At 37.8% G+C, this 139,218-nt stretch overlaps 1 protein-coding gene across 1 annotated transcript; it reads right to left on the bottom strand.

Moving 5' to 3' along the window:
* Window positions 1-25,323: 25,323 nt before the first annotated feature.
* Window positions 25,324-90,092, bottom strand: Sec63 (SEC63 homolog, protein translocation regulator). Its single transcript, XM_047558453.1, has 21 exons — window positions 89,828-90,092; window positions 66,052-66,151; window positions 62,679-62,793; window positions 61,388-61,500; window positions 54,759-54,820; window positions 54,092-54,150; window positions 52,896-52,946; window positions 51,793-51,901; window positions 50,008-50,102; window positions 49,776-49,908; window positions 48,391-48,483; window positions 47,537-47,691; window positions 46,528-46,675; window positions 43,528-43,610; window positions 41,276-41,335; window positions 40,900-41,073; window positions 37,601-37,759; window positions 35,602-35,703; window positions 30,322-30,420; window positions 27,472-27,576; window positions 25,324-26,415 (listed from the first exon to the last, which is right to left on the bottom strand). Exons 1-21 carry the CDS (start codon window positions 89,949-89,951, stop codon window positions 26,272-26,274), a joined length of 2,283 nt encoding a protein of 760 aa, XP_047414409.1. The 5' UTR covers window positions 89,952-90,092; the 3' UTR covers window positions 25,324-26,271.
* Between the last annotated feature and the right edge of the window lie 49,126 nt (window positions 90,093-139,218).

Genomic DNA, 139,218 nt, shown 5'->3' with positions numbered 1-139,218 from the left:
ACAACTTCATCCTCACCATTGCAGGACAGCAGGTAGGAGTGATTTGTTCCAGAATAATGGGGAACGACATTCCAGAATGACAGGTGCCAAATGGACCTAGACAGTTGCCCACCCTGGAGGGAGGTCCCTAAAGGAAAATGCAAAACTGGGAGGGAGGCAGCTTGAATGTGGTGAGAGAATTAAAGTTCACAAGGATAGTTTGGGTGTACATTTGAGATGGATACTTGGAAAACCAAGCAAACGAGCAAAAAAGAGAGACACAGAGAAGCAATTATTAACTTGAAAAGGGAAGGAAAGAAGGAGAAAGAAAAAGAAAATGAAGTTAAATATAGCAATAATACACTATATGGCTCAGTTCCAAATAATATATACACAAAACAATATAATCACTAAGTATTGATTTTACTAAAATTATGATATAACTTCATTGGGGAGGGGGGAAGGAGAGGTGAAAGGAGCTAAACTCATCTTTCAAAGTAGGCATTTAATAGGCTAAGTTTAAAACAACAAAGAATCAAGAAATAGCAGCATATGCAGGTTAATTAGCCAGATGTGGTAGCACCCGCCTGTAATCCCAGTGACTTGGGAAGCTGAGGCAGGAGGATCGAGAGTTCAAAGCCAGCCTCAGCAAAAGCGAGGTGCTAAGCAACTCAGTGAGACCCTGTTTCTAAATAAAATTCAAAAATAGGGCAGGGAAAGTGGCTCAGTGGTCGAGTGCCCCTGAGTTCAATCCCCCGTACTGCCTCCCACCAAAAAAACAGATTAATTAGATATTTAGTGGCAAATACCACAAGAACTTGCTAAAAACATAACTGCCATTAGAAAGAAGGAATGGGGAATAGGGAAATGCTATTTTTGATATCAATCTTGTAGAATTATTTGCCTTCTTAATTTCCTTCTTGATAGATGTCACATAATAAATACATTCATATGTACCTATTTTTAAAACATTAAATTAAAAATGGTAAGCATTTTCTTTAAAAATGTCAGAAGATACAGAAAAAAGGAGACAAAGAAAGCCATTATTCTTCTATTTCTGAGGGTGGAGGAGCTCATAAGTAATATGAACATGACTTCATTTTAACCTAAGAAAAACTGTAATTTCAAAAATGATAAAATTAAGTTATAAATTAAAATAAAAATTGTAAACTCAATTTAAAAATTTAAGCCTAATATGACTGCTTTTCTTGATAAACAATTTCCATATTATTACACATGCCTTATGAAAATACTTAATCTTCGCTCTTCTGGTGGACACTGGAATTTTTTTTCTTGAAGCATTTCTATTATAGAGGGAACTGTGAAGAGCCCAGAACAGTGCCTGCCACATACTAGGCACTCAATAAATGTTTGTGAAATGATAAATGAATGTGAAATAGCAATTCATTAAGCACTTGTATCTAGTGTCCCAGGTTCACAGAACTCTGAATCCAGTGGAAGAGTTCCAGCCTGTGCCTTCTTTACTAACGGCCCTGGTCTGAGATAAATGTGACCAGGAAACACCTGTCATAGACAGATTCTACAATCACTAGGGTGGTTTTGCCCTATCTAGCATGTTAGATGCTCACAGATCCCTGAGCACCAAGCATCCTTCTAACTGACACTGGCTTGAAACCACAGGGAATCTGCATGTGTTTATTCAACCAACAGGTAACAGATGCCCTCTGAGTGCCAGGCAGTACTTCAGGCTTAGTTTATCAAATAGAGCAAACTCTTTACCATCAAGGGAACTTATTTTCCACTGCAGGGAAACAGATGATAAGAAAGATAAATAAGTAAAATGTGTATATGTTAACTGGCAATGAGTGTTAAGAAGGAAAAGTAAGGAGGGGAGGCAGGTGGGGAGGGTCAGCAATGCTATGAGGGGGAGAGGGCTGTAATTAAAATTAGAGTTTCCCAGAAAGTCTCAGGGATGAGGAGTAGAGGGGTTAGGACCCGAAGGTGCTGAGGGAGGGACCTCTCCTAGCCCCAGCTGCCCAGCTGCAATGCAGGGTGGAAGGAGGGTACCCCACAGTATCAGCCTGCTCCCGTGAACCCCTCGCCCACCACACCACATTTTGGCCTGGTGACCTTGGTCAAGTTTCCTAACCTCTTCCTGGGCCCTTCAGAGTGAGAGTGATGTTAACTCATAATAGATATGAAGATCTGGAAGACTAAATTCTTTGCTCTCCCCTGTGACTTTTGTGATGTCACCAGAGAAGCATCACACCCCATCTGTCTGCTCAATCCCCAAACACCATCTCCCTCCTGCCCCCCATTAGATTGCATCATAGGATGTAAAGTGAAGGGTCATCAGCACTGAGTCACAGCAGTAATTGACGAATAGTTAAAGAGGTAGAGTTACGGTTATCACCTTTCTAATAGGTAAAGATTCTTTCCCTTTTTATTCTAAAATGGTCTCCTGCTATAAATCAGCAAGCTAACACTTGCCCAGAGCTATTGCGTGCCAGACACTTTGCTGGCGCAGGGGAAACCAGAGCAGCTTTCTGCACGGTGGATCTCATGGTCGCAGACAGCAGCAGAAATACTGTTTTCCATCTGAGCCGCCTGGATTCAAATTCTGACCCTGACATGTGTTGGGTGAGTAACTTTTGGCAGAGTACCTAACCTAACCTGTATATGCTTCAGGTTCCACATCTGCAAAAGAAGAGCACGAATAAACGAGTCGTACGTATTACATGAATGAACACATTCAAAATGCTGAGACAAGACCTGGCATGTCAAAGGCACTCAATAAATGTCAGCTTGAAAAATGATATAAATAGTATATAAAATTTTGGGAACATTTACAACATCTAGTTTTCACAGAGGTCCTGGGTGGAGAGAGCTCACGCCCACAGGCCTGACCTGTGCAAGTAGAGATGGGTTCCTGCTCCACACATCCCCATTTGCATCAAAAGATTTATACAGAGATGAAGGACTCTCCTACGAGTGGTCAGAAATATCATCCCAGTGCCCCTTTAGAAGGTGTTCACTCGAAAAGGTAAAACAAATCTAGAACTGGCTTCATCAAACTTAGAGCAATATATTTTGCAGCCATCTTGAAACTCAGTAAAGTGCCCCTGACCATTATATATTCCAAAGTACAGAGAAGTGCCTTTCCCAAGTGCCTTGTTGAAAATCCCCCAGGAAAACAAGCCCCTCCAATTGCCACTTGCCAACACCTTTATCCACCTGTCTGCTGTGCCACTGACCTGCTGGCGACTTCTGTGATGTGGTCACCTACAGAGGAGGACTGAAGAAGAGCAGTACACCAGAGGCACATTTGGCTTTGGGAGAGGAGAACAAACATGTTTCTAGGTGGGGAAAATCTGCCCAAGCTCCCAAAACCTGACTGGAGGGGAAGGGAAAGAAGCATTGCACACCCTGGGGTTCATAAGAATTAGGGCAAACACGAATCAAGAGAGTGGAAGTTTCAGGGCCAGGGCTGCTGGAAATGTCCCATGGGCTAGCCTCGGCATCTGTACCCTCCACTCCCTCCCCCTTGAAGTGAGAGAAAATAAAACAAGGAAAACATTTAAAAAACAAAGAAAAGAGTAATAATGGTACATTGAATAGGGGAAATAGCCATCAGAATGCAAATGATTATGTGTTTGCTAAAGAAGAGCTAGATGGAAGATGGAAGATAGAAAAGAGTTTAAAACATAATGTTAACCATGACACAAAGCAGTTAAGTGATGGGAAACAGACACAAATATGTGTAAGGAGGAGTAAAGAAAATGAAGAGTCCGACGTAGAAAGCACAATGGACAGATGAGCATATGTGGCAAGAGGGCATCAGTAGGAAGAGAGGCAAGAGAAAGAGTGTCACTGGTCATGTACAGAGGCCATTATGTAAAATAATCTTCTATGTGAAATCTTTTTACCTTACACATATTGAGGGGGAAAAAAACTACGTGCTCTCAATGTATCAAGAAGCTGTTGGTGGTGCATGCCTGTAATCCCAATGACTTGGGAGGCCGAGTCAGGAAGATTTCAAGTTCAAGACTAACCCCAGCAACTTAGCAAGACTCTGTCTCAAAATTTAAAATTAGTAGGACTGGAGATGTTACTCAGTGTAGAGTGCCCTTGGGTTCCATCTCCAGGACCAGAAGAAGAATTGAAAAACAAAAAAGGTGGAGGAAGCAGCAGCAGCTAAGGACTGAAATGAGTTGCAGGTACCCATAAGCAGTCACCAGCCTCAGACATTCTAAAGATGTGCCACCTAGATAGGTGGTAAGCCTCAGCTCCAGCTGGATCGAGGCTTCCTTACTTTGTCAAATGACTTTATTTTGAAAGACAGGATCCAATTTTTTTTCCCAAGTATCCACCTCTGGAGACCCAAATTGCACTGACAGTCGCGGTGTGTGGGGGGGGCAGAGGGGGTCCTTCACTGCAGTCAATTCTCCATGTCACTTGTCCACATGCTAAATTATGCATCTCTAACACTCACTGTATATTTTAGTGATACTAAGAAAATCATATTCTCACAGAGTGACACAGGGATCTCACTTTAAGTCAAAGGGACCATCTCAAATTAGACTTGTGTCAAAAAATACATACTGATGCAGCAGGAGATGGTGGCCCTAACTTCCAAGTTAGCATCACTGGAGCCTGAAGACACTGCCAAGGATCAGAAATGGAGGAGATGGGATGTGCCACTGGCTTGTTTGCACCATGGCTTCCTGCCTTGGCTGTCACTGGAGAAATGATGGTTCTCTGGAAATTGCAGAATGATCGACAGGATTCCTTTGTCTCTGCGAACCAATGGAGGAACAGGAATTTTTCTCACTTACTTGCATAATTTCCTGTTACTAGTTAGAATATTAAAATCTTATGAGGATGATAAGTTGCATGTGAAACTCTTCAGAGACTATGCTCCCTTAGAAACAGGCGAAGGGTATTTTTTTTTTTTTTTTTTGAGTTCCCAGCTTTCAATTGTGTGTGACAGAACACGAAATTGCATTAGCTTTATTGTCTGAGTAAGGGGATACAGTGTGGGGAGGCAGTTTCGTGAGACTCAAATTACTATGAACATTTACTATGTGTCATTAAATTTTACTTCAGATCCTTCAAATGCCCAGCCTCTGTTTTTCTTTCCTGGACCAATGCCTAGCTACCCACTGAACTTGAATGCTTCAGATATTGGGCAAATCTATGGAGAAAATTCTGCATAAGGTCCTGGACCCACCAGCAGTGAGAGAAGACAAGCAAGCTTCTGCTCTGGGAAGGAGGAGCCCCAAGGCAAGTACCTCATAGACAGGCCCACCGTGGAGGGGAAAGCCCCTCTTCTGCCAGGAGCTCGGCAGGCCTCCCCGTGCTGTTGAGGACTGGTTTCAGACCCAGCTCAAGTGTCCTATAGGGACACTCAGCTGTCCCATGAAGCTAGCACTTAAAAAGTTCTAGGAGTTTCCTGACCAAAGCCCCAGCCTGGAAGCCAAGGCCCTGTCTATTGAGGGGCTAAGGGAACTCCACAAAAGTCATCTCTCAGGCACCAATGAATTGCTCCTTCATTCATGAGGAGGTCTCCTTCGTGTTAGGAGTTGAATTGTGTCCATCTCAAGAAAGATAATGTTGGAATTCTAACCCCCAATACTTTAGAATGTGACCCTGTTTGGAGATAGTGTCTTTATAGAGCAAAGTAAGTTAAAGTGAAATCATTAGAGTGGACTTTAATCCAGTAAGGCTGATATCCTTATGAAAAAAAAATGTGGACATGACACACAGAAGACAATGCAAAGAGATACACAGAGGGAGGCCTGGAACAGATCCTTCCCTCATGGCCTTCAGAAGGAATCAACCCTAACAGTAGATTTTGGACATCTAGCTTCCAGAACTGTGAGACAATGAACTCCTGTAGTTTAAGCCCTGCAGTTTGTGGTACATCATTATAGAAGTCCTGGCATACTTATAATTCTTGGCCTCCTCTTCCTTAAGACCCAGGCAGGTCAGGACCAAGGAGGAGCATGTCCACTTCTGATTATGTCCTGTCTTGGAAAGATTCCCTAAGGGAAATGAGCTCAACAGACACCAGTGTTATTAGGAATATTACAAGGGATTTGGTCCCATATAAGAGGTTGAATCTTTGGCCCAAACTCCAATTATAATGGAAATAGATTCTGCATGCACAGGAGCCCACTGTGCAAGAAATACCCAGATATGAAGTACCCAGAAGGTTCTTCATTCAGGGTAGTTAAAAAATATTCCACATTTTCCCTATTCAGCTTAGATCCAGTCAGGAAGCAAATCTCCATCCCAAATAGCAAAATACAGATTTATCCATAAAAAATAATGTAAAAATAATAGGCTCCTCAGAAGGAAAGGTGCCACAGACATAAAGGGCAGCAGCATTAGCTGAATGCCAGGCTTAAAATAATCAGTTGCTTCTTTAAAAAAACTTGTTAAGGAAACTGATGGTTTGGGACAAAAGTGTCACAGACAAGACAGTACTTGAGTTTATCTGAAACAAAAAACTGTAGGAGTTCTTCATACATTGTTTTTCTCCCCAAAACCTTTCCCTACTCCCTCCACCTAAATTCATTGCTGGATAAGTTTCCAGGAAGGGGAAAAAAAAAAAAGGAAACCCAGTCAAATTCTAATTTCAGATAAACAAGGAACATTTTTATTTTTGTAGTAGTGTAAGTATATACCAAATATTTCATGGCTTATACTTACACAAAAAATAATAATAATAATCTGCTGTTTATCTGAAATGTAAACGTAACTCAACATTCTTTTACACACTCGCTTGATCCAGCAGCCCTAAAACTGGCCCCAGACTGAACTCTTATGGACGTGTGATGGCTTGTCCTAATGAAAACTGAATTTCCTGCAACGATAGGTTACATTTGCCTCTGCTCTAGCGAGAGACCCTGAAAAGTGAACCCTTTTGTGGTAGTAATGGGAAGTTGTCCCCCTTCTCCCAGGGTCAGGGGACTGGGAAAGGAGTCAGGTGGCAGCCTTATCCACCAGAGACCATTCTGGGTTCTATCTTTTCAGTGTCATAAATCAGGAAATTAACGTTGTCTGACTGGCCTTTGTCATAGTCAAAGACAACGGGCTTTTGTCTTTCTCACCGGTGGCCAGCACTTAAACATCATCAATGGAGAGAGAGAAGCGGTGACCCTCTTTTATACCTACGGGTCCAGGAGCGGCAGCTCCGTCCGGGAGGGAGAGCTAAGGGGAGATGGTCTGGACTCTTCCTTGAAAAGAGGAAGGGCCAAGGCCGCCCTGAGCTCTGGAGGCGTGGAACGTGGCTGAGAGGAGTCGGGGGACATGGGGGAGACTGCGGCAGCAATCCAGCCACACCCGCTCGGCCGCGGCGCTCTAGGAACCCGGACCAGAAACCCCAGCCCCGGCAGCGGGGCCAGCCCTCCCGGGCACCTCACGCCCCCTGGTGGCCACCGCTGGAGAAGACGCTCACTCATTCCTCTGCTGCCACCCGCATCCGGAGGTCGGGGACTGCCTAGCCTGGGAAAGGGGAGGAAGGGCGACAGGGTCCCTGGAGGAGCGGTGCGTACTGAGACAGGGTACAAGAAAGTGACTCTTCTCATGGAAGGCACCACGTTCAGTGTCTTCACGAGTCCAGCGATCATAACTATGAGTCGCCCGCAGCATCTCCTACCTGGTCATCCAGTTCTGGGGGCAGACCTGAACCTCTGATTGAATGTCCCTGGGGGAGACACCCACTGCCCCTGAGAGCATCTTTGCCAACTCACTACTGCAAGTACAGAGCATTAGGTAGCCCAGCGCTTTGCTGACCCCACCAGGTAGCCACCTGGTGACAGGGAAACTCCCTGCTCTCAAATAGTAGACCTGTAAGAAAAGTGCATGTAAAATGCCTTCAAAATAACATTCTCAGGCTCTGCCTCCTAACTCAAAAGAAAAGGACGAGGTCTCAGACCTTAGTCTACTTATTCCCACTATGATTCCAGCCTCTTTCCCTCCCTCTGATGCTGTAAGAAGGTTCTCTAGCCTGGGCAAGAATCCGGAGTCAGGTGTTCTGGGTGAAAAGCAAGGGCAAGAGTTGTCCTAACACCCACGGGCCACTCTCTTCCTTTCCACCCTAAGCATGCTAAGGGACCATCAACACCAATGTTGTTTTCATGATGACAAATTTTACCTGTCAATTTGCCTAGACTAAGATACATGTTTTTTATCAAATACTGGTCTAGATGTTAAAGATATTTTTAAAGATGAGAATAATAGGATGTGAGGGCGATCTGGCTGTGACATCTGTCACCCCATTGATTGCCAGGGTTGATTTGACTGATCCGGCTGGCTAGGCAGGTGTCCCCTTCCTCCCTCACTGGCCCATGTGCGTCCCTTCCAAAGCTGCTTGCCCAGTGAAAGAGGAAGACCTTCCCCTGTAGAGGAGGACCATTCTTCAGTCAAGGGTATATGGGAACCTCCAATCAGGCTTTCAAGGTGAAAATAATATGTAAACCAGTAGACTTTGAATAAAGCAGATTACCCTCCATAATGTGGGTGAGCCTCATCCAATCAGACGAAAGCCTTAAAAAGAACAATATTGATCTCTCCTAAGCAAAAAGGAATCTGCTTCTAGATGACCTAGACATCACTTCTGTCCTGGGTCTCCAGTCTGCTGGCCTATTCTGGAGATGTCTGCCTAGCCAGCCTCCACAGTCCTGAGAGCCAATGCCTTATCTCTCTCTCTCTCTCCCCCCTTCTCTCTCTCCCTCCCATCCAAATGTGTACAATATATATACAAATATAGACAGATATTGGTAAATCATATACTATATATAAACTAAATACATATATTATACAGATATTGGTAGATCTTTATGGAAAGAGACATCTACATATATAGAGAGATAGATATTAGTAGATATACATAGATGTATATATATATATATACACACACAGATATAATAAGTACAAAATACATACAGATATTGGTAGATCTGTATATGTACCCAAATATATACAGATATTGGTAGAGAGGGGTGGGGAGAGAGAGAGAGAGAGATCTATCCATATACTATCTAGAGAGGGAAAAAAAGAATTTTAATAGAATACATGCATACACACAAGTGTGTATCTTATTGTGCATGTGTATATAAAGTAGGTAGATGGATGACTGATAGATACACAGGTAGAGATATCGCTTCCCTTGGCTCTGTTTCTGGAGAACCCTGACTAGAACCACAGGGGCCTGGCATCCGGCTCAGTGCAGACCCACCCCTCACCTGCTCTAGATCAAGCCTCCCGCGATCCCCCTCTCCTGTGTTGTCAGTTTTTTCTCTCCAGTGGATCATTTCCTCTTACATAAAACATACCTCATCATTTAAAAAAAAAATTTTATCCCTCTTTTCCTCCAGTTGCTGTTTTTCTTATCCTTTTTGTAACAAAATTCCTCTAAAGAGTCCCCTCCTCCCGTTCTCCTTGTGCACGAGGCGTGTATGTGAAATACAGCATACATAGAGAAAAGGAGTAAAAATAGAAACATACAGTTTAATGGAATTTTTCTAAAACAAATATTCTTGCTACCACCAACCAGACCAGGAACCAGATCAGGAACACTGGCAAGAGATGGGAAGCCTTCCTACGTCCCTTGCCAGCACCTCTCTGCTTCTCTGAAGGTAACCGTCCTGACTGCCTTGGTGATCACTCCCTTGTCTTACTGTGTTTTACCCCCTAGTCATGCATTCCCCAGCCACCGTGGATCTCTGCCTGTTCTTTGAACATTAGGTCATGGAGTAACAGTATACATGGTCTATGGTTGGTTTCTTTCATTCTGCTATGTTGGTAAAATTCACCCGTGTTGACAGTTACAACTGCACTTCATTTATTTTTATGATAGAAAACCACTGTGTTCCTTATCTATTGCTGCATTAACAGATTACCCAAACACTGAGCCTCTTAAAGATAACATTTACTGTAATCACATGTGTTTTGAGTCAGGAACCCAAGAGTGGCTTAGCTGGTGTTCTGGCATAGGGTCCCTCACATAACTGTAGCCAAACTACCCCTCAGGCTGTAAGCTTCAAAGATAAAATGAGGGCTGCGGAATGCATTGCCAAACTCGCTGCCCTGACTGTTGACAGGAGACTGGTTCCTCGATGGGCCTTGCCATGGGGGCTGCTCTTCACACAGATTCCCCAGAGCAAAGGAGCAGAGGCAGCACATGGGCAAGAGCACTCATAACCTAACCCAAGAAGCAGCACAACAGCCCTGCTGCTGATCACAGCCTGACCCTGTCCGTGCAGGAGAGGAATCACACAGAGAAAGCACTGGAGCCAGGCACCGTTGGGGGACCATCTTGGAAGTTGCCTACTGCCATTTTTGTATAAACAAAAAAAAGTATCTGTCTGTTCTATTACTGATGGACATTTGGGCTGGTTCTAGTTTGGGACTGTTAGATACAATAGCGTGTCTGTGAACATTCTCATACATATATGAATGAGAATATATGTGCATGTTTCTGTCCAATAAATACCTACAAGTGCAATTGCTAGGCCATTGCCTATGCATAACTACAAATTAGTAATGAATGACAAACGGTTTCACAAAGGGATCTACAAATCTACGCTCCCACCGGGAGTACATCAGATTTACAGTTGTTGCATGGCCTCAAATCCCCCTCCCCCATTCAGTCACCTTCTTCAGCTTCGCCCTCCTGGTGATCTTGTGGTGCTTTCTCATTGCGGTTCATTTGCCTTAACAGCTTTTGGGGTATTTTTTGGCCATTAGGCTATCCGGTTTTGTGAATCAGAGTAACCGTGGAGAGAAGGCACTCAGATCCCCCTTCAGGGCAGGACTCGCTGCCCAGCTGTTGGGAGTGTGGTCAGGTTGGCACTCCTCGGAGTCTGCCTCAGGAGTCTGCCTCAACTGCGCAGAACTACCTTGGCCAAGGTCATGCTCTTCCTGAGAGCCCTGGCTTTGACTCAACAAGGAGGGTAAAGGCATTTTTTTGGTGGTGCTGGGGATTGAACCCAGGGCCTTGTGCATGCGAGGCAAGGGCTCTACCAACTGAGCTATATCCCCAGCCAGGCATAGCTGCTTTTGCCCAATGGACGGGATCCCCACTAGGTTGCTCCAGGCTTCAAGAGACCTTCATGGAGTCCAGCTCCTTTCTCTCCACCTAATCCCTCTCTCTCTCCCTTTTGTTCATCATAAGCATCTTGGTTCCTGAACATCTTGCACTACAATTCCTTCTCAGAGTCTGCTTCTGAACACCCAACCTGGGTTGTGAAGCACCTTTTCTTTTTTAAGTCTATTGCCCATTTTCCTATTGAGTTTTCCATCTTTTTTTTTTCTTAGCAATTTATAGGGGGTTTTGTTTTTTATTTTTGTTTAGTATGGAGGCAAGCTGTCCGTCGTCAATTACGTGGGTGGCAAACGTCTTCTCCCACTCTGTGGCTTGCCTCTTACATTTTTCTTTGTTGTGTCTTTGAAGAACAGAAGGTCTTCATTTGAATATAATTCAATTTATCAATTTTTTTTCCATTTTGGAAATACTCTTTGTATCCTGTTTAAAAAATCTTTTCCTACCCTAAGGTCATGAATATATTCTCCTATATTTATATTCTAAAAGCTTTTATTGTTTTGCCTTTCAAATTTAGATTTACAAGGCACCTGGAATCAATTGTTGTGTGAGCCATGAGTTGGGGGCCAAGTATCACTCTTTTCCCCAAATGGATATGCTATTGTCCCTGCACCATATTTTGGAAGTGCCTGTTTTCCCCACTGTTCTGCAGAACCAGCTTGTCTGTGAGTTCAGCCACAGACGTGGCTGTTTCTGGATTCCCTTTCTGTATCGTTGCCCTGTGTGTCAGCTCTAGTCCCAATACCACACGGTCTGATTCCCAGTCTCCTGTTTACCCTAATTTTTTTTTATTGCAGTAAAATACTTGTAACATCAAGTTTACCACCGTAACCCTTTTTGTTAAGGTGGCATTAAGTCCATTCGTGAGACTGTAGAACTATCACCACCATCCATTTCCAGAACTCTTTTCATCTTGTAAAACCAAAACTGGGTACCCATTAATAATTCCCCATTGCTAGCTCTTCCCAGTCCCAGCAAACCACCACTTTCTGTTCTGTCTCTATGCTTTTAACTCCTCTAAGTACTTCACATAAGCAGAAGCATTATAGTCTCTGTCTCTTTTGCAACTGGTTTATATCATTTAGCATGATGTTTAGCATAATGTCCTCAAAGTTCATCTGTGTTTTAGCATCTGCCAGAATTGCTTTCCTTTTCAAGGCAGCATAATATTTATATGCCACATTTTGTTTTATCCATTCATTCATGGATGGACACTTGGGATGCTTCCACATTTAGCTATTATGCTGCTGTGAATATGGGTGCACAAATATCTTTTTGAGACCCTACTTCCAATTCTTTCATATATATATATATATATATATGAATATATATATATATGAATATATGAATATATATATATTCAGAAGTAGAATTCTGGATCAGATAATAATTCTATTTTTAATTTTTTGGAGGACTTTCTCTACCGTTTTCCACAGCAGCTGCACCATTTGATGATCCTATCAACAGTGCACAGGGTCCCAAAATCTCCACATCAACAACTCTTACTATTTTTTAAAAATTCTTTATAGTAGTCATCCCATTAAGACTGAGAAAGCATCTAATTTTAGTTTTTGTATTTTCATGATTATTAGTGATATTGAGCATCTTTGTATATGTTTATTGGCCATTGGTCTATTTTTTTTGGAGGCATGTCTGTTCAAGTTTTTTGCCACTTTTGAATGAGGTGGTTTGTTTTTGGTGAGTTTTAAGAGGTCTCTAGTCCCAATATTCTGAATATTAACCTCTTATCAGATCTATAATTTGCAGGTATTTTCTCCCATTTTGTGGGTCATCTTTTTACTCTGTTGGTAGCATTTTTTGATGCACAGAGTTTTAATTTTCATGAAGTCCAGTTTGTCTATTTTTATTTTGTGGCCTATGCTTTTGGCACCATAGCCAAGAAATAATCACTAAATCTGATACCATGAAGCTTTGTCCCGTGTTTCCTTCTAAGAGTTTTTACAGTTTTTAGATCTTACATTTAGGTCTTTGATCCTCTGAGTGAATTCTTGTCTGTGATGTTAAGTAGGACTCCAACTTCATTTCTTTTTCACTATGTATGTCCAGCATTATTGTTGAAGATATTATTCCTTCTCCACTGAGTGGTCTTTGAACCCTTGTGGTCTTAAGTTTTCTCTCATATGTGGAAACTGGAGAAGAAAAAGGAAAAGAAAGGTGTGTGGAATTTCATGAAAATGGAAAGGAGAGGAAAGGAACCAGCAGGAGGGAGAAAAGGAGGCAAAGGAGAAGTGCTGGGGATGGATATTGGCCAAATGATATGGTTATAATGTGTGCATGCATGAATATGTAACAACAAATCCCATCATTACGTACAACTACATGCACTGATGCAGAATGTGGAAGGCTGGGGCTATAGCTCAGTTGGTAGAGCACTTGCCTTACCTGTGCAAGGTCCTGGGTTCAATCCCCAGCACCACAAAGGAAAAAAAAAAAAGTGGAAAAAAATCATGTTATCACATATGCAAGGAATTGTTTCTGGGCTACTTTATTCCATTTGTCTACATGTCTGTCTTCATACCAGTACCACACTATTTTGATTACAGTGGCTTTGTATAAAGTTTTGACTATCAGGGATCCCTTGAAATTCCATATGAATTTTAAAATGGGCTTTCTATCCCTACAAAAAAAAAAATCTTTGGAGATTTTTATAGGGATTGCATTGAATCTGCAGATAACTTTGGGTAGTACCGACATCTTACTAGTTTTAAGTCTTTCAGTTCATGAATATGGATGTATTTCCATTTATACATGTCCTCTCTAATTTCTTTCATCAATGTTATCCTCAGTGCTGGGGATTGAGCCCAGGGCCCTAGTGCTTGCAAGGCAAGCACTCTACCAACTGAGCTATACCCCCAGCCCAGCAATGTTTTATAGTTTTCATTATATAAGTCTTTCATCTCCATGACTAAGTTAATTCCTAAGTATTTTATTCTTTTCGCTACTACTATAAATAGAGTTGTTTTTGTAACTTCCTTTTTAAATTGTTCATTGTTAGTATGTAGAAATGCAACTGATTTTTGTGTGTTGACTTTGTATTCTGCTACTTGGTAGGAAATTATTTATGCGTTCTAGTGTGATCTTTCAGGTTGTCTCCATATAAGATGATATCATCTGTAATGATAACTTTAATTCCTTTCCAACTTGGATGTCTTTTATTTCTTTTTCTTGCCTAATTACTCTGGCAAGAACTCCTTGTCCAATGCTGAGCAGAAGTGAACATGGGCATTCTTGCTGGGTTCCTTAACTCAAGGAAAAAGCTTTCAGGTTGGTTGGTTGGTTGGTTTTGCCACTACGTATTATGTTCACTGTGAAATTTTCATGTGGTTTTTATGAATTCCCCTCCTCTTCCAATCCCCACTTGGAGTGGGTGTTTTGTTCCCCAGTTGCTCCATGAAATCAGCTTTTAGGAAAATCAGCCACATCTCCTCCTTGACAAATCCAACAGTCAATTCCCAGTTCTCACCCTTTTTGACTTCACAGTAACAGCTGACACCAAGCACACTCCCTTCTTCCTGGCAGCTTCTTCCCTTGGCTTCCGGTACAGCACCCTCTTGCCTTCTACCTCACTGCTCTTTCTCAGTCTCTCTACCATTTCCTTCTCCTCACCTCAAACTCACAATGACGCTTCTCCCTGGGCTCAGCCCTCTTTACACCCATGTCTGTGGTGATCTCCTTCAGCATGCAAATGCCATTTAATTCCAAATTTATATCTCAAGCCAGACCTTGTCCTCAAAATCAGAAATCCAGCCGCCTCCCTAACTTTTTTGTTTGGAGAATCCATATTAATGTGTCCATGACCGAACTTCTAATCTTTTTACCCTAACCTGCTCCACATCCTCTACCTTCTCAACTGATGGTAGCTCCATCCTTCCAGTTGCTCAGGCTCCAAAAGCTGAGAAACTTCCTTACCTCTCTCTTTCATAGTAACACACCCAGCTTATTAGGAGATCAAAATATGCACAGCCCACATCCAAACTCTGCACCCCACCTCCACAACTGAGCCTCCATTGTGGAGAGCAGTGACAGAGGATGGGAGAGCAGTGACTGAGATTGGGGGGTCTCTGATGACCTCATGGCTGTGGCATGCCCGGTGCCTGGGAATGTTTCTGTACAAGGACACTGGATGCCTAGCTGCTGTGGCAATGCCCTGCATGAGGAGCTCTGTGCAAGAGCCCTATCAGCTCTGACCTTGATCTCAGGCTCACAGCTCCTGGGAAGGAAGGAACTCTTATGCTACACAACCACACTGTTTCACCAGCTCCACTTCTCCCATTTCAGCCAGCCTTATAGTAACTTTAAAGAATGGACTTTCTTGAGAGCTACACAGAGCTCCAAACATTGCACTTTGCAATTGTGGATTGCAACTGAGGAAAAGCTACATAGGATGTCCCAGTTTCTGTAACTTTCCTGAATACAAAGAATAATGGTTGCATAGTTTTTAACCTGATAATAAGACATATATATATAAATAAAGATAGCTGGTGTAACTCTAGTTCTGCATCTCCATCAGAGAGCAGGCTCCACCTGATCCCAGCTTAATCTTGAAGATCTGTGTCTGTGAGTTTTTATTTCCAATCCTCCTTTGCCCCTTGCCAGATTGGAGAGTTTGGTTGTGCTGGTCTCAACACTCTATGCAGATACACGGATAGTTATATAGTAGTACTGGAGGCCTTAACACACAGAAAATTCCAGAGAGATCCCTGCTCCAAGCCAACTGGTCTTCTTGCTTCAACTCCTCAATATTTATAGTCTATTTTTTAAATCCAACAGCCAGAGGATCCTCTTGGGACATAAACCAGATCCTGCCCTGCTCAAAACCCTGCAGTGGCTCCCACTTTATTCAGAAGAAAAGTCAAAGTCCTTTCAATGACCTACAAGGTCCTGCCCAATATGACTCCCTGATCCGACTCCTGACTCCGTTCTGTCTGACTCTTGTCCCACTGCTGTCCCTTTGCTTCTCTGCCCCTGCCACTGGCTTCTTCAACGTTCCTCACAGGCCAGCCACTTCTCTTCCCCTAAATAGCCACTCTCAAGCCCTGGCTTAAATGTCAACTTCAAGATGGAACCCTCCCTCACTGTCACAATTGGGACTTGTCCCACTTCCTTACCTTGCTCTACTTTTCTCCAGAGCATTTATTACCTTCAAATATGGCATTTAAATTAATAAGTAGTTATACCGATGGGTCACCCTTCCTCTCCCCTTGACCCCAGCCTTCTTGAATGTATGGAAAGGATCTTTGTCTGCTTCTTTTCTGCTTTGTTCTCTCTGTATCCCAAGCACCTGGAACAGCACCACATGTTGGCTTTGTCCTCGGCCCTTCCTGTAACCCGTGGGCCGTAGGCCTGGAGCCCCTTGGGGAGTCCCAGCTCCCTGTTGTAGCTGTGCTGCAGGAAGCGAAGCTGTGCAAAGGGGGACACTGATTGTTGAGGAGACTTTCGTTCAAGCCCAGCTCTGGTCCCAAATGGCATGACTCCTGCCTGTGGCACTTGATACCTCCACCTTCACATTTGCTGATCTATGGAATGATGATACCCTAGAACTTCTGGAAGCCAAATGAGAGGATGTGTTCAAAGATGTCCTGCAAAATACTGAGGGACAAATACAAGCTAGCATCATTTTAATATGGCACCTTCTTCCCATGGCCTCTAAGGATGGGCTATCATGTCCGGGGACTCTATGCTTAGGCTTTGCACTGCAGAAATGACTTCATTCTGGAAGAAGTAGATTAAAAAGCAGTGTCTAGAGGAGGAAACTGGGGTGATGGGTGTGCCTGATGAGCTGGGTTCTGAAGATGGGCACATAAATAGGCCAAAGAATATTCACCTCAGCCTGAATTTCCTGCAATAAGTGGACAACAAAGTCATCCTAGAGTGGGTCTGTGAACTCACCAAAAAAAGAAGAAAAAGGAAAAAAAATTCATCTCTGTAAATAGTTCTATTTTGAGAAATCTGAAAAAGACCATCAGTTCTTTTATCAACAACCGCAAAATCGGCTGTGATACATTCACTAATGTGGCCATGATCCTTCCCCTGCACCACAGGGTCTTCCCTGCTCCTGCCCCACCTCTATCCTCCTTGACTGCTCAGCAGCCTGACAAGTTGGTTCCCAGGAGGCAGGGATCTCAGCTTCAGAGGTGACGTGCACAACCCAGGCTCACTGGGCTGGGTAGCCTTACCCATGCAGAAGGGCGCAGGTTACCCCCAGGCCTTTGGGTAACTGTATAGTTGCTCTTTCAAGCAAAAATCCTCCCTGCTTCAAGGTCAGGAGCACTTCCCAGCAAACTTCTCTCTCCAGAGATGAAATTCAAGAAGCAATTTTGATGAGGTCCTCGGCCACCATTTCTTCCACAGTGAAGGGACACGTTAATACATATTAGATGATCATGCTGGATGGGAAAGGCTTATTGGCAGCAATGTGAAGAATCCAGCCTTCAAATATTTATTCTGCTCGTTCAGAACATCGGCTCAGATATCAGTTCAATAAAATATGTTCCACACAGAGAGTTAGACTCCAGCTACTCTCAGGTCTCATGCTGGTGGGGAAAGAGACATGTGCAAGAAACTCTTGCAGCAGGTGACCAGTACCCTGGAGAGATCCAAAGTGTTTTTAATCTTATTTTATGTTGCTAAATTCCTGCAGTGCATTTTAGTAACTGGATGGCGACAAAAAGAATCCGTAAGAAAAAATTTTAGTGTGCTTGAATTTAAGCCTTCCCACCATTTCTTGGATGCCATTTTTCATAGAGCCGTTATCTTCGTCTTCCTTCAGCTTCAGTTCTCAGCCCTAATGTAGACAGCACTATTTATGTGCAATCAAAGAAACTTTCCAAGAAATAAGTACTTGGCCTGGTAAGAAGGTTGTGACGTTTTAGGATTAGAACCTCAAGCAGATCCTTTAGAATACTCTTGGTAGGATGGTAAGGGAAGGGCTATTGACCCACTCCCTAGACAAAGAGCATAGAGGTGGGAGGCCAGCCTGGCTGTTGGTGCCACCATCCTGGGCTCCTAAGTCAAGGCAGTCACTCAGGGCTGGAAGAGAACTTTCTGCTTCTCTCAGGGCAAGTTACCTGGACTGTTTGTTATACTTTTGAAGCTCTAAATAGGAAAGGATCTTAGAAGTCCCTTCATGCTTTTAGTAACATGGATTCACCCAACCCAGAACTTCACATATCTGGAAATAGTAGGGTTTCATTTGAATGTAGTGTGGGAACTCTGAGATAGCTGGAGGATCTGACTGAAGCATAAGCCCAGGCCCATTCATGGCTGTGGTAGGCTGTATAGGCACCAGTCACCTCGATCTGATCCTGACAGCATCCATTTCAGTCAGAGCTCTGAGTGTGTGTGTGTGTGTGTGTGTGTGTGTGTGTGTGTGTGTTGGAAAGATGGAGAGTGAGGGTTGTGTGGCACAGCACCCTGCATGGGAAGGTGCCCAGGTCCCAGCTCCAGTTCCACAGCTGTGACAACTCCCTCCTTGTCACTGGCTCTTTGTTTCTGTGTCCCTCCCACGTATCTGACCCTCTGTAGCGCAACAGGGAGGGGTACCACTGGCTCCAAACCACAGCTACAGAGACAGCGCCTCCTGAGCACTGGGCCCCCACACACGGGTGCCCTTGACTTCTGCCAGCAGGCTGTCCCCGTGTTCTAGCTCTGCTTCTATTAGGCTGTAGAGGGGATTGCGGCGAGGCTGGCTCAAGTGCCCTAGTACTAAATGCAAAGAAAACTTTGGAAATTATACTGAATGCTGGTCCTGGCAGGGCAGCCTGTAATCCCAGCTACCGAGGAAGCTGAGGCAGGAGGATCACAAGTTCTAGGTCAGCCTGGGCGGCTTAGCAAGACCCTGTCTCAAAATAAAAGAAAAAGGGCAGGGGATATAGCTCAATGATAGAGTGCCCCCAGGTCCATCCCCGGTACAAAAACAAAAAGGAGGAGGAGGAGGAAGAGTAGGGGAAGGAAGAGAGGAGGAAGGGAAAGTGGAAGGGGAAGAAGAAGGAGGAAGAGGAGAGGAAAAGAGAAAGGGAAGAGGAGGGAGGGAAGGAAGGATACTGAATGATATAGAAGAAGCATTTAAAAATTTTTTTTTCTCACTCTAAAAAATTATCCCTTTTAGGGCTGGGAAGATAGCTCAGTTGGTAGAGTGCTTGCCTTGCAAACACAAAGTCCTGGGTTCAATCCCCAGCACCGCAAAAAAAAAAAAAAAAAAAAAAAAAAAAAATTATCCCTTTTAATACACTGAAACATTCAGAATTCTACTCAAAACTCAGTATTGCCAAACTTAAACTCTGTCTTGAAATGTGCTGTTCCTGAAGAGTGTCACTCCTGACATTTAGTGAGACACCCTGTCATTAAGTCAGCAGACTTGGAACGATGTGGGGGTTTGCAGTGTATAAAGGAATAATGCTGTGGATCATAACACCATAGTTTCATCCCCCATTCTCAAAAGCACTCTGCTCATAATCACATTAATCCTTATAATTTCCATGATAATAGACCTAGATAGGCATTTTGTGAGTGGGGGTGGATAGGTGGGGCAAGAGCTCCTAGGATCGTGGGAAAAAGTAACTGCTGGTTCTGAACCAGAAGCTGGCTGTCTAGAAGCAACTAGAATGAGGCACTTTGTCTCCTTCAATTCTGCTCCTCTCCTGCTTCTCCACAGCCTGGTTCTCTCTCTCTCTCTCTCTCTCTCTCTCTCTCTCTCTCTCTCTCTCTCTCTCTCATTGTCATGTTAAGAAAACTAAGTTTTTGGAGGACTTTAGAAAGTGACATAGAGCATACCCAGTGACTGTAGTCCCAAGAACACACCAGAGAATCAATACATTAAACAGCTGGAGATATTTTGGATGTGATTATCAAGTAGGCTGATTTAACTGAGAGAGATGCAGACTGAGGCATACAAACAAGAGAGGCTGTGGTTACTCCTGTACTCTAACTGGATGTCTCCTTAGGAATCTTCAGGGTCAAAGGAGCAAAATCACCTGAGTCAAAGATTAGGATTTTTAAAGTCTTTCATTGAATTTTTGTCAAAATGATCAAAATGCCTATCAGCAAATTGGGTCACCCTCTGTATTCATCTGCATCATCTCCAGACGACTTTGCAGTTAAAAGCACATCTTCCTTGGAGAATATTCCTTCCAGGAAGCCTGTCCAGAAAATTATTTCAGAGATTCCTCAATTATTTCAACCAAAGGAGGTCTAGTGGCTCCCTGGGCTCAGGAAGCATATTTGGAAAAAGGCAAATCATTCTTTAAAAAAAAAAAAAAATGGCAACTATTCTACAAAGAGCCAGACTCACTTGGAGGCAAATGTTCAGTTTGACCGGAAGGGAAGGGTAAGGGGAAAGGCAGGGGTGGGGCTATGTTTGGTTAAATGTGCAGAGACCAATTATCAAAGTCTTTTAGGGTTACAATATATAATAGCATAGTGTTCAATTTTTAGACACCCATTTTCCATTATAACAACTGACTGGATTCAGTTTTGAAAATTCTGAATCATTTTTAGTTGGTGCACAGTAAGTGAACTGTCTTTAGTTGTAAGAAAACTATCCATTACGGTTTAGATTTGAGGTGTCCCCCAAAGGCTCCTGCATTAATGCAGGAATATTTGGCAACAAATGATTAGATTATGAGAGTTGTAACCTGATCAGTCAACCTAGTTTGAATGGACTGACTGGGTGGTAACTGAAGGCAGGTGGGGTGAGGCTGGAGGTGGGTCACTGGAAATGTGGTCTGGAAAGATGCATCTTCTCTGTGGCCCCTTCCTCCCTCTCTCTCTCTGATTCCTGGCTGCCTTGAATGAAGCAGTACTCCTGCAGCACACTGGTCCACCATGATGTTCTGCCTGACATGGGGCCAGAACAATGCGGTTGGCCCTCTATGGACTGAGACTTCTGAAACTGTAAGCCCCAAATAAACTTTTCCTCCTCTAAGTCATCCTTGTCAGATATTTTATTCACAAGTGACACAAAGCTGACTAAAACACTATCTCTGACAATAAAACATTGGCAAGAGGTTTACATGTACATTATTCTCAAGGAAGATGGTCTCACTGGTCTAATTTTCACTAAGTAGAATTCATTCCCTTGGACAATAAATGCTCTAAGCCTTTTTGTAAATAGAGGTGCGCTATCTGCATATTGAATTCCAGCTGCTGGGAGGCCATTTCCCATGGGTTTCTCACCTTTTTGCACACCTGTGAGCAGAGATACACAGCTTTTTTCTAGTCTATCTTCTCAAGGATGTTTGTATAGAAAGCAGTTTTGGAAGGTAGTGTTCTCTTCCAGGAAGAGAGCAAAATAGCTGTCAGGATGATAAAAGATTGAACAGGTTTGCTGCAAACCCTTTAAAAGGTCAGGTTTCCCAAGTTTAGTGTCTCAGCTGTGATGTGAACTTGCTGCATGTGAAGCATCTGACTGGGCCACTCCACAGCACCTGCATGGAACTTGGATGAGCAGGTGGGGACATGAAGTTCGTGGAACTGGCTATGTCCCTGAGCTAGGAGTCCCTAGCTAGGGACTAGCCAGGAAGGCTAGGATGCTGGCCTTCTGTCAGCATCCATGACACTGGCAGATTACCTTGTTAGCTTGCACATAGAGTTAAATAAAAATAGTTCATACTAACCATTAAAAAAATTTAATTTGTGTCCTTCCTGACCACCCACTCCTCTCAGTCTAATATAGTCATAGCACGGGAAAACATATTGAGTGTCTTTTGGAGTTCACTGCAAAGGAATTTAATATCTCCAGACAGAAAGCCTAGATGTAAATTTAATGTATTAGAGGATATGTAAGAAACATGAAGGTTAGGGAGGAATGTAAAAGATTAGAAACAAGTAATCCTAGAAGGTGCAAATAAAACTAAATTAGAAACCATTTCTTTAGTTTTGGTTCCTAGTCCCACAAACCAAACCATTGATAAAGAAAATTGTAGTCCTATCGCCCTCTACTGGAGCCAGTTGGAAAATACAGGGAAATCTTTGAAGTTACCTCTTCATACAAGCCACTCAATCCTAAACTGTGTTCACTGCTGTTATCCAGGTTTTAAAGTGTAAATCTGAGGTGTTCAGAAAGGTAAGAGGAACACAGCTCCCTTTGTGCACACAGGCTGATAATACCAAACAACTCAGTTCCAGAGTGAATAGTCTTTGCAGCAGTTGATTGTCCAGCCCACCAAGTTGCAGGTTTTGCTCAAAGTACTAGCAAGCAGCCACTGGCACACTCAGCACCTCACCTGCCCCACTTCCATTCCATAGGCAATGGTTGATTAGAAACCTCCCCTAGTTTTTTTTTTTTTTTTTTGTATCAGGGATTGAAATCAGGGACGCTTGACCACTGAACCACATCCCCAGTCCTTTTTCTGTATTTTATTTAGAGAAAGGATCTTGCCGAGTTGTTTAGCGCCTCGAAGTTGCCGAGGCTGGCTTTGAACTCGTGATCTTCCTGCCTCAGTCCTGGCCCCCCACCCTCAGCTACCGGCACATGCCACCCCGCCGTCTTCCCTTGTCTATTAACCCCACCACCAAACCTACTGAACTCCAGCTCAAAAGTATCACTCTGCTCTTGGGGCCACAATAGAGCTGGACACAGTGAATGTCAACTTGGCCACCACAGAGTACATCACTTTGTGATCTCAAATGGTTGAGTGAAAGGCTTAAACCTCCAGTTTAGTTAAATGTCACCCTATCAATACCACCAAGTATTGGTGTCCAATTGTTTTGGTCATGCACGTGAATCAGGAAGAATATATATAATGCACCAATAAATGTAGTATTTATTTATAAATTATATGTGTACAATTGTACAATATAATATGTACATTATAAAACACACAAAAATAGAAATTTTAAAGGATGGATTAAATACAAATAATCATTTTAACATTTTCTCAATGGATTGATCATCTGCATACCCTGGGATGTACACACCCCCACCTGAAATCACAGCCCTAAAGCATGCCAATCATTGCTGTTATTTGGGTTTTTAGCTTAGTTACAGGAAAATGTACAAGATCATATCTTTTTTTTTTTTTTTCTTCTTTAAAGTTTTGCAAAATAGCCCTAGCTTCAAGTTTAAATGTGTGAAGCTGCTTGGTGATAACTTCTTGAACATATCTGGAATAATCACTACACAGCTGGTAAAATGTAATGTTATGGTTCACTGACCGTTGTTTCACTTTAAGGCAGACTAAATAGGGGATTTCATGGAGCTGAGTCAGAATGTGAGAGGAAAATGCTTTAAAGAAGCATTTAAAAACAAAGGGTGATGTTTGCCTATCTGAAAAAAATGTAATAAATATCTCTTAAAAAAAAAAAAAAAACTCCTTCTGACTGTAATGAAAAAACAAACAAAAAAGGCATTCCAAACAGCTACCAGCCAAGGCAAATGAATTGAGATGGCTCGCCACACATCTGCCTGACTGAATACCAGTGAGTTCTTCTTAACACGGATTTTATTTTTATAGTCCCAGAACCCAATCACAGAGCCAGGTACGAAGAAACTCGGTCAACACCTGATGAACAATGAACAATCACTCAAAAATATGTGAGGTGTTGAATTACATTTGAAATATGAATTGCTACTAAAGAACATTATGGTTTGGATTGACTGAAACAACTGAAAAAACGTCATGGCAAGAATAACGTGCCGCTCCCCATTTCCGTAGAAGATGTTGGTATCTCTGGTCCCCTGCCTCCCAACACAAAGTGGCTGGTACAGCTGACAGCCTGTCCTTCTCCAACCCCTCAGCGCAGAAGTAGAGCAGAGCACAAGTATTGTTCTATATAGAGAAACTAATTCAATGTGCTCAATTTAAAAATTCACAAATATTTTTTAAAAATTTAGAGGATGTGAGTATCTGAGTAACTTTGAGATTGAGCTCTTCAAATGGAAAACACATTGGGGCCCACATCAAGTTTTATAATGCTAACATTGACAACTGATACACTTTCAATAGTGGTAATAAAGTCTCCTCATGGAAGGTTGCATTTGGTTTTAATAGGTACTTAACCAATTTAAAGAGATTAAAATACTACATGATTTAAATAATTTCATAACCAATTTCATCCTGTTCATAGTATGTTTTCATCTATATGCTCATTTGTTGACAAAATGTCACTGTTTTTTGATAGAAAAATGAAACTTCACTTATTATGGAGTTTGGTAACTTAGTGGAGAGATGAGAACCACAAAAGTTCTTTCATTACTGCAATATGGAAAGAGGTACCTAAGGTATGTACCAGAGTAAATTTGTTTTATTTGGTTAGGATGTTCATACACAAAGGAAACAAACCAGTGGGCCTCTCTGATGTGGAGGTGATACTGTTTTTGCATTATGGTGAGTTTTTAGGGTGGGAAATCCCCCTCACCAAAGAAGTCAGTTATTTCAATGAACTTTGCTAAACCTCCTTAAGGCAAAATCACCACTAAAAAAGAAATTCTTTTCTTGAAAGTATGTTTCAATAAGTCTAGGAAATGTGAACCTTAACATTGGCTTGTTTGTTCAATGTCCTTGACCTTATGCTACTTGCTTTCTCTAACATCTCCCTCCTTTCATTTACATAAGTTGGCTCACTCCCTACCTCATTTGCATGACTAGCAGCTGCCTCAACCCACACTGCAGCTTCACTGCAAAACCTGATTTTAAAAGTAAACCCACCCTCTTACTTGTAAAGTGAAACAAATCTTCAGTGGCACAGCCTCCTGCCTCCCAATTAGAGGACTGGCTAAACTGGTGAACAAGGTTCTAATGAAAAACTTCTCTGACCATTTGATAGCAATTATTGCATTCTAAATTTAGAACCAAAAAAATCATTTGTGTTTTTGGTAATTTCCAAATTTTATTTCTAACTACTACAGTAACAAAATACCAATGGTAATTCTGCATGGAGAGTAGCAACCCTTTAAACAAGGTCACAGTCAGTATTCCAACAGTACTTAGGTCTGTGGAAATTTTGATAGGAGAGGATTATCAATTATCAATCTTATAATATTACAGATTTGTTTCCTCCCTGTCTAATATAATAAAAATTTTCCTCTCACCCCACTGGTTCACTGCATACACATTTCTACTTTTTATTAAGCACAACCCTTTTGGTTGTACTGTGTGAGGGGAAATCCCTCTCACTCAGGGGTTTTCCTATGGTATACCAAGATAGCAGTCACTTAGTCTTATTACATTTTTAGTTGGGGGAAAAAAAAATGGATTACCCTATTTATGTCCTTTCTCTGAAAATAAAAAGACAAAGACAATTTCAAACATAAAATGAGTCAAACTTCTATTTTATTAACAGGAGTCCAAAATGAATACAAAAAGATACCTCCTTTGCATGTTATATTTATTTTCCTTAAAAGGTTTCTGATAGGTAGATTAAAAGCTAAGAATGTAGTTCAGCTTTTATAGTGAACCTTTTAAAAAAGGTCTAATAACATAAACCACCAACATCAGAGAACATATGGTCCCACAATTACTTTTAGACCTATAGCTAGCTTATCAAAAGAATTAGATCCTGCACTGATCTGCTAAGATAAGAGGCTTAAAAATGTTTTAAGCCATTAAAAGTCATCTTTATAATCTCTCAAATAACTCTGGGCAATTAAGAAAGCAAAATCCCAAAATGTAGCCCTCTATATTATGTGGAATGTGAGAGAATGTCAACTTATGACCAAGATAGGTGAAAATAAAAGGCTTAAATCCATGTATGGAGCTGTTAGAGTCTCATCACCTGCAAAATAGCAATACATGAGTAACATAGTTTATCAAGGCATTTAAAATTTGAGCAGATGTTACTTAAAACATTTGTGATGTTTACAATATTTTAATGTTTACTAAAAACTAAAGCTGAACAAAGAAAAGTTGCTCATTTATAAATTTTCATGTACCTTCACTTTTACTGGGACCATAAATTGATCAGATAATACATAGCCCACACTTTGGACAGTTATAACAAAGGATTTATTATAATTTGCAGATGAAATAAATGCACCATCCCATACTTGAAAGACTTTAATAAGCCCTAAACATCCTAAATGTTTTTTTCAGATTGTACCAAGGCACCGCCAATTGCCTAGTTATTTTATGCACCCATTTCTAGTAAAGAAACTAACACTTCCTTCAATATCGGTTCTGCACTGTTTCTGGTTTATTATACACTTCCAAAACAGCAAAAGTTTGCAAATATGTGCAAACACTGTGGTCCACTGATAGTACTGATTAGTCATCATCTTCCTCTTCCTCTTCTTCTTCCTCAAAGCTATCTTCAAAGCCCTCGCTGTCCTCCTGGTCTTCATCCCCCTCTATTGCTGTATCCCACTGAGGGTGATTTTCTGGCACAGGCTTAGCCTCATGAACTTCCAACTATGAAGAAGTAATGTAGATGTTAGAAAATTTGGGAGGAATAATGGAAGAAATATCTGGTAAAGAATAGTTTTTCTTTTAACACAGCAAAATACAGATTTTTATAGATGCAACTCTAAATTCAACACATTTAGAGAAGGCACTTTATCCTAGAAATAAGTAAATCTACTAACATGTAAATTAGTTATATTTCTAAGTTTGATATTCTGATTTTACAGAACTATTTATGAATGTATTTCTATGGAACAAAAGACTAATGATCATGATTCCTGAGCAGGAATGCTGAGTGATATCTTAAAATTCTGCTGAAAGAAGAAAAACTAGGGAGCCAGGCATAGTGGTACACACCTGTAATCCCAGGGGCTCAGGAGGCTGAGGCAGGAGGATTTGGAGATCAAAACCAGCCTCAGCAACTCAGCAAGATCCTGTCTCTAACACATTTGAAAGGGCTGGGAATGTGGCTCAGTGATTAAGTACCCTTGGGTTCAATCCCTGGTACCCAGCCCACCCCACTCCACCTCCCAAAAAACTAAAGTATGACCTTCAAAAAGATATTTTGTAGCCTCTAACAGAACTCTCATGGGAAAATACAAGCTTATTTTACTCTTTTCCTGGCAACAATGCTTAAGCACAATCTCTCTAACAGAATGCTTTTTATAAAAAGGTCAAGTGAAACGGTAAACACTGATAAAAGTGTGCTTCAAATGATAAAAAAAAAGTGTTCTAAGATGATCTTAAAAATGGTTTCACAGATTAATAAACATTCCAATAGAATGTGCAGTAAAAATCTATATGCTTTTAAAAGAAAACAACCATTTGGTGAGGTCCTTTAAGTTACAGCATATAAATATGGACATACTAATATAATTTATAGTCAAGATACTCATCACACCTCTTAAAAATCTAACTCAACAACTTAAGTTTATTATTGGAAAAGCATGGAAGGATCTCCTTTTCCTTCCATTGCTCTGCATTTCAAAACTAGAAATGCTTCCCTCGAACTCAAGTACTTACTCCAATAGTCTACTGTATTTATTGAAGAAACACTATTCTTACCTTCAATGGTTTAATTTGATCCAAACCCATATAGGAGTCTGACCTCAGAAACACTGTGTACTGATAATTCCCAGGTTTTCCTGGTGCAGGAAACTTCAATTCTACCTAGAAGATAAAATTAACACTTAAAAACCTCCATTTTGAGGGCTGCGGTTGTGGTTCAGTGGTAGAAGAGTGCTTGCCTACCATGTGTGAGGCACTGGGTTTGATTCTCAGCACCACATATAAATAAAAGAATAAAATAAAGATCTATCAACAGCTAAAAAAAAAAAAAAAAGCAAAAAAAAAAAAAATTCTCCATTTTGAGGAGGAAACAACAGTATACCCTTAAAATTCCTAGACCAGAGTACTTAACAGTCAGGTTTTACTCAGATGATACAGCAAGTCCTAACTAGTGTTACAAAAGGCCCAACAACAATAACATACATATGTGAAATATGTTTATCTATTACATATTCTATACAAAAGGAAATCAAATTAGGCAGAATTGATGGTGTTAATCTTTAATCTGTACCTTCACAATTCAAGAAAGCACATTTAAAGTAACCAACCATGTTCTTTCTTTGTTGACCATCCTCTTGGTATAGTGAAGAAATTAAGAAGAGTAAAAAAGTATAAATGAATGAAATGTTTGGAGTTAATAAATAAAACAGACTTCACTACACAGGAGATAATTATGGCCAAAGTTTCTTATTACTAGTATAAGTGACCAAAAAAAGTCAAATAGGTATTTTACTACCCATCAATCACAGACTTTAAAGACAAGCAGTAATATACTCAGATGTCTCAATTCCACTTGGGTGAAGGAAGAACACATTTTTTAAAATGACATTTGGATGCTCTAGTGATCTAAATCTCCAGAATCCAGATTTTTGCAGCCAAGATTATATATTTTATACAGGACATCATAAAAAAAAATAAATAAAACTAGAAAAACAAAATCATGGGAGAATCTTTAAAAAAAAAAACTCGGGGTTGGGGTGTACCCCAGTGGTACAGCACTCACCTAGCATGCACAAGGCAATCACAGTAAGTTTATTTCTTAACATTTAAAAAAGTAAAAAAATTCAAACCCATTTAAAAGACCCAACAAAAATGAGTAATGGTCACAAACACACACAAAAATAAATATGTATGGAACACACTGAAGGTGCTCAATTCCATTCTAAAAAATGAAACTGAAAATTCAAACTACACTGAATACAAAGAGCAGCATAAAAACTGATTTACATAAGATTCATCAATGTATGCTAAAATGACTGGGTAAAAGACTGCGAGAATAGGATATTCACACAGGGCCCAGATATTGCCACACAGAGTGGGGAAAATACCTTCACAATAATAGCAAAGAGCCTTAACTAACCAAGCAAACTTAAAACATTAATGTGGGGCAAACTGGCATAATATGCCCCTGATGTGATGCACCAAGTACGTATACCATCAGTGTTGTATACTTGCCAGAAATATTTAAGATGCACATAAGGAGTAACCAGTGAGACAAATTCACATTAAGTGATATTCTACAAAACACCTTGCTTGAACTCGAGAAATGTCAATGTCATGAAAGATTCAAAATGAAAAAGAACAAGAAAGTGTTCCAGACAAAAGAGGCACAACAACCAAATGCAAAGTGTGATCCTGAACTTAGGGGAAAAAACGACGAAAAATAAAAAACTAAGACATTAGTGAAAAATTTGAAAAAATTTGAATATGGACTGTATATTAGATAATATCACAACAATTTTAAATTCCTTGAGTATAGTAATTGTATTGTGCTTATGAAGTCAAAGGCTCCCCTGTTCTTGGGAGATACATGTATAAGTTATATTACTGAGAGAAAAAGGGAAGGTGTAAAACAGATATGCCACCTTTTATATAAAATCTGAGGGGGAATTAACAATGTGTACATTTGCTTACAATTTACCTATAATATTACATGAAGAATACATAAAAATTTGATAATACTGATGGTATCCAGGAAAAGGAAAAGGAAAAGGCGATGGAAAAACAGATGCAAAATGTTTCACTTTATGCACTTTTGTATCTTCTGAAATTTTTAGGTGAATGCATTACTGATTCAAAAACAGGTCATTTTTTTTTAAAAAGTCAAATAAATACCCTTAAGTTGATTCTATATTTAAGTGTCAAATAAACAATAAACTATTTCACACATTATTGCATGGTTATAATTTTAAAAAAAATTTTTGTACTAAAAATCAACATCTAGAATTATCTTGAAATTCAAAACTTTTGCTCTTATCTGCCAAGTTCAGACAGATAGAACCTTCTTCCAAGAAAAGGTAACAACCAAAAACATCAAGGGGAAAAAACAAAAAACAAAAAAACAAAAAAAACTCAGAACACAGTTCCCAAGGGTAAATGACATTCACCACAAGGCTACTTTTGTGATGTTATAACAGTAGGCAATGCCATATAGTCAAAAATTTCATTCTAAAAATTTAAATCCACCAATTCTTACATTTGCTTTTTAAAGACAAAAAAATACTTCGCACAAATCCAATGAGAACAAAAAAATCGTAAATTTTCATAAAATGTTAAGTTCTGGAGAGGAAGAGGAAAGAAATATGCTCTTGAACACTAACAGTAAAAACTGACAAACTATACTGACAAGTTTTTAAAAGTGACCAAGGTGTCTACCTTTAACAATTCTTCATAAATTTCCAATGAGCTCTCACCCCCAAAATATCAGAGAATAGTAAGAAAATGGTTGCAAGAGAATGCAATAAGCTATGATAAACTGATATTTTAAACAGATTTTATAAAGCAGCATGAAGATAAGATGCTGTACATTGTTAAAAATGGGAAGTATTATTATTGTTGAGTGATTACCTCTTCTGTATCTTTTAGAGTACACACGTGATATGGCATAGATATTAATGTCTGCTCCTTCCTATCTGCAATATAAAGCCACCACCATTCTTGTTTTTCCTAAAAGGAAAAAATAAAAATAAAAAATAAGAACAGTACAAGTATAATTAGAAAGAATTAGAGAAGCATTTTTGGCTTGTCTTATTTTTGAATACTGCCCTTGTTTTTTGTTCACTGCATACTTCAGCACTTACACAGTGCCTGGTTCAATAATTTACCAAATAAATAAACTCTTCTTAACTATTTATAGATCCATTCCTTACTCTTCAAAAATAACTTTGTATGCAATATTGGGGGTTTCTTATAAGTCTTTAGATGGATTCCACATTAAAAAACCCTGATTCACCTTAAATGACAAAAGATATTCTCAAAAAATATATTAACTTGTAAAGGCCATCTATGCTAAAGCCCAAAGCCAACTTCATGCTTACTGGAGAAAAACTGAAAGCATTCCCTTCTAAAAACTGGAACAAGACAGGGATGCCATCTTTACCACTTCTATAACATCATCCTTGAAACTCTAGCCAGAGCAATTACACAAACCAAAGAAATTAAAGGGATAAGAATAGGAAAAGAAGAACTCAAACTATCACTATTTGTCAACGATTTGATTCTGTATTTAGAAGATCAAAAAAATTTCACCAGAAAACTTTTAGAACTAATAAATGAATTTGGCAAAGTAGCAGGATATAAAATCAACACTCATAAATCTAATGCATTTTTCATCATAAGTGATGAATCCTCTGAAAGAGAAATTAGGAAAACTATCCCATTCACAATAGCCTCAAAAAAAAAAAAAAAAAAAAAAAAAAAAACTTGGTAATCAATCTAACAAAAGAGGTGAAAGTCCTCTACAGTGAAAACTACATAACACTAAAGAAAGAAATTAAAGACCTTAGAAGATGGAAATCTCCCATGTTCTTGGATAGGCAGAATTAATATTGTCAAAATGGTCATACTACCAAAAGCACTATACAGATTCAATGAAATTCCAATTAAAATCCCAATGACATTCCTCATCAAAATAGAGAAAGCAATCATGAAATTCATTTGGAAAAATAAGAGACCCAGGATAGCCAAAGCAATCCTTAGCAGGGAAGAGTAAAGCAGCAGGTATCACAATACCAGACCTTAAACTATACTACAGAGCAACAGTAACAAAAACATCATGGTACTGGCACCAAAACAGACAGGTAGACCCAATGGTACCGAACAGAGGACACAGAGATAAACCCACAAAAATACAGTTATCTCATATTAGACAAAGGTGCCAAAAACATACAATGGAGAAAAGATAGCCTCTTCAACTGGAAATCCATATGAAGCAAAATGAAATTAAACCACTATTTCTCACCCTGCACAAAACTCAACTCAAAATGGATCAAGAACCTAGGAATTAGATCATAGACCCTGCACCAAATACAAGAAAAAGCAGGCCCAAATCTTCATCATGTTGGCTTAGGATCAGACTTCCTTAACAAGACCCCCAAAGCATAAGGAATAAAAACAAGAATCAATAAGTGGGATGGATTCAAACTAAAAAGCTTTTACTCAGCAAAGAAAAACAATAATGTGAAGAGAGAGCCTAAAGAGTGGGAGAAAATCTTTACCACACGCACTTCAGATACAGCACTAATCTCCAGAATTTACAAAGAACTCAAAAAAACTTAACCCAAAAATAAACAACCCAATCAATAAATGGGCTAAGGAATGAGCAGACACTTCACAGAAGAAGATACACAATCAATCAACAAATATATGAAAAAATGTTCAACATCTCTAAAGAGTAATGCAAATCAAAACTACCCTAAGATTTCATCTCACTCCAATTAGAATGGCAATTATCAAGAATACAAGCAACAATAGGTGTTGGCAAGGATGTGAGGAAAAAGGTACACTCACACATTGCCGGTGGGACTGCAAATTGGTGCAGCCACTGTGGAAAGCAGTATGGAGGTTCCTTAGAAAACTTGGGATGGAATCACCATTTGACCCAGTTATCCCACTCCTTGGCCTGTACCCAAAGGACTTAAAATCAGCATACTACAGTGATGCAGCCACTTCAATGTTTACAGCATCTCAATTAACAACAGCTAACTGTAGAACCAACAGATGCCCTTCAATAGATGAATAAAGAAACTGTGGTATATACACACAATGGACTATTACTCAGGCATAAATAAGAATAAAATTATGGCATTTGCAGGTAAATGGATGGAGTTGGAGAATATTATGCTAAGTGAGATAAGCCAATCCCAAAAAACCAAAGGCCAAATGTTCTCTCTGATAAGTAGATACTGATACATAACAGGGGGCAAATGGGGTGGGTAAGGGAAGAATGGAGGAACTTTGGATTGTGTAGAGGGAAATAGGGGGGGAGAGGAAAAAGGGGACGGGGAAGGAAAGATGGTGGAATGAGACAAACATTATTACACCATGTACATATATGATTACATGAATGGTGTGACTACATCGTGTAAAACCAAAGACATGAAAAACTGTACCCCATTTGTGTACAATGAATCAAACAATAATAAAAAAATTAACTATTACGATTTCATATAACAAATAATCTTAGCAAGTAATAAGCAAAAGCTACAAAGTAGGAGTGGAAAGAACTTAGGTAGTCAAATTAAATATCAATACATTAAAGCACTTTACTCTCAAGAGTGTAAGAGAACATCTTAGGGCCTATGTATTTTTAGTCATTGTGTATTATTTTCTTGGCATTTCTAGTTCAATTTCAAAAAAATCAGGAAAGCTAAAAGACTTGGGTAAAGAAACTGCCACCAGAGTGCACAAAGACATCAAGAACAAACAGAAAACTATTTTCTTAAAAAATTTAGAAAGACAAGGAAGCACCAAACCTCAGTGTGCTCAACAACCAGTGCTCTATTACAGCTCCTGCCAATACTGTTTAGTCATCTGCCTAACCAGAGGGTTAGAACAATCACACAGGGATAGTTGTATATATAATGTTTGCCTATATGTTTTCTGCACACACAAAGTATATAAAAACATAATGATCTCAAGATGGAATATTAGTACCTAGACTTTGTGGGTCACAGAGTCTCTGTTGTAGCTACTCAGATCTGCCATTGCAACATGAAAAAAAGAAGTATATTTTAGTAAAACTTTATTTACAATAAAGTCTTGTTTACGAAAATAAACAGGGAGCTAGATTTGGCCTGCAGACTATATTTTGCAAACACTTGCTTTAAAGCTACACATACCTGGGTTACTTCACCTCTCTAAATCTAGTTTTTCTTCTCTGTTATATGAGTGTTGTAGATGAACTGAGATAATACAAGTAAAATATATGTTAGAGTTCTATTAGTATACAGTGTACAATAAATGACAGTTATGATTATTAGTGAAATGAGCTACAATCTCAATCTCTCATTTAAGTAGTTCTGACATGTCAGAAACATCATTAGCACATCATGTATGTAGTATAAGCAGTATAAGGATATGTTCAAGAGTGTGCATTTCTTCTTTTCCTCCCTATTTAGAGACTGCCTTTCCCTTCACTCTCTCAAATTGTTTACAATGAGATGCACTTGAGCATATTTACAAAAGCTGATGAATGTCAATTAGTGACACTGTACCTGTGCTTCTGATGTCCCTGTTTAAAAAGTGAAACTAATATTCTGTTGAGTTATTTGCACTTTTTTAAAAAAATGATCTTTCTGTTGCATGAGATTCCAAACCATTCTTAACATACTAAATATAATAAATTAATTTCAAAAAAAATGTAAGTTAATTATTACTAAGTGGGTAGTTAGGCATGTGGTAAAATAGACAAGGAAATGTCAGGAAGATCCTACATAAATTACAAGTGATAAATGACATTTTGAGATATTTATCATGTAAAAGCAGATTATACTAGGAAAAAGGTATTTTCACTGATAAAATGTTCTAAGGGAATGAAGGAATGTTTCATTTATCAAGTAAATATGGTCTAAAATGAAACTGGGTACAAATTATGCAGTATACACATCCCACAGCACTTTTTAAACCAATCGAATGTGTGGAATTCATTCACTTGATTCTGGGATGCTTGATGTTGGCAAACTACCTCTGCAGTGGGCATTTTGCCTCAACAGATGGGTTAAAGCTCAGGACATGCCAGAAGATCAGTGTGTGCATTAAGATGGAATCCTGGGAAGACTTCTCTCCAAGTCAAAAGAAAAGTCTGTGCAGAACCACTCAATTATTAGTAAGAGAGCCAAATTATTTAGGAATTTGCCTTAAGCAGTCCCAGCATCTCTGGATTGATATTTTCAAGCAGAAAGCAAATTTATATATGAGATCACAGTCAAACATGAGTAGAGAGCAAAGCTGTAAGGCAGTCTGTGAAACAGTATCCCTGAACTGGGGGGAAACCAATTCTTGACCTCTGCTCCATAGTCAGAATCATCCTCAAAAGCAAAATGTTAAGAGAATCCCAAAGTAGTTTGAAAGACAACAGAGGCTAGCAAGGACATCAGGAGTTGAACAAGGGGCTGGGGTTGTGGCTCAGTGGTAGAGCGCTTGCCTCATGTGTGTGAGGCACTGGGTTTGAACATAAAATTAATAAAGGTACTGTGACCATCTATGACTAAAAAAAGAAAAGAAATTAAAAAAAGAAAGTTGAACAGGCATAATAACAAAGTAAACAAGAGAACAAATAGCATTATAATGCTCTGTCCTAAGCTTGAGACTCAGTCATGCCTAGCTCATACTGAGCTGCTCAGGGTTCAAAACACAGCTGATCCCACAGCCACAGTCTCACCCATTCCCAAGGACTGGGGTAATTACTGGGATCAGAGCAAGTTCTAATGGCTCCAGGTGGCAATTACAGAATCCTCAGAAAGAAAATTTAAGAATTTTTCATCCTGTTTAGAACTAGACAGGGGCGAGATTCACAACTGTCAAGCAGTCAAAGGCAACATATTCACTTGTCTGATAAAGACTAATGACTGTTAATAAGAAATAATCATTAAGCACAACAATAATGTGAGCACAGAAAAGAGAAGCACAGAAATATTTTAAAAGTTAACAATCCTCCTTTCAAATAACATATTCACTAAAAATAATTCATATTGCAATATATCCTTTAAAACATAATCTATCAGGAATAGACCACATTTAGGGTATTTGAGCAAGTATACTCTGAAGAGTAATAAAATCCAAATGAGAAATATTTGAGGAGAGGAGAAAGTGAATGGAATAAGGAAAACTAGGCTAAGTGTAACTCACCTCAGGAAAGTAAAGACTATACACAGGATGTGTTATCTTTGATTTGGTTTCCAGTAGAGCTCTTTCCTTTCGTTGTATACTCTGTTGTAATTCTTGCCACTCCTAGTAAATAATAATAAAAAGATCTGAAATCTGGTATAGATTGACCATTCTGAGGAGTTTCTATTATTCTTGACAATGCTAATTAACTAATTAGGGTTAGAACAAGTCCAGTCCCACAAATCAAATCATCTCCCAGCTCAAACTTGCAATCCCTCTAACCTCCACAGCACCACACAACCACTTATAATCTTTATTTTGGGGGGAGTTGGGGAGGTACCAGGGATTGAACCCAGGGGCACTAACACTGGATCACATTCCCAGTCCTTTTTTAATATTTTATTAGAGACAGGGTCTCGCTAATATTAGGGCCTCGCTAAATTGCTAAGACTGGGTTTGAACTCATGATCCTCCTGCCTCAGCCGCCCAAATCGCTGGGATTACAGGCATGTGCCACCTCATCCACCTAGTAATCTGACCATGGCCTATTGCTGGACTCCTGCCTTTGCTTTTCTCCTTGTGCTTTTAATTCTCATTATTTCAAACTACCTATACTTTGCTGAAGTTACCAAACTAATTCACTCCTCTTAAACCCTGTTTGGATTTTTGTCCTTCCCTTTCTCTGTCAAATTCCTATTCATTCTTCTTTTAGGGCCAATTTAGTACAAACTCCTGAATAAAGCCTTCTACAAACTTCCTTCTGCCTCAGAACGGAGTTGATCACTCCTTCCTTTGTGCTATCACTATACCTTGCATAAAATGTATGTTAATCTCACATACGCACTGTTTATTTACAAGTCTGCCTACACCACTAGCCTGCATATCATTCAAGGAGAGAAACTGTTTCCTATTTGGCTTGCATTGTCATCTAAGACAGTGCTTGGGATGGGACAGATCATGAATAATTATTTGTTGGCTGTATGAATGTATTTTTGGTCATCTGAAGAAACTAGTCTGTCAAAACCTTAAGATCACCTCTATTAACACTAAGACACTCAGGAAAGACTGTCGACTTTCTAAAAGTGAGGCTGGGGAAATAATCTCCTTGATAGATTTTTATTTCTTAGCAATCATTTTAATTCTCAAAATACAAAAACAGCCAAGGCCTAGCAACTAGTGAAAGTAGTCATCCATATTGTTTTCCACCATTCCCAAGGATGGGTGCATTCACTCCTTATACTTCTATTATTTTGCCCTGTACCTCTTCCTGGCCTTTCCTTTTGCTTCAGAGGCTACTCAGGGTTTCCCTCCCAAATAAGTAGAGTTACTTTTAGATCAATGGCTCAGTCAAAAAGACCACAAAAAACAGCTCGTCGGTTTGCAGTGAGCCTCTAAGGACCATTCTTTGTCGACCACATTCTTTCTTTTATAGTTTTTCCATAAATCATGCACAACTTAATGCTATGAGATTTTTGCCCCTATACTTCATACCTCATCATCTTAAACGTCTTATATAACCCATGAAACAAGGTGACATTCCATAATGTTAGCTTTCCCTTAACTAACCTCTTGACATTAAAGTCCACAGTAATGTTTTTTCACCTAAACATTACCTGGAACCTGTGACAGGACCTTCAAAGTAACTGCCACCCATTTTATAACCCACCTTCCCTTATTCAAATTTCCAGAGAGACCCTAATACTGAAAATTCCTAAAGAGGGAAAAGTGACTTCATCTCAGGCCTAGGTTCTATTCTACCTACCGATTTAAGATTTAAGAAAATTAGGATTTCCAATCCTTGTTTGAAACAATTTTCCTTTATAAACCCTGACTGACATTCCTAAAAAAAAAAAAACAAAAAAAACAAAAAAAAAACTCACAAAGTAAGGAAATCATAAAATACATGGGTTCTAAGATAAACAGAAAGCAAGCAAGCAACAAATGAACACTAACAAAACCCAAAACAATCATCAGAGTATGTATAATCTCAATTACTTAAATCTATTAGTAGTAAACTTACTGCTTCATCATCTTTGTTTTGTTTTTCATCTTGCTCTCTATCAGATTCTCTGTCACTACCATCATCTTTCTCACTCTGGGAATCTCTATTGGTTTCTTCTTCTTCGGAATCACTGCCTTTGTCAGAAACTTCTTCTTCATCTTCCTTCATGCCAGCTTCCTAAAGGGAAAAAGCAAGCACAAAGTTCTGAACATCTTAATTAAGATTTATCATTCTAAGTCCCTAAGCTAACTAATTGTCAACATAAGCAAACTGGCTTAAGATTAAAATTCCACTACCCAATCAGAATTTTAGAAAATTGTAAATATATTTATTTATAGAGATGGGGGAGAAAGACTGAAGATTTTAACATCAGGCTTACCTGGTTTATTAATTTAAGGTTTGTTATTTTATCCATTCTTCATAGTTTGTAAGACAAAAATATTTCTATTTTCAAAGTACACTACCACAATGGCTAAGATGATTCAGCTTTTAAAAACATCAATTATACAATATTTTTTATGTGAGGAGAGGAAACGGACAGTTTATTGAAAAGTATTGTCATCGGAGTATAGGGTCATCTTCTGTAACTGGCAGGGTATAATGCATCAAGGAAAGTCAATATCCCGGGCAAAATATTTACTAGTGTTAATTCAAGAAGCAAGAAAAGGAACAGCAAATTAAATGCAAAAAAAGTTGAAGTAAATACTTGACTAGAAATCAGGAAATTAAAGCAAAAAAATCAAAAGACAGTTCTTTGAAAAGATTAGTAAAACTGATAAGTCCCTAAACAAGAATATTTAAGAAGAGAATACAAATTAATATTGGAAACAAAAAAGATTAACTAGATCCAAAATATATAGATTTGTGCCAATAAACTTCATAATTTAGAAGAAATAGACAAATCCCCTGAAAAACAAAATTAACATAAATTAAGAAAAGAACAAAACATATGGTAAAGAAACAGTTTATGTTTGAATGCTTTTCCATTAGAAAATTCTTCAAAATAAGAAAAAAAAAAAAAAGAAGAAAATTCTTTCAGGAAAAAAGAGAGAGAATACTTCCTGGCTTGATTAATGAGGCCAGATACAATAGCAGACAAGGATATTATAAGAAAAAAAAGAAAACACATACCAATATTTTCTTCTCAAAAGAGAAAAAAAGAGACACATCAATATTCTCTCATAAAAACAGCTGTAAGAGTCCAAACAAGATATATATTTGAAAAAGGATCCTATGTCAATGATCAAATGAGATTTGACTTAGGAATGCAAGGATGATTTAAAAATTTTAAATCCATCAATATAATTCACAACATTAACAAAAGGAAAAAAATAAATAAAATGATCATTAAATACATGCAGAAAAAGCATTTAATAAAATTCACTATCTGCTCATGATAAACAATTCTCAGCAAATAGAAAATAGAAGGAAATACTTCCTTAACCTGATGAATGATACAAAACTCTGCAGCTAACATCATACTTGGGGGTAAAATATGCTTTCTTCCTAAGATAAAAAGTAAAGCAAAGGGTGTCCACTATCATCACTTCCATTCATATCACACTGAAAATTCCAACCAACAGAGAAAGGCAAGAAGGGTATTAGGCTTAAAAAGAAAAAGGCAAAACTGCCTCCTATCACACAAAGCATGACTGAGTATGTGGAAAATCTTCATTAAAACATTTATGAATGTCTAGGACTCTTTAATAAAAGATCAATTTTTAGAAAGCAACCAGATTTCTATATGCCAGCAACAAACTTTGAAGAATAATTTTTTTAAATGTCATAACACCAAAAAAAGGCAACAAATAGAGCAGTAAATGTAATATAAGATGTGTCATACCTCTGCCACTAAAAATTATAAAGCACTGCTGAGAAAATTAAGGAAGTTCCAAATTAATGAAGATAAACCATGATCATGAATAAAAATACTCAGTATTGTTAACTTGTCAATTCTTCAATGATGATCCTCAGATTCAATGTAATACTAATCCAACTTCTGTAGCTTACACCTATTCTAAATATTTAGTTGGAAATGCAAGGGATCTAAAATAGCTAAGATGACTCTGAATGAGTAAAATTAGTCTTATTTCAAGACTTAGCATAAAGCTATAATTAAGACAGTATGGTACTGGCACACAAATAAATAAGTAAAATGGACTAGAAATTCCATAGACCAACACATCATAAAAAATATTTACGACAAAGTGCCACTAAAATTCACTGAGGAAAAGATCTTTTCAAAAATAGTGCTAGAATAGGTGGCCCGTATTCCATACCTCACACCGTGCATGAAAATGAATTCAAGACAGATCATAGAGCTAAATGTAACAAGTAAAAAAAATAATGTTTCTAGAAGAAAACAGAAAAATATGTCAAAGTCCTTGGGTTAGACTAAGATATCTTAAACAGGACACATAAGCACTAACCATAAGACAAAAGACTGATGAAATGAACTTTGTTAATATTAAGAACCATCAAAAAGCTACCATTAAGAGGGGGGAAAAGTAAGAATGCTTATCCAGAATATAAAAGGGACTCCAACAAATCCATAAGACAAACAAGCCAGCAGAAAAAAAGGATCAAGTATATGATAATGTGTTCAACAACATTAAGTCATCAAGTATACACAAATAAAAACTATACTATTACTACCAAAGAACAACTGAAAAGCTAAAAGACTGGGAAAGGCAAGTATTGGTGAGGATGTAGAACATATTCTTGATAACAGTTCATAAAACAGCGAAGCTTTGGAAAATAGGCTCTTTCTGTGAGTTAAAATACATCTTATGATCCTGTAATTTATTCACAGAATGCCATGCACAAGAATAAACACAGAGCCTTTATTCATATTGAGTAAAAACTGCAAATAATCCAAATGTCCAAAAAGCATACACAGATAAATTATAGTATATTCATACAAGAAAATATGTGTACACACACACACACACACACACACACACACACACAGACTACTGCTACAAACAACACAAAAAGATGAACACCATGGACATTATGTTTAATGAAACCAACCAGACATAACCAATTCCACTTACATGAAATTTTAAACAAAACTAATTTTTGGTGATTACAGTCAGAAAAATGAGGGGTGAAGAGTTGAGGTAAATGAAGGGGTCACTGACTGAGAAGGAGAAAAAGGGCGCTTTCTAGGATGTTAGTAAGGTTTTTAAATTTTGATTTGGGTTTAATGGTTACATATACATGTAAAACTTCAGAAACTATACACATAATATTTAAACATTTCAGTATATTTTTACCTCAATGAAGATAATTACAATGATAATAAATAAACTCACACTCCCAATGACTCCATTTGCCTGTTTTTGTTTCTGTTGTTTTGTCTGTGATAATGGAACAGGTGTAGTTTTTTTTTTTAAAGTTTTCTTTTTTTTTGATTTAGTCATTTTCTTGGGTCCTTTAGTCTTTTGCTGCCATCCTCCTTTTGTCTTATTCTTGTTAGTATCACCCTGCTGTAAATCACAACACATATCATGCTTTGTAAATCACAGCAACAGTTTCATTTAAAGTCAGAGTAATTTTTAGATGAGAATGGCTAAACTAAATGTATGTTTTCATAAGTTAAATTACCGCCCCCGCCACAGTAATATAAGCCAATCAAGAAGTAAATAAAATATTTCTTTCCAAGAAAGATAAGAAAATTCCAGCTTTTACCCCATCTTCTGCAGGCTGTTCCTCTGCAGCACAGATGGACTGCTCCTTTTCAAATACTTCCTAGGGGTAGCAAGAAGAAAAAGATAAACTATGTCAGTCTATATTTACCCTTCAGATAAACAAAGATATCTTTCAAACTGTGTATCAGATAAGTGTTTTTTTAATCTGGTTACAACCAAGGAAGGGACAGTAGATTTAGCAGTTGTAAGATATGCAAATTCATTATAAAATAAAAAATACTTCAGTTTAAAATTTTATTTAACAGCAGTCAAATGTGAATATTTTAACATTGTAAGAATTTAAACATCATATTATTTTCTAAGACCTTCGTAAAACTAGTATTAGTTTATTCATTATTGTCAGAGATACTGTTTATTGTATCTGCAATTAAAAAGTGGATCACAGAGAATATCTACATATACTAAAGATATATCCACTAACCATATAATTCTTTTAGAATCAATAAAGAAGCTTTAAAATAAGGTTTTACATGCTAGTACGACTCTACTAGAAAATAACAAGTGATATGGGTTGTGTTTAATAAACTACCTGGAAGCATTAAAGCTAACAATTGTAATGATCAGGTTCGAAACAGAAACTTAGAGGCAGCAAACTATGGCATGCCACCAATTTTTAAAACAATGTTTTTATAGGAACACAACCATGCTACTATGAATTCAGGTGTTGTTACAAAGGCTGTATAGCTTATAAAACCTAAAATATTTACTATCTAGATCTTTATATCAGCACTTCCCACTTCCTCATTTACTCTATTAGCTGAATTCTACAACACTACTTGATTTCTTAAGTACAGTTCATACTAGAATAGAAGGAAAAAAAATGTGATTCTTTTCCTTAGTCAAGGTAGGTTTCCCCCATTTCCCCTAACCCCAATAAACACACAACTCCCCCAGAAATGTCAACAGCCCAAGACCAGTTTTTTTGCTCATTTCTTAGTGTGGGAATTCCAAAGCATGTTAGTATCATAATTTTAGGTTCTAAACTTAATTTTGGCACTGGCTTAGTTTCCTTTTCTCCCAGGAAGCACCATCCATCCCTGAGTCCAAGACACTAAATGCTTCCTTACTACTTGCTATCATAAAATTAACATTTTTGATTTGATATATTTAACATGGGGTTTATGTGTAGCATATATTTCCTGCAGATGGTCAAAAATGCCAGAGCAGAGTAGGACTGACCACTAGTTGAATAAGCTGAAATACTACAGGTCCATTAAAAACAATGAGTTACAATATACCACTTGACTTGGATGATAATATAAACATGTAATAGAAAAGGAGAAAAACAAGATGCAGGAAACACATACAATAGGACTATATTTAGCAATAACAACAAAAAAAGCAAAGCATACGCACTATAAAAGCCCAGTGGTAAATATGAAAAGGAGAAAAATATGAAAGGATACACATAAACTGAATTCTGGTCATCTGAGGCTGACAATAGGTCTTCCTCAGGGAGATGGGTAAGTGAAGGGATCCATGATAAAAATATTTAATTTTACAGGTAAAGATGCATTAGGGTATTTTAAAAATGGAGTTTTAAAACCTGTCATCTAAAAATTGTGGGATTTTAGGTTATTTAAATTTTTCTGGTCATGCAAAGTGGCACAGGCCAGTAATCCCAGCAGCCCAGCAGCTTTGACAGTCTCAAAATAAAAAATAAAAATACCTGTGGATGTGACTCAGTGGTTAAGTGCCCCTGGGTTCAATCTCTAGTACCTAAATAAATAAAATTTTCCCTATACTTTTCTGAATTGCTTGAATTTTTTTCTCAGAGAGCATAAACTTTTCACACCATCAGAAAAAGTTATTTTCATTGTAATTTTTAATTCTTTTAATAAAAAATAAATCCTCTAAAAATTTTAGAGAGGTAAGCACTCTAAAAATTTGACTATAAAGGATTAAGTAATTAAATTCTCAACAATCAGTAATTACCTTTACTGTTTAATATAGCACTTCACTGTTCAAGAACTATGCTCACGTAACCTCACTTTTATAATAACGTTTTACAGAAAATATAAAGAATTAATCTATTTTCTAAGATTTTTTTGGTGTGTGTAAAAATTAATTTAGAATTTTAAAAAAACCAACAGAATTTGCAAAGATAGTTACTACATCAGTTTCAACTTTGAGAAATTACTACTTAAATTGAGAAAATAAATGGAGAAAACTAAATATAAAAATCTTGAGACATAACTCTTTAAAGCATAAAAATACAAATAGACTACTTACTGCCATTGTTTGTCTTGTCAATTTAACCAACACTGTAACTAGGGATCCTACTGTGATGTTGTTGCTATCTTCATCATCCAATACTGTAAGATGAAAGGGAAAAAAAAAAAAAGGAAAAAACAAAAGTCAAATTCTAAGTCAATGCAAACAGCAAAATCTAACATATACAAAACAATTTGGTAATTCAGTATTTTCAGCATATTACATTTTAAGCTTATTTAAAAATACTGACTATCTTATAAATACTTCAGCAATTTAGTAAATGCACTTTAAAGGTTCAATGGTAAATATGACCTTAATCCCTAAAATAACTCTAGGAGTGCTATCACTTATTATCACTTCCACTTTAAAGAAGAAACTGAGGTTCAGAAATAAATAAAATACCCATATTCACACAATTGCTGCCTTGGCACTGCCAAGTTTCAAACTCAGGACTCTGAAAACACAATATGATACTAGAACTACCAAAACAGCTCACTTGCTTGCTCATAGTAATATAAAAATTAAAGTGTCACTCTTGTGCAAAGTTTATATTCACAAGATTTTTTACCTGTGTGATCAATGCCTATCAGAATAAAAAAATGAAAACACACTAAGTCACCATAAACAGACAATTTTTTTAAAGGCAAGAACTTCAATATATTATCTTTATATTAAAAGTAACTTTGAAATTTTTTTTGCCATTAACAGTACCAAACAATAAAATTTTGCCAATTATTCAATATTTTCAAACCACATACATCCCCAAATGATACATACATCCCCAAAATGTCTACATATAAAACAAAATTAAATTAATAAAACATTGACCTTCTATTCAAATAATGTGTGTGTGTGTGCGCACGTGCGTGTTACCTGCATGCACGTAAGAGAGACATTCTGTGTGTGTGTGTGTGTGTGTGTGTGTGTGTATGTGTAAGAGAAACAGACAGACCCTGGGGATCCACCCAGGGCATCATCACACATGCTAGGCAAGTACTTTATGATTGAGCCACATCCCTAGGTCTTAATTCTTTTTTGTTTGTTTTGTTTTTGCGGTGCTAAGGATTAAATCCAGGGCCTTGGGCTTGCAAGACAAGCAGTCTACCAGCTGAGTTATATCCCTAGTCCCTTAATTCATTTTTTATTACTGATTTTTGTCTATAAGATTTCTTCTCCGTATTTATGACTACAGTTTTTCTAAGTTATACTTGTTATACAGATTAATCTCATCTAAGCTTATACTCTGTTCTGGCTTTTACTGAAACACCAACTGGAAAACAATGACCTATACCTGCTAACTCCACTACTGGCTGTGAGGAGTGATGAGTGGGCATCAATAAAGAGTATGGTATCCCTTCTTCAGCCTGGAAGACTCCATTATCAAAAATCAACTCTGGGTCACATATCCGTCCACATTTTTCATTTGCAAAGCTTTACACATGTGAGCAATACATGTGAAACAATTGCTGTATCAATGTATACATGCCATTTGATGTTTTAATGTGAAGAAAAAGCCTACCATGAGATTCTACACAGCCCCTAGTGTGAGCAGAAGGAGAAATTCATCATCTCTACTACTGTATTAATCAGTGCCTTTTTCTTGCTTCTATAATTCTATTCTTCCTTCAAATTATACCACTCATATTACATGTTTAGACAGCACTGTAAAAACACAAAATAAACTGTCTATACAAGATGCTATGAAGTAGAAGAGTGAAAGTGAATACTCTTACCTTATTTCTTGTAAGAAAATCTTTTAACATTCATTTTTTAAGGAGCAAGTACTTTTTGCAATCCTCAATTATATCAAAGATTATCTCTAAGTCCTAAACTAGACTTTTATTTGAACAGTTTCTGGTTAAAGCAATATAATCCTAAATGTACTTTTTTTTTTTTTTTTTTTTTTAGGCAAAATGGGGAGGGATTACTGATGGGCATGGGCTTTCTTTTGGGGGTGAAAAAAAATGTACTTTTTATATTAGTGTTTTTAAAGTCTGAAAATTCATGGACCCAAAGTAATCCCAAATCCCTGCCAAAGTGATCCAAGATTTTATTACTTGTGTCGTATAACTCAAGGCAAATGGAAACCAGATTGCATTGTTTGCCTTCCTGTCCCAAACACTCCAATCTTGGAAAATCATTTAACCATGCTCAATGCCTATTAAAAGACAAATTCAATAAGGCGGAGACTGTCTTACCTCCCCTTCTCCAGCACTCAAGAGAGGAGATAGCAGTCAATATTTGTTGCAAGAACACAGGTACAATGTCTGTCACTCACTTTACACTTAGCCAATGTTCTTTTGTTTTTAATCCTATTTCCTCAACTAGATAAGTCCTTTAAAGACAGGAAGCCCTCCTAATACGTCCCTGCATTCTTGGTACCTAGAAGAATGCTCTCACGTCAGTAAATGTTACAGCAGAGTAGAACACCACCATAAAGAAGTAATGGAGCAGATGACCTCTAATTCTCAGTGTTCTAAGATGATTTTATTCAGTTATTAACATGATCATCAGGGCAGTTATATAAATAGAAAAATATTCAATTTTTCTTCACTTGAAATGAAGACAATGTGAGAAAAACACATGAAAGGTGGCAGAAACATGGCAATTTTCAAGGTTTACTATAAATAAATTGGGGCTTTGAAAATTAATGTCGGTACTAAGTAGCTATTTCTTTTACAGCTACTTCCTTTGATGTATTTCACATAGCTCTCATTCTTTTCACTACACGTGAAAATCTGAAAAGTTAAGAAATTCTTGAAAACTGAACTGTAAGATAGTCCTTGTTCTTAATCTTACTGTAACAAAAATAAAGCGGGGCTATATTAGTTTTCTCAAAAAGATTTAAGTATCCATCAATTTCCAACATGGTAAAACTGACAAGAAAATCACAGTTCTGTAAAGTCTCACTGCAAGTTATGTTATTAAATTAAGTGTTCTGAGAATCCTGAATTCAAATGAATGAGAACAAATCTATCTAACAGGAAGCAATGATCAATATGGAAACCTATCACTTACCCTGTGATTTTATATCCATAGTCACATAGGGAAAACTCCCAAGGACAGCCATAACCTCTTCATACTTTTCATCTTCAAGAAAGTGTAGTAGACTGTGACGATCTGATTCTTTTAAACTCACCAAATCCTGTATAGTTTTAATTTTGTACTGAAAAAGAAAAATAATATTCTCATTTTCGTTATTTTCTAAATATGATTCTTATTGTAATGATACACACCATGGCAAAATGATTACTTGTAAGAGTGTTCTTTAATTTTCAGATGTTTGGTGTTAATTTGCACTTTCACAGAAATTAGATTATGAGACAAGTGAAGTTCTGTTTTTGAATTTTGAGATTTTTATAATTATGACTTAAAATGATCAAATTTATAAGGGCAACACAATTACTTAGTAATACAGCAAATTGTCTTTTTAATATAAATTTCTAATGTACATTTATTAATTTTATCTTAATAATATCAAATTCAATGTCTATCTTCTCCCTTCATCTACTACATGCAAAGTTTAAAATCTTCTACTAGACTTGTAATTTTTATTTGTGTTTCAAGCTTTCCATTTATACATATTTTTGCTATACCTAACCTAAAAATTCATTATATTTTTACTATAGATTATATTTTCTAAATAAGAATTTTCTGTACTTCATGTATTTTTTCAAATGTTTAACGTTTTTTTTTTATTCATACTCCACCAACAGACCATTGCTTAACCTGTAAGCTAAGAATGAAATGAATAAAAAGTATAGTATAAAATTATTTTTGGCAATATATGCAGTAAAGTATCAACTGCTAAAATGCACTGACCCCCAAGTCATGTAACCTTACAATAGTAAAATATTATAAAAAACTACCAGATCAAGAAAATGTTAACAGAACCACTTGAAAGACAGTTTCAGAATGCATAAGATATTCTAAATCTAAGAAATTCACAGGAATCATTTCTAGAGAATTTTCTTTCATATTACTTTTAAGAGACATGACAAATTGCAAAAAAACAGAAAAGAATTACCTTTTTATGATTAGAAACTCTTCTAAGATTATCCTCTTCAATGTGGGGGAGCTGCAGAAGAGGAGATTTAAATTGTTGAAGGCCTTGAACAGCCATCTGGGAAAGCTTCATGCAGTTTTCTAGGGATGCCAAAGTTGGAGCACGAAACTCCCTTTCTTAGAAAGAACAGGGGGAAAAAAAAGAAACGACAGGGCTGGACTTTTACATGTTCAGGAGTACACAATTCATCATAAAACCAAAATTCACACTAACATCTTTAACACAAATTTTAAGATCATGGTATTGATTTTCCTTTAAAAATTACTGGAGAAGATATTAAAAATATACAAACAGTAAAATGTATATTATGCAGCAATTAAGCATTGATTTAATACAAAAACTTTCATCAACTCAGGTAACAATAAATTATAAGTTATTATCAGTATCATGAATATACTGATACCATGCAAGAACTAACATCCCACAGCAACCCATAAGCACTATATTATTTTTTAAGGTTCTCCTTTTCCATTACTGAGCAACAATTCCCTGATTCTTTTCCTTTCATACAAAAAATTTTACATGTCAGGTGAATCATTATTACGTTTGTTAAAGAATTATTTTTCAAACTCACTGTTAAAGTACAGAATAAACCAACTTTAAGAATAATCAGAAGGAGGAAAAGGAAATATTAAATCTGCAGAGCAAACAATAAAACAATGAAATAATGAGAAAAATCATGAGCAAAACTGAGAAAGTTGATTGAACTGGTAGAGAGAATTATAATCAGTTGCACATAAATCTTAAAACTATGAAGTATAATCTGCATATGCTTGTGAGAAAAAGTAAAACAATTAATTACATTTCCTCCTCACCTTCACGGCTTCGGGCCATTATTATTAGTTGGCAGATTACATTAACCATTTCTTGAAGCAAAGCAGGGCATTTTTTCAGCATAAATTGCTGATCTGCAAAACAATAAAAAACCTGAAACAATTCTAATTTCATAGTGAAGCATCTTTATCATCATAGGCCAACACTACTAATACTAATTTGTCCCACAAACATTTTCACAGGATTTCACAAGGTTGAAGGGAAAAGTTTCTCCTCTGCATCAGTCAATGGTCAGAAAACCCTCACTCGGATGTGGAAAATTAAAAGGGAAATTTTAATATCATGTTGTTAAGAGTAAGAAGTTAATTGTGGAAAATTAAAATTAAAAGGGAAATTTTAATATTATTTTGTTAAGTGCAAGAAGTTGATTCCTATTTTAAAAGTCAATCATAAATTTAATCTTAATCTTGCTGTATTTGAGAACTTTAAGAATTTTCTTTTTGTGCTCCTAAGTTCCTATAAGTATAATTAATTCCAAAGACGAGAATAAATGTCAATTAAATAGAGATGAGAAAGAAGAGGGAGACGAGGGAAACTGAGGCAGGCAGAGTTGTTTCTACTGCATATAAAAGTCTTAACTACTAAAGTATGAACTACTATTGGGTTTGGTATCCAACCCAAAAAAAAAAAGTGTTCACTGTTTCTTAAAGATGACTAGTAAAAATGAAGATGGCTGCATATCTGTACAGAACATTGGCAACAGAATAACTAAAATTTCAAAGCAATTTTAGTGACAATGCCTAAATAGTACTCCTTCATTCTATCAAAAATCATCTTTCTTATGATAGAATAAGCATGAGATTACTGAGTTCAAGTAGTCTTGCTTTCAGAAGCATTTGAATACATTATTAGCTTAAAGGAGGTGGGGGAATGGTAAGATTTCATTTAAACACATTTATTGCTAGGAAAGGAAAAATGGGGAGAAAGAGAGAGAGACAATATGAAGCTTTAAATAAAGATCAAACAGATACTACTCAGAACACTGGTAGGAGGGATGGTGTGTGGGTGGGGTTAATGTTTAGTGGAGATACTAGCTGTGAAATCCATTCCTGTTCTTCTAAAAAGGTTACAAAGTTCTTGTTATAACACCATTAGGAACTTCGTATAATCCGAAATTAACTAAACATTTTTCCTTCAAAATATTCTCTCACTGTGAAATACTAAATTTTAATATTTGCCAAAACGTCCAACTTAGACCTTCAAACTACATCAAATAATTATGTAGCATATAGATTTAAAGGGGGGCGGGGTCCTTGAGCAATTATTTGAGAAAAAGAACAGTGACAAAACCACTGCACCATGAGGTCTAATTAAATCTGTTACTTTGGTTCTATTAAAACCCTGTAGATATTAGAATCACAAATACCTTCTTCAAGGGTCTCAGGAATTTTCATTCTAGCAAGATGAGACAGTAAAAGAACTCTGGCCTTCAGGCTATATGGGCAGGTAAGTGGAGGCTCATTCTTCTTTAAATTAATGCTGCCAATCTCTCTGATCAGCTAAAGTAAATAAAATAATTATTCAAAAATATATACTTAAAAAAAGCATCCACTTTAGTACTTAACTAGTCATCAAGGAATATGGGAGATGGGCCTAACCTGTGGTATCAGAATATTATCTGTTGGTCTGCTTGTGGCATCTTTGTTATACTGGGGATCAAATTCAGAAGCTCCAGCCAAAACCATGATGAGACCTGTGAAAACAAAACAGAAAAAAGAACAAAAAAAAAAAAAAAAGGTAAATAAATGTTTATCAATTTTTCTTCCTGAGATACTTTCTTAACACTAAGGTACTTTTCTAATTCCACACCATGCTGAAAATCATCTGAACTCTACTACTGAAAAATATTAATTTCTCCCATAAAAAAGAAAATTTTATTTCGTAACATGTGGACAATATTGCCTATTCCAAAGTAAACAGAAATGTATTATAAACTAAAGGCACCAAAGCAACTGGATACATTAAAATCACTTATAATAGCATCTGTTTCTAGACTTAACCAGCTGTTTCACAGGAATTTTCTACAGAGCATTAGCATTCTGTGTGATGTTAATAACTGTTATGTGAAAAAAGGGGGCCCTATGGTTAAATACACTGGAAATAGTGGGTTAAAAAGAGTTGAAGATTTCTTCATTGCATGATTTCTCAGACCTTTGAGTAAACATAAATACACTGCAATTTCCAGAAAAGGATGGAACCCTAGAGGGTTTTGTGGAAAAACAACTGAAATACGCATGATTCCCAGCTATATATATTAGCATCGTAGTGTAATGCCTGTAAGCTCTTTAAGGACCGGCACTATAGTCATCAATCTTACCTTACTGCAGAAAATACATTTAAAATACACACAAAAAGCAGAACTATACAGATGTTAATGTGCCTAGACCCTAAAGTTATATCACTTCCTAGTTAAAGGAGACACAGCAGTATTCTTCTCTCTGAACTTGAGTTTCTTTACATGTGCCTGACATACAGCAAACACAATGGATGTGTGAACAGTTACCATTACTATCTTTCATGAAAACAAATAAAAACAAATCCACCAGCTAAATAATGCTTTTCTGACAGAATTAACTATGTAAGGTTAAGAACCAGTCTCAGAAATCAAGATCATGAAGGAAAAAAAAACAAAACAAACAAACAAACAGAAAAACATTAAAACATTATAAACATGAAACATTTTCAGTAAGGAAAAAAGTTTCTATAGCAATATTTCAATGTAACGTAAGAGTAATATGTATGCACAAGAAGTAATATCTACTCATTCCTAAAAAATTTTATCTGTGTACACACTGTCATAGGATCCACTGTCACAAGATCTCATTATCAAGAAAATTAGTAGGGCTGGGGTTATGGTTCAATGGTAGAGCATTTGCCTAGCATGTGTGAGGCACTGGGTTTGATCCCCAACAGGACATGAAACTAAATAAAACAAAACAAATAAATGTACTGTGTCCACCTACAACTAAGGAAGAAGGAAGAAGGAGGAGGAGGAGGAAGAAGAAGAAGAAGAAGAAGAAGAAGAAAATTAGTAAATTTGGCAAATCCCAAATGTAGAAGTTCATTTCAGTTTTGGAACAAAAATGCATTCTCCAGTGGGATAAACTTTAGAAAGTTAGCTTTATGGATCAAAGAAAATATTTAGCATGGTGCTTTCTTCTTCCCCAAGAAGAAATTTTTTAGTTTTTTAAATAAGACCCTGGGAATGAAATATTCTGGCAGTTTTCTTTCAACACACCCAAGACCCCTATTTTTACCATTTAATATGGTTTAATTAACTAACTGCAATTTCTCCAGTACAGAGTTAAAGAATATGTATCAACTCCACATAAATGACTCAGAAAGTCATGTAACTAATTTCGCAGTTACTTAATTTTACTTACGCTTCATATCCATATTTCGAGTTTTATAAACAAAGTATGTATAAATCTGCGTTGTGCGTATTAGAATTTGATCTCCACTATAGCGTATTGAGCGATACCACCAAGAACCCTAAATCACAAACAATAAAACAAGAATTAGAGATAACATTAATAAATGTTAAGTTTGATGCAAAATGAACAAAACTTTAACATTTCAACATAAAAAATTCATAACCAATAAGATTTACAAACCAATAAAAACACTTGAGCTTTAGAACAAACTTATATTGCCAAAAGCCTAAGTACAAATCTAAGTTACTACATGTGTATGATTAAAGAACTTAGGTTTTAGATAAAAACTGTTTAAAAACAAAACATGAAAAAGACCACTCAGTGCTATAAACAGTAAGTTGGTTCCCAATACACAGCACATATTTAATAAATTTCAATAAGTGATTTCACAGCAAACATGAAACTTTCATTCATAATAATTCATATGATTGGCTCTCATACAACAATCCTATGAAGGCAAGACAGATTAATTACTAGCCTCACTATGGGACCCAGATGAACTCCAAGATCAGAAAGCACATAGGTCACAAAAGTAAGTGGTAAAAATCTTAAAACTTTATGGTATCTCTGTATTATGGTACTCCGCAGTTATGTTTTTTCAAAATGAGGCTGCTCTATATGCTGTGCCCCAAATGTAAAGCAAATAAGGTCACAGAACAATACACACAATAAAATTACATAAAATTTTTTTAAAAAAAAAGTTTGTATGTACATAAATGCATAGAAAAAATATGAAAAAGGAAACAAAGTTAGGAGTGATTATTAACCCTGACAGAAATGAAGTTGAGGACATAATGAAAACAGACTTTTATATTAAACTCTAAATATATCTGTATAATCTCAGGTATGTTTAACTTATGGATTACAAAGATGGGCACTTATATAACTCAAGCAATTTCACTTTTAGAAGACCTTTAAAAGTAAGCTAAGTATATAATTCTTAAGTTCAAGGATTAATGAAGTACACTGTAATACAATTTAAAATATTAGACTCCAAAACATGCCTTCCAAAACAAGAAAAAGAAATGTCAATAAAAAGAGCTAGAATTTACCACAACAACTGGAAGGATAACCATAAATGCCAATCCATACACAAGTAAAACCTAGAAATGAAGAGAAAAAAATTATGACCTTTATCAGGTAAATTATAACAATGTCCATGAACAGTTCTTTTGAGGTTTACAATAGGGAAGCACTGTTAAAAGCACTCTTCATGTATTATCTCATTTTTATCCTTATTATCAAACTCTATGAGAAAGGAACCATTATGATTTTTCTCTTGTAGATGGGTACATGCAGTACGCACAGTTGTCCTAGGCACAGCTAGTGGTGGATCTAGTAAATTCCAGAGCCTATGCTCTTACCCACCATAATAAATTACCTTTTAATTTGCTATTTACTGACAAAATATAGATAACAGCAAAATGTTTTTTATAAATTGTTTTCCTTCCAGTCAAGTATTTCATATACCCACACCTTACAAGTAGTTAGTGCCCTGGAAATAAATGACATAAGAAGCCCCTGAAAAAACTGCCTATGAAAATACACTTCATAATTTTCTGCTTGCTAACAAAAATCTACTGATTTTTTCCCCTACTGCTTGATCCTAAATCTTGTAGCTTCCTCAGGTCTATTATTCCCACAAAGTAACCCTAAGCATGACAAACACACTTATATGGCAGCAACTATCTACCCCATAATCAATTTCTATATGCCGTAAGATGGCCTTTTTTAATATACTGCTTCAAAAATAGTTCCTAGACAATTACTTTCAAGACAAGTGAAGTAAGGAATCATCTATTCTTGAACAATTCCCAAATTTTCAGCCCTATACCAACTATCACTGATTGAAGTCTGATGCCCTACTGCCTTCTGAAGTACCATATGGAATAAATATTATTTAACGACATACATTAAAATTAGTTTAGCCTGAGTAAAGGTGAAAGAAAGGATAATTTCAATTCTGAATAGTCCTTAAGATAAACAGGTCCCATAAAAACCAGTAATTCTCCAAATCAAAAATAGGACCTGATCTGAAAATACTTTTTAGAACATACTACCCCAAACCAGCAGTCCAATAATGGGAACCAATTCTTTTCTCCATTATGTAAAATATAGAATATAAAGTTAAATTAAGAACAGTACACCAGTATTTTCTTTGCCATTCTTTAGATTATACCAAAACACACAGTATACAACAAAGATTACCACAAACACATCATGATATGTCTTATTTAAGTGTACTCACCAAAATTGAATTTTTCTGGTCAACTATCCAAGCTGGTAGGGCAATTCCAAAGCTTGTGGCTAAAATAGGAAGAATATCATAGTTTCTGAAGAACCTATTTTTACTTTCATTTTTTTATATCTCAAAATTCTACATCCTTTCCCCTTCCCAAAAATACCTAGAGAAAGATTACATTGTGGGGGTCCTCATTAGACAAAAGTTAAGGGATATTTTATATCTAAAAATGCAAATTTTTTTAAAAAGAAAAAAAAACCATTTAAGTACACAAGTTTTTCAAAAACAAGAAAAAACTTATTTACGTATAAAAGTTTCTAGAAAACCTAAATTCTTTTATATGTCAAGGTTATATGAGAAAGTCTGTTATTAGTTAAAAAATAAATAAATAAATAAATAAAGAGTTTTTCACCTAATTTTTATCTAGTAACTGGAAATGACTAACAATGACAGTTACTGCTCTTCTCTCTGAATCAATCTAAGTTTTATCTTTCAAACTAGTCTTCAGAAAGAAAATTTTAAATAAAAGGGAACTCAATTTATATGTGTAACTAATGTGACTATAATTTTCCTAGTCATAAACTAGGAAAATCAAAATGCTCCTTCAATCTAGTCGGCATTTTCATAATATGCACCATTATCACCAATATTTTAAAATCATCATATACTGTACCTTGAGGTCCATCTGGATTTCCAAATTCTTCCCAATTTTTCCGGGACTCTTCATCTGTTAAACTAGCAATAAAAAAAAAAAAAACTGCAGCATTAGAAAGTCACATCTGAAAAATATATACTCATACAGACAAACTCCATTAACCAACAAACTCAATTCTTAGAAGACAGTAATTGAGAAAATCAAGATAAAAGTCTCTCTGATATCAGGAAAAAAGGGGGTAGGCAAAGATTGCTAACTACTAAGTCTTGATACATAGTCCTTGCTAACTCCTGAGTTCTCATGTTGAGCCTCTACATTTTCTGAAAAAGCAAGGACTATAAGTGATTTTTATTTTTCCCTTATACTCTCACATTTTCCAAAATTTCTTCAATAAGCATATTTATAATTTATAATGATAAATACATGTCTTTAAAAATATAAATAATGCATAATGGTAGGTCCCTCCAAAACACTGAGAACACAAAGAACACCACCTGTAAAAACTCCAGTGATATGGAAAAAGTCATTTGAATTTTGATGAGATCATAATTTTCTTACAAGCCGTTTGCCAACAGAACAAGAGGAATAGAATACCTCCTAACCAATAGATTCCCAGTCCAGCAAGATGAACTCGACACAGTGATATTTGAACACCTAGCTATAAATGCAGGTCATTAGAGAGACATTAGACACAAAGCTTAAGACGCAGTCAAGATGGTATTATCCCAGATTCCAGTGTAGATATTTTAAAAAGCATTCAAATACATTCCCAATTTCTTCAAAAAACTTCACAATGGCTAGGCATGGTGGCACACACCCATAACCCCAGCTACTTAAGAGGCTGAGGCAGGGAAAGTTCAAGGCCAGGCTGTGCACCTTAGTGAGCCCAAGCCTCAAACTAAAAAATAATGTCCCTGGGTTAAATCCCCACAACCTTAAACAAAACAAAACAAAACTTTACAGTGTAGTCAAGGAAGATATGGCAAACCCATTAAAAAACAGATCAATGATAAGGAAGGCATTCTGGCAAAGATTGTTTACTTTCAAATCTATTTCTTTCCCCAGAACTTAGGAGGCAACATAGTTTTTGTTCTACAAATCTCCAAGTTGAGAGGCAATGAAATATTTTTACAAGATAGCAAAAAAGTACACTAAGTTTTCAATGATATGTGCCTTGACATTTTTAGTTCTTCTTTAATAGTAACTCACTTATTTGACCCAATGCCACAGCAAAATACAGAAGCCAGTGAAGAGTATCTGCTTGCAAACTGATAAAGAGTAACGCTAAGACTTCTTTTCTACAGAGAGAGGGATGTTTCTCAAAATATTTTGCTTTGGTTTCCCTATACAACTGTCCACCAAACCTCAAGCTTTAGCTATTGTTTCTCTCACTATTCTGTCTCCTAAACTGACCATTTTCACCAAAACATCTGTCCCCTTCTGCCTTGCTAAAGATGGTAGCAATGGACTGCTGTTCTCTGTTCAATGCCCAAAAAGCTTGAAATTTTATGCACAGCTCATATCATAAAAGCAATTCTGATTTTGCAAACTGTACACACCTGGTTAAAATGACATTAACTCATTCATCAAACTGTGGTTTGGCACTGTGACAGGCACCATGTCAGACACTCAAAGCAAATTCAAGTAACTTTTTCAAGTAAATGATTCAAGCAAATCAGCAACTTTATTTAAAGTCACTTTAAGAAAGCAAATCATTTTTTACTACCTATGAGTGCTTCAGTATAAGCATTCCTAAGAGTGAATGTTAACTTTCCACACCACAATGAGAGTGTTCATAAATGTCCTAGCTAAAGCTCTCAAGAGCTTCAACAAGTCAAAAAGAGAGGTAAACCCCAAGTTCTCATTAAACCTTGATCCAAAGACATCATTGAGTTTCTGTGATGATGAAGCATGGTTACAATGGTAAATTTAAATCACTGATGATCATAGAGCTGAGAAAGTTGTTGTGAACTTCACAAGCAGGTAAGACAAGTATGGCATGACCAGCCTCAGATTTGATGTGCAATTCAAAGATCTAGAAAAATGGAAAAATAATCTACTTCCATCCCATGGGTTTGCTTTCACTGTTCTGACAATTAGAGCTGGTAAATCTTCCAACAATTTCTTCTGAAGAAGAAAAATGAAAACACACACGAAGGAAAATCGTGGGATTTTTTCTCCAGGGATGTCATGCATACACACAAATAAAATGTTTCAATGTTAAAAAATAAAGTTGCCAGGTGTGGTAACAATAGCTCAGGATGCTGAGGCAGAAGGACTGCAAGTTCAAAGCCAGCCTCAACAAAGAGAGGTCTCTAAACAACTTAGCAAGACCCCATCTCAAAAATTTTTTTCTAAATTTAAAAAGGCAGCTAGGGATGTGGCTCAGTAGTTAACATCCCTGGGGGTTTAATTCCCGATACCAAAAAAAAGAAAAAAAAAAAAATAAGAGTTGCAGTACTTAAATAAGCCATGTGATTTCAGCATGAATTATATATAATAAGCTTAAACAAGACCAATGATGCTATTATAATTTTTTAAAAGCATGAGTGTAGTTTCTTAAACATGATTATATCCCTTAACTTTTGGAAAGAGGCAACATAAATCCTATTAAGAATCTAATAAACTCTATGACACCACATCTCTAGGGAAAATGCATGTTACAAATTCATATAAATTGTGAATATTGTGGGCAATATAACAGAATATTCAGTAGCACACATCTTCTACACACCTCCAAGTTGAGAGGCAATGAAGAAATATTTTCACAAGATAGCAAAAAAGTACACTTAGTTTTCAAATGACTTGGGAGGCTAAACCAGGAGGATCGTAAATTTTAGGTCAGTCTCAGCAACATTTTGAGACCATCTCAAAAACTAAAAAAGGGATGGAGATGTGGCTCAGTGGTATTGTGGCCCTGGGTTCAATTCCCAGTACTATTAAAAAAATAAAATAAATTGTGTAAATAATTTCGGAGACCCAGATTATTATAAATCCTGATGTAGAGAATGTTTTCATTAAATTATATATAAGCAACCCTGAGTTGGCTCTACAGAGTTAAGTTACACAATCAAGTGTTGGAGCACATGAACACATGCTTTTTTTAAAAACTAAAATATCAACTCTAGCCAGAGCAATTAAACAGACTAAAGAAATTAAAGGGATATAAATAGGAAAAGAGGAACTTAAGCTGTCACTATTTGCTGATGACATGATTCTATATTTAGAGGATCCAAAAAACTCCTCCAGAAAACTTCTAGACCTCATCAATGAATTCAGCAAAATAGCAGGCTATAAAATCAACATGCATAAATCTACAGCATTTTTATATGCAAGCAACAAAACAGCTGAAAGGGAAATGAGGAAAACAACTGCATTTGCAATAGCCTCAAAAAAATAAAATACTTGGGAATCAATCTAACCAAAGAGGTAAAAGATCTCTACAATGAAAACTACAAAACATTGAAGAAGTAAATTGAGGAAGACTTAGAAGATGGAAAGATCTCCCATGTTCTTGGATAGGAAGAATTAATATTGTCAAAATGGCCATACTACCAAAAGTGCTATACAGATTCAATGCAATTCCAATTAAAATCCCAATGATGTTCCTTACAGAAATAGAGCAAGCAATCAAGAAATTCATCTGGAAGAATAAGAAACCCAGAATAGCTAAAGCAATCCTTAACAGGAAGAGTGAAACAGGGGGTATCGCAATACCAGAACTTCAACTATACTACAAAGCAATGGTAACAAAAATGGCATGGTATTGGTACCAAACTAGACAAGTAGATTAATGGTACAGAATAGAGGACACAAACACAAACCCAAATAAATACAATTTTCTCGTACTAGACAAAGGGGCCAAAAATATGCAAAGGAGAAAAGATAGCCTCTTCAACAAATGGTGCTGGGAAAACTGGAAATCCATATGCAGCAGAATGAAACTACACTCCTATCTCTCACCCTGCACAAAACTCAACTCAAAATGGATCAACGACCTCAGAATCAGACCAGAGACCCTGCATCTTATAGAAGAAAAAGTAGGTCCAAATCTTCACCTTGTCGGCTTAGGATCAGACTTCCTTAACAGGACTCCCATAGCACAAGAAATAAAAGCAAGAATCAATAACTGGGCTAGATTCAAACTAAAAAGCTTTCTTTCAGCAAAGGAAACTATCAGCAATACGAAGAGAGACCCTACAGAGTGGGAAAAAATCTTTGCCACTCATACTTCGGATACAGCACTAATTTCCAGAATATAAAAAGAACTCAAAAAACTCTACACCAAGAATACAAATAATCCAATCAACAAATGGGCTAAGGAAATGAACAGACACTTCACAGAAGAAGATCTACAAGCAATCAACAGATATATGAAAAAATGTTCAATATCTATAGTAATAAGAGAAATGCAAATCAAAACTACCCTAAGATTCCATCTCATCCCAATTAGAATGGCAATTAACAAGAATACAAGCAACAATAGATGTTGGAGAGGATGTGGGGAAAAAGGTACACTCATACATTGCTGGTGGGGTTGCAAATTAGTACAGTCAGTCAGGAAAGCAGTGTGGAGATTCCTCAGAAAGCTTGGAATGGAAACACCATTTGGCCCAGTTATCCCACTCCTTGGCCTATACCCAAAAGACTTAAAATCAGCATACTACAGAGATACAGACACATCAATGTTCACAGCAGCTCAATTCATAATAGCCAGATTGTGGAACCAACATAGATGTCCTTCAATTGATGAATGGATAAAGAAACTGTGGTATATATATACAATGGAACATTACTCAGCTATAAATAATAATAAAATTATGGCATTTGCAGGCAAATGGATGAAACTGGAGAATACCATGCTAAGTGAGATAAGCCAATCTCAAAAAACCAAAGGACGAATGATCTCGCTGATAAGCGGATGATGATACATAATGAAGGGTGGGAGGGGGACAAGAATGGAGGAAGGAGGGACCGTATAGAAGGATAAGGGGGGGGGGGGAGGAAAAATAACAGAAATGAATCCAACACTTACTCAATGTAGATGTATGATTACACAAATGGTATGCCTTTACTTCATGTACGAACAGAAACAACATGTATCCCATTTGTTTACAATAAAAAAAAAAAACTAAAATATCTTCAAAGTAACACCTATACTGTCCATTTACTACATAGCAGTTAAAGACAGGTTTTACACCTGAAAGTCAAATCTCAACTATGTTCAGAAGAATGAACCAGAGAATTCAATGGTCTAACTCCTTAAAAATAACAAGACTACTTAAGCTACTATCTGGCATGGAAAAATAAGAAAAACTGTTTATTGTAATAGGCAAGGAAAAGAAATTATAACAAATCATCAAAGCAAATTCTAAAACAAACTGCATTAGGCTGCCTAAGTTAAACTGGGGTTATAAGACTTCAATTATTCAGAACTTACATTTAATAAAATATACACCTGTCTAATCTAATTGGACTCATACAAGTTATAAAATCTCAAAGTTCTGGGTCCCACTATCATTTTACTTCTTCATTGGTCTGATAAGCCATCAACTATTTAAAATATTTTACCTACAAAATATTCTCTAGTTTTATTACATAACTGAGTTAAAACTAAAAGCCTTATATTAAGTTTTCTGAACTTTTAAAAAAGGTACTGAACATCATAAAGTCAAGGCCAGCAACCTGAGAGCAAAAGCATAAACTTGTTATAATACTTGAAGACTGAGAGGGAGGAAAAACACCTGCACCAAAAGCACTAAAATTAAAGCTACTAAAATTAAAGCTACCCCAGCACCACAAAAAATGACAGCAAAAATGTTCCTCAAAGTTTATAAATACATAAATAAATGCCTGTGCACATAATGCACTTTTGAATAACATGTTTCTTAACAATAACAATACACCACATCAATGCCAACAAGGAAAATATGATTAGCAATTCTGAAAACTTTTTAAAATAAAACATTTCTTGGGGGGGGGGGGACCAAAACCTTAAAAATAATTCACATCTTAACTAGTATTTAACAATAAACTAGGAGTAATCTACTACAATGAATTTGTAAAAAATACCAAAAATGAAGAGTTTACTAAAAGTAAATATTAAACATACGTTTAAGTAGTTTACATGAGGGAACTACACTGCCCAAAATAAGAGAAACAGAACTAGTCTAATAAAAGTCTCAAAATGAAAACAAGAAAAAAAAGAAAATTACTTTAAAATGTCTGTTTGAAAGAATGAATATAGGAACACGTTTTTGTGTATAAACCTATTATTAATATTTTGATACATCGTGATAAATCAATAAAGCTAAGGTGATATTATGAAAAAGAAAGGAAAACAAGGTATGAGTATACTCTCTTCCACCTGGGATGCTTATAAAGGAGGTCAATGAACTCATCACTTACTACTTAATTTAACTAAGTTCACATGGCATGAGCACTACGTTCAGTGGCAATTCAGTTACTTAAAATTAAGGTTTCATTAAATTACAATTTTAGGGCTGCTGCACAGTTCCATAAATGACACAGCATGTGAGGTCAGCATTTAATAAAAGCGTATGACACCTATTTTACTTAGTATTTTATTAAGCAGAAAACTATCTTTACCCCTCTACAAAATGCATAATAGGTCCTATGGTACTTACGCTGCATAAGCTTTTGCTATTCTCATGAACATAACTTCATCACCTCCTTTATCTGGATGATACTTAAGTGATAGCAAACGATACTGTTTCTTTATTTCTGCAACTGTTGCTCCCTAAAAGGAAAAGCTTTGTGTTGGTAAATGCAAGCACAATGTGGTAAAGAAACAATCCAACCTATTTTGAATATGAACTACTCAATATTCTGACAAAAGAAACTGACATTTCATCCAATATATTTTGCCCCATAAATTTCACCCCACACAGTTAAAAATAAAAATACACTTATTTTGTCCAATATATTTATTGTACTGAGACTAATGTGTCCTACAGTACTAGGCACTGATGATTTTAGAATGAAACCAAAGAATGCCACATTTAAATAAAAGTATACTGACATCTATCAAAAAATGACCACAGTCAATTAAGACTAGCTCAAAAATGCTCAAATCAAAGATTTACTTTCCTTATAATCTGAGAAGTACTGGAAACCATCTCATCTTAAACTCCTGATTGCCATAACAACAGTTGTTACAGTAAGAAAAATCAGATTATATGCAAACTTTTTTCTACAAAGCAGAAAGCTAGAATATGGAACTCACTCCTTACTCTGTATTACATAAATCTCTGGATCAAGCCACCTGTTGAGCAAATTAGAAGTTAAAAAAAAAAAAAAGTGGTTTGGGGAAAAATGGAAAGAGCACTAGATTTAGTTTGGCTACTAAGAAGATATGGAACACCAGAGAAGACACAAATTTTCCAAGCCTCATTTTCTCTATTTTGGAAAAAAAAAAAAAAAGAAAAAGCCTAAATAAATGATCTCTATAATTTCAGTTCTAACATTCTAACAATACACCCAAAAGACAAATTTTCAATGAGATCCCCCAACCTAGACTTAACAAATTGCCTATGTGTCAATCAACACAAAGGCACAAGATTTTTATCATTCACAACATAAATGCCCTCTCATTCTTTTTAACTTTGCATTAAACCAATCTTACCGATGTCTATTAAAAATGTTAACTTCTATTCTTCAAATACTCTTACATTTTAGCAATTATAAACCATCCTTAATAATATGGAAATTAATAGCTTCAGCTTAAAAAATACATATACATATATATATACATACACATGTTAGAATGATAATGAATTCATATCTTATTTTAATAAAAAAATTTAGCTGATTAAAATCTGATTTCTTTAGGTATGGTCCAATTTCTTTTAGATGTAGACCTATGTAGATCTTTAGATGTACCTAAATTAATGTACATTATATAAAAATACAACTTACAGGATCCAAATTTAATACTTCATAAGGATTGTATTCTTGATATTCTCGGTCTGTTTTGGACACTTTGTATGTAAGGAATAAGAACAATGCCCATCCTGCAAGTAGAACTATTTTCCTGTTAAGAAAAAGATGCATGAAGTATAAATAAATACATGTAAATAGCTTTCCTTTATGAAGAATCTAATGACATTATAGCAAGGTCAAGGTATAAAACAATAAAACTAGTTTCATATCACTATGCTACAGACTCAAATTCTACAGCTGCGGAGTTATAAACTACTGTTACAGCAAGGATGGTATTTTTCTCACTTTTGAATTCTCTAGAATTGAGTATAGTGCCTCTCAAGTAATATATTTTCTGTTTACTATTTGTAGAATTTCAAGTCCAGAAGTTAATTCAAGTTATTAACTTACTTGATTCTTTAAGTTAGATCAAAATATATATTCAGTAACCAAAATATGTAAATTTTAAGTATTCAGTAAGCCACTTAATGTAAAAAAAAAAAATTTGCTCTTGACCTAGCAATTATATTTTTAGTAAGATAAGCTAAAAGAAGTAATTGGTTACTACTGTCTATAGTAGTAAATCTTTGGAAATAACCTAATGTCCATTTATAGGAAACTAAATGAATAAACCACTTATAGAGAATTAAGTAAACTATGATGCAGCCATACAAGGTAACATTTTGTAGCCAATACAGATAAAAATGTGCATTAGTTAAAATTTTTTAAAAATATAAAACAACATATAATTTGACAAAGAACTTATTTCTTCTCCCTCCAGATGTTTGCAGGGTATCTGGAAATAAGGTATTAAAAGCCTAAAGAATAACATACTTTCAATCTATCAATCCATTTCACTTCAAGAAATTTAGAAGGGAATAAACGAAGTACGAAGTATGTAGAGTATAAAAGGGTAGTTATGAATATATGTAGTGACAAAAGAAAACAACAAATATCTCAAATATCCATCCAAAAATTACTGAATGTTACAACTATATACAGAAATACTTCCTCACCACTAAAAGTAAAATTTCCTGTGAAAGATTGTTTCCCTTGTATTTAAAAGACAAAAGTTTTCAAAATAATTAAAATATAATCCAATTTCTATAAATAAAAAAATTAGAAACATATAAAGTAATCATTGTACTGATGGCTACCTTTTGCTGAGGCCATTGAATTATTTTTACTTTTTTATGCTCTTTGGATAACAACTTGTTACACCAAACAGGATTTGTTAGCAAAAACATAAAAAGAATCACAGAAGGACAAATCAAGTAAATTTGGAGGGACTTATTTTTAGAACTACAAAGAAAACTTGCCATGTGTCTAAACTCTTGGAGCGGGAACACAGTTTAATCATATTCATCATTTGGAATAAGCCTCTTAACCTGGAAATATCTAAAATGATCTCGTTTCAACCTATCCACTTAACCTTTATCACCCTGATTTTCCAAACAATACAAGTTCCATCTCCCTAAGCTTTCCTCATCATCATGCTTTTGTTCTCTCATATCCTTCTACTGAAAATTCCCATTCCCTATAACTGCCCACCCAAACTATATTCTTCCTTAAATATTAAAGTCAAATGATCTATCCTCCAAAGAGCAATCCTTAACCTTTACCAAAATGATCAAAGGGTGACTATAATTACTGACACAAAGAAGCACAAAATATGACTTTTCTCTTCTGACTCACTCCAAGTTCCTTGGACATCTGGACAGAACACTATTCAATCTTGACCAATCCCAGGATAGCTTAAACACAGCTAGCAATCAGATATAAATTTATTTTCATTTGGTCAAAACAATACTCTAAACCTTAATAAAGGCAACTCCAAACTATTTTCCCTATCATTTCTATATGTCCACCTACGCCCTGAGAGGAGAGGGAAACTCGTGTGGAAAATCCCCTCACTTACCTGGCTATCTAGGGATAGGGAAATCGAAAACACAAACTTCAGTTAAAGCTCCCTCAGCTCAACTCCCAGCTTCCTCACTTATTAACTAAGAACAGTTGGCAAGTTGCTTAGTCTTTTACATCTCAGTTTCCTCAGAGTGAGTTTGAGAATTAAATGAGATTCAGTGTATAAAGAATTTAGAAGGTACCTGACAGGTAGTTAAAAAAAAAAATCAATTCATATAAGCCATGGGTCATTATTAATAACTCTTCCAAATCTCAGCTGTGAACTTACATCTGTCAGGGAAGCCTTTGTCTTGAGTCAGACAAAGTAGGACTTCTTTTACTCTTTCATGACATCGTGCCCGCCTCCCAGTCCTTACTGCTATCATTTAGATGTGCTTTGACCCCCAAGGGTACTAGAGGCTTGGTTTCCAATGTGGCAATATTTAGAGGTGGTTGAACTTTATAGTCTCTAAACTATAAGAAGACTGAGAGATTTATATATATACATATATACATTTTATATATATATATATATAATATATATATATATTAGCCTTGCTGCTTCATAAAATTTAATTTAAAACTTTGAGAGGTATGGCCTAGCAGAAGGTAGTCATCAGAGGTATCATCCTCAGAAAAATTCATGCTGTTCTCATGTTTGGTACAATTAGTTGTTACAAAAGAGCAAGACTGGCCCCTAAATAACTCTGATTTCCTATCTCGCCACATGTCTTCTCTACCTCTTGCTACCTGTTCCCACCATGATGCCATCCACCATTTTGTGATGCAGCCAGGAAGTTCACACCAGAAAACAAACAGGGTTGCCTGATCTTTGACTTTCAGCCTCTAAAGCCTTAAGCCAAAAATCCTCTCTTCTCTATAAAGTATCCAGCTATTGTTATTTTGTTACGGCAACAGAAAACAGACTAAGACACTTATTAATTCTAATATAATTATTTGTTTATTTGCAGTATCTCCTAAGATATCAGTCTTTGGCTGCATGACCTTAGTCAAGTTATCACATCTTTCTTTACCTTTGTTTGAGGAAAAGCACAAACATTTACCATGAGGTTAATACAGAAGCAAATAACATAAAAAGCACCTAGTATACAATATGTACTCAATAAACTTCTAATTATCACCATGAATCAAACTTGACCATGTCACCTCCCTGCCTTTGAAATCTTTTTACAATTCCTCTATAGCTTTAACACAAAACTCAAATTGTAGCACAAGGTGCAGACATCTTCATTCAAGACTTAAACTTCATTTTCCTCCTCATCCTCCCTCCCCCTGGACTTCTAAACCATTCTATTCAGATAGCTCCCAAATTTACAAATTATATCTTACCTCTACTACAGGCTACAATTTCTTTTCAAATGCATGTCTTAGTCATTTCAACCCCTATTTTGTATGATAACAAAGATTAAGCACTAAAGCATAATTTTTACTAAAATCCATTACTTACTTTACTGTAGGAATAACATTTGGCTGGGGTTTTAACAACCGTAAACGATACCACATACATCTTCCATATACTTTTCTGATATTCTTTAATCGAATTTGCTCTGTCAAGAAAGAAAAATGAGTTAAACCATTTCTCATAGTGAAAGCAAAACCACAGTTAATACCATACTCACCTTTGTTACCATGCTAATATTTTATTGGAACATGAAAGTGTTGTTGTTCAAATAACTCTATAAAAATTTACAAGGTAGGTTAAATTTTCTGCCATTTAGAAAAAAATGCTCTATTTGGAAAACTTTTACCTACCAGGGAACTATTTTTCATGTGAGACTTGACTTTTCTCTGTAAACGTTAAAACCAACTTGAACCCAAAATATTTAGTCACATAATCATTACTTCTGAGAAATTCTCTCCTGTAATCTCTCCTTCAATAAAAGAAACAGGAGTTATCAAATAGTTAAAATGATTTAGTAAGGAGCTAAGCAGAAATTATATTCTTCAAACATGAAAATAACTGCCTACCAAAATATCTTCCCATAAGAACTTAAGATAGGTTTATATAAGATTGTTGACAAAAGCTATTATTTTAGTCACCATGAAAAATTTATAATTCAATAAAAGGAATTAAAGCTAAAACATAATGTGGTGTTTACTAAACTAACCACACTTAGACTAAGTAACTCACCCAAGATTTAAAACATCTTTTCAATAAGTTTTAAGATAAAAATCTACCTTTTCAAGAAGATGGTACAGAAAGCAAAGAAGAGTGTGCCCATTCCAGAACCAAATTAGAAGTAAGGGCTTTAAAGGCAAGAAAGCACTGCTGAAAGGTATCCACAATCACAAATAAATAAAAATAAAAACAAAAAAGAAGATCTACATGTCACCCACCTTCCAGTGGCCTCAATACACTGTGGCTCTAAAGGCAACCTAAATATCCTTAGAAGAGTTACCTCACAAGAAACAAGCTCGATCATTATACCATTGAGTTCTCCCTCATCCTGATCAGACAAGAAGACTTAGACTCATGTGGATGTCAAGATCAAACAGGCTGTGAAGAAACTCTATGATACTAGTGTGGTTAGATGGAGAGAAGGCATGTGTTCATCTGGCTCCTGACTACGATGTTTTGAATGGTATCAACAAAACTGAGTCCAGCTAGTTAATTCTAAATATTAATATTTTTAACATTTTAAAAATTTATTAAACTACAATCCCTTAAATAAAATGTCACATAAAGTAAAAGAAGTTAGTAGACAACAGAATACTCCAAAGCTGGCACGTACTACCCTATTACTACATGCTTTGAAGAAGGCATGTACATAGAAGAGCTATCTGGCAGGAGGTATCAGAACCAAATGTGAAAACGGTTTCATGTAGGGGAAAGGACAGTGACAGAAAGAGACTGGGATATATATACACAGGGGGACTGTTCAAAAAAAGTGTGCTAAGAAAAATGGAGTCAGTGTTTCTCTGCCAGAGAAGATAGTGACAAATACGAAGGTAGTAAAAACTGAAGAATGAATTCATGGAGAATTGAAAGTTAACAGTATAAATTAATGTCTTTCAATACAAAAATACAAATATAGGTCTACATACACACATATATATTCCCTAGCTCCGTCTGTAGTACAGGCCTAGCAGCAGCAAAATCCCAACAATAGTGAAAACTTCTAGCACCTAGATCTTGGCTTGTAAACACCATTCTCTATTAACAGAAACCAAGGACCCCCACAGTACCTTCCCACAAAATATAAATTACCAAGGGTTGGGCTGGAAATGTAGCTTAGTTGTAAAGCATCTGCCCAGCATGTGTGCATGAGGTTCAATCCCCAACATTGCAAAAAATAAAAAAATAAAGAAATTACCAAAGGGAAAAGAATGACTTTACAGTGGGCAAGTGAGCCCCCAAAGATATCCTAATATCAGGAACCATTAAATACATTATCTTAAATGACAAAATGAACTTTATATAAGTCTTAATTAAGGATCTTGAAATGGGGAGATTATCCTAATGGGACTAATAAAATCACTGGAATACTTCTAAGGCGGAGGCAGAAGACAGAAAAGGTGATATAAAGGAAACAGAGATTGGAGTAGTTGGTACCCTTCTGAAGATGAGGAAGATGACACAAGTCCAGGAATACAGGCTGTTTCTAAAAGAGGAAAAGTCAAGGAAACAAACTACCTCAAATTCTCCAAACGGAACCAGCCCTAACAACACCATAAGTTAAGCCCTCCAAAACTGACTCTGGACTCCTGATATTAAGAACTGTAAGAACAAACTTGTTTTAAGTCACTAAGTTTGTAGTAATCTGTTATAGCAGCAACAGGAAATTAAGACAGAAAACCTGACAGACACCATCTTAAGTGATCAGTGAACTATGCCAATGAAGGGACAAATTGAAATCCTATACCATCTGACAGAATGCAATGAGAACATAGACTGTTTTTTGAAATTCCTGCCTAACAAAAAATCTGAATCTAATCATGAAAAAGCACCAAACCACCCAAATTAAAGTTCATTCTACAAAGTAACTAACCTTTAACGTTTAAATTTCAAGGAAAGACTGAAGGACTATTTCAGACTAAAGGAGACTAAAGAAACAGGTCAACTAAAGGTTACATGTGATTTTGAACTGGATCTCTTGCTACAAAGAACATCACTAATGTGTCAAAACTGAATAAGGTCTAACAATGAGATCACAGTAATATTAAATTTTCTGACTTTTATGGTTAATTATGAATACTTTTGAAAATACCACTGGTGATTTTTTTAATTTTATTTCATTAAATTAAGCCTCTATAGTCTCACATTTTCAAGTATAAAATCAAGGAAACATTTGATAAGGTTTTACAAGAACCAAGCTGAAGTTTCCTTATGAACCAGAGAGTTTGATCTATTCAAAGGAATGATGTGCTCCTAATGTCCCTAACCAAGAAAAAAGGACACATAACTTCCAGTCCCCATATTCTTGCATAATGTATACTTGCACCTTATATGCCACACTCTTTCAACACAAAAACTCTTAATCTTTCAGGAGAATATTTAATCCAATCAACAAGCACTACAGGTCAGGCACAATGGCACACACCTGTACCTGTGAGACTGAGGCAGGAGGACCGTAAGTTTGAAGCCAGCCTCAGGCTTTGAAACCCTATCTCAAAGTAAGAGTGAGGGATGTAGCTCGGTAGCAGTGTCCCTGGATTCAATCCCCAGCACTAAAATAAAAAATTACAAAAATCTACTACAGGTTATGGCTTACATATTATCATCTAGATTTTTAAGACAACTAAATATTCACAATACACATACCAAATCTTTGTTTGAAGACCTCAAGTCAAAGGAACTATCACAATTATCACAAGTAAATTCCCTCCTGAAGGCTTTATAATGAGATACTTAGAAGTATAAAAATAATTTATCAACTTCTAGTTTATAAAAATTACTAGTTTCAGCGCAACTCAAAATTATGTTAGGAATATTATTTTTTTTTGTTTTTTTTTGTTTGTTTGTTTTTTTAGTTACAGATGGACACAACACCTTTATTTTATTTATTTATTTTTATGCAGTACTGAGGATCGAACCCAGTGCCTCACATGCTAGGCAAGCTCTCTACCACTGAACAACAACCCTAGTCCCTCATTAAGGTTTGATACAGTTTTAAAACAAACTATCCACATACAGAAAAGGTAAATTCCAAAGTCATAAATCAATTTTGTGACTCAAAAAACAACATAAAATATATAGCATGACTGCTGTCAGCAGTATAACTTCAGTAAAGTTACAGGGATAGTAAAGGTTGGGAGAGGTGTTTGCAGCTGTACTTGAAAAGCCCTATAGTGCCTTGCTAAGAGTCACATCTGCCAATGCAATCATGCCAAGGCAATCTGCCAATCTGCAGTAAAACTGAGTGAACTCTTAGCACCATATTCATAGAACCCAAAGAGTTTAAAGAACATTAGCCAAATCTGAGGTCTTCACACCCGTCTGACTGATTACCATACGGGAAAAATTTTTACTTTCTTTTAGATTTCTAATTTGACATCTAAAATTTTTCATCCTAAATTTAAAAGTTGCAAAGGATGTTGTTCTCATAGTTGTTTTTAAATAAAAAATAGTTCTATCACTTTTAAATGTATCCAATGAATCTAAAAGCCATACCAATGTCATAGCTTCTATCATCATCTACTTACAAAAATTCATAAACAAGTCCTTCATTTCACTTCCCCCACATAATTTTATCCTAATGTAATGTATTTTTAACCTGGTAAGTCAATTCTCAAAATACTAAAACATACTTCTTAAATTTGCTTTTTTGTTCCCCGTGAGTATAAAGTTTTTTTCCAACTTTGCTTTGAAAATGTTCAAGTCATCAGAAAATTTTGGAAAACCTTACAATGAACAATTCCCTTCACCCAAATTCACCAGAATTACATCTTGTAACTCTACACTCCTCTGTTTCTTTCTTCCCCGATTTCCTCCTCTTTACCTGAACAATTTTAGAATAAGTTGCAGACATTAATACACTTTACCTCTAAATGTTTTGTCATATGTCACCAAAGAACACTGGTAAATTCTATCATACTCAAGTTTAACATGTTAAACTTTCTGACATCATATTTTTGGTGTTATCATACAATACACATATTGTAAATTGACAGATTATTAAAATAAAATGTAAAATGTCATGCTTTCACTTACAAACAACTTTATCCCAAATTCTCAAAAGAGTTAAAAACTTTAAATACTAAAATTTATTTTAAATAAAAAGTACACTTTTGTCAATATGGCATAATGTTTGGCTAAACAGCTTTAATGTACTTTAAGTTTATTTTGTTAAAACCTGAAGTTGCAAATTAGTTGTATAACCTAAATGGCAAAGTCAGTCCACATCATTAAATCAATCACCAAAATCAAACTATCAAAACAAAAATGTTTACTTCTTTATTCAGTTAAAATAAGTATATCAATATATATTTTAATATTGATGATTATAAACTCTTGAGAATTTTAGAACAAATCTTATATATAGGTTACTAAACTTAATAAAGTCAATGATAGATGACACAATTTATTTCATTACAAACTATTTGAAAGAAAATGATGTGCCACTTCTTCCAAAATACACTAATTCCTAAAACTATTCCTAAATCCCTAAGATGTACACAAGAGATGGGTTGGGGATATAGCTCAGTGATAGAATGCTTGCCTAGCATGTGCAAGGTTCTGGGTTTAATCTCCAGCACCAAAAAAAAAAAAAAAAAGAATCAAGAGAGTTACTATTTCAAAAAGACTAAAAAACATCAGTTTTCTAGGTACCCTGTGCATCTAGTCAAGCCTATATCAACTTCACTGTGGTAATACTGACTCAGTGGAAAATTTTAGCTTTTTATTAATTTAGTAAGAAAACAAGTTTTACTACAATCATGGTTTGTTTTTTAGAATGTTCAAAAATAGGAAGGCCTGAGAATGATAACATGAAAAGAAAAATTGAGAATCACTGCTCTAGACCACCAAAAATCTAACAGTCATCATCCCAACCATAAAACAGAATAAGAGAAATAAAGGTTCTATTATCCCTTTACTTGAATCTGAAACGTTAGCCATGATGTGTCAAGGCCAGGTCAGAACCATCTGGATTTGAGAGAGACAGAAACCAGACTAAATACTACTTACCTTCACCACCATTCAGTACACACTATCTCAGTTTATCCAAAGTGCAAAGATTACAGAAATGTGAATATCTATCACCTATGCCCTGTAAACTCTGACAATAGAAAAGGGAACTCAAAAGGCAACTGAGTTCTTGAACTTAAAAAAAAAAAAAAAAAAGAGCAAACCATCCCACTATCACTGAAGTTCATAATCCTCAACCTGGACAACGGAAGTACAAACCAATATGATTCTAAATGAGTTGTTCTATGTTCCTAAAACTGGTACCTGACGGGGCAGTGGTATGAAACTATGTCATATGCTTATACATAATTTGTTTTTCCTTTTATTGTTCTAAAACAAATACTAGAAAGGATTTTCAACCCCAGTAATATCAATATGTAATTCTTCGATGTTGAGGGCCATCCTATGTATCAAGGTCTTACCCACTAGATGCTTAAGGCACCTCCTCAGTGGAAACAATTAAAAAATAAACCTCCAGGAAATTGCCTCCAATTTAATTTCTATCTATCTCCCCCTCTCTCTCATAGAGGGGTCATCAAGAGCAACTTCAATAATATGTCCTACAAGTCAGGGACACAGGGAAAAGACAGAAAAGAAAGGCTGGGAGAATAAGCAGAGGTAAAAAGAAAAACATAATCTTTCCCCACTCCTCTAAAAACACCCTTCAGAAAAAAAGGGAATCACTGTCTATTTGAGTACTTTCAGAAAAGAGGGACAGCAGGAAGGGCTCATTATTTATTTTAACAGATTAGAGAGCCAGCCAGGCATACCTATAATCCCAGCAGGTCACTGGGGAAGCTGAGGCAGGATGATGGCAAGTTCAAAACCAGCCTCTGCAACTTGGCAAGGACCTAAGCAACTCAGCAAGATCCTGTGTCTAAATAAAATATAAAAAAGGGCTGGGAATGTAGCTCAGTGGTTAAGTGCCCCTCAGTTCAATCCCTGATACCAAAAAAAAGATTAAAGAAATCAAACTACAACAAACTTGAGGAAGACAAAACAACCTCAATTAATGTTTTGCTTATTCAAAATTCTTAGTGTGTCATCTGAAGGCAGAATAATCAATTAATAACCCATTAATTATTCTAGAAGTAGAACTCAAATTTATCAGTGTTAACTGTCATTATAAGCAACTTTTGTAAAAACCACTTTAAAAACACAGTAAGTGATTACCTATTAAGTGAATACCTAATGTTATATAAAGTCATATGTTTGCCTTGGAAGAAAATCTCCAGTGAGAATATCACAGTCAAACTCAAAAGTGCTATAATCCCAAACAAATGAAAATTAAAAGATTATCTGACTTACTGTTAGATGACTCAAAAATAGCTTTAATGAGCCAACTGTGGTAGCATGTGCCTGTAGTCCCACCTAATCAGGAGGCTGAAGCAGAATCACTGAGCCCAGGAGTTCAAGACCAGCCTGGGCAGCATACCAAGTAGCATCTCAGTGGGAAAAAACAAAAAACTACTGATGACAATGACACAAAAGTTCAAAACATGAGGAATTTTAAAATCATTTCTTCCAGAAATGTAAGGGAATAAAACTGTATTTTTCAAGTAATATACTTTATAGCATATGATTTTAAAATATATAACTAGATTTATAAATTAAACATTTTAAGAAGATACGGGGCTGGGATTGTAGCTCAGTGGTAGAGCGCTTGCCTCACACACGTGAGGCATTAGGTTCAATCCTATGCATTGCAAAACAATAAATAAAATAAAGGTATTGTGTCCATATACAACTAAAGAATATTTTTTTTTAAAAAGATATAACTTCATCACTGAAGGGATATATATTGAAGCTGGCCAAAACACGTTTTATTTTAATCTCGTTAAGACATGAGAGAACAGTAAATCAGATCATGTCACTTCCCTGATTGAAACCCTCCAATTGTTTTCCATTGTTCCTAAAATGAAATCCAAGCTTCTTATCCTGGCTTACAGACATGAAATGGGACCCAATTCTCTGACTTTCTCTCAGACTATGTTCCCCACCTGCCACTTTAATCTTTTCTTGTTTCTAGAACATGCCAAACTCTTTCCTGCCTTAAAGGATTCTATAGACAACTACTCCCCAGCCTAAAACAGGCTTTTCCTTACTCAATTCAGAACTTTAATAGGCCAACTCCTTTTTATCACTCGGCTCTCAATTTGAAGTCATCTTTTCAGGAAGACTTTCTATGAATTCTCTACTTCTTTACATAGCATTTATCACTATGTGATATTTTTGATTGTTCATCTGTAAAAAGTCAATCACCATCTTCCCCAATCCCCCAAAGTAAGCATCATGAGAACATTGATCCTACTTATATTGTTCACCTCTATATTCCACTGCCTAGAACAATGGACTAAACATCAAATGGTAGGTACCAGAACCCAGTCCCATAAGAGGAATTACTAGATTTAAGAATTTTTATACATTTTTATAGCTCCTTTCTTAAAAAGACAACACTATATATCAACTATATAGTCATCCCTTAGTATTGGCAGGAAACCATTTCCAGGACATCCCCTGCCAAAATCAAAGTCTTGAGAATGCTCAAGTGCCTTATATAAAATGGCAAAGTGCATAGGTTAAAATGTCAAATGTGCATAGGTTATATGATTACCTAATAAGTGAATACCTTATGTTATATAAAGTCATGTTTACCTATGCACATCCTCATGTGTACTTTAAATCATCTCTTGATTACTTAGCATACCTAATACAATGCAAATGTTATGTAAATAATTGTACTGTATTGTTTAGGGAATAATGACGAGAAAATTCCATGCAATTTTTAAAAATATCTTCAAACTATGGTTGACTGAATCCATAGATGCAGATAGATACACAGGGCCAACGAGCATATATGACACTACTATTCTTCAGCAGCCAGTATTAAAGCCAGCTGACTTCTCTACACCAAAATCTTGAGGGCAGAGATTGTATCTTACCCATGAATGATCAGTTGTTCTCTTCAGTTGCCAGAAATATAGTAGGGACCATGTAAATATTTATGGAGAATGATAAAACTCTTGTATTCAACAAATATTTGGCAAGTATCTACTATGTACCAGAAGCTTTCTGGAAACTGAGGACAGAGCAGAAAAACAAAATAAAAATTCCTGTTCCCACAAGCCATATAATCTAATGGAGGAAATAGCAATGACAAAATAAGTGAATCATATTGAATATTAGAATATTTGGAAGCAAAATAATGCAGAGAAAAGGAAGAGTAGGAGTAAGGAGAAAAACACTGAATGAGATACTCAAAGAAGGTATTACTGAGAAGATGGCATTTGAGCAAAGACCACAGAGATGAGGGAGAAGGTAAAATGGCTACCTAAAAGAAAACCATTGTAGGCAAAGGGAGCAGCAACACTGAGGGTCTGAAGGAAGGAGAGTACCTAACTATGCTCTAAGGGCAGCAAAGAGGCTGGAATGGCAAGAGTTAGAAAAAGGCAAGAAGATCAAAGAGATCATGAAGGACTCCACAGGATACTCTAAAGACTTGATTTTCTATGTGGATTGAGATGGAGGGCCTTGAATTGAGAAAAACTGGTTTCTGTTCTAAAAGGAATGCTTAAGTTTAAGAATAGACAGCAATGAGCAAGAATATGTACAAGGAGAAAGTTCAGAGGCTAACAATTTAGACCATAAATCAGAATGTTAGATGGTAGTAAAGACATGAGAAATAGACTAGATATAGCATTTTGAAGATAAAGTCAACACAACATGCTAACAGTTTGAAAGTGAAGTATGAGACAAAGAGATGAGTCAAAAGTAACTCCAAGGCTTTTGCCTAAACACCTAAAAACAGTTCTTATTAATTGACAGGAAGACAATGAGTCAAGAAGACTAGGGGGTAGTGAGAGGCAGAAATTGTCAGTTTTGTGTATATCAAAATTGAGATGTCTGGGGCTGGATTTTTAGCTCAGTGGTAGAGTTCTTGCCTAGTACATGTGAGGTGCTGAGTTTGATCCCCAGTACCAGATAAAAAATAAAGTAAAGGCATTGTGTCCATATACAACTAAAAAAAAATCTGTAAAAAACTGAGATGTCTATCAGATATCCAAATGGAAATATATATAATATATATTGCATATATATTATATATATACATAAGTCTTGAATTCAAGGAAAGAGGTATAGACTGGAAATGAAAATTTGGAGTCCTCATGAGATGATTGTTAAAGTGATTAGACTACCAAAGGATTAAGAACAGATAGAAAAGTAAAGAACTCAGCCTTAAGAGGCCTTCACTGCTAAACTATGTTCAGTATGTTACCCCATAAAAATAGACTCCACCCTAGTCTTGGGACAACTGACATTTTTTTTGTTGCTGCTGTCGTCATTTTTTGGTACTGGGGATTGAACTCAGAGGTGCTTTACCACTGAGCCCAGCCTTTTTTATTTCTTATTTTGATATAGGGGTTTAGCTGCTGAGGCTGGTCTCTAACTTGTGATCATCTGCCCTCAGTTTACCAAGTTACTGAAAATACATGCGTGTGCCATTGCACCCAGCTTCCAGCTGACTTTTGACAAGGACACCAAGTCATTCAATGGGAAAAGAACAGTTTCTTCAATAGACTGTGCAAGTAGACTTTCACATGGAAAAGAACAAAGTTGGACCCCTACCCCACTCTGTACAGAAAAATTAGCTCCAAAAGGATCAAAGGTTTAAATTATTAAAAATCATAAATCTCTTAGAAAAAAACATGGGCAAATCTCATGACCTTGAAGTTGGTAACGGATTCTTAGACATGATCCCAAATGCTTAAAAGCAGTAAAATAAAATGAACTTCATCAAAATTAAAAATGTTTGGCTTTTGGCTATCAAAGGACATTATCAAGAAAGTAATACTGGGTACCATGGTATGTTCCTATAATCCCAACAACTCAGGAAGGGAAGGCAGGAGGATTCCAAGTTCATGGCAAGTCTGGGCAATTTAACAAGCTCCTGTCTCAAAATAAAATTAAAAAGGGCTGGGATGTACATCAGTGGTAAAGTATTCCTGGGTTCAATTTTTAGTACTTTAAAAAAAAAGTAAAAAGATAATCTACAGAATGGGAAAAAAACACTTGCACATCATTTATCTACTATGGGATTCATATCCAGAATACATCAAGAATTCCTACAACTGACCAAGAAAAAGATAAAACAATTCAAATGGAAAATGGGCAAAGGAATTAAACAGAGTATCCTTGAAAAAGATGCTCGGAGTCTACTCAGGGTATCCACAGAGACTGAGGTGTGAGTTCCCAGCAGCTAGAGGAACAGTCCCCAGCAAGGGAAGGAAATGGGAGTAAGGACTTTGTTGAATGATGAGATACCCTAAAGGAAATTCCTCTTCCTTCCCTTCAGCCACTCAGGCAACTGCCAAATCATGGTAGTGACCGCTATCAAAAGGACAAATGTTCACCTGAGTGTGTTATCTCCTTCTGTGGGCTGACATGGTGATGGGGCAATATGAAAGAAAGCTTCCTCTGGAAATTACAGTGCTCCTGAGAGTACTCCACCCAGAGTTCTCTTTTTCTTTCCCTATTCAATGCCCTTAGAATGCAACCATCCTAAATCAGGAAAGAGAACTAGGATCTGAGCCACAATGCACGGTCTTGCCTGTTTCCCCTGGGTTGTTGTATCTGACTGGGTGCAGGGGATCTGTTGGTAATCATTTAACTGGGCATTTGTGTTCTATCAGGCACTGTAGTAAGGCTGGGATATAAATATGAATAAAACATAATTCCTGCTCTTAAAGAGCTTTCATTTTTTAAAGAAAAATACATGTAAACATAATGTACATAAAGCAACACTTGTACTGCAATAAATTGTTATGTAAGTCCAGAGAAATAACATTTTTAGTTGTATTTGGGAAGAACTGCCCTTTCTTGGTGCTTAAAAAGGATGATACCGCTACAAACCTATTAGGATAGCTCTAATTATTTGTTTTGTTGGTTTCTGTTTGTTTTTCAAGGAAAATAGGTGTTAGGAGAGGATTGTAGAAATTGGAAGCCTGTACACTGTTGGTAGGAATGAAAAATGAGTTGGCGCATTCCTCAAAAAGTTAAATACAGAATTACCATATTATCCTGCAGTTCCACCTCTAAGAACATACTCATAAGAACTGACAAAAAGGAGTAAACCAGACAAATAGCACTGTTGTCGCAGCATAATTCACAATAAACTAAGGGTGGAAAGAATTCAGACTTATTATAGATAAATAAATAAAACTGAGATATCCTACAACGGATTATTACTCAGACATAAAAAAAAAATTAGGTTTTCTGATACACGTAACAACATGGATGAACCTTGGAAACGTTGTTAAGTGAAACAGGCCAGACACAAGAAGGATTTATATGAAATATCTAAAATAAGCAAATTCATGGAAACAAAGTAGCAGCTACTAAGGGCTGAGGAAGGAGATACTGGGGTGATTAAAAAGTTTTGGGAACAAAGGTAATGGTTTCACAACTCTGAATATTAAGTAATGCCACTGAACTGTACACTTAAGAATAGTTTAAATCACAAATTTTATGTTTTATGTATTCTAACATAAAAAAGAAAAAGATTCCTTTACATTCCTGCTGCCACCACCATTGTTCAGGCCCACATTTATTATTCTGTCTGCTTCTTAATCTGTAAGAAGTTATTAAATTAACTTGCACCTAGTATAGCTACAAAAATATGTTCTAAAATGCTCAAATATGATACAATGTCAGCAAAACTATACACAGACAAACTCTTCAGCTGGGCATTCTAGGGTCTCTGTGACTTCAGTCTACCTTTTTTCTCACATTTTTTTTTCACTCTGAACCTGCCTCTCACTGATCTGCTCACCTGTCCAGCCTCTATACTTTTGATCATGTATTTCTTCTTTATACTGATCCCCTCTTTCACTCATTAAAATGCTCCTATCCTTAAAAGTCTAGTCAAAATCCACCTACTCTTTCAAACCTTAGATCCCCAATTAGATGCAAATACTTTATCCAGCTAACCTCCACAGCACTTGCTCTCACTTCTCTTACATTCTCTTTGTGGTGTTCCAGATATAATTCAAGCATTATTCTAACCTGAATCCTTTCTCACCCCAAAAGATTATAAACTCAAAACAAAACTGTTTATATCACATATATCTTTGTATCATCTGTTGTACCTAGAACAAACTGAATATTCAATAACTACCAGATTTAATTACATAAGCAAAAATCTAAAGTTGAGTTGTCTAAATAAGAAAACTCCTTCATCCCCACTGACACAAACAAAATTCAAAAAAATAAGGAACTTTTTTTTTTTTTTTTTGAGAGAATGAACAAGGCATTTCAAAGAAACAATGTAATGGTAACATGGTATAACAACATTTCTCATCAGCACTATGTTAATAATAGAAAATGTTTTAAAAGGAAAACCAATACGGATATGTATGGTCTTCTTTTTTGTCTGAATGAAAAGTATGATTAAGAGAACAAACCTCTGAGAAAAGGAAAATAAGTTATCGTTTTTCAGATACTTCTAAGACCAAGCAAGTATGCAACAGAATCTTTAAAAGCAATTTTACAGAATGCATTTAACCAATCCAATGTTTGTCACCACAGCTATAAAGCCAAAACATTATACTCTTAATTTCTTCTGCTGCCAAGTTCCCAGGTAGTTTTCTCTATGTAAGACTCAAGTAAATATATAAATACATAACTGATACCCCCCTCAGGATAAAACACAGGTGTACTTTTTTTTTTTTTCTTAAACATGTCTTAGATTTCTAATATCCATTCAAGATCTAAGGTTTTGAGCTGGGGAGCACAGATCAGCAGAATGCCTGCCTCGCATGCATGAGGCCTTAGGTTTGATATCCAGCACAGCAAATAACAACACACACACACACACACACACACACACACACACCCCAACAGGTGAAATCTGAAGTCTCAGAAAGACCATTAAATATGAACATTCATAAAATGAACTCCTTTGAACACAAACCTGTTATCAGCCAGTTTCTTCCAATGTAAAGAACAGCCATTCAACGAGACTGATATAACAAAATCTACTATTGAAAAAAAAAAGTCATCCTCATTCTTTCACTGTACTTAATCCCAAACTGACAGTTGGGTCAATCACCAAACAAAGGAATAAGATGGAAGTGAATAAATAAATAAATAGCCCAGCTATCACAGATTTCTCTAATCTAACCATTCCTCTACATCCTAACATCTCAATGGAATGAGTTCCAAAATGGACTAACCCTCCATGTTTCTCCTCACCCAGCTACGCTATCTCCCATCCCACCCACCAAGCCATTCTCCCTCCACACAGTGCTCCGCAAAAGTGAAACTGACCATGTCATTACCTACTTTAAAACCTCACTGTTTACCAAATGATTTACAGGGTAAAGTATAAACTTCTTAAAATGGCTCACTTGGTCCAAGTTGCCAATCACATTTTAAATCTTTACCATTTACAGAAGACTCCACTTTTTGGCACATACCTTCCCATACTTGTGTAATGCCCTCCTCCCACTTACCTTTCTAGACCACTCAATCACATCCTCTGAATGAAAACACCCAAATCCCAAAACAGAATTATTCACTCCTTCCTCTGTGCTCCCATAGAACTTTCCACTTACCATTTTAATATTTATCATAACATTTAATATCTATTTAATTACAAGATGTAGTATAGAGTAGCAGCACACAAGAGAAGCTTTGGCATAAAATAGATTTGGGTCCAACATCCAATCTTCTAACAGCTTTAAACAAGTTGGTTAACTATTCTAGTGCAGTTTTCTCATAGACAAAATACATGAATTTACCTCAAAGTACTGATGAAAGTGCAAGATGCCACATCTTAAAACTAGTAAACATTCAATAAATCACAGCTGAGTTGAGAAGAGATTACAAAGACCATAGTTATCAGTCTCAGACTGGGGCAGGAGATGGGACCTTTCCCCACAAGAGGGACTATGTCTAAAGTTATCCCCCAAGGGGATTCTGGGAAGATGGTAAAACAGAACACCAAGGATCTGTCTCCCACCTAGACAACTGCACTGACAGTCGGTTTTATGCAACTGTTTTCAAACTCCAGATTCTACTAAGGCTTACAACTTCTGGGGGAAGTCTTAGACCTAAACTGTGACTGTTTCTGTCCATTCTAGCCCTCAGCACAGTAGCAGCTACCTAACCGCACTCCAGGCCCCTGGCAGGCAGCTGGGCAGGTAGGTGTTCCTGGAGCAGCTTGCACTCAGCTCACAACAGAGTGGGCAAAAGGACTTTACCCTCCAAATATCAGCTCTGATCTTGCTGCTTCTGATCACAAAAGATTCAAAGAGGTGGGCAGCCACTGTTGTTCCCCCAACTGTTATCCCCACCACCACCCCTCAAGAGAAGTAACTTTCAGAAATTTAAAGGGTCAGCACTCTTTCCTCCACCTCCTTCATTTATCTCTTTGTTCCCTTTTGGGAGCCAGACATTAAAGACTCAAACATTAAAAGTAATCACACATATGGGGAAAAAAATCTGAAAGTGATTGCACATGCCCAGAGAAATGTTCATACTCTGAAAATATTTTAGACCTTAAGTTTACATTTCAGATCGATTCTTTGCACAAAGATAGCCTAAAACAATTAAAATAAGAATAGCGCGCGCGCACACACACACACACACACACACACACACCACAAAGGGAGGGGTGCAAACAAGGGAAGAGAATTTGAATTCCAGAGTTACCACATTATAAGCTTCAAAGGTCCAGTTTTCAAGAACAAAAATCATAAAGCATATGAAGAATCTATGGGCCATTGAAAAGAACAAATAAATAAAAAGAAACAAATCAAAAGATCTAATGGCAGATGTAGCAAAGACTTTAAAATAGTGTCTTAAAGATGTGCAAAGAACTAAAGGAAGAAATGGGCAAAGTCAAGTAAACAACGTATGAGCAAAACAGAAATACCAATAAAAAAGGAAACCAACAGAGAATTCTGGAACTGACAATCACAACAACTAAGATGCAAAATTCACTAGATAAATTCAAAACAGATTTGAGCAGGCAGAAGAAAAAGTCATTAACTTTAAGGTAGGACAATGGAAACTGTCAAGTCTGAGGAACAGAAAGAAAAAAGATTGAAGAAAATTATACAGGGACTGTGGGACATCATCAAGCAGACCATATACAAGAATAGTTGATTAAATAATGGCTGAAAACTGCCCAAATTTGATGAAAGACATGAAAATAAACATCCAAGAAGTTCAATGAACACCAAGAATGATGTCAGAGAAACCCAAAATGAGACACATTATAATTAACCTTTCAAAAACAAAGACTCTTAAAAGCAACAAGATAGAAGCAATTTACCCCATAGGGGATCTTCAATAAGATTATCAAATTTCTCATCACAAACTCTGGAAATCAAAAGACAGTGAACCAATATATTCAAAGTGCTAAAAGAAAAAAAAAAAACTGACAATAAAGAATCATATTTGAGGGACTGGAGTTGGGGCTCAGTGGTAGAGCTCTTGCCTGGACTGTGGGAGGCACTGGGTTCAATTCTCAGCACCATATATAAATAAATAAAATACAAGTCCCATTGACAACTAAAAAGTTTTCAAAAAAAAAAAAAAAAAAGAATAAATAGATTCATTTTTTAAAAAAAGAATCATATATTTAACAAAATTATCTTTTAAAAGTGAATGAGAACAGAGGAATGGATAAAGAAAATGTGGTACATATACAGAATGGAATATTACTCAGCCTTAAAGAAGAATGAATTTATGGCATTTGCAGGTAAATGGATGGAGTTGGAAAATATCATGCTAAGTGAGATAAGCCAATCCCCCCCAAAAAAAAAAAGCCAAATGTTTTCTCTGAAAAGCAGATGCTGATCCATAGTGGTGGGTGGGTAGGGAAGTATGAAGGAACTCGGATTGTATGGAGGGGAGTAAGGGGAGGGGTGAGGTAGGGGGGATGGGAAGGATGGTAGACTGAGATAGACATTATTACCCTATATACAAGTATGAAAGGAATTTAAAAAATATTTATCACTGTCAAAAAAAAAGTTAATGAAAAAAATGTTTAAAAAAGTGAGTGAGAAATTAAGACATTCTTAGTTCAATCAAAGCTGAAGCAGTTCATTACCACCAGACCTTGCTTGCAGGAAATACTTAAAGGTAGTCCTGCAAGGTCACAGGAAAGAACACTTGACAGAAACTCAAAGTCAAATGAGTAAACAAAGATCTCAATAAAAGTAATGATATGAGTGATTATAAAAGTTAATGTTATTGTAAATGGCTTGTAACACTGTTTCCTATAGATGGAGGAGACTAATACACAAATAGAATGTATAAAAAAGGAAAATGAGAAGGAAGGTAAACACTTCACTATGAATTAAAGAACATGAAATAATAGTAATGAAGGAAATAAAGGACAAAAAAACTATAAGGCACACAAAAACAAATGGAAAAATGACCAAAGTGCTAAGTCCTCCCTTTTTCAGTACTTTAATGTAAATGGATTAAGCACTCCAATCAAGACAGATTAACAGAATGGAATGAAAAAAAAAAAAAATGATCCAACTCCATACTATCTACAAGAAACTCATTTTAGATTCAAAGACACAGATTGAAAGTGAAAGGATAGGAAAAGCAATGCAAATAAGTAAGCAAAAGAAAGCAGGGGTAGCTATACTAACACCAGACAAAACAGAATCAAAAGAGATTACAAGAGACAAAGGATATTATATATTACAAAAAGATCTGATACAACCAGGTGTACAACATGCCTATAATCCCAGCTACTCAGGAGCCTGACCAGAGCACCACAAGTTCCCCACCAGCCTGGGCAACTTAGTGATGAATAAAAATGAAAACACAACATATTAAAACTTATGGGACAGAAAAAGCAGTGCTCAAAGGAAAATTAATATCCATAAATACATTAAGATCATTCCTACAGGTGGAAAAAGGGGGTGCAGAGGCTGGGGATGTCACTCAGTGATAGAGCACGTTCCTAGCAAGAATAAAATCCTAGGGCTGGGAACATAGCTCAGTTGGTAGAGTGCTTGCCTCGCATGCGTGCGAAAGGCCCTGGGTTCAATCCCCAGCACCACAAAAAAAGAGTAAGATCCTGGGTTCAATACCCAGTACAAAAAAAGTGGGGGGGTGCAAACCATATTTCACCATATAATCATTACCAATTCATAATCGTCGCACCATTTTTTTTTTTTCAGTCCAAAAACTGGTTTATAACCTTTCATCACAAAATTGTGCCGTGGTATAATTCTATTTCTTCACATGGCTTAATAAATACTATAAGTAAAACCAATAATTATATAAATAAAGTTAGAGAGCTTGTTTTCAGACCTGGAGATGGAGCCCAAGGCCCTGTGCATGCTAGACACACACTCTTCCACTGAATTACACCCACAGTCCTCAACCAAAAAAAAAAAAGCAAAAAAAAAAGTAAACAGCAGCAAAGTATTCACCAGAGGTATTTGGATGCACATTTGCCTTCTCATGCACTGTGAGCCAAGAGCCTAGCGCTCTCAGCACACATGCAGTCAATATATTTCTGAAAGCTAACTTTTGTGGTTTGTTTAAAGTATTACAGCATTATAGATAAACACCTTACTAGGGGGCACTGAGGTCAGCATGTCAGATGATGAAAACAATGATAGGCACAGATTAAAATTTGAAGGTGCATACTTTGTAACACTATGTAAATTAAGTGTACTATTTCAATTATAATGCAAAAATCAATAACAACTAATGTGTTCATTTTTTCAGACAGGAAAAAAGCTAAACTATCACAAAGAAATGGTATGTGTCAATTTGAACTATTCAGTTTTAAGTTATATTCATGAGTATCCCATGCATCCTTCTCTTACACCAGTTTAGTAATAAATGAATTTTAATACTGGCAAACTTAAAAAAAAGTTTCACATAATGGTCACAGTCCACATTTTTGCAAAAATATTTGGTATAAAATCTGTCAGATAATGTAGTAAAACCCAGTAAACCAAAATGTGTAATTTTCTTCGAGTAATTTGGATGATGGAATTACAGGCAACTTCTGTTCCTTTGTTCTTTTCTACACTGGGTATATACAGTTCAAGAAAAAAGTTACACACATTAAAAATCTGATCCCTCCACCACCTAGAAGCAGGATCTAGCACAAAGTTAAAGCTCTAAAAATATCTGCTAAATGATATTTCTACAGCATATTTATCAACTGGGTTTATACACATTTTTTTCATTGCTTCTTATAACTACTTCTGGATGGGTAAGGTAGGTTATTATGATGACCCCTAGAAAATGAGGCTCAGAGTTAGAGATAACTAAGTGAGGACTAGGTTGGAACTTAAGAGTCTTTCGAATTCCAGTTTTCTTATTATACTACCAAGAACAAGCAGCACGATGGACTCCTATTCACATGCCCAAGTAAGGGAGTAGATTCACTTAATACTATTTGAAAGGAAGGAAAGAATAAAGAATATAAGTTTTTTAAAGTTTCATTAATCTTTTCAAATAATGAAAAACTAGCCTGACATGATGGCACACTTCTGTAATCCCAACAACTCAGGAGGCTGAGGCAGGAGAATCAAAAGCTCAGAGCCAGACTCTGCAATTTAGCAAGATCCTGTCTCAACAAAAATTTAAAAGGGGCTGGGGATGTGACTCAGTGGTTAAGCAGCCCTGGGTTCAAAAAGAAAAGAAAAACCTAATCTGAGTACCCAAATACCAAATTAAAACAGTAGGGAATAACAGCATCACTATGTATCAGACACTATTCTAAACACATATATCTCATTGGTTAATTCTCACTTTAATTCTATGAAAGATTGCTATCTATTTAAACAAATGAGTATACTGAAACAATAGAGGTAAATAACTTGCCTAAAATCACAGTTGGTAAACTGCAGAGCCAGATTTCAAAACCGGTTTGAAAAGGTAAGGTCAAGAAGTAAGAATAAGTTTCAAAAAAATAAGGTTAAGGACTCAAAAAAAAAAAAAAAATCTGGAAAAGATACTGATTTATTTTATCTTAATTCAAAGATCTAAAGTCCTTAACCTGTGGAAAGAATAAAAGCATGCTTCAATTACTTGAAATTCTACAAATAATTATAAGCAGTAGGTTAATTTCTCTAGTCAATATATTAATGTGAAGGTACAGTATTGTGGGCAACACCAAAGGTAGACAGTGGCTAAGGTAACTGCAATTATTTCAATATCTTAATATCCAAAATATATGATGCCAGTCACATTAGCACAGTAAATACTTTGGAAGCAATTAATAAATACAAAAAGTGATTGTAAATCCATGTTATTAAAATTGTTTTACCACAAATATTTGGCTTTTAACTACCAGAACTTTGCAACACAGTTTGCAATAAGTGCTTCTAAGCTTTCCAAAAAGGTTAAGACACTGATTTGATTTAATTTGTTTGTTTTGTAAAGAGCACATACCAAAACAAATATACCACCACCCAAAGGCTCTTTTAAGGAAACCTCTCCTCTAAGCAGCACTTCTCAAACATACTACAATTTAGAATAATATAGAGACCTTTTAATATACCAAAACATAGCACCCACTCCAGACCAATTAAATCAGAATATATGAAGATGCATACTGTTGTTAAAAGTTCCTGGAGTGGTAGGGCTGGGGATACAGATTAGTTGGTAGAGTGCTTGCCTTGCAAGCACAAGGCCCTGGGTTCAATCCCCAGCACCAGGTGGGAAAAAAAAAGTTCCTGGAGTGATTCTAATGTGTACCCATAGTGGAGAACCAATGTTGTAAGGAAATCTAAACCCTCCATGTATTCTTCAGATACAAGTTTTGGTCCATAATTGTCTGAAAAGAATATTCATTTTATTCAGCCAATCTGCAAACACCAAGAGAGATAAACAGGACCCTTCACTACTAAAAAGGGCATAAGTTGTAAGTACACTTAGCCCAATATATTAGACAAAAATCAAGGAAAAAGAATTCCATTAATAATGTTTTGGGGGCTGGAATGTAGCTTGGTGGTAAAGTCCTTGCATAGTGTGTAAGAAGCCCTGAGTTCAAACCCCAGTACCACAAAAAACAAAATAATATTTTGGATAACAGGATAAGTTCAATTAACATGTCAAATATGCCAATGACCAAGCTATTTCTATTTTTCAAACCCCAGGTTTTTACAATCTGTGAAATAGTACCATGCTTTCCAAATGTTCAAGCCCAATAATTCCAAGTCACACTGAAACAACTGTTAACTTTAAACCTGAAATCCCCAAGTGTGTCATTTTTTTAAAAAGACAAAGACTGCTTAAATACAAACTTAAGGATGTATAACTGTTAGCAAAACAAATTTTTTCATGCAAAAGATATGCCTGACAAGTCAAGATCATCAAAAGAAGTCTGAAACTCAAACTTATGCCTACATATTTTAGTTTGGCTACTTAACAGTTTTGCAAGAAAACTAAGCTTCAAAAGGCAAGTATTAAATATGCAGTTGTGTTATTCAAAAACACTACTATAGGTTCACATCTTATATTCAGAATCCTTAAGAATTGTGCTTCACATATTTTTCAGATTTTAGAAAGACAGTACAGTGTTTACACCCTAACATGCCCTAGAGGATCAATATAGCACCAATAACCAAATAAATTAATATTCCAAAGAAAAACATGATGATTTTCTAAGTGAGATAAATAAAAATTATTAAGAAGCCCCCTGGCAGTGCAAGTCATCAACTTTGCTGCAACCATCTGAAAAGCTTTAATCTTTACAGAGTTCGGGATGAGCCCATAATGCAAGATTTCTCTTTGAAGTTCAAGATATTATAAGTGGACTGTGGGAAAAAACACACTATGATGAAAATATCCTTTTAATACCACTAATTCTAAAGAAACAACTCAAGTTATGGTAAACTCATGGTGTCTGACAATTTCCACAATGATTAGAATAGCATTTAAGTGTTCACCTTAATTTCCATAATGACATTTTAGACAAGATCAAACAAATACATCAACATGTGCAAGTTGATGTATCTAAGACAAGTCTGAAACAGTCAGATGTAAAAAAGGAACAAATGTACACCCATAGCTCACCTGACTTTCTATCTAGCAGTAGAAAAACACAGGGCACTTTGAAGCTAAAGCAGACCAACATTTTTATCTAGGCTCCACCAGAAAGGAAAGTTATTTACCCCCTCCACCTTCCAGTTTCTTTATCTGTAAAGTAGAAATAATAGTACCTATCACTCTACATGTTTAAAAGAATTATATAAAGTAACATTTGATGTCCATGACTTACAAGTCATCAATATTAATTCCCTCCACCCAAACTACTATCATCACTTCCCCAAAGACCACTTATTAAGCTAAAGGGGCTGAAGTACAACTTGCCTATGGTACATTATTAGGCAATTTGTAATACTAATTTGTAATGCAAAACCTGCCAGAAAAAATTACTTCCAAATTTTAAAAATCCAGTTAGATTAAAGTGATGTCTAATTGAAATCAGGGCAGCTTCTCAAAACACATTCTAACTAATCGAACTACCCACTCTCCTGATACCCTTTTGTCTTCTACACAACCAACTGGAACACAAAAAAGGATAAGTGAAGATAAACTACTATAACAAGTGAACCCTTTCAACTCAAAATACTAGAATGGCCTCGGTTTTCAGACAAGAGAAACCATTACAGTATTAAGACTTCATCACACAACCACTGTCCAAGAACCCACACAATTTAAATGCACTTTAGGAAAAGAAGAAACAACAGTCCAAAATTCAAACTGCATAAACTAGCTACTGAATGAGAACTTTAGTAGGACTGGTAACTTTGGGCAGATTTTTGCATTTAATGGACATTTAAACTCACTGTCATATGTACAAAGAGATGCAAACCTTTGTTGCTCTTTATCCTAAATTCATTTGTAGTTCCATTATGTAACTCAAGAATTTTACAGGGTATTGAATCAGTCTTAAAGCATAACAAGTTCTGAGCTGACTCAATGCTTCACTGTTAACAATTTTCCCAAAGTATTGTACATAACCTGGACAACCTAGATCCCCACCACACCCAGCTTAAGATATTTAGGCAACTTAGTATAGCTCTTGTGTAGAAGAAAGCTTTCCCTAAACGATGTTAATACTCAAAATCTATTGGTTACTGTTAACACTACCATACATTAGGCCCTTGCAGTTCCATCAGCTTTAAGAATATCACCTGCCATATGTCCTAGCAGAATGCAACAAATGGAATCCAAACATTACCCAAAAATAAAATGCTTTGAAATCCGTACTATTCTATGTTCTGGTATGTTGTCTGATGTGAAAAGATTTAGAACTAAAAGCAAACAGACCAGAGTTACCTCATAACTCCCTACAAGATGAATTAAATGAGACTTGATCCTTCATACTTGCACTTTTTCCTTCATAAACAGGAAACTCCAACGGAAAGGAAATAAAGAAAAGCCTATTTTTGCTAAGAAGAATAACGGCATTGCTTCCAACCCCCACAGTGTGAGTGAACAAAATGAAAAAGGCAATGGGAGGAAGTGACGGGGGCGGGCGGCTGGTGAGCTCACTTGGGAGTCCTAAACATGCCACCCAGCTCAGAGGGTGCCCCAAACATCTGTAACAGCTGGAGCAGGGACAAGGGAATGTTAGAATAGGAGGACGGGGGGGAGGGGTTCGGGGGGTCTCAGTCGAGTCTGCACCTCTGGTTTCCTGCTTTGCCAACTCTTCTCTTACCTCCCAATTCCCATCCTCCCCAGACCATCCCGCTCCCTCCATAAAGAATACCCAATAAAAGCAGAGGCAGAGAAGACAAAGAGGCAGGAGGAGGCTGCAAGGAGCATCCAGAACAATGGGGAGAGGGTGAAAAGAGAAACTCCCGAGAACGACGACGGGGTGGGGGGCGGTGAGGAGGTACCGGAGAAACGCCACCGAGCCCGGGCCCCGCCGGCGGCGGGCGTCTGGACGCGGGGCCCGGCCGCCGGCCGCGCGGGCGGTGTCACCCGGGACGCGGCGGGCTGGGCTGGGTTGTGTTGGGCTGGGGCGGGCCGGGCGGCGAGTGCTGAGGGCCCGGGGGGGTTGTCGGGCCTGCGCAGGTTCGCCCGCAAGACTCACCGGCATTCTGGTCTCGGGGCCAGAGGTAGTATGTGGCTGGGATCACGATGAGCCCCACGAAGGAGGTAAGGAAGTAGAAGAAGGTGTTCCCACTGTCATCGTACTGGAACTGCTGCCCCGCCATGGCTCCCCCTCCTCCTCCTCCTCCTCGCTCTTCTCACCACCGGCGCCACGACCCCGCTCTGCGCCCCGGCTCCCAGCGCCCCGGCCCGGTGTGGCGTAGCTGGGACGCCACCGCCGCCGCCGCCGCCGCCTCTCCTCCCCGCCCCCACGCTACTCTCACGGACACGCTGCCGCTGCCGTCGCTAGCTCTCGCGAGATGTTTCTGCCCCGCTCGGTTTTTCTCTCCCCCTCCAGTTCCCAGCACGCTCGCTGAGGGAGACGTGGCGCGCGCAGCGGAGAAATTCTGCGAGGCCCCTCCCTTCTCCCGCCCCCAAGTCACAGCCCCGCCCCCAATCTCCTGTAGGCCCATCCCCGGGGGCCCCGCCCCTAGTTCCGAGTCTCTCGCCCTTTCTCCTCTGCTTGTTTTCTTGGGGCCCCACGCGGGATCCCCGGAGTGTACCCGAGGGGTCCCAATGAAAGCTTCCCTGGCCGAGCAAAACACAGGCGGTTTTCCGAGGTGCGCTGAGGTCCCAACTATTCGGAGCAATCTTGGCTCCCCTCTCTTCTATCCTTCCCCCTCTTGCTTTTTAATTGCCCTGGTAATGTTTCCCCAGGTTCTTATCCACTCCTCCAGCTCCCACGTTTTGTAAACAAGTGTCCTTCAGAACAGGCGAAGTGGAGGTTGTTGTAGTTCTGTTTATAAAGTGATGGTTGTTCCCAAAAACTGGGACCTGGTCTGCGCCCATTTTGCAGATGGATACTCCTCAATCCTACACAGGTAGTGTCCTACCTGGCCCAGAGTTGCTAATATTTATAGCCACCAGTTCACTAACGCTTTCTACGACCCAAGCAGTAGGCTAAGACTTTGATTCTTCGTATCACTTAGGTGTCAGTGAACCTTATGGACTAAAGCAAAACATGCCCACTCTACAGATGAGGAAATGGAGGCTCAAAGCGTTTGCCCAAGGTCGATCTGGGGATTCAAACACAGATCTCTCTGACGCCACAAAGCCCGTGCCCCTGTGCACCACATCGCATTTCCTTGAGAGCGTCTGGAACTCTGCTATGCAGGAGGTGGGCAGGAATCTGCGCTTAGAAGGACGTCTGAGCCTGCAGTAACTCTCGGGAGCTCCCCTTCCCTGCGGTGGGATCCCCAAGAGGCTGGTTGTCAGCAGAGCTGGCGCGGGACTCAACGACCCCGCAGTCCAGCGGCAGCCTTTGTTGCGTCTGTCGCAGCACTTTCATCGCCCCCACTGCTTTTCTAAAGGGTAACCCACCCGACCCACCTCAAAGAGTGGTGGGGCAAGTTAAAGGGAATAATTGTGAAAATACCTTTCAAAGGCAAGATGATGTATTTTGCAAGTACCAAGTATTACATACACTACACTTTAAAGGCTCATATTAAGACTTTATAGTCTGTTAATTAAACGCCTTCTCAATATGTCTTCCATTGTCGGAGGAGAACTCTGGTTGTACATCCTCTTTTATTTCCTGTCCTCAAAACTAAAATTTATCATAATTAGTTATACTTTCTTTCAGAATAGATATGTTCACCTGTATTCCCTTTCAAATTTCCCACCTCCTTGCTTTGAAAGGAAATTTCTGAAAATTATTTTCTCTGCATCCCCCCCCCCCCTTTTTCCTGTATAAAGTTTCCAAAGACTATATTGGAGGGGGAAAAAATAAAACAGAAGTGAAAGGGAAGATTGTACTATGAAGTCCACACAGCATCGTGATTACCCTAATGTGACATATCCAGAATGAACAATTTGCCCTGCTTGCAGAAACAAATTAGTCACAAACTTGGGTCAACTGAACTGGCTAAAACCCTGAAGTTCCTTTTGTTTATGTTGAATCTGTTAAGTCTTCCCAGGTTTTAATAATGTTGAACTGATTATTTTTTATTACCCCAATTATGTTTTACTCAGCATTTGTGCAAAGATAATACATCAGTTTTATAACCTTGTGGCAATATAAATTATTAATGATAAATACTCCCCTTCTGACTTTCTGCAGGAGTAATCTTTTCACTGCAGCTCTGGGATCATGCATAAATTGGCTAGAACCAACTTAACCATGAAATAACAATTTGAACAAATCACATTAACTTCCTAAATCCCAGAACAATCTAAAATATAAATGTTTTAACCAAAGCATATTTAAAAATTTGAAAATATGTCCTCTATTTTTAAAACCATAAATATATTTTATCCTAGAACTTCTCATTACTGGACTACCCAAACAGTGTCCAAAGCAAATCTAAATCATACCTTTAATTAATTTCATCACAATTTGATTCATAGTGATTTTAACCTATACAATTATATCTTTTTAAGAGATGGCTTTAGTGAAACATTTAACAATAGTAAATGAAGATGGAAGACGCAGAGTTACAAACACATCTGTCCTTAGTCTAACTACTCACATTAAAAAGCATTTTAGAATTATCTATGAATGTGTCTGTTTGTGAATATTTTAATCAATTTTATTTTAGTTGCTAGGTAGATCATTTCCTCTTAGGTCCTGAAGGTCTATTTTAAGTTTCCTTTTAATAATTTGCTTTTTTTCTTAGAACAAATCTTTCCTTCATTTTAAGTCATTTTTGTATTATTGGTGTTGACTTACATCTATACAGATCAAAGTACATTTATATAGCTATAAGTGACATTATTCAGTTTTCTACTTAATGGAGTTAGCTTCAAAGAGACTGGAAGGAACCAAATTACTAAGTGAGTACATGTAATTATTTCCAGTCTTCTTCCTGTTTCCCCGCCCCCATAAACACAATGCAGTATTTTTCTCTTACTCTGCAAAGGATATGTTCTGAGATCCCAAGTGGATGCCTGAAACCACAGTTAGTACCAAACCCTACATCCATTATGTTTTTTCTATACATATATACATATACAATGTCTTTTCCATATTAACCAAGTGCTTACACATTGTGGCTATGAATTTTGCAGTTTGAGGTATCATAGCAAAACTAGCATGAATTCATTGTCTTTTCCACAATTCCACTAAGACTTGTTCTTACCAAACTCAACAAATTTTTTTCTTTCCATATTAAGTAGAAAATTCTCATCTTTTCATTTTAAAGAAGCACTTTATAACTTCTCTTTGGCATATGCAATTTGACAGCAGCATCACTACTTTTGCATTTGGGAGTTATTATAAGTAAAATAAGGGTTACTTGACCACAGGTACTATGATACCATGACAATTGATCTAATAACTAAGTAACTAAAGGTTATGTAGTGCATACACTGGACAAAGGGATAATTCACATACTGGAAGGACACAGCACGAGGACACAAAATTTCATCAAACTTACTCAGAACATCGCATAAAAATTGTTTATTTCTGAAATTTTCCATTTAATATTTTCTGTGGTAGAATGTGGTGGACCCCAGATAAACTAAAACCATGCAAAGTAAAACCACTGATAAGGAGGGATTAAACTCCTTATTACCTTGTTTCAGAGTCAGAATTTTCTTCCATTAAGAGGCCAAATCTCAGGGCTGGGGTTGTGGCTCAGTGGTAGAGCACTAGCCTAGCATGTGTGAGGCACTGAATTTGATTCTCAGCACCACATATAAATAAATGAATAAAATATAGGTCCATCAACATCTAAAAAATTATTTTTAAAAAGAGGCTAAATCTCTTCTAAAACAAATTAATCAATTATTTTTATTTGTCCTTATCAGTGAAAAGTTCTCCCCATCATAATGGCAATACTAATAACAACAAAGTATTGTGTGTAGAAGTACAGTTTTAAAAAATCTTCCAGGTGAAATTCTAAATCATTTCCTACATATTGGAAATTTGACAAAGCAATGGTACTGAACCATTGCAGTTTTTTTCATTCCCTAACTCCCTAAGGCTCGCCTCATTTTTTAGAGAAAGTATAAAAAGAGGTGTGAGGGCTGGGGAAATAGCTCAGTCTGTAGCACAAGGCCCTGGGTTTGATCCCCAGCACCGCAAAAAAAAAAAAAAAAAAAAAAAGGTGTGAGTTGGGAAGACTAGTTTATACTCAACTATAAAACCATGAAACAAACTTGCAAGTGGTGGGGGGAGGGTACAGGGGATTGAACTCAGGGATGCTTTACCACTAAACTACATACTCAACCCTTTTTTATTTTTTTATTTTGAAATAGGGTCTCACTAAGTTTATTAGGGTCTCACTAAATTGCTGAGGCTGGCCTTCAACTTGAGATCCTCCTTCCTCAGCCTCTGAGGTTACTGGGATTACAGGTATGTGCCATCATACCCACAGCATGAAACAATTTTAAAAGAGGAATTGAGGGTTGTGATTTTCCTTTAGTACTGTGAGCAAGTTATTCTGACCTCTTTCTTTTCATGGAAATACTGAACTTGTTAATATTGTTCTTTTCCTATCCCATTTTTGTAACTATAAAGTTCAGAATTTATTGTACTAAAGTCAGTGGTCAATGATGCATCAACAAACTCAGGTCATTCCTTATGAATTACTTTTATACTTTACTAACTGCTGCAATTTGAATATGTGCCCTTCAAGATTCAAGTGTTAAAATTGAATTGCCAAATATCTTAGTATTGAGAGATAAGGTCTCTAAGAGGTATTTAGCCCATGAGGGAGCCTCCCTCATGAATGGAATCAAGGCCTTTATGAAAGAGGCTTCATGCAGAATCAAGGCCTTTATGAAAGAGGCTTCATGCAGTACTCTGTGTTTGGCTCTCTTGCCTCCTATCCTGTGAAAACACAGGGTTCCTCCCTCTAGAAGATGCAGCAGCAGGGTGCCATCTGAAACATGGAGATTATACCCCTCACCAGACAACAAACCTTGATCTTGGACTTGCCAGCCTCCATCCAGAACTGTGAGAAATGAGTCTCTGTTCTTCATACATTACTGAATTTCAGGCATTTTGGTATAGCAGCACAAGCAGAGTAAGACACTAACATATGTAAATAACTTACTGAGGAAATAATGATCTACATTGTACCTTAAGCCATAAACTAGTCCTTAATAAAATTTCCTACCCAGATAGAAATGTAACTTGGCAAAGTGGACAAAAATTAATGGAAGAGTTCACCTAGACCATTTCAAATATATGTATTTGAATACAAAAAGAAAAGAGAAAAGAATTCTTGCCCAGTCTGGAGGCACAAATCTGTAATCCCAGCAACTGAGACAGAAGGATCATCAGTTCAAGGCCAGCCTCAACAACTTAGAGAGACCCCATCCCAAAATAAGAAATAAAAAAGAGCTGGGGATGTAGTTCAGTGGTAAAGTACCCCTGTACCAAAAAAAAAAAAAAAAAAAAAAAAAAAAAAACAAGAAAAAATTTCTAAGTAAAGATTAAAACAAATTCAGAAAAGCATCAGTTAGTTATCTTATTGAAAAGTAAATATTTGTAGGTCTTGAGGTTTATAAAATTGGGGGACTCTCATTAAGAAAAAGAATAAAATTGTGATTATAAAATTAGGTTTAAGTTAATATTATGTTGTAACTATAGGTTATAGGTTTGTGTTCTACAAACAGAAGACTTCTGGTAACTTCTGTTTTGCGTGATTTCCATCAAAAATGTGGGGGTAAGGGTCCTGGGTTATATGCAGGGTCTAGTGCATGCTATGAAAATAAGTGTTCTACCACTAAGCTATACCTCCAGCCCAGATAAAAATTTTTAATGCCATTTATTATTGTATACACTGCATATTCTTCTAAGAGAGATTTTTCCTTTTTGACAAAGTTCAACCAAGGGAAGCAAATCTTCTACTTACAATTTATTTACCTAGTAAGAAGAAGAAATTTCCAGAGTCATTTCTGACTTCAGACACTTAAAACAATGTTTCTCCCCAACTACCTGCTTATTTCATGGGATATATTTATACAGTGAATCAAGGTGTATCACCCTTTTATGTTACAAGGTTAGGTGAATTTGCCCCTTGAGTATAAGGTTTGTTCCTGGAAATGGTAAAAACTATACATGGAAATAACTGTCAACCACATAAATATGTCCCCCTAACTCCAGAGGAGTGAGTAGCTGAAGCCACTACGAACTTTCCAGCTGTCATGGACAACATTAGAGTACACAAACTTTGAGCACCCACCCTAGAACTGTTTGTTAACCAACCAAGAAGTTTCAGCATCAGCCATCATTTCCAGTCCTCCAAAAGCATATTGATATGGGCCAGGCCTGCCAACACTAACTAATCTGACAAGGGGAAGGAAACTTTGACCTACCGATTAAATAGATTTAGCCTTCATTTTAATTTCTGACTCACTGGCCAAGTTGGCAAGAGACCATAGTGTTAAATAAATGAATAAACTTGCCCAGTAACCAGTCCAGGAAGCCAGCTCACAAGCTCTGCAAAAATTGGCATAGACTTGGTCAATGACTATCAGTTTCTCAACTTTTGGCCCCCACTTCTGAATCAGGATCAACCAGCCAAATATGCTCCCTAAACCAATTACATGGAATTGGTTTTAGTTAACCACTTTTAGTGAGCCTCCCTCCAGCTTTTGCATGCCAATGACCTACATTCGGAGAACACCTAAAGCCTTCCCTTTTTTGTCTCTAAAACATTCACGCTTTCCTGCCTGGCTTTGAGTCTCTGCCAAACACAAGAGATGGTTAAACCCCTTGCTATAGCAAGCTCTGAATAAATAGCATCGGAATGAATAGCATCTATTTGTTCCTAATTGGTTGATGGTCATTTATTTCTTTGATAGGTAAATGGTAAATAAATTCTTCTTTTTTTCTCTTCTTTTTTTTGGTGTCGGGGATTGAGCCCAGTGCCTTGTGCATGTGAAGCAAGCACTCTACCAACTGAGCTATATTCCCAGCCCCAATGAATTACTCTTAACTGTTGTTAAGTATAGTATTACACGCATATTCATAATCTAGCATAGATGTCTAAATGGTTTGTCAACCAATGTTTGTATTTGCATCTCCTCTCACAAAACCCAGACAAAACGGACAACACCCAACCTGAGACTGTACCATAGTGAAGCCAGAGTCAGGGACAGGCAGTTAGTGTAGAAATAGGGGATCAGGTCAAATGGAGGAAATGGAGGAAATGGAGGCCATGAAAGCCATCTGCCTCTGGAAGTTGGAGACTGCCCTGGGAGAATGGAATGTCACCTTAACCTATAAAAGATGTAGGGTACGCTCACTTCTTGGGACTTTAGAACATCAGCCATGGCCCCCTTCTCCCTCCCCGGAGAAGTCTGTATTATTGCCTTTGTGTAAAACCTGCTTAATATACTAAATCCTACTACAATGTTAGGATTGGCCTGTATACTCTTCCTTATAATACTTGCAGTTCTTAAATGTTTGTGGTCCATTTTCAACAAAAGAATCACATGGGTTCAGGTCAGTCAAGTCCTCCTGAAGGAATCCCTTGTCCAAATTAATAAAAATGGGGGAAATGTTGGGAGAAATCCTAGTTCTTGGCTGGCAGCAGTGAATGTCTCAAGTGTGTAAACCTGCGGGGAGGAGCGTTCTGCTTCGGCCACCTAGGAAAGTACGCAACTCCCCAAATTGACTCAGTGTTACCAAGGGAACCCGTGGAATCTTGTGGTCTGATCCCCTGTGGCACATTGTGATTGGGCAAGAAACCTATAAAATGTATAGTTGTTCCCACAATAAACGAGTTTGCAGGCTGCTTGCCACAAAACTGCTTCCACCCAACTCCCGGAGTCTGGGTCTTGACTCCGCGCCCTTACCCCACATATGAACTAGCCCAGCACAAGAGAAACTACACCATAGAAATAAAAAGACTTTTTAGAATCTACAAAATGCCTCTTCTTTACCAAGAATTGCTGATTTGAGCCTTGTAAATAACCCTTCTGTAGGTCTACTTATATGGCATTCCCTGTTCTCATGGATGAGAAACAATCACCAAACCTACTACCCTATACAATTGGACTTTTCAAATGCTTTTGACCATGATTCCTAATAAGAAGTATATTTTACATTGTGTCTCAGTATACTACTGAAAAAATGTTACAGAAGAATATTCAAACTTCATCATGTCCAATGCACTGTGATGTTTTTCTATCTTATTCTATATATTTATCTAAATTACATAGAAATAAATTATATTTATAAATATAAAAAATTATTTATAAAAATGCTCAATTATAGCCTGGAAGCCTTCTGAAAGTGCACAGAGCTACACACCATCATAAAATACGCATAAGTTCATCTTAGTGTGTTCTTGAATATTCTAGGTATTATCAGGGCATGAGATCTCATTTAAAGAATTCTCTGACACAGTTCTCAAACTCTAGTTGTATAAAACTCACTTGTGTGGCTTGTTAAAATACAGATTGCTGGGCCTCACACCCAGTTTCTGATTCAGGCTGTCAAAATCAGCATTTCTAATAGGTTTCCAGGTACTGCTGTTGCTGCCAGTCTGGGAACCACACCACTCTAATGAGTAATTTTCACAAATCAAATAATCCTTTCGCACAGTCGATAATCACTTCTAAATTTATGTGCTTGTCATATGTCAAGTTCACTGAAGCATAGTACATTGTACTGATTGGATATGTACAAATGTAATTTGGTTTGTCCAGGAGGTCAAAAGTAAGAACTCCAGGGAGGCAGCTTGCTTGCTGCTTCTTTCCTCCACCCACTCTGGTGTTCCTCTTCAGAGTTATTTAACCATTCTTCCATTTACTTAAATACTGAGGCCATGTGCCAAGAGCCATGCTAGGCTCAGACTCCAGCATTTGATAAGAAAATGTTTCCTTTCCAAAAGCTACAAAACAGTGCGGAGACAATTTCTCTGTCCCTTTAAATCCATTTAGTTCCCTATGGGTGAAGATTAGGTGCCCTTCCAGAAACAGGAAAATGACAAACGCAGGCAACTGCTGCAAGTTTTAGAGCTACCAATCCTCTGGTCTGAAAGCAGTATTTCCCACACTACCCCAGGAGAAGTAGAGCACCTGGGTGTTTGTTAAAATGACTGCTCCCAAACCCTTGGTGATTCTGAGGATCAAGTTGAGGATAAAGCCCAGGAGTTGTATTTTCAGCAAATATATCCTAGATAAGTCTCAAAATCAAAGGAGTATGGGAAACTGTTTAAGCTATCTTTTGACTACAGCATAGTTCCCAAAATTGTATTAACCAAAATTAGGAAGCTTTCAGTCATCCTCAAAACTTGCTACATGTAAGAATCACTTGGGAGAACTTTTTCTATTCTTTTCTTTTCTTTTTTGGGGGGAGGCAGTACGCGGGGGGATATTTTGTCTTTTTAATTTTGTTTGGAGAACTTAAAAATTTTGCAATGCCTAGGGTACCCCCACAGCAATTATATCAGAATCTCCCCCAGTAGATTCCAACTGGCAGCCAAATTTTAGAATCAGCACAGTCATTTATATAGGTTAAGTCTTTCATCACGTTGAAGCATCTTTCAGTCTCATCCCATTGTAGAGGCCTCCCATCACCATGACAACCTATATCCTACTTAAGTGCCAAAGTCAGTATTGAAGAGACAGAGGAAATTTCATCAAGGCAAGGGTCCCTCTCAACCGGGGGATTGAACCTAGGAGCACTCGACCACTAACCTAAATCCTCAGTCCTTTTTTATTTTTGAAAGACAATCTTGCTAAATTTCCTAGGCCAGCCTAGAATTGGTTATTTTCCTGCCTCAGAACCCCCAACCCCAGCAGCTTAAATTATGGGTGTGCGCCACCATACCCAACTTGAGAGCTCTTAATCTTCTCATATTAGTAGCCTAACAGCATTCAAAATCTCTACAAAATTTCAGGAACTACCCCCAAAGTTTGTTGGCTTCAGGATTCTGTTCAAAGCTATAAGCCTGTGCCTCTCAAATTTTAATGTGTTTGAAACCCTTGGGGAATTTATTAAAATGAAAGTTCAGATATAGAATGAGATCGGTGATTTTTGCATTTCTAACAAGCTCCAGATGATGCTCATGCTGCGGAACCAGGAAGTACACTTGGAGAGAGGCAAAGCTGTTGTTCCTCTCCCAAGTCCAGTGTCAACAGATAAAAGCAGCAAGTGTATATTGCTGTGGAAAATATGCTAAGATTAAAGGGAATAGTGACTGCCATGTAGGGAAGATGCTCTAAAGGTTACTGAATAGCATAGAAGACAGTATTTGAAAAAACAAAAGTGGAAAGAACAGTAGACCAAACTGAAAAGATGAATTTGAGATAGTCAAAGTTAAAATAAAGAGTATGTCCACAACAGTGAAAGATATGGTTAGAATAATTGAAGGAGCAAAAGTGTGTAGCATGGGCTTCCAAGTCACTTTAAAATTCAAAACCTGGCTTTCATGGGAGGTACTGGGAAATGAAATTGATCAAATTATATTATGTGCTGGTCTAAATATATCACAATAAATTCACTATTATGTAAGATCATAATGCACCAATAAAAACTTATTTTTAAAAACTTGTCTCAGGGCTGAGGTTGTGGCTCAGAGGTAGAGCACTTGCCTGGCATGTGTGAGGCACTGGGTTTGATTCTCAGCACCACATACAAAGAAATGAATAAAATAAAGGTCCGTCGACAACTAAAAAAATATTTTTAAAAAACCTGTTTCTATTACTTACTATCTAAATGACCCTAAGGAAATGACTCAATTTCATCTGTAAAATGAGAATAACTTTTCATACTTTGTAAAGTTTTATATCTTCGTAAATGAATTAATATATGAAAGGTGCCAGACCAGGTCATGGCAACAGTAACTAATAAATGGTTGCTGCTACTACTACATAAATGTAACCCAGGTAGCTAGGGTTTCATCAGATGTAGGTTAATTCATCCAGACTTGGTGACTTCCTGTCCCCACTCAGCAGGCTGCAGAAATCCAACCTCATGCAGCAGTTGTGCCACTAACCCAGGGAGCTCTCTGTGTGTCCACATTGGACTTTCTCATTGCTCTCTGTGATGGCTAATTAGGTTATAACCCTACAAGCTCAGACTACAATAGGAGTTGAAAGTAGGTCATTGCCTTTTACCTCTCCACTGCTGTTGCCACTACCTAAATGCTAGAGCCTTTGCGTCTTGATTGTTGAAATCCATGACCTTGTTCTTACAAAAACAATGTACTTGAGTTTTAACTATCTTGTTTGTCTAGACAATTGTAATGATTAAGTAAAATTGTCAACTTGATTGAATTTAGAGATGCCGAAGATTAAGAGGTTTTTGGGTGTGTCAGTGAGGGTGTGTCTAGGAATGATTGGCATGTGGGATAGCAAACTGGAGTGGAGACCGGCCCTAAGGGTGGGCAGCATCATCCAATAGGTGGAAGGCTTGGATGGAATAAAAGTTGGAAGAACAAGGACCAGCAGCAGATGCCAGCTCAATTCTTCTTAAAGAAGTTCTCAATTGCTGCTTCAATCATGTGAGGACATCAAACTCTGGCTTCTTCACTCTTCCAAAGTGGATTCTGCCAGTAATTCTCCAGGGAGTTTCTAGAAGCCTTAGTTCTCAAAATGGGGTAGCATTATTGATTCACCTTGTTCTAAGGCTTCTGTCTCTTGAACTGTGCAGCTTCTGGTTCTTCCAACTCTCCAGCCTACGGATGGCCATTGTAGACTATCCACCTTCTGGCTGTGTAAGCCAGTCCCTTTCTATAATCATACCTCCTATTGGTTCTTTCTATAATCATACCTCCTAGGTTCTTCTAGAGAACCCTGACTAATACAGTGATAGTAGGAAACCTCTGAAGTTGGGGTAAGGATAGAGGGTCCAGTAGAGAAGTCTACAGAAAGGATTCTTGAGCATCATCAGCAACCTAACCTTCAGCTCACACACATAGGCAATTTCTACCCTGCACACACAAATGAAATGAGAGTTCTAGGGCCAGCTTTCTCTCTATCCAGAACTGCTCACCACCCACTGTTGATGTTATATCCATGTTGCTAATAACACAGACATTGCTGTTCACTGTACATACATCAGCCCAGCTCATTTCATCCTCAAACAGCTCTATAAAATAGGGACTATAACTGCTCCCATTTCCCAAATGTGGAAAAAAAAACTTAGAAAGATGAAGAAATATGCACATCATAATAGGCATCACACAGGTGATGGGCTTAGGGGAAGGTTTTGAATCCAGGCACTCTGGCTCCAGTACAGAGATGTGCATGTTTGGGTTCATTACCCAGATTTCTCTTAGTTACCAATGTGTTCTCCTAGAAACCTGGCTTCCACTTAGAACCCCAGTCAATCAGACTGTCTTAGTCAGTTATTTTCACTGCTGCAACTAAAGGCCCTGACCAGAACAATATTAGGGGAGGAAAAGTTTATTTGGGGGCTCAGTTTATTTGGGGGACAGCTTCAGAGGTCTCAATCCATAGACAGCAGGCTCCATTCCTCAGGGCTCAAAGTGAGGCAGAACATCATGGCACATGATGATCAGGAAAAAGAGAGAGAGAGAGACACTCCATTCACCAAATACAAATATATACCCCAAAGCCACAACCCCAATGCCCCACCTCCTCCAGTCATACTCCTCTACCTTCAGTTACCACTCAATTAATCCCATCAGGTGACTAATTCACTGATTGGGTGAAGGCTCTTGTAACCCAATCATTTCTTCTCTGAACTTTCTTGCATTGTTTTACACATGAGCTTTTGAGGGACACCTCATATCCAAACCATAACTCAGATATGCCTATATATATCTTAATTCCTGCTGTGTACAGGATTCAAGTATTTTACCCAGAGGGTTCTCAGTTCTGATGAAGCCCCAGTGAATATTAATAGCTACAAGGTGTAAAGGGGCACCAGGTTCCACTCTCCAGAGGATCTGAGTTTCAGCTCCAGTCTGGCAAAGTCACCCAGTTACAGGATTAATATAATAATAAACAAGTCAGTTTGTAAAGATCTTTAAAGCTCAGATGACATTATCTGGACTACATAGGCAAATTCTATGATTATACCATTTGTAAGACAGGCAAGAGTAAGGAACATTAAAAAAGGAAAAAAAATCTAATTTCAGGTTTCAGGTTTGTCCTACCAGTGCCTGCAGAAAATGAGTTTCAACACTAAAGATGAGGGTGGTCCCAGGTGTCTTCAGCTATGAAAGCCTAAGAAGTGAGGGACCAAGAGACCAGTGAAGCTGTTGTCTCTACAATGCTGCAGCCACTGTGACCCAGTCATCACCTGTAGGTGTGGCATGATGGAGTCCTAAACTGGAACCAGGCAGAGAGAGAGAGAATGAGGAAAAGAGAGGGAATTGAAATGCACACCAAAAATGCTTAACTGCTAACAGGCATGTAAATCTTTAAGATGAAACATGAAGGGTCCCAAATGATTTGATCATTGTTCCCTTTTTTGAAAAGAAACATAAGCAGGATATAGTTTTTTGCCAAAACACACTCTGGGAAGCATTGGTCTAGTGATAGATGCCATCAATGGGTGATATTATCAGAAGTAGTTGTAATGCAATAGTTGGGATGGGGAGAAACGTTTGCAGGGATTTGAAGGGGAAAATGGTAGTGCTAGACATCTGGATTGCCTTGCCAGGGAGGGAAGGAATGGAAAGAAGAACTTGAAGAAGGGACAGGACAGGGACACAGAGGGAAAATTGATTGCTAGAAGTTTTCCTTTATAAATGTGGATGGCTTTGCTCTCCACTCCTCTGTTTTCTATTCTTCACAAGATGCTTCTAGATGCTTTCCTGAGTGATACATTATAAAAATCACCCTGCTACTCCACTCTGAGGATGGGCCCCTCCTGATCACATTCAAGGTTCCCCTACCAATTACTAAGAGGCTGGAGTCTTGTCTTGTCTTGTCTTTCCTTTTCTTTTCCTTTCTTTTCTTTTCTTCAGTTACAATCTTAACTCTAATCCCTACAAAAGATTTAAGCAGTAATTTATTCAAAGGTTCAGGGAACAAGTCCAGAACCAAGCTTTACTGAGAATGGGAGTTGGTAGGATAAGAAGTTGGGGGTGAGGGGGGTTTAGGGTAAGTGTCCTCAAGCCCCTAACCGGTCACTTTGCCACCAGGACATCATTCACACCAAATTCCCCCCATGGGGTTTTCTGAAAACTTCCAGTCTCATAGCCTCTGGCATTGGCCCTCAATGGCTAGTGAAGGGCTAACCTCAAGTCCAGTGGATGGAGGGAAGAATAAATGCTACCATTTGTTCTGAATAGGTCTGACATTTGGGAATGTGGATAGAACCCTCTGACTTGGAGCATCTAAAATCAAGCACATGTAATCCCTTAAAGAATGATTTGTAAACCCTGTCAAGTCATCCTAAGAAATCCTGATTCCTCCTCTAACTGTGCTCTGACTCACTTGAGAGTTAATGATGGGAAAACCTTCTGTTGGGAAAACAAATGCCTCTTCCTTGGGTTAACCAAGAGGAACAGCTCTCTACCTCCTGCAGTGTGTGCATAGGGTGTGTCAGTGCCTTTGAGAATTGGGGACTGTGGGGAGGAGCAGGAAGGAGCCACAGAGTGAGTGGAATCAAAGATACAGAAGGAGGGATAATTGGAAGACTTATTCATGAATGCTAAACTGCTTTTAACTCTAATGATTAATGTAGTTATAAATAAGGTTGGCAAGAAAAATATTTAGTATAATTTATCATCTCAAGAGATGAAAGTACAAAACTTTAAAATAACACTCCTGAGAAACATAGTTCATGTTCAGAAAGTGCCATTAACTGCCTTTGTAACCTTGGCCGAGTCACTTCACGGTGCACTACACAATGGTGTGTGTTTGTTTTTGTCTACAGAATGATATAATATTACACACCTTATCTCCCTTACAGGAATGCCATGAAGGTCAAATCAGATTACATTAAAATAGTTATAATTTTAATTACTTGCATTTGCATAGTATTTTATCATCCCTGAAGCAATTCTGCATATATTATTTCATTTGCATGAAAGAGCTATGAAAAGTTATGACGTCGTATGAAAGGACAATACCTAAGTTTGGATATGAGTTCCATTTCTCTGTTTCAATGTGCTGATTAGTAAAACCGGGGTACTGTAAGTAATACCTATCTCATAGGTATCAAGAGGATTATGTGATATGCTACATAGGAAGCTACTCTCAGTGGCTCCAGGGAGAAATACTCAACAAAATTCACAATTGTAAATGTCATTTCCTAAAGGTCTTTCCAGACCTCTCTGTTTAAAATAGTGCACTCTCTTCACCATTATTTCCAAGTTTGCTGTGTTGCTTGATCTTGCTGAATATTACTTAGCACTACCAGATATCATATTAACTAATTTGCTTACTGTCTGTCTCCTGCATTAGAATCAAATCTCTATGAAGATAGATTTCATCTCTCCTGTCTATCTCTAAACCCTGGGCATCCAGACCATAGTACATACTCAATAAATATTTCTTGAGTGAATGAAGTTAGTGGTTATAATTGCTATTATCATTACCTCAGTTCCCCCCTCTCTTTGCCTTAGACTCTGTTGCATCATCCTGAGTGTGAAAAATGTCATTCTCAGCCTAGCAGAGTGGTATGTAACCCCAGCTACTTGGGAGACTGAGGCAGGACAATTGCTTGAACCCATGAGTTGGAGGTCAGTCTGGGCAATAGAACAAGACCCTGTCTCAAAAAAGAGAGACAGAAAGAGAAAGGAAAAAAGAAAAGGAGAAAGGAGGGAAAGAAGGAAACAAAACATGTTCTCTGAGGTTGCAAGAACTACTTAAATGAAAGCATTAACCAGGTCATTGCAGTCTTCCAGGGAATTTGTTTTCTAGTATGGAGGACCACCAGCAGATGGCAATCAAAGAATACAAAACTGGAGCTTAAACTATTGAGGATTTTGGCAAATAGAATTAAGGATAAGGAGACAAATTCCAAGTAAACAGAGCACTGTATTCTGCCTCTTGAACACCAGTTCTTCACAAAGTCATGACTTCTTATGCTCCAAATATGTTCTTCCATGAGGACTGGAAAAAATGTCCAGCCTCAAAAAAACAAAAATAATAAAAACCACCAGAGACAAATTTTAGATTATTTGGGTAGTGACACTTCGTTTAGTCTATGTGAAAATAAATTAGTAGACTATGTTGTTTTATTTAGACATCCTTTAGATTTTCTGCTCACATTGTAAACAGAAATGATCAAAGGTATATAAAAATGAACACTGGTGTAAATGCTTTTTTCAATGATAGAAAATGTACAGTTGTGACGGAATAAAGCTGTAAAATCAGAGGTGAAGAATTTGTTCAAATCAGGTAAGTCTCTATACATGGGGAAGGGAGGAGGGGGTTCCTACCAAACAGAAACTTTTACAACTAGTTTTACAAAAATAAGAATTTATTCTTTTCTCTTTTTGGCTGTTTGTTCTGGAGATATACTAGCAAGTGATTCTTAATTAAATCAAACACTCTCCTAAATAATGTAACTATTAAGCACACAGAGTAATGGAAGACTTTGTCCTGTTGGTAAATACTGGCATTTATCTGCTCCATAAATTCCATATCTAAAAACTACTCTGAATCCACAGAGAGAGTTACAGTGTGGTAGAACCTGCAGAATGCCGAGACTGCTGATTTTCATTAGGTTGAAACAGAGAACTTCAGCTTAAAGTTTACAGTTTGGGTATATTTGATGGCTTAAAAAAAAAAAAAAAAAAAAAAAAAAAAAAAAAAAAAAAAAACCTCTTCATGTGTGGCTAATGAGTCATTGTAGAAAATGATTTTTGGGGGGACATTATCTTTTTCTGGGGGAGGTACTGGGGACTTGAACTCAGGGGCACTCAACCACTGAGTCACAATCCCAGCCCTATTTTATATTTTATTTAGAGGCAGGGTCTCACTGAGTTGCTTAGCACCTTGCTTTTGCTGAGACTGACTTTGAACTTGCTATCCTCCTGCCTCAGCCTCCTGAGCCACTGGGATTACAGGCGTGTGCCACCACACCCAACTTGGACATTTCTTTATAGGGGAAAAAAAATCTCATAAAGCAGTTCTTAAAATAGCAATGAATCTGAAGAGTTTAGAGAGATATTCAGCATTTAAGAGAATTTATGAATGAACTGGGCATGGTGGCACACATCTATAATTCCAGCAACTTGGGAGGCTGAGATAAAGAGGATTGCAAGTTTGAGGCCAGTTTTAGGACTCTGTCTCAAATTAAAAAATAAAAAGGACTGGGGATGTAGCTCAGTGGTAAAGTGCCACTGGGTAAAATCCTCAGTACAAAAAGAAAAAGAAAGAGAGAGGGAGAAAGAGAGAGAAAGATGACTTGGTAAGTTGCAAAAGGTAAATAATATATCTTAGACTCCTGCTACGTAATAGGCAATATTATCTCAAGACAGAGACCTTATTTAGCCACATATTTACAGATGCAGGAATTAGGGATCAGTGAGATTTATTATTTTCCAAGGTTATATAGCTGGAAACTAGTAGCTGAACTGGGATTTCAACCCAGGCTATTGGAGTAAATGTAAGCACTTCCCTATTCTATAATTGTTGATCTTGTTCTAACAGATGATATTAAACATTTGGAACCCTCTAGCTAATTCAAAATTTTAACCAAATCACTCAGGGAGGTTGTTAAAAATACAGATTCTCAATCCAAACCCCTAGAGATTCTAATTCTGAAGATCTTGTGTGGGGTTCAGGAATCTGAGTTTTGAAGCTCCTTTGATGATTCTACTGTGGGTAATTTCCAACCTCAAACACTTTGAGAAAACACAGGCCCAACTATTAGTCTTTCATAAGAAACTGATAAAAGCCCTGGAGCATTTTCTCAGAAAAATGAACATCTTCCAACCCCAAATTTTGCCTACAACTTTACAGGGTTCATAGACCCTCTGACAGGATGCTCCTGTCACAGTTAAATCTGGCCTTACAAGGAGCCCCTTCCATCTCTCCACCAAGAGATGTCACTCGTTAGCCTCAAAAGGCACTCTTTTCCCCCACCTTTCCAGAAAGACTACAGGTTTTTCTTTTTTTTTCCTTTCTCCTCAACCACAAGGGGAAGAGTTTCCCAGGAAAATGAGCCTAGCGTTTGAAAGGAGGTTCGCCTTTTAAAAAGAGAGACTCTGGTATGCTACTTCAAGAAGTTAAGCTGAAACATAATAACAGTGTTATCCATAATCACCATGAAAGCAGATCTGGAAGTAGAGATGTTATGTTTAAACCAACAGCAAGGACCAAAGATTTATAGAAACACAAGTTGAAGGAATGATCATTACATTTATTTATCAAATTAATTTTCTCAAAAGTCCCTTTGCTAAGCTCTCTTTTTCAGTCCCTAGGTTTTCTCTTAGGTCTTCATTGTAGGCTTTGCTCATCTAAACAACTCCAGACTTAATACAGCCCATCATCTGAAACATGCATATAAGTAACATTGACAGAGTTCACAAAAATTTACTGATAAAAGTCTCTGGATTCTGTAAAATAAGAAAGATGTAAAAACACATTCTCTGTAAATGGGGGTTCTAGACCTAGGGTTTAGGGAAGGCAAGGGAGAGAAGGAAAGGGAGAAGTGTCTGCAAACCTGGTGAGGTTGTATGTAAATTTCATGTGCTTACATACTTTTCTGAGAGAGACTCTATGGCTTTCATCAAATTTTTGAAGGAATTGTCAACTTAAATTTTAAAAATTTTAAAAATTTCCTATTGTTTTTGGAAGACTTGTCTCACAAAACTAAACCAGCAGAGCCATGTGGTAGAAACAAAGTGACCACGGTCTTGAGACTTCAAGTGGTGGTGGCATCATTGTCAGAGCATGTGTCCTAGATTGGGCTGAGATATGGGATATTGCCAGAAAGTTCTCTTGTTCAGAAATGTCTTCCTTTATATGAGAATAGAAGTACATTTGGGGGGAATCAGAAAGACCTGTATCAGTGACAAGGGCAGATTAACAAATTCTCTGAGATTACTAATAAACTTGTAAATCAAGAATAATAACTCCTAATTCATCACATGGTTAGGAGGTAGCAATAAAACAACATACATAAAGCTTCTAATACAGTGTTTGGCATAGGGTGGGTGCTCAAAAATTTTGTTGTTGGTGTTTCGTTTTATTTTGTGGTGCTGGAGATCGAACCCAGGGCCTTACACTTGCTAAGCACATGCTCTACCACTGAGCTACGCTCCAGTCCAGAATGTTTATTTCCATCCTTCTCCCTCACTACCACCTAAGATTCCCCCACCTTACAGAGTCTGACAACGGTCACACTGATCCAGATTCTGGGCTTGGAAACTTGAAGCAAATCAGGTTTCTTTGAGAAATTCTCACTTTTCAGGTCTCCCTTCCATCTCTGCTACAAAGATAAACAAGGATCTTAAGCAAAGAGTATGCCTGAGAACCAATCACAGGGAGTCACAGGCAATGAAAAGACATCATCTTAGTCCTTGGAATTGCTGGGCCCTAATAGGGACAGACAGTACCAAAAATAAATAAGCAGAAGCCACAGGGCGTGAGACACTAACCACACACATACAAGCACAAATAATCCTACACACTTGAAAACAGGTTGTGATAGGAAGGACAAAGCCACGTAGAGGTGGTTTAGGAAGAATTCGTGGAGGACATGATTATTGAGCCATATTTTTTAAAGTAAGAGAAGAAAGAAAGCTAAAAAAAGGAGAGTGCCATGCGGCAGGCTTAGGAGGAAAGTTGGACATGGAGTAGATTTGCAGGGACAGCAGGGAAGCCACGCTTAAGGAACTGTAAAAAGACGACAGCAGTTAGGTGTGGGGGTAGGGAGGCAGCTAATTGGTAGAGACCCTTGAAGCCCATGATTAGGAGTTTTAATTTAATTCAAGAGGCAATTGGAGCTATTGCAGCCTTCTAAGAAGGGGAGTGATATGATCAAAATGGTGCTTGAGGACAATGGTTCTTGTGACTGTGAGCAGGGTGGATTAGATGAAGGGCACCCTCAGGCAGGGAAGCTGAGCTGAGGCTGTTTCAGGAAAACAGGTGTGAGAAGGACATGGCCTAAGATAGGATTTTGGGCATGGAATAGAAGGAGCAGAGCTGGAATATATTATGGAAGATAAACATTGGTTCATTCTTCTTGGAATCAGTCACTGGTTAGGCCCCAGGGTGCCTTGGGTAACAGGCACAGAGGTTGGCATGGACAGGGACAGTTAAGCAATTTCAATATTGCAAGATTAGTGATGTAACCCTTGAATCAGAGGAATGTGAGAGCACATAGCAGGAGCAGCACCTGAGTCATGGGAAGGGTCACAGGTGGTCAAGGAAATCTTCCCCTGAGTAGGTGGTATTTAAACGGGAAAATTAACAAGGAACGTATATTAACTGAATGAAAAGTCATTGAGAGAAATGTCCCAGGAAGGAAGCATCAAAATGGAAGGATAGAGGCAGAGTTAGGAGGGAAAGGAAGAATGGTCCCTGAAGAGGCTCAAGGAGGAAGCAGGTGGGACTGGAACAAGAAGGGCCTTTAGTCTACAGTACAGACTGTGGAGTTTACCCTAGGGGCAGTGACATGCCATAAGACAGGCATGAATTATTTTTCACTTGAGAAAAATCCCTCTGACTATGTTATGGGGAAAGTAGATTGGAGTGGTGGTGGTTAGGGTGGGAATCTGAGAGATTTGTTGCCACCAAGGGGAGAGAAGGTTGGGAGTGGAGTGGAGACATGAGGAGGGATTTGAGAGATATTTCAGGATATAGAACTTATGGGATGAGAAAGAGATTGAAGAAGAGAAGGAAGGAGAGAGTATAAAGGATGATATCATTAGCCCAGGGAGGAGAGAGGTATTGCCTAGGAATCAAACAGCCAAACCTGTGGAAATACCAGGGCTAGAATCTAAGTCTGCAGGCCTTTTTAAAAATACAACCCTATGTACATGTATGATTACACGAAGGATATGATGTACATCATGTACAACCATAGAAACAAAATAATGTACCCCAATTGTGTACAATGAATCAAAATGCAGTCTGTAAAAAGTAAAAAAATAAATAATTTTAAAAAATGATTGGCATTCATAAAAATTAACATAAAAGTTGTGATTTTAAAAAAATACGTGTTTCTCTTTCTATCTGCCCTAGTTTGGATCTGGGATGTTTCCCAAGGGTTCATGTGTTGAAGGTTTGGTCACCAACTGTTGCACTGTTGGGAGGCGGTGGAATCTTGAAGAGGTGGGGCCCACTTGGAGGAAGTTAGGTCTTTGGGAATGTGCACTTGAAAGGGATATTGAGAACCTGTCCCCTCCTCTCTGTGTCTCTGTCTCTCTCCCTCTCTCTCTCTCTCTCTGCATCCCACCTGCTCTTGAGAGAACAGACCTTCACTCCCATGCACTCCACCATGATGTACTGTGCTGCCACAGGCCCAAAACAATAGGTGACCATGAACTGAAATCTCTGAAACCCTAAACTAAAATAAACCCTTCCTCCTTTTAAGTTATTTATCTCAGGCATTCACAGCACCAGAAAGTGGACTAACACAATATTGTTGAAAATATTTAAAAGGTGTATAATACCTGCTGTATTCCACTACCTCTGCTAATTCCACTACCTCTGTCATTTATGAATCTGCTTCTGTTGATTGATTTTTTTCTTGGGCATGGCTCATATTTTTTTTTTCTTCTTCTGCATGCTGGTAACTTATATTAGATGCCAGACACTATGAATATTATATTGTTGGGTGTTAGATTTTGTTGTAAATTGGAAAGCTTGGATGTTGTTCTGACATTCTGTATTGTGTTTTGGATGTGGAATGTTCCCCAGAGTCTCATGTTGAAAACATGGTCCTTAATGCAGCAAGGTTCAAAGGTGGGACTTTTACACAATGATTAGATCATAAGGACTCTGACCTCATCAGATAGCTGAATGGACTACTGGGAGTGGACTTTGTTGGAGAAAGTAGGTCACTGTGAGTGTGCCCTATAAAGGTTTATCTTCTCCCCAGCCCCCTTCTCTCTCTCTCTCTCTCTCTCTCTCTCTCTGTCTCACCCCTTTCCAGTTGCCATGAGCTAAGCAGTTCTACTTCACCATGCCTTTCCACCATGATGCTCTGCCTCACCTCAGACCCCAAGGAATGGTGCCAGCCAACCATGGACTGAATCCTCTGAAATCATGAGCCAAAAATAAATCTCCCTCCTCTAAGTTGATCTTATCAGGTCAAAGCAACAAAAAACTGACTAACACATACTGTTATTTAGAGATGAATTTGATCCTTTCAATGTTTTCTTTTGAACTTTGTCAGGAAAAAAAACCTAGAGAAGACTTTAGGACTTCGGCTTATAGTCATGATGGAGTAACAAGGACTAGATTTACCGTCCTGCCTGAAACAACAACGACAAAATGATTAGAGTAAATTATGAAGTAGCAGTTTTCAAGACACGGGACATCAGTCAATGAAGGACAGTGATCTCTGAGAGACAAGTAACAAATACAGTGAGTCCTAGGATTGCCTTAGCTTATGGTCTTAAGAGAGTTCCCAGGCCTCAGCAAAGAAAAGTGTAACCCCAGTGGATCCTGATGGGAATCCCTGAGTTCGGAGGCAAAGATGAGATTCTGGGGAGACCCAGAGAGCTAGAGTTCACAGGACAGAACACCAGAGAACAAAGAGCTGTACTTGGAGAGAAACCCAGAGATCTACAGAGAATCACCTTCAAATATTCAAGAGTACCTATCAGTACGAGCATGTGGAAAAAAAACAACAATTCAAGGTTGGAGTGAGAACTATCTGAAAAGGTCAGAGGAATGGTCCCTTGCATAGGTCTGAGAATTTTGTCTATTTCCTTCAGTCACAGAAACACTCATATTTCAAGGAGCATTGATAGACTCCTCTTGAATTCTTGGAAGGGCCTTTCTTCAATAGTGAGGAATAATTATTATCCTAGACTAAATGCTGCTCTAGTTAATTCTAAAACATCTTAAAAGTAAGACCAAAAAGAACCAAATGATTTCCAAGTAACTTAATTGCATTTATTTCAGAATAATGCCCAATAATATTTATAAATATTCAAAACCATCCATCACCCAAAAAGGTAAACTTTACAATGCCTGTCATCAAATTAAATATTACAGGTATATGAAAGACAAGAACATATGACATTATGAGAAAAAAATCAACTGAAATTAATCCAAAACTAGCACAGATGTTAGAATTAGCCGACAAGGATATTTTCCATATATTCAAAAATTAAGTATGGAAGGCTAAGAAAAGAAGCCTGTGACCCTTCCCATGACTCAGGGACTGTTCCTGCTATGTGCTCTCAAATTCTGAAATGGTGTAAGGATACTTACTGGGAAGTACCCTTGTAATCACTATGTAAGAAAGGTGAGCTAGAAGGGTTAAGTTGAATGACCACACAGTCATTAAAAAATGTCTCAGGCAATCTTGCAGATTGTGGTGAAGCTGCAGTGACCCTTCAGAGATGTCTCAACTTGAAGCCAAGGGACCAGGCCTTGGATCCTCATCGGTCATTAGATACAGGAAGCCCCTTAGGAGGATTCATCACCCTGGAGCTCCTACTGACAGAGAGACTCTTGGAAGGACTTGGCTATGAACTGTTAACAGATAATTCTGTTGTCAGCTGTAGGAATGATTGTCTTGATCTTGAAGGAAGGTTTTGGTGGCAAACCCCTGCATTCACTATACCCATCCAAAATGTAACTCTAAGGAGGTTTTTTAAATGAGATTAAGAAAAGCATAAACAAACATTTAAATCTTGCCTTTTGTAACCAATTTTAGTGTAAACACACAGTTTACTAATCATGTGATCTTCAGTTTTGTCTGCCCTTTCAAGTGTTTACAGCATTTAAGAGATTCTGATGGGCTGGACTTGGAATTTGCATTAAATATTTACAAGAGTTTGGTTAAATAAACTTTGAGTCAATATTTAAATATTTGGAGAAATATAACTTATTTAAATCCATCAAGGGCTGGAGATGTAGCTCAGTGGAAGAACATTTACCTAGTATGTGGAAGACCCTGAGTTCAATCCTCACAGTACTGCAAAAAAATGAATAAGATAAATCCATCAAGTTTGGGTTGATTCATTTGTGTATGAATATTTAAAGAATTATTGATTATTTATTTATGTAAATGGTAATAATTTTAAAAATTCATAAGAAGGATAAATTTGACCTTAAATAAAACACAAAGAGTAGTGAGTATTTCTCTAAAACACAAAAACTCTCAGGCACTAAATAAGCTAATGATACATTTTGTGATGGCAGGACTTTGGTTTTTTCATCTTATATGCCAACTTCAGTCTCTGGTGGTGTTTGCTATGTTGAAATCTTTGTCCTGGATCACCAGGAAATACTGCTGTGATTGAATAGTAACGTCTGCCATAGGTGTAACAGCTCAGCGTATCAGCATGTACGCAATCTATTCGTCAACTTCAGGTCATTAGATAATCAGACAAAAACTGCATCCGGACTGACTATATTATCTTCGCTGCCCTAAGGAAGGCCTTCCCTGAATTAAAGTGGAATATTATTCCATATTCTTACAAAAGTAAGAGTGATAAAGAATGTCCATCTAAATAATGTTTCTCTGTATTTTCAGATCTGAGATTGACAACATTGTCATGAAAACAAGTGTCCCCATGTAAGGTTTCTTGTAGTGAATTTTACCTAGAATTCAGTTTTAGGGAATGGATGAGAGTGTGCCCTCTTTTATTTATTTATTTATTTAATGTTTAACTGTTCATTTAAAGTTTGTCATCCCCTAAATATCTAGGTATAGTCAGTATCATGAGTGTAGGTATATATATGCCTAGGTATATTACTTTTATCCTCAATACTTAGCACAGATGCCTGGTAAACAGTAGGTGCCTTAACTAGTAATTATTTCTTTTTTAAATTTGTTCTTTTTAGATATACATGATAGTAGAGTGTATGTTGACATATTTTACACCCATGGAGTATAACTTATTCTAATTAGGATCCCATTCAGTGGTTGAACATGATGAGGAGTTACACTGATCATGTATGCACATATGAACACAGGAAAGTTATATACAATTCATTCTACTGTCTTTCCTATTTCCTCTCCCCTCCCTTCCCTTCATACCCCTTTGTCTAATCCAAAGAACTTCTGTTCTTCCCTTCCCCCCACCTTTTTGTGTGTTAGTATCCACACATCAGAGAGAACACTGGTGTCCTTTTTTTATTGGGCAACAAAATTGTAGTGAATTTTCCCACCCCGCTACTTTCTGCCCTTTTTTATTTTTAATTTTTTTGCACTGGTACTAAAATCTGCATTGCTTGTTAGTGGTTTGGTGTGGATAGATTCTTTGAAGGACCTCAAAAGGATGGATATCTGTATTAGTGAGGTAGAGCACACAGGACACACACTAAGCATTACGCAGGGATGCAGCTGGTGAGAGGGGTCAGCTGAAACAAGAATTAACTACTTCAGATGTTCTGTAGGAGTCCATTCATTCAGCCGCTGAGTGATGATGCCAGAAACTACTAAGCATGGGGCACAGAAGAGAAATAAAATACAGGTCCTGTCCACAGGGAGCTGACAGTCCTTATAGGGAAAAGCATGAGGGGAAAAATAATTATAATGCAAAGGCTAACTGCTGCAATAGCATTGGGTACCAGGTGCCAAAGTGCTATAGAGGAGTGAACAACCTTAGCCAAGAAAGTTACACAGGCAGTAACATTTACAAACTGTTTCTTGAAAAATAAGAGCTTGCAAGAGGAGGCTCTGTGACTAGAGAATATCATGGGTAATGGTTACTGTGGCTGGATCATGGGGTAGGTAGAAGGCACTTGAAGGAAATGAAGATAGAAAGATAGCTAGACCCTTACAAGTCACGCTAAGGGATTTGGACTTTGTCCTGTTGGCTATGTGGACTGCCATTGAAGGTTTCAAGTAGGGGATTGGAATAATCAGTTTTGTATTTTGGAAATAGAATTCAGGTTTCTATTTAGAGGATGAAATGGGTTGGAAGTCAAAAAGGCAGAGATTGTCTCTGGAAAATATTAGGTGAAAAAAGCAAGTGCAAATCAGTATGAATAATTTGATTCCAGGTCAATACTATCTTGCTGAGTATATATATGTGTACATACTCACACATCTACATAAACATCCTGAAGAATATATACAACTAATAACAGAGTTCACCTCCTAAGGAAGAGGAAAGGAGGAGCTATAGACTTGGCAGGAAAAAAAATGTTCTGCAGATCTTAATTTTGAAAGCAGAATTGGGATAAATATCCAATTACCAGTCATGAGTCACAAAGTGATTCAAATGTATCATACTCTTCCAGGAACTTCCCACAGGTTCAGTCATTTGGTGCATCAGACACTGCTGGGGTAAGGGGAGACCCCTGCCCTTGAAGAGCTCACAGCCCAGTGGTAGAGACAGACACCCAGGGGACACTACACTGGCAATGCTAACGAGGTGTGTTGGGCAATACCAAATACAACATTCTGGAGAAAGGAGGATGTCCAAAAGTTTAGTTGGTTGAAAAAGGCCTCTGAGAGACAGAGGGATTGAGCTGGTTCCTGGAGGAAGGGTTTCCCAGGCTAGGACTTCGCATGAGAAAATGTGTTGATGTTGCATTGTTTTGGGTATTTAATGTGGTGTATTTAAGGAGCAGTTAAGTCTCTCCTGATACTGGCTGAGGGTCCAGAAGTGGGAAGAATTAACATTGGGCCATCTCTCAATATGAGGACAGAAAGCAAGCCTGGGGCTCTTAATTGGCACCAATATCTAAAATATGTCAAAAAAGCATTGTACAGGGCCAATTAGAAAGAAACTGTTAGGTATCTTCTACAAAGTCATATCAATTTTCTTATGGAGGCAAGAATTATATTTAGGGAAAGTAAAATCCTTTTACAGTGGAAACATTGGAATATTTTCCTTTTGTCTCAAATTTTTGATGGGCAATGAAGAAATTTAGGGGGACAATGGAAATGCTCTGTCTTGATTGTGGTAGTGTTCATATGGATGCACTTATTAAACCCTATCAAATGGGTGCATTTTTTTGTATGCAAATTAGACGTTGGGAGTTTCTTTTCAAAAAGAAATTTGCAATAGAAAATATCAGAATGAATCTTTTTAAAATTTTTTTTTAGTTGTCCATAGACCTTTATTTTTATTTATTTATTTATATGCAGTGCTGAGAATTGAACCCAGTGCCTCACACGTGCTAGGCTAGCACTCTACCACTGAGCCACAACCCCAGCCCCAGAATGAATCTTGAAAAAGAATAATAATAACTGTTCCTGAACTCCTTTCCTTCAACTGAATAATATCATTTTGCAAATTGTTTAGGACTATTTTTTCTCCAGTACTGGGATTGAATCCAGTGGTGCTTTACCACTGAACTACATCCCTGACCCTTTTTATTTTTTATTTTGAAACATGGTCTTGCTAACTTTCCCAGGCTATCCTCAAATTTGCAACCTTCCTGCCTCAGCCTCCTGAGTCACTTGGACTATAATCATGTGCCACTGTACCTGGCTATAGTTTAGGATTTTCAGTAGGCACGAAAAAATTAAAAAGTGTGTGAGGGGGGTCTGAATTACTAAAGTAACTGAGAATAAAAATTTCCAATTACCTATCAAGATTATTAACCAGCAGCATGGGTTTACATAATTAATGATTCCAGGATTTTTCATGACTTTCATTTTTCTTTCACCTTTAAATATGTTCTTCAATAAACCAATCAGGAATTCAGTGTAGGTGATGAGAGGCATAGATTTGGAGATGTAACCACCTCCCAGACATTGTATTAGGGAATACACACACTTCGACTAACATTGAAAAAGAAAGGAAAACCTCTCTTTTTTCAGTCGCCAAGGTATAGTTTGCTGTGTTAAGAATAGGCAATTCTGCTATACAAGAAAGAAAAACACATCAGAGAGATAAGACTCACTGTAGTCAACTCAGGCTACTATAACAAAATACCACAGACCTGGCAGTTTAAACAGCATATATTTATCACATCACAGTTCAGAAGTCCAGAAAGTTCAAGATCAAGGTGCTGGCAGATTTGATTCCTAGTAGGGGTCCCCATCCTGGGTTATAGCCTTCTCGCTGTACCCTCACATGGTCAAGAGAAAGAGAATTCTGGTCAGTTCTTATTTATTTATTTATTTATTTATTTATTTATTTATTTATTTATACCAGGAATTGATCCCAAGGGTGCTTACCCACTGAGCCACATCCCCAACCCTTTTTCATTTTTTATTTTGAGACAGGATCTCACTAAGTTGCTTAGGGCTTCACTAAGTTGCTGAGGCTGGCTTTGAACTCGAGATCCTTCTGCCCGAGCCTCCCGAGCTTCTGAGGGCTCTACCCTCATGACCTCCTCTCATTCCCACCACATTCCACCTATTGTGGTAGAGTTCAAGTGTTAAATAAAGTAAAGTCCCACCCTCAGGGGCCTGGATGTATGAGACCTAAACAAATGAGTGAGTTAAGTGCAGGAGAGGAGTTATAAAGGGTCATGGGAAAGAGAGTTGGATGTGAGTGTATGTGCTTGGGTGTGGTCCTGGGAGAAGGGACAGACTGCCCAGGGGGTTGTGATCAGGAGAGCAGAAAGCTGGAAGAGAAGATGGTGCCTGTGATGGGAGAGAAGGGGAGGAAAATACCTGATTTCCATCGGTGTGGGAGAAGGTGTCATGGAGGAGGGAGTCTTGAAGTTCAGTCTTTAAAACTGGGTAGAATTTCAAGAGCAAAGATTGGAAAAAGTGGTGTGTGACAGGACAGGTTTTCAAGTTTGTCCTTTCTCCCATCACTTTACGCCACTTTCCATGGAGTTGCTGAGGATGTTGTTCTTTCTACATCTCATGAAAGAAGAGAAAAAATTTAAGAGGGTGAAAGACACAGAAAAGCAGAAAGGAAGAGTTAGGATAATCCACCATCCAAACCATTTGGTCCAGAACAAGCGAATGACTCCAGTAAGATTTCAAGAAAACCCAGGCAAAAATCATTTCCTTACTCAGAGGCGTTGCTAAACTCCTCCAAGCCAGTAACTCTGCTGACTCCCGGGCTTCAACCTGGGAGAGCGGTTTTCTGGCAGAGGGATATTGTTTTACAGGCAAGTTATGAGCCTTGATAAGCAGGATTCCTACATAAAGGCTGACAGTCATGCCGGCTGCAGAGCTTGCTTGCATTCTTAATCAAACTGTCAGATTAAGCCATGCTTGGCTGCAGGATATTATTAATACAAATTCTTAACTGTCAATTAGTTAACAGGCTAGTAAAAAGAACCTGGCTTATAAGATTGTTGCTAATGAATATAATGCTTTGTGTTCCAGCAAAACATATGCTTAGGTTGTGTAATTAGAAGCAGGACCCCCTCCTTCCCTCCCCATAGGGAGAACATGTGCAGCTGAATAAAGGAGCTTATTATACCTGTGAGGGGTCAAAGTCTGTGGATCTGTGGCTTATGGTATTATGACAGATTACAAAATCACTCCATTATGTTAGTCAGTCTGTTTCCAAGCACCTAGCAGGGAGCGAACGAGGCACTCGAAGCTCGGAAACAAGATTCCCATTGGTTTTCTTCCTAAGGTCTCAGGATGGGTCAGCTGTTGTTGACATCCGTTCACAGCTCACATGTCAGTCAGGGCCTTTCTGTCTGACTTTTGCCTCTCTTACTGCCAAGCATTCCTCTGAGAGGCAGCCAGTGCCCCAGGCCATAACCAGCTCCCAACAAGAGTGCAAATGAATTTGAAATTCTCTGGTGCTCCCATCATTTGTAGTAATGGAAGGGAAAGGAGGCAGAACACTTAGACCCCTGAATTCCTTGTTTCTGCTTCTCCCTCTTTCCTGCCCTCTCTGCCTCCCCTCTTTCTTCCACTGTCTCCCTAATTCCTTCTCCCTTCTTCCCACCACAGACACATGCCTTCTTATAAAACACGTGTAGAGAGGAGAGCAGTCAATGGAGACCCATCTTCTCCAAAAGCTTTTTTTTTTCTTTTTCTTTTTTTAATACTGAGGATTGAACCCAGGGGCACTTAACCACTGAGTCACATTCCCAGCCCTTTTTTATATTTTATTTAGAGACAGGGTCTCATTGAGTTGCTTAGGGCCTCACTAAGTTGCTGAGGCTAGCTTTGAACTCACAATTCTCCTGCCTCAGCCTCCCCAGCAGCTGGGATTATAGATGTGTGCCACCGGGCCTGGCTTGTTTTGAAGTCAATAACCATGTATACCTTCAAAACATTTCACACTAGAGAAGTCAAAATAGTCAAAGTGGTTGGGTGCAGTGACGTAAGCCTGTAATCCCAAAGTCTCAGAAGATTGAGGCAGGAGGATCACAAGTTGAGGTCAGCCTCAACATCTTAATGAGACTCTCTTTCAATACAAAAAAAAAAAAAAAAAAAAAAAATGGACTTAGGATGTAGCTCAGTGGTTCAATCCCCAGTACTGAAAAAAGGAAATGTCAAAATATATTTGCCTGATATGCCAAAGCAGTGGCTTTAAGGAAAGTCAACTTTATTACCTCAGAATAATACTTACTCTTCTAAGTTTATCTCTTACACTTGTCCTTTGCTGGCAGTGTCCTGCCCCTGGTGGACTGTGTATATGGGAAGCAAGATGGGATGACTACCTGCATTCCCTCTGCCTCCAGCCTCCTTACCTAGTTTCTTTATCTGTCAAGTAGCATGGAGTTTATGAAGAGAAAACTCCTTGGGGAAAATGACTTGTCAAATTATAACATTTATAAGATTTAATGAATAGAAATAAAATCACATTTTCCAAGTACTGTAGTAATATATGAAGGAAAAAATATGAAAACCATGTCCACAAGAGCTTCGAGCTGCAGCATTGCTTCCCTGAGGTGAAGAAAGAGTCCAGCTCCATTGAGAACCCAGGGCTCATGGCTGCCCACGCATTTGGGAAGTCACTGCTAGGGAGACACAGCCATTTTTCATCAATGACTACTTGATAGGGGACCATTAAGGACCAAAAATATCTATGGTAAGGCAAAAGAAAAACCTGGACAGACCTATGGGATGAATATTGTCATGCATAAAGGCTCTGCAGTTATAAATGAGGAAGGCACAGCTGAGCCCATTAAGGGTCTTGTGTCAGTCACCTCTTATTTTTATGATTTGTCATAAACAAAAGCCTATGACTGTGACGTACTGCCAAACACGTGGGCTCTGTTATTAGAAACACTTGGATTTGCCAGATGCGGTGGTGCATGTCTTTAATCCCAGCTACTTGGGAGGCTGGGGCAGGTGGATCCCAAGTTCAAGGGCAGCCTCAACAACCTAGACCTTCAGCAATTTGGCAAGATCTTGTCTCAAAATAAAAATTAACAAGGGTTGGGAATGTAGCTCAGTGAATAGCATGTCCCTGGGTTTAATCCCCAGGACCAGAAGGGGGAAAAAAAAAAAAAAAACACCTGAATTTGATTCATGGCTTGCACTTACTAGTTATTTGACCTTGGACAAGTGGCTGAACTTTCCTGAGTCTTGGTTTTGTCACATATAAAAGTGAGTATGATATAATTGGAACTACCAGGGGGAAAAGTCAATGTAAAAATGCCCAGGGCAGAATCTGGCACGTAGCAAGAGCTCAGTAATGGGTAGTTTTTGCCATTATTAGTTTTGAAACACTGGGCACTTTAGTGAAGTTCAAAGGTCTTAGCTTCTAACGGTGAAGAATTTGAGGACCATTTCAACATCCTTCATTGCAGAACAGCACTGCAGTAATGGCTTCACCTGCTAATGAAAAGCCTGTGTTCTGGACCATTTACAAAAACTGAAGGACCCTGAATCTTCCCTATTAGGTGACAAGAACCTTAAAGAAGGGAATAGTGACTTCCTCATTCCTACATCCCTAGCACCTACCCCATGCTGCTTGGGCATTATCTCATCTAGACCTCAGGCTGATGTGTGGAAAAGTTCTAATAATGAGCAGCATTTCAAGGTAACAGGAATCATAACATGGGTCTGTCGGGGTGCCTGCCAGTCTTACTAATAGTTCCTATTAGAAGCAACTGCCTTGGGTTGAGCGTATGTGTCGTACCTCCCACAAGGATGTTCTGGGCACTTCGTTCTTAACAAACAACTCCAAATCCAGTTGACATTGTAACTACACAACTCATTGCTATTTGAGCAATAGTCCACAATCCTTCAGCTTATTTTAGTTATTAATTCAAGTAGCCAACAAATACTTAGCAAGCATCTCCCATATGCCAGGTACTAAGATGCTGGGGATAAGTATGATGAACAGGATGAACAAAATCTTGCAGAGCTTACCTTCTTGAGGGAGCAGAGAGGCTCAAACAACAAACGAAAAAATAAACTCAATGACATCATTTCAGGTGCCATGAGGGAAGCAAATTGGATGATGGGTAGGAGACTGAGTAGAGAGAGGTGGCGCCTCCTTCAGGTGAAGTGCCTCTGAAAGGCTTCCCTTGGGAGGAGAAGGAGCCAGCCCTGAGGTGGAAGGGTGTTCCAACTCAAGGGAACAGGTGACACCAGGGGCAGAGCCTCGAAGCCTGGACCAGCAGGTGGAATTTGAGGAATAGGAAGACAGCTGAGCTGGAGCATGGCAGATAAGGAGAGGGCTCTGAGATGAGCTTGGGAGACACAGGTGGGGTCAGTCCACAGGGTCATGCAGGCTAAATAGGCCAGGGGTCCAGCCTGACCACAAGGTTCTTAGGTTTCTCTCATATAAAGCTCAGTGGATGCGTCCCACTTGTGTATACACTGGTCCTTCTGTGGAGTACCAAGAGGGGAATCTGGGCCATAAAAGTACTATTATCTCAGAGAAGCAAAGCTTCATTACACAGTGAAAGAATTTGAGCCCATGAGTCAAAGGACTTGATTTCCAACTGCCAGAGGCAAATCATTTCTGTGTCTGAGTCTGTTTCCTCCTCAGCATCCAAATGATGGAAAGTTACTAATGAGTTGCACACGTGTGCACACACATACGCATATACACACACACAAAAGTCCTTTGCTTTACAAATCACATTGTGTCATGAGCTACAGCTCAGTCTGTTTCTTCTAGTGAACCATAGGCTTTATTTACAGATCCATATTTCAAGACTGATTTGGAAGCAGCCTCCTAGGAACGCTGTCAAAAGCAATCTCTTTGATATTTCACTTTTGTTGCAACTTTAATTTTTATGGTATGCTTGAATAAAGAGATATGGGATGGATACCTTTCAAATATCTGAGAAAGTAGAAGGAAAACACTCAATTGAATCCATGAAAAAAAAAAAAAGTGAAGAAACCAGTAAGGTACACAAGTGAGTTCTAAGCCTCTTGAATTCATTTAGGGCTGAGTCCCCATTGCTCAGTGGAGTGTGAATAGGACATTTTCAGAGTTTTGTACTTGAAAAATACTGAGACTGGGGGTGGTGGTGCACACCTGTAATTTCAGCAACCTGGGAGGTTGGGGCAGAAGAAGTTTAAGGCCAGCCTCAGCAACCTAGCAAGACTCTGTCTCAAAATAAAAGGGCTGGGGATGTATCTCAGTGATAAAGCACCCTGGGTTCAATCCTCAGTAGAAAGAAGGAAGGATGGGAGGAAGAACAGGAGGAAGGAAGGAAGGAAGGAAGGAAGGAAGGAAAATACTAGGCAGTTGACAAGTTGACTGGAGAAACAAATCTAAGGATTAAACTGATATTGAACACATTTTTTATTATTTTATTTAATTGGAATTTCTTTTTTATTCTCTTACATGGGTTTAGCTAGCTCTTTAACTCAGAAAACACGCCGAAGGCACAAATAAATGTATGCTATTGCTATTATTTTTTCCAATAAAAGAAATGTTTTTCCACAATGACTAGAATTTTCTTTCTCTTTCCTATATCTTTAGAGAAGCAAAGTGGCATTACATAGTGAAAGAATTTGAGACAGTGAGTCAAAGGACTTGGTTTCCAATCGTCAGAGGAAAATAATTTCATATCTCTGAGCCTCAGTTTCCTCCTCAGGAAACCAGTTGGAACTGTTCTCATTCTTAGAGTGAGTCTGTATAGGGAGAAGATGTGTCTAAGGAAGGATAAAGGAAATAGAATAAAAAATGAGGAAGGCAAGAAGAGACAGAATCTAAGAAAAAGAAAGATTCAAAGGACAAGTTCTAAACCTTGTGCTGTAAAGTCAACCTGCTCCCAATTAAATTTTAAAGCAATGCTACATTAACTTTCCTAGCCTTTCATCTTGTTCCCTGTGCACCTGCTGGCAGAAGGGCTAATGACGCTACCTTGGAGGGAGGCGGGGAGCTGGAGTAACAAGGGCAAGAAATGAAGTGATGGAATATTCAGACATTGCATAGTCAGCCCTCAAGTTATCCAGATGTAAAGATGGCTGATCTTCCTCCCTGACAATTTGGCCCTGAAGTCCAAAAAGTTTAAAAGAGCTTTTTTCTGTGCATGGACCACTCCCAATGACCTTAATTCAAAAACATCCCAGTTGTTAATTTAACCAGAATCTCCTCTTAAGCCTTTTGCAGTGTGTGTCATCAGGGATTTCAACAACGGATGGTGTCCCTGGAGGTTCTTTGATAGGTGAAGCCTAGAAAAGTTTCTTGCGTCTAAATCCAGTCTCATCTTTTACTGTCTAAACTGATTTGAATTTATTTCAGGCCAAGTTATCCTTCAAAAAACATCTGGAGTTTCCTGTAAGTGTCCAGAGGCCAGATCTAGGGAAAGACTATTCTCATTGAGCATACTAACTGGAATTCACAACCTGTCTCCAGCAGCGGTTCAGAAAAGAGTCTTACTCAGGTTCATTCATTGATTCCACAAGCCAGGCCCTGAGCTGGTGCTGGAGAGGTGGTCAAATAAAATCCAATCACAGTGCAGGGGGTGGTAGAGGGTGCTCAGGAGCTCAGGGGAGGGCATTGCAAGTGAGCTAAACAGATGGCTTGGACTAGGATGGTGGCAACTAAGAAGCAGATAGACTGGTAGGTAGAGAAGGAGACACTTGTTAGAGGAAAAACTGACAAGAAAGGGTGATAGATTGCATAAGGCACATTAGGAGAGAGAACATTTTTGTAACTTGAACAACTGGCCACAGGAGGAAGGGACATTGGTATCTATTTAATGAGATGAGAAATCAGAAATCCTGTTTTGGACATGCTATCTGATAAGCTATGTCTCCTAAATTAAGATTTAACTCCTCCTGGGGAATATGTGTATTTTAAAGAAACAGCAAGGGTAAAACTAGAGTAACAACAGACAATTGGGCTGTCATTGTAGAATCAGGGATCATCCACCACCTATGGATAAGGCAAGTGGGATGTAACAAACACCTTGCAATGAAAATGGGCACAGACTGTGGAAGAAAGCCCCTGCCACTCCCTCCTCCAATCTAGAGTCCTCCCCTGCCTGCTTGTTGCTGCCGTTGTTCTGGTACTATGAACCTGATGTTTGGTGAAGGATTTTTTTTTCCTAGTCATTCCTGGCCACATCCTGACCCAAAAGGATGAGAACCTGCTCCCCCTGTAGCTTCGTCCACAGGGACCTTAGCCCAGTCCTCAAGCCCACCACCCTTGATTCACGGCATGGTCAAAGCTTCCAAAAGAGTGCCCATCTCTGTCCCTGGGAAAGAAGTTCATTCCTCTCAAACAGTCAGCGAGAGAAAAGAGAAGCTGGACTTAGTGGAATTGCATATATTCACAAAGAGAAAGCAGAGAGGAAAAGAGACTCTGTGTTCCTAAGTCATGCTTCCTGAGCTCAGATCTCAAAACTTCCTCTTCTTCAAAGTTGTCCAAGCCCAGGAGTTCCTCTCAAACCCACCCAGAGCTGCACCTTAAAAAAACCAAAAATTGTCAGTTCAAAAGAGTTCCTATCCCCAAATATTCTTTATAATGAAGTCTTGTCTCTTTCTGTATGAATACTTACCATTCACTGGGCATCTGAAAGGTTCATTCATTGATTCAATCAACCAGGCCCTGAGTTAGTGTTGGAGAGGTGGGCAAATAAATTTGAATCACAGTACATGGCAAAAGGGGGTGGTAGAGGGTGCTAAGGAGCTCAGGGGAGGACACTGCAAATGAGCTACACAGGTGGCTTGGACTAGGATGGTGGCAGCTGAAAAGAAACTGATAAACCCCATTATTTTACTGAAATTATACTATGCAGCCACAAAGTAAACAGTATGGTTATACTAGAAGAGCTCACCTGGAGGGATATCATCATGTTTTTTATAATCACTTTACTCTTCATGGAATGTTAGAATTCTTTATTAAAACAGACCAAGAAACAAGCACTCTGTTTACAGGATATTTAATTTAAATGTTTAAATTAAATTGCCTACATACAATTAAGTTCCATTCTCATTGATCACTAATAATTAGTAATCCCTTGTTTAGGGCCTGGGTCCTGACCTGGGTCCTGTAATGGGCAGGAGGACACCCAATGGCATTGTCGAGAGATCCCAAGGTCTATGCAGTCAGGTCCACTTCCGTCTGGGTTACTGCTGCAGCCCTGGAGCCTGGCACACTGCCAGCCTCGTCTTAGGGACCTGTAATATTTCTTCAATGAATGAATGAGTGGATACAGTCCAGCACCAGGGCTTTCGGATAAATTGAATTTGGTTGGATTATTTCTGGAGTAGCTGAAAGGAGATAGAATGTAAGGGGTAAATGAATCAAAGCAGAGAAAAGGAGCCAACACCAAAGAAGTATCAAATGTGCTATTTTAGTTTTTTCCCTTGAGGGATTTTTGTGAGGCCAAAAAATAAGAGATAAGGGGAAAGTTCAGGCAGAAGAGGTCATGAACTTCTCAGGAACTCCTCAGGAGCTTGGGGTGTGAACAAGACAATTGAAACGAGTCACAGGCTCAGCATAAAGCAAGGGTCCTGGGTATCATTCTTGCTGGTGCTGGTCATGTGATATATGAGCAGATCATCCAGCTTAAAGATTAGACTTGGTCCCCGTAGGACCTTTCTTGAAATCAGATTCCTCCCGGGATGGCTTAAAACTTAAAACAACATGACAACAAATATCTTTACAATGGGTTGTATTGTAGTTAAGGGAACTTCAGTTCAAGGCCACATTCCCTGAAGCATGCTTTTAATTTTTTCTTAATAACTTACAAGGAAGATTAATAGAGTTTTGTGGAAGCCAAAAAAGGGTGAGTATAACATGTTAAGCAGATTTGTTTAATGTAATTCTCAGAGCCTTTAATATTAACATTATATGTATATTATGAATCTCTAAGAAAATGAGTATGTGCATATGTACGTATCAATTCTCAGAACCAGAATATTGCAGAAGACTTTATGGGAGATACTGACTTATTGAGTACGTTTACTCTTATGCTAAAGAAATTCCCCTTAAATGTTTAAATGTCAACACTTTTCAAGGATCCATTTCCTTTTTGCAAGGCATGGCAAAAGCCAAATTGAAAGTTTAAAGACTCAAAACATATTTATATTTTTCAAATAAGAAGGAAGTATGTTTCCTCGTATATGTATATTTATTATTGAAGCCAAGACTTCCATCATTCCTTTTTTTAAAAAAAATAAAACAGTCCTTTAGTGACCATCAGGAAAATATACCAAAACTGTTGTTCTATAAGAACATGAAGTTAGAAAAGCAATTTTACTGAAATTGAATTTTTAAAACTACATTTAAATGAGATTTAACCACAAAAAGAGATAGAATGTGATTCTACCACCATATTTTTAGAACTAGAATGAATCATGATTTTCATATTTCCTAAGAGTATTGTCTTATAATTTGCCCAAGGATTTGATTTTACTTTCTAGTGACTCCAAAGGTGTCAATATCTGCTTATAAAACTTTGATTTGGACCAGGTAGGCTGCTGAAAAATTGTCAGACTTTTTCTCATTAAAACAGGATTGTGAGGGACTGGGGATATAGCTCAGTGGGTACAATGCTTGCCTTGCAAGCACAAGGCCCTGGGTTCAATCCCCAGCATCACAAAAAAAAAAAAAAAAAAAAAAAAAACGGGATTGTGCTCTGGGTTGACAGTATCACCCTTGCATCCCAGAGGCTCATATGATCAGAACTTATCTTTTCCTTTTTTCCTTGCATTAACACATTTTTCATAGTTACTGGGTGTAAAATATTTGGAGAGAAATCTACCAATTTTGAATTTTTTTCCTTCCTAGGAAGTCAAAAGACAATAGATTATCAGTTTCTTTTAGCCTTCATTTCACTCAAAATTGTCCCACAAATTCCCTGCACCTCTCTTTTTTTAAGCAGATTGAAGGTACTATGAAACACACAGAACTGATAGTAGTGTTATGTGTGGGCCTTGACCCATTGTGGCTTGTCACGTAAGAGATGTCTCCTGCAATTTGAAGTCCATGTCACTGAAGAAACTTCTTATATTGATGTATTATAATTATACATAATAGTGGTATTTGAAGCAACTTCTTATTTGGTCACCATCTATTCCCTTCTGTACAGTGACAGGTGCTTCTCCTCTGGTAGCAATAAAGGCTGAGTTTATGCTACAGGATGGCTGGAGAGGCAGCATCAAGGCATCCAGGAACAGACAGCAGTGGGGTTGCAGGCTGAGTCGTCTGCTCCACCCAGAAGATTAGAACAGAGGACAGAAGGAGAGGGGGCAGGCTTCATTCTCTGCCCACCTTTGCTTAGCAGCTGAGTCTCCGTGGGTAGCTGTGAGGCTCCAGCCTATTGCGCCCAGCAGGAGGCCCCTCTCTCCAGAGTCTAATGCCACTTCTTTCTCCCTTGCCTATTCAGCCCTAAGGGAAATAATGACCTGCTGGTGCCAGACTTCGGGTGCCTCAAATTTCCTCATTCCTTAACCCTGCCCACACCTCTCAGTCCTGTGATTAAAGTCTCTTCACTGAACTATCTGGGGTGAATTCTGTTCTCTACGGGAGCCTCACTGATACACCTACTGACGTTCCATTTCAAAATGAAGCTATTAAAAGAGACCTAGACGGGGGAGGTTCATTGGATTAGACCAAGGGGAGTGAAGGAAAAGGAGGGAGGATGGGATTAGAAAAGACAGTGGAATGAATTGCACAAAACTTTCCTGTGCTCATATATGAATACACAACAAGTGAAATTCATCATGCACAACCACAAGAATGGGATCCTAATTAGAATGTTATATTCCATGTATGCATAATATGTCAAAATATCGTTTACTGTCATGTATATCTAAAAAGAACAAATAAAAAATAAAAATAATACTAAAAATTTTTTTTAAATAAAAGAGACCTAGAGTTAATAGGTTTCCTTCTCAACTTCAATCCAAATGTTGTTTAGGAATATGATCTTTGGGGTCATGCAGATCTGTTCTTAATGTTGTGTTTCTAGACACACTTAAGCATCAGTTTTCTCATTCAGAAAATGGGGGTAAACATAGTATCTAACTTATTTGATGGTTGTGTGGGTTAAATGAGATTATGTTGTTAAGGCACCTGGGACAGCACAGTGCTGAAAAGATACAACTTAGTAAATTAGAGTTCTTATATTCATTATTATTTAAGTATATTTCTATTTGAAACTCTGAGAATGTCTGCTTATTTTTTATTGATTATTTAGTGTTTTTTACTTGTGAAATTAAAGGCCAAACACATCACAGGACACTTTGTCTTTCACCACTACAGACACGGAGTGTTCCAGGGATTTGCACTGGTGGATTAAGGATCAATGGCAGAGAAAGAAGGAATGCAAAAGCCCTAGCCCAGGTTGCTTTTAAGGAATACCATCGCTCTTGCCACTTCCCCAAACCAGTATCTCACTTTTCACCCTTCTCACACCAGGTTCTCACACACTCGTCTATTTTAGACCATTGAATACATTATCTTGTCCCCAGTGCAAAAGCAGACTCTCTCTCCTCTTCTTATCTGCTCACCTGAGTTATATATATATTTGGGGGTAGGTACTGGGGATTGAACTCAGGGGCACTCAGTCACTGAGCCACATGCCCAGCCCTATTTTGTATTTTATTTAGAGACAGGGTCTCACTGAGTTGCTTAGCGTCTCACTTTTGCTGAGACTGGCTTTGAACTGGAGATCCTCCTGCCTCAGCCTCCCTAGTGGCAGGGATTACAGGCATGTGCCACCATGCCTGGTTCACCTGAATTATATTGAATTGGTTTATACTAAGTTTCATTGTGAATAACAAAAACCCCCAAATAATAGTAGCATAAAAAAGATGGAAGCTATTCCTACATCACATAAAATGTAGGAGAGTAGTCTAGGGCTGGTAGGGAGCTCCGTGCTATCTTCCACGCAGGCTCCTTCTGTCTTGCTCTGCTGTGTGTGACCTCATCCTTTGTTTAAGATTAAGGCTGGCATCAAAGTCATATTCCAAGCAGCAAGACAGAATGGGGAGAAAGGCAAAGAATTACACTAGCTTTCTCTAAAAACAAGAATCCTGCAAGTTGCCCATCAACATTTCTGCTTACGAGTTCATAATCAGAATTCAATCAGATGCCACTCTAGGTATAAGGGAGGTTGAGAAATTTTGTCATTATTCTGTGAAGTCATGGGTCCAGCTAAAACTTTTGTTAACTATGAATGAAATATAGAGAGAATATTGGGAACAGTTAGCAGGCTCTGACACAGACGCCTACCTTTCTGCCCTCCCCTTCTTACTTACAGTTAATAGGAAAGACAGGCATGGAAATTTTTTTTTTAAAAACTATGTCATTTCAAACAGTTAAGGAGGGCATTTTAAAGTGGTATGGTGTCAAATCAATAGTAAACTGGAAAGCTGTGCTGTGTCCCGCTCTGTCCCCACCTCAGACCTTTCTCGGAGCACAATTTCCAAATGTGAGCACCAAGGAGGACTTGTCCTAGACTGTCACCAACTCTGAACACGCCGAGAAGTCAAGGCACGAATCTGGATGAATGTAACTTTAGCCATAACTGGAATTACAGAATATGTGCTCTATCTAAACCTTGGGGACAACCGGGGGTAATGGTGTATTATCTATCTTTCACCACAAGAGCATGGAGTCAGCTAGAGCCATGGCACCCTCCTGGCTTGTCCATCCTGTTACCTTGTGACCACCTCCATAATTCTTAGGACTGGAGTGTTATTAAAGGTTTCATAGTAGAAAAGTAATTAAGATCAGAATTGTGGTGACAATATTAACTCAGTAGGGTGTTAAGAGATTAGGAAAGGGAGAGACTGGAGATGGCACCAGGGAGCAGAGTCCTTGTCAGTGGTAATGACAAGTGGGATGCATAATGGGAATGGGAAGACTATAGATGGAGACCTACTCCAAAGGACACAGAAGCAGAGACTCTGGTGGGGAGGAAGTGGGAGGACGTTTGAAGCAGGAATCTGCCAACTTCATCTTTTTGAAACTTCTTTTTGTGGGGAACTGCTCCTATGCCACTCCAATTTTGATGAAGTTGCCAATTGCGAGCTCTACCTTCTGACTACAGGTGTGTGTGTGTGTGAGTGTGTGTGTGTGTGTGTGTGTGTGTCTTCCTGTGTCCTGGTAGAAGCAACCAATCACGGTACCTCATTCTCTTGGGCACAGTGATTGCTCTAGGTATGGAATGTGCCCCAATCTAGGCTAATCAGTGTTCTTTTCTGGTACTCTTCCATTCAGAGCTGGAGGGCCTTGGTTTTGGATGTATGTGAAGGGACCACCAGCAGCCATTTTTCTTGCAACATCAATCTGCAGTAGGAAAGAATGAAGCCAACATAGGTGGAGGGTGCAGATGGCCACCTTCTTGAATTCCTGAGTCTAGTCAAATCAGAAGTTAGGTCAAATTCTAGAATTTCCACTTATGTGACCCAATAAATCTCCTTTTGTGCTTAAGCTAGTTGGGTTTCAATTGTAAATCAAAACAAGTCTGAACTTAAAAGGAGAAGTAAAAGAGTATCATGTTCTTCCTATTAGAAATATGCTTAACAAGCTTCTGCAAGTCCATAGTAAATTCAATGGAATGAATCAAGAAAGTTGGTACCTAAGAAATATTTGTTAGCCAACTATGGACAAATCAAAGTTATTTAGGAGAATGTTGGAAAAACTAGTTTTGCTCATTTTTGTTTTGTTTTCCTTCTTATACAGATGGAAGAGGAAGAGGAATAGTAAGGTAATCAGTCAGGGAAGATGGAACTGATTGAGAGGCAGGTAAAGGAGGTGGGAACAGAGTGTTGGAGAAGCCAATAGTGAGGGACGTCATGGCGAGGGAGAAAGCCCCAGCCTGGCAGTCACAATCCCAGCTCTGCCACTAATGACCTGTCTACTTAGGTATGACTCTTTGCCTAGGTTGTAACTTCTTTCTCCAAGAAATAAGGAGGCTTGGAATAAAGTGTGCTTACTGTCTGTCTTGACTAACAGTCTAATATTGTAGTATATATGCACTATTTTTAGCAGGAAAACAAAGGAAACAAGGACATAGGGAGCATCGCCACTGGACATTCAGCTATCAAGAGCATGAGCTCAGGATTCCCAAGGGGTCCAGCTCAGAGGGAAGCTACTCCAACTGTTACAGGACCAAGACCTTCTAGGAACTGAGGCAGTGTCAAAAACCCCTTCAAACCCCAGTTCTTGAGATCAGGTCAGAAAGATGTCAACCATGTCACTCAGAGTAGCAACCATGAGTTTATTAGAAGGGATGGGAAATGGAAAAAGGGGACAACAACTTTTTTTTTTTGGTACCAGGGATTGAACCCAAGGGCACCTAACCACTGAGCCACATCCCAAGCCCTTATTTATATTTCATTTATAGACAGAGTCTCACTAAGTTGCTTAGGGCCTTGCTAAGTTGCTGAGGCTGGCTTTGAACTCATGATCCTCCTGCCTCAGCCTCCCAAGTCGCTAGGATTACAGGCATGTACCACTGCTCCTGGCTAGGGGGACAATTTTAAGGGAGAGAATGGGTCCTCTCAAGAGAGGAATGGCCTGCCTCTACTGCCCTCCAGTTTATTGAGGGTCCCAAGGAGGTTTCCAGAGAGTTTCCAGGTACATCTCTTGACCTATGTCTGACAGCAGGACAACATCAGACTTTCAAGTCCCCTCTGCCATGACAGCTCCAGGTCACTTTGGCCAGTAGTGTCCAGTTCTAACTGGACCCTGTTCTTACAGATTTTATAGTTAGGGAGAATTATCTTTGTCTGTTTTGGGATCTGGTCTGTGTAAGAGTCACAAAAGCCCCTACCCCCTTCAGGATAACTGGTGTTCTTCATATTAGCAGCTCAGGGCCTGCATTTCTCCTGCAGGTGACAGGTAGTTTGCTGAGGAACGTAGCATATCCTGCAGACTTAAGCAGGCAGGGCTGCAGGTAAATTACTTTTTAAAGAAAGCATGTGTGGGTTAGCACAGCGGGCCCCGTTTATAGAATTATTCCCTTAATCTCACATTCCCACCATTCACATCCTATCACAAAACCCCCAAAGCCTCAGATTATCCCATGGGCAGTTAAGGCTCTAACTTTTCCCTGGGGGGTTAAGACATGTTCTGCAATAAGAAGCTGGTATCACAGGGGTGAGGGGATGGTGTGGAAATCCAAGCCAGGTCTCCTTCTTTTGCTAAATAGTCAATTCCCTAGGCTGAGAGGGCAGAACCAACCTACTCTCCCACTTCTCTCCTCACCCTTTCCCACCCATGGAAGGAATCCTGAATCGGACTAAATCCCGTCAAGATGAGCTTTAACTGGAATCCATCCAACATGGCAAGGGCAGCCCACCTGGTGGAGAGCTGAATAAACACCTGTACATGGGATAATCCAATAGCCTGCCATGATCACAGCCAGAAAGGCAAGGGAGGAGAGGGGACAAGGGGAAGAAGAGGTGAATAAACACAGGAAAGGAAGTGCAACAGGAATTTGCTCCTGGTCCACAGTAGAGTTTGAAATGTAGAAGAAATAAGATTTCCTCTAGCTCTTTGAACTTCCTCCCATTTTTGCCAAGATGGTTAGCAAGAAGTTTGTTGGTGCATACACTAAAGAAGCAACTTCCGGCACACGGTAGGTGCTGAATAAGTATGTACTGAATGAATAAATCAACAAATGGATGGACAAATCTGTTGGTCATCATGTTGCCTCTTTTTTATGGTCCTAGGTGTTATGAACCCCAAAGATGAGACGTGCTCCTCAGAGAGAAGGCACGACAGGGACAGAGCTCCTCCTGTACACTCAGCTGAAGCTGCCTCCACACTCCAGACCAGTCAGACAAGCAGTTAGAACCGGTGGCAGTACCCAGGGCACATCCCTCTGCCAAGGAGCACAGGACCATGCAGTTACTTGTCCTTGGCTTCTGAGAGCTTGAAGTCTAACCGAAAAGACAGCAAATGCTCATATGGAACAATGATATGAATCATGCAAATCAGTAAGTAATCAGCCTTAAGTAACATAGGGAGATGTATAATTATGATTAGAGTTCAAAGAAAAGAGAGATGAGTGAAACTGGAATGGTCCAGAAACCTCCATTGCAGAAGTGGCTGGAACCTTGATGCAGAGAACAGGTTCATTCACGTAGCAGGGAATTTGGGTTAATTTTCTGGACCCTGCTCCCATCTGGGACATTGCACTTTTATTTTCTAGAGGCATGACCAAGTCCCCTTTCAATTTTCCTCCCACAGTCTGATGGAAGGTGAGATTTCCATCACCATTAGAGCAGAGGGGGACTTCAAAAAGGGCAGTGCAATTTGAGTGCTGATGAGGCCAACAGGTTGGATTCTGAAGGCTGTTACTGCTGCCAGGCTGCAACCTAGACATAAATTTGCTGCTTCAAATGTTCCATCAGGAGAATCGGCTGGGGAGCACTAATCCCAAGTGAAACCGTCTTGATTACAAAAGAAGAAATGACAACTCCATATCGTTTAACTGCTGAACTTTCCAATGAAATACAAAGCGGCATTGAAGTTCTCTGCCTGTAATGCCATGGTTTAAGCAGTTAATCTTATTTTCACTGAATGGCATGTTCATTACAGCAAATAAGTAGGTAATGCATGGGATTATGGAAGAGGAAAGATAAATTAAACCAGTTATAGGCATCATGTTGATGTTTTTTAACTGTCCGTGTTAACTTGGTATTTTTCAACAGTCAGATCTAATAAACGATCATTTAGTAGAGATTAAGCCCATGGGACTCTTGCCCAGAAAAGGCATTATGTATGACTTCAGATGCTAGTTTTAGGGGCAGCAGTTCATGATAGCCAGCATGGGCCCCAGCCTGGACTCTCCAGTGCTGAAAAGGAGTGTTTCTGAATGTAAGGTAGCACTTCTCACTTTGCATTACAGTTATGTTTTTAATCATTTATACTTTTCATGGCAACTGCAAGCCTGTTCTTCATGGTCTCAAACAGATCTTGGATCTGCTACAAAGATACCTATGACATAATATAATGTTGTTCAGGAATGTATTTTGTCATCTTTCCTCAAATAAGCATTATTCTGACTCCAAAACCATTCATTGAACCATGAGTACAAAAGACAAAGGAGATATTGTCCCTGAATTGGAAGAGATTACCATCAAGTTAGGAGAGAAAGGATAATCACAAACAAAGAATCTTGGAAACAAAGGGAAGGGGTATATATCAAGTGCCAAATTGTATAGTACGGTTTGTGCATAGTGTAGCCCATAAGGAAAAGATGGGCTAGTACTTCCTAAGTAGTATGAAGTACTAGGTTTTAATCATCATGCTATATAGGCTCTTTGTATACCTGATCTCATTTAATTAACACAATAGTCTCGTGAGGCAAATATTAGCACCTCCCATTTCACAGGTGTGGAAAGTGAGAGTCAGAAATTTAATCTGCTTGTCCAAATAAGGGAAGCAGCAGAAGTTTAATCCCAGGTTGGATTTCAAAGTCCTTGCTTTCTCCTTTATGGCAAGTTGCTTTCTTAAGAAATACAAAATGGTTAGGATATAGCTTGGTGCTAGAGTGCTTGCCCAGCATGCACTAAGCCCTGGGCTCACTCTCCAGCACTGGAAAAAAAAAAAAAAAAAAAAAAAAAAAAGTCAAGGAGGGAGTGGAATTGGATCTGAGTCAGAACGAATCTTTGACTCAACTTAAAAGTGACAAAAGCTCTGACCAGTGCAACATATCTGTCAATTCTGCTTTCAGATACTAAGCCTAATGGATAATTAAGAAATTTCCCTTTTAAAAAGTTTGTGTCCATTTGCATTCTTGCCTCAAGTGATTATTCTCATGTCAACACCAAATATTACCATTCCTTTTTTTTTTTTATTGTAAACAAATGGGATACATGTTGTTTCTCTGTTTGTACATGGCATAAAGGCATACCATTTGTGTAATCATAAATTTACATAGGGTAATGTTGTTTGATTCATTCTGTTATTTTTTTCCCTTACCTCCACCCCTCCCACCCCTCTTTTCCCTCTATACAGTCCTTGCTTCCTCCATTCTTGCCCCACTCCCTAACCCTCACTCTAACCCTAACACTAACCCCTCCCATCCCCCATTATGTGTCATCATCCACCATTCCTTTTTAAAAACTGCCAATCCATTGAATGGAATACAGGTTCACAATGTAGCTTTAATATATGTACAGTTAAGTTGAACACCTATTCATATTTCCACTGGCTAACTTTGTTTTAGAATTCTCTATGCCTTTTCCTTTGCCATTTTTCTATATTTACCTCCAGTTAATTTTTTATTTAAATTAAATTTTATGAATTAAAATTGTAGAACACTTTATATATTAAATAACACCTTGTTACATATGTTGCATATTACTTCTCCTATTTAAAAAATTGTATTTTGATTTTTACACAGAAAAATCAATGTTTTTTTTTTCCTTCTAATTTCTGCAGCAGCATCCCAGAAACAACCTTCAGAATGTATATAGCAATAATGAGAAATAACCTTCAGAAAGTATACAGCTTTCTTGAAATGATAGTTCAGGTGACAAGGGACAGCCAGTGCAGATTTGCAGGACTTTTAGGTATCTTCCAGGATTATAATCCTGCAGTTATGCAGAATCAGGACTCCAGTGAGACTCAGAGGGTATTAAAGTGAAGACAGGTGATGTTTGATGGCTATATAACCAAAGGACACCTTAGTTCCACAGATGTTTTTTTAGTATCTTGAACTCCTGGAATAAACTCTCACATGCTCAAATTATATTATTTTAGCATCCTGATGAAATGAATTTACAAATATTGCATTTCAAAAAATTTTTAAATATTTTCTTTGTAGATGGACACAATACCTTTACTTTACTTACTTTTATGTGATGCTGAGGATTAAACCCAGTTCCTCACACGTGCTACGCAAGTGCTCTACCACTGAGTCACAACTCCAGTCCCACAAATCTTTGCTTCCATATTTTATAGTGAGATTCAGTTTCCTTTTTGGGCTGTGTTCATCAGGTCTGATATTAAGAGGATGCCAACTTTGACTCTCTCTCTCTCCTTTGCCTTCATCTACTTAATGATACTTGGGTTTAAATTTACCATCTCACTATTTTGTTTGTTCTATGTGCTCATTTCCTTTTGATTTGGCTATATTGATATTTCCCTCTTCTGTTAGTTTTATAATTATACTTTTATTTTTTAGTAGCTAAAGATTTCAACATCAATCCTAACCTCCAGTGTACTTGCACTTTGTACCTTCTTTGCAAATAATATAATCTTAAAACATTTTAACTCCAAGAATACTGTGATGGTTAAATTTGTGTTGAACTGAATGGTCACACTCATTTCACACTGCCCCTGAGATGTGGAGCAAAAAGTAAGTCCTGAGTGGACAGCAAAGTTCTGGTGGGCAAAGCATGCCAGACAAGGTCAAACAGACCTTTAGCTCTTTCCATAATCTCCATCATTTCCTAAAATCTCCCCCAGTAGATATACAATTTAATAAAGCACAGTGAATATGTGAGTCACACACAGCTTCATGACAAATGTCCCCAACTCCCCTTTCCCACATAGATTGCCACCCCTAGGTAGAATTCCCCTATACATTCAGGAATCTCAGGGTAGAGGTGTGAATGTGGTGAGCAGAAATTTAATATGAAGATACCATTTGTTCATCTACCCTCTTCATGTTGTATGTGATTTTTTTGTCCATACCACAATTATTATTAATTCTTGAGCATCATAGGATAAAGCAATGAGAAATGGCATGTATATGGGAGTAGGGAGAGGGGTGCTAGATTTTGACTAGTACAAATAAACACAGTGCCTTATTTAGTGGAGGACAACCAGGATATGAAGAGGATTTCAAAAAGACAAGTCAAGTCCTTTGTATCTCAGCTCCTATTACATTCCTGGCAACAGCACTTCAAATGAATGTAGAAAATAAAGTACTAAGAATAGAGGGAAGGACTGGGGTTGGGGCTCAGTGGAAGAGCACTTGCCTAGTATGCCTCAGGCACTGGGTTCAATCCTCAGCACCACATAAAAATAAATAAAACAAAGGTATCGTGTTCATTTAAAACTAAACAAAAAAAAATTAAATTAAATTAAAAAAAAAAAAGGAGAGAGGTTCTGATCCTCTCTGAAAACAAGGATGGCTACAAGGCTTTCTATTGTGGCAACTGCCTCTAAAGATACACAGATCAGTGCCCAGAGCCTTCTGCTACCTTCTAGTCTCTTCCATTTCAAAAGTCAAAACAGAATAAACAGCTAATAATTTTCAATCCTGCCTATTTATACTCTAGTTATATATAATTATCCCAGAAATTACAACTGAACTATTTTTTTTATTTCCAATACCTATTGGGCAAATCTTTTGGATACGATCTTGAGCATTTTAATAGGACCATAAAATAATTACTATTGTATCTGGCTAAAATGAACCTATCATTCATTTTAAAGGTTTGAAATTTTTTATTGTATTTGGGTACTGTGATGGACTTTTTAAATACCTCTTTATCATAGGGAAATCTAATTCTAAAAATCATCACTGAAGAACTTCACATTTTAAGAGGCATGGATCAGTCAAATTATCTTTTAAAATCCCTCTTTAATTCCAAGGACACAAAGAAAGTTTCTGGTCATAAAATGTGTTATGTTTGACTAACATTTATCATAACCAATTTAATAGTTTAGAACAAGCAAACTTGGAAGAGTTATACTTGTAAGTGCTAAGTGTGCAATTCGGTATAGGCCAAAGCCCTTTTAATAATCAACATGATCATTTTTGAAAATTTTTAAAAAGATAAGCAGAGTGTGCAGTAGAGAAAACATTTGATTAGGCATCTCAGCCCTCTATGATGTGCTGCTTCCCTAGCTAAGAAGACAGGGAAATAAGTCACATATTTTTTAGAGACACCCATACAGTAGACAGAATGTCAGATTAGGTGGTCTCCAGGGGTTCATCTAGCTCTGGGATTCTATATGACCAAATGACCTCTAGGGTTTCTTCTAGCTCAAAATACATACATGGAACTACCTGGAAAGCTGAGGCAAGAGTATTGCAAGTTTCAGGCCAGCCTGGGCTACTTGGTAAGACCTTGTCTCAAAATTTAAAAAATTAAAATTAAAAAGGGATGGGATATGTAGCTCAGTGGTAGAGCACTTGCCTAGC

The sequence above is a fragment of the Sciurus carolinensis genome, chromosome 7 (assembly GCF_902686445.1).
Source record: "Sciurus carolinensis chromosome 7, mSciCar1.2, whole genome shotgun sequence".
In the NCBI taxonomy this organism is placed as follows: Eukaryota; Metazoa; Chordata; class Mammalia; order Rodentia; family Sciuridae; genus Sciurus; species Sciurus carolinensis.
The sequence above is the reverse complement of the archived record's forward strand: the minus strand, read 5'-3'. Positions and strand labels throughout refer to the sequence as shown.

What these genes read in the sequence shown, in the direction of transcription:
- Sec63 (XM_047558453.1), bottom strand. Translation starts at nt 89,951, where the DNA reads ATGGCGGGGCAGCAGTTCCAGTACGATGACAGTGGGAACACCTTCTTC. An exon ending in AATGTTATTCCTACAGTAAA is followed by an intron (nt 62,794 to 66,051) that starts GTAAGTAATGGA and finishes TTTTCTTAACAG; the next exon opens with GAAAATAGTTCTACTTGCAG. An exon ending in TGACAAGACAAACAATGGCA is followed by an intron (nt 41,336 to 43,527) that starts GTAAGTAGTCTA and finishes TGCTACCCCTAG; the next exon opens with GAAGTATTTGAAAAGGAGCA.